This window comes from Sus scrofa, chromosome 7, assembly GCF_000003025.6.
Source record: "Sus scrofa isolate TJ Tabasco breed Duroc chromosome 7, Sscrofa11.1, whole genome shotgun sequence".
Taxonomy (NCBI): Eukaryota; Metazoa; Chordata; class Mammalia; order Artiodactyla; family Suidae; genus Sus; species Sus scrofa.
The window spans coordinates 83064031-83188171 of record NC_010449.5 but is presented as its reverse complement, the minus strand read 5'-3'; the positions used below and the strand labels follow the sequence as shown (position 1 = coordinate 83188171).

Sequence of the window (124141 nt, the reverse complement as noted above, 5' to 3'; positions counted from 1 at the left end):
AACCAATTTTCCAGTTTTCTGAGACACCCAATACACAAATACCACCAGCACCACCATCATCATCACTTTAATTGTTATGTAATCATCGTCATGACTTAACTAACTTGCCAGGATTGTGGGACATTAAATACCCCCACCTCTTCCTGTGCTTTTTAGCCTACTGCAAGTGCCTTGCTCATTTTCCTGCTCTCCTAGAAAGGAATGTGCACTAATCCCTGGCACGTAGCTGAAGACCAAGTCTACCTGATAAGTCAGGCAGCAATTAAATCCAATAACATTTGAAAGCAGCACAAAGTAATCCCAAAAAGACTTAAACGTCTCTGCAAAGGAAGATGTTTGGTGGAGATGGGTGGCTATGAAGTATTGTAAATGTAATTCCCCTTTTAAATACATAACTATAACAGATGAAAGGCCCCTGTTTTGCTTTGAAAATTGCATTTTTTTGTCTTGAAAGGTTTTTTTTTAATTATGTGAGGCATCAAATGGACTGGTTTTCACATGAACAAAAAGTTTATGTACAAGTATTATATAAATTGAACATAGATTCTTATAGGTAGAGGTGAGGCAAATGTCTGGCAGAAGAATATCAAATATCTTAATCCAAGAAATATCTGGGCAAGACCATCTGCTCTCTTGATGGTTATCTAGCACCCACCACACTACACTTGGTGTTACTTACAGCCAAGTTGACACAGCAGAGCCACAGAAATTATTATTAAAATGAAATAATGCCTGTAAGACCCTCCTGTCCAGTGCCTTGTACATATTCAACCTCTGATTAATGTTAGCTATTGCAATGCTAAGACAAAAAAAAAAAAAGACATATTGAAAAGACTTTTTTTCCCCAATTATATTGAGATAAAATTGTTGACATAACATTGTGTAAATTTAAGACTTACAATGTGATGATTTGATACACATATATATTACAAAATGTCTACCTGTGCATGGTAAAAACATTTAAGATCTACTCTCTCAGCAACTTTCAAGTATACAATAAGGTATTGTTAACTATAGTCACTGTACATTAGATGCTCGGAACTTATTCATCTTTTAACTGGGAGTTTGTATCCTTTGACTAACATCTCCCCATCTCTCCTAGCTTTCACCCTGACACTGCATTCTACTCTGTTTCTATGAGTTTGACTTTTTTATATTCTACATATAAGAGGGATCCTTAAAGTATTTGTCTTTTTCTATCTGACATTTCATTTAGCATAGTCTCAAGGTTATCCACATTGTTGCAAATGTCATGACTTCCTTCTTTCTCACAGCTGAGTAATATTCCATTGGAGATACACACACACACACACACACACACACACACACACACACACACATATTCTTTATCCATTCATCCATAGATAGACACTTACGTTGTTTCAGATCTTGTCTATTGTGAATAATGTTGCAATGAACATGGGAATGCAAGAAAAACCTTCAGGATCCTGATTTCATTTCCTTTAGATAAATACACAGAAGTGGAATTGCTGGATCATATAGTAGTTCTATTTTTAATTTTTTGAGGAACCCCCATACCATTTTCTTTTTTTTTTCCATACTCCTGTATTTTATTTTATTTTTTTTTTATATTTTTTATTGTTATTTCCCTGATACAATTTTTTTTCTACTGTACAGCATGGTGACCCAGTTACACATAGATGTATACATTCTTTTTCTCCTATTATCATGCTCCATCATAAGTGACTAGACATAGTTCTCAGTGCTACACAGCGGGCTCTCATTGCTAATCCATTCCAAAAGCAATAGTTTTCATCTATTAACCTCAAGCTCCCAATTCATCCCACTCCCCCTCTTCCCCTTTGGCAACCACAAGTCTATTCTCCAAGAATAGACTTTTCTGTGGAAAGTTTCATTTGTGCTGTATATTAGATTCCAGATATTGATATCATATGGTATTTGTCTTTCTCTTTCTGACTTCATTCAGTATTAGAGTCTCTAGTTCCATCCATGTGGCTGCAAATAGGTTTTTATAACATACAAGATAGTAAATAGTATCAAAAGACCAGAAATGATGCAAATGTCTTAAATACAGGCTGGTTGAATAAATTATGGTTTATCCACAGTACAGCACTATGCAGTTATAAAAATAAGTGAGAAGTATCCCTGTATATTGCTATGGAGTGATACACAGGATCTTGTGTTAAATGAGAAAAAGAGCCAAAAAAAGAGCACTTAGTATGTTATTATTTATATAGGAAATGGTAGGTGTATAAATACATGTACAAATGTGATTGTATTAAAAACATGAAAGAAAGTACCATATTTTTTTTAAATGATTTGCTTATAGGGATAGGGAATGAATGAGCTGAAGAGTTAGTGAATATACTTTATCTTTGCAGTCATTTAAATAGTTTATATAATAATATAAATACATATAGTTAATGAACCTAACAGTACCCACTTGATGGTATAACCTTAAAAGGGGCACATTTGTTTGTTTTTTTTTTATTTTTTTAATCTTTTTTTAATTAGTCAATGAATTTATTACATTTATAGTTGTACAATGATCATCACAATCCAATTTTATAGGATTTCCATCCCACAACCCCAATGCATCCCCCCAACCCCCCAAACTGTCTCCTTTGGAAACCATAAGTTTTTCAAAGTCTGAGTCAGTATCTGTTCTGCAAAGAAGTTCATTGTGTCCTTTTTTCAGATCTACATGTCAGTGAAAGCATTTGATGTTCGTATCTCATTGTCTGACTGACTTAGTATGATAATTTCTAGGTCCACCCGTGTTGCTAAAAATGCTAGTATTTCGTTCCTTTTAATGGCTGGGTAATATTCCAATGTGTATATGTACCACATCTTCTTGATCCACTCCTCTGTCGATAGACATTTAGGTTGTTTCCCATGTCTTGGCTATCGAAAACAGTGCTGCAATGAACATTGGAGTATATGTGTCTTTTCGAGTCATGGTTTTCTCTGGATAGATGCCCAGGAGTGAGATTTCTGGACCGAATGATAGTTCTATTTTTAGTTTTCTGAGAAATCTCCATACTGTTTTTCACAGTAGTTGCACCAATTTACAATACCACCAACAGTGTAATAGGGTTCCTTTTTCTCCACACCCTCTCCAGCACTTATTGTCCTCAGACTTTTTGATGATGGGAGGAACCCCCATACTGTTTTCCAAAGTGGCAGCAACATTGGATCCTTAGCCCACTGCACCACAGCAGGAACTCTGGTTTAGAGTCTTATGTTTATGTATTTATTCCATTTTGAGTTAATTTTTGTGAATGGTGTAAAATGGGGTATAATTTCATTCTTTTGCATGTCAGTGTCCAGTTTTCCCAATGCCGTTTATTAAAGAGATTAGCCTTACCTGCTGAGTATTCTCGGCTCCTTTGTCAAATATTAGTTGACCATATATGCAAACAAATACATGGGCTCTTAATTCTGTTCCATTAGTCTTTATTTTATGCCAGCACTATACTGTTTTGATTACTATAGCTTTGTAGTATAGTTTGAAATAAGTATGTGTGATGCCTCCAGCTTTGTTCTTCTTTCTCAGAATTGTTTTGGCTAGTCAAAGCCTTTTGTGGTTCCATACAATTTTAGAGGGTTTTTTTTCTATTTCTGTGAAAAGTACTATTGGAATTTTGATAATTGCATTGAATCTACAGAAGGCTTTGGGTAGTATAGACATTTTAACAATATTATTTTTTCCAATTCCTGAATAAGAGATAGTTTTCCATTTACTTGTGACTTCTTCAACTTTTTCATCAAAGTCTTACAGCTTTCCATGTACAAATTTTTTCACCTCCTTGAATACATTTATTCCTAAGTATTTTAGTTTCTGATGCTATTTTAAGTAGGATTGTTTTACTTCTTCTTCTTCTTCTTTTTTTTTTTTTTTTTTTTTTTTGTCTTTTTGCCATTTCTTGGGCTGCTTCTGCAGCATATGGAGGTTCCCAGGCTAGGGGTCAAATCAGAGCTGTAGCTGCTGGCCTACACCACAGCCACAGCAACACGGGATCCAAGCTATGTCTGCAACCTACACCACAGCTCATGGCAATGCTGGATCCTTAATCCACTGAGCAAGGTCAGGGATCGAACCTGCAACCTCATGGTTCCTAGTTGTATTTGTTAACCACTGTGCCATGATGGGAACTCCATGGGATTGTTTTACTTATTTTTCAGATATTTTGTTGTTAGTTTAAAAAAAAACAACCGAATTCTGCATATTAATTTTGTATCCTGAAATTTCGCTGAATTCATTTATTAGTTCTAAGAGCTTCATTGGTGGAATCTTTAAGATTCCTAATACATAAGAATATATCACCTACAAACAGAGATATTTTATTTTTTTCTTTCCAGTTTGGATAACTTTTATTTCTTTTTCTTGCCTAGTTGCTCTGGCCAGGACTTCTAGGACTATGTTGAATAAAAGCGGTGAAAGTGGGTACTCTTGTCTTGTTCCTAATCTTAGAGGAAAGACTTCAATGTTTCACTGAAAAGACTTTTAAAATCATCCAGTTGAATGTCTCTGTGTTCACAGATAATGCAACTACCATCTCAATAGGTTATGAAACTTTGAAAGTATTTCACAGTTATTTAAGACAGAGCCTTCACCTGTTAGGACATGAAGAAGTTAAGGCAATCTAAGATCTGAGTTAACTGGGAAGTTCCATCATACTTAGCCCTCACAACAAAGCTTTTCCCGTCTTATGGGACTGTTCTTTCATCACACTAATCCTACTGCCATTCCTTTCTTCTCCTCTGTCCATATTAGGTTATATGTTCCATGAAGGCAAGAACTGTACACGTCATTTTCCATAATATTCCCAGTATCAGCACACTCACCTAGCATGCAGTATGTGCTCGATATACCTTATGTTGAATTGGTAAGAACATATCAACACGTAGCACAATGCCAAATTTTAAGCCAAATTGTTATGTCATCCATCCCAGAATCATGTGTAGGACTTAGCTAAATGTTAAGCCTCTCCCTACAACTCTGAGGAATAAGAACATTTTGTTATATATTTATCTGTAACCCAAAGATACAAGATAGCATGTGCCAAATAAGTCATGTTTATTGTGACACCCATTTTCAATGTCCTTCTATCTGAGAGATGACTCAGTCTACAGTGAGTGAAATCAGTTAGGTCAAGATGATCCAGTAGAAGTGCCCATCATGACTCAGTGGTTAATGAACTTGACTAGCATCCTTGAGGACACGGGTTCTATCCCTGGCCTTGCTCAGTGGGTTAAGGATCTGGCATTGCTGTGAGCTGTGGTGTGGGTCACAGACACGGCTCAGATACTGTGTTGCTGTGGCTGTGGTATAGGCAGGCAGCTACAGCTCTGATTTGACCCCTAGCCTGGAAACTTCCATATGCCTCAGGTCCAGCCCTAAAAAAACAAACAAACAAAAAAAATGATTCACTCACTAGCAGGCTGAAACTGCAGCTTAAGGGAAAACAACTACACACTGGATACTACTTTCAGGCAGAGACGCATTTCCACTGCCATCCATTTGGAAACATCATTGCCAATCATGCTGAGGATTTGTTCACAGTTATCTTGAATGTAGTTGGGTGCTTCCTCTAGCCCTGGAAGTGAGGTTCCAATGGTGAGGGAGAAGTCCTGTGGCTTTATAGGAAAACTTCTTTTAACTGTCACTAACCTGACACATGAATTCAAAAGAACACTTTGTCAGCAGCCCCTTTCCCACCCCCCTTCATGGTAATTCTCCTTCCACTCAAAGTATGCAGCTGTGGGATGCAAAAAAACTGATGGAATGAGACATGGAGGGAATCACAAGTCACTCATTCTCTCTGATACTCAAATTCATCATCTATGAAACAAAAGATTTTAAGACTAGCCCAATCTACCTCACTAGATGGTTTTAAGTATCATGGAAGCTCACAGACAGACATCTTCAGGGAGATAATGTCTATGCAATTATAATCTAGTGTTTATTTCTCAAAAACTTTCCACTAAGTGTTACAGGGTTAACAAAATGAACAAAGTCACACAGCTCTGCTCTTTAAGACTCTTACAATCTAGTACCCACAGCTAAGCACGAGTTAAAAAAATTTATACATACATAGACAAGTCATTATGTTATCAAATATCTTTGTAAAGGAATTCATTATAGAACACACTGAAGCACAAATTAAATAATCTTTGTTTGATTGATTTTGAATACCCTCAGACCATTTCATGCAAATAAGCATATAAAATTTTACATGTTTAGAAGGGAGGAATAAAGAATATATAAAGTCCTTCATGTGAAATTCTGTATAAGTCAACTTAGGATCAGACACAACTAAAATGGAATAGAAAGATGTCCAGATTACATATCTGCCTCTTACTTCCTGGGCAGGATCATTATTCCATAAGTCCACAAAACCACAGCTTGACCGATAGAAGTCATACACAAAGACAATTTATATTGACAAAGAGTTGATTTTTTTCCCTTATCAAAAAACAGGCATATTTGATATTTTGCCCAAAGTGCTTAAACTGAATTATATCTACATTTGATTTTGTGTGAAGTTCAAAGACAAAAATCTCTAAAATTTACAAACAAAAGTTTCTTTCTTCCTTCAGAGTTCAAGGCAAAAAAACAACTTTCACTAAATCGCAAACATACTAGAGCTTGAATGTTACAGGGACATAAAATATATTTATTGTTGGTGTAGCTCGACTTTTCTATCCTACTATTTTGAACAGAGTTGAAGTTTACCAAAATAGAATCAGCAACATTGCCAATGAGATCCTATAACCTTAACACAAAGTAAATATGAAAGTAGAGAAGAAATGTAACCTTTTTAAAGTTCTCTCTATGCAAATATCATGCAGAAGTCACTGACTACTGAAAACTCACACAGCTTTTCGATATCCGAACCACCCCCCAAAATCATCATGGCAATCTTGTTATTTTGATCTTTCACAAATTTCTTTCTTTCTTTCTTTCTTTCTTTCTTTCTTTCTTTCTTTCTTTCTTCCTTCCTTCCTTCTTTGTTTGGCCACATCCTCAGCATATGGAAGTTCCCAGGCCTAGATCCACAGCTGCAACATATGCCACAGCTATGGCAACACTGTATCCTTAACCCACTGTGGCAGGCCAGGGATTGAACCCTTGCTCAGCAACGACCTAAGCTGTTGCAGAAACAATGCTGGGTCCTTAACCCACTGTGCCACAGTGGGAACTCCTCACAGATTTTTTAAAATTCTTATTCACTTTCTGTGATGATCTGTGTACCTGAAACTATCATCTATTATTAGTAAACTTCTTAAGAGTCGGATACAGTCACAACCATTAAATCATAAAAGAATCTTTTTATAAAGCTTCCGGGTCCATTTATCCTTTGAGATTATATTCACTCTACGCACAAGCCATTTTCTAAAATGTTCTATTACAATGAAATATGTTCAAAACATACAAAGAACAAATCCAATTCAAGAGCCCAACCCCCCACCCAACAATGAGATTTAAAGATGGGCAGAAGATCTGAATAGACAGTTTTCCAAAGAAGACATAGGGACGGCCAATAGGTACATAAAAAGGTGCCCAATATCACTAAGCGTCAGGGAAATGCAAATCAAAACCACAATAACATGTCACCTCACACCTGTTAGAATGGTTATCATTAAGAAGACAAAAAAATAAAACCTGTTGGGGATGATGTGGAGAAAAAGGAATCCTTGTGCACTGTTGGTGAGAATGTAAATTGGTGTCACTTCTATGGAAAACAATATTGAAGCTCCTCAAAAAATTATAAATAGAACTACCCTATAATCCAGCAATCCCATTTCTGGGAATTTTTCCAAGAAAAATAAAAACATGAACTCAAAATTATAAACGTATCTCCATATTCATTGCATCATTGCTTACAATAGTCAAGAGAGGGAAACAACCTGTGTCCATCAATGAATGGATAAATTTTATATATATATATATATATATATATATATATGTATGTATGTATGTATGTATAATGGAATATTATTCAGCCATAAAAAGAATGAAATTTTGCTATTTGTGACAACAAAGATGGACCTTGGTGTTATGCCAAGTGAAATAAGTCAGACAGAGAAAGACAAATTCTGTATGATCTCTTATATGTAGAATCTAAATAACAAGTACCAAAGCAACAATCTCATAAATACAGAGAATAGACTAGTGGTTGCCAGAGAGCTAGAGGATAGAAGAAATGAGTGAAATAAATTGAATAACTTTAATTTTAAAATGAAATATACTAACAGTACCAAAGTAAGCGCTGAGACTCGTGGGACCACAGACTCCCTATCTTGCTACCCTTTTATTTGAACTCGTTTCCTTGCATGCATTCATGTCCAGAACTGGTTGGGGGTCTGAACCGAAAGAGAAGAACCTTGGTGTGCAGGCATCCTTGACGTCATGGGAAGTCAAGTAGATGGAGAAGGATGTTGTGCCTTTCCTAGGCAGTATTGGAAACTTAGTCTGATATTCTATCGAGACACTGCAGGATGAGGCTAAAGGGGCTGTTTTGATGAAAGCCATTGTGAGAGTCAGGTCCAAATTGTCTTGCCTCCAGACTGAAGTGATGAAGTGTGACACACAGACAGAGGGACCTCCCACACACAGTCTACCTCAGACCTCACAGCAGCTCTGAGTCTCCATGGTGAGCAGCCCTGGAGAAAGGCTGAGCCCAGCAGAGCCCAGATGGAGTGATGGAAGGGACCAGGCATGCACAGGAGGTCCTGGTGGTGTTTGCAGGAGGCCCTCAAGAACTATTAATGTTAATTCGACCTTATGTGTGCCAGCAAATTGAGGTTCCCCAGGAACCTCGAGTTTCGTTTTGTGTATGGAAGATTGAGCTGAATATGCATTACCGCCTGAAACTTATAAACAATATTTGTTAAGTCTAAATTTAAAATTTGAGCATTATTTCTGGAATACTTAGCAGTAAGTTACCAAAAATGTTCATTGCTAATATGAAGTTGAATGAGCTAGCCTTGATTAAAGAAATTGGGAAAGGCCATATTTGTGCTTTAAAAAAGTTTTCCTTTTTTTTTTAACTCTTCTGCCAAAACAAATGCACATCTCAGTCACTGTGATACTAGATTCAATGAATCTTGCCAAATATGGAAATCTTTTAACAGACTGCTCTTATCAACTCTCTTTTTATTTCATTTTTTAAAATTGTACTGAAGTATAGTTGACTTATAGTATTGTGATAATTTCTGCTGTACAACAAAGTGATTCAGTTACACATGCACACATATCCATTCTCTTTCAGATTCTTGTCCCACATAGATTATCACAGATACCTAGGCAGAGTTCTTTGTGCCATACAGCAGGCCCCTGTGGGGCAATCATTCCATATACCTCAGTGTGAATATGCCAATCCCAAACACCCAGTCTATCCCTCCCACCTCCCACCTGTCCCCTTTGGTAACTGTAAGTTTTTCAAAGTCTGCAAATCTGTTTCTATTCTGCAAATAACTTCATTTGTATCCTTTTGTTTTATTTTATTGTCTTTTTAGGGCTCCACTCACAGCATATGGAAGTTCCCAGGCTAGGGGTCGAATCGCAGCTACAGATGCCAGCCCTCACCACAGCCACAGCAACACCAGATTCAAGCTGCATCTGGGACCTGCACCACAGCTCACAGCAATGCTGGATCCTTAACCCACTGAGTGAGACTAGGGATCGGACCCATGTCCTCATGGATGTTAGTTAGGTTCATTTCCACTGAGCCATGGCGGGAACTCCTGTATCCTTCTTTAGATTCCGTATATAAGTGATATTATTCATATCAACTTTCAAGAAACCAAAAATACGATGAAATGGGTACTGTGAAGCCTTGTAGAGTCAGGATATCAATCACATTGGATGATGCATGTAAAAATATTTGGTAAGTGATGAGTTCCCATCGTGGCTCAGTGGTTAACAAATCCAACTAGGAACCATGAGGTTGTGGGTTTGATCCCTGGCCTTGCTCAGTGGGTTAAGGATTCAGCATTGCCTTGAGCTGTGGTGTAGGTCGCAGACCTAGCTTGGATCTGGTGTTGCTGTGGCTCTGGTGTAGGCCAGCAGTTACAGCTCCGATTAGACCCCTAGCCTGGGAAGCTCCATATGCTGCAGGAGTGGCCCAAGAAATGGCAAAAAAAAAAAAAAGACAAAAAAAAATTGGTAAGTGATAAATAAAGCACTGCAAGCATGCATACTATTTATCATGGAGCTTCTTCATGATGCTGATGATTGTGACGATGATAATAATAGCTATCACTGTTGAGCGATTTTATTATATGGCAGCCACTATGCCAAGCACTTTACATGTATTTGCTTATTTATTACAAGAATTTATTAATCATCAGACTATCATTATCTCCACTTTACATAAGAACATGAAAAGCTCAGAGAAGTTAAGCAAATTGCTTAAGGTCACACAGCTCATCATCCCATGAGCATTAAAATTGTTCCTCATCCCCTCATGCAAGTAAAAGTGTGAGCAAAGAATTCATGAATTAGGAGTTCCCATCGTGGCACAGTGGTTAACGAATCCGACTAGGAACCATGAGGTTGTGGGTTTGACCCCTGCTCTTGCTCAGTGGGTTAACCATTTGGCATTGCCGTGAGCTGTGGTATAGGTTGCAGACACGGCTCAGATCCCGAGTTGCTGTGGCTCTGGCGTAGGCCGGTGGCTACAGCTCCTATTCGACCCCTAGCCTGGGAACCTCCATATGCCACAGAAGCAGCCCAAGAAATGGCAAAAAGACAAAAAAAAAAAAAAAAAAAAAAAAAAAAAAAAAAAAAAAAAGAATTCATGAATTAGGTCTAGTTATGTTATGTGATCCAAGTAACCCAGCATATGATCATATTACTTTTTAGTTATTGAAGTAAATGTACACATACAAGCTTATTCAGATACCCAGGGATATGTTAGGGATCCTTGAACTGACATATAGATATGTTCTCCTGATCTGAAAATGATTCAGATGAGTTATGTGATTTTGCTGTGAAAAGGCTCTATCTGGCATTAAATAAGCAGGAACTAAATATTTGATAAATAAGCACATAGTCCCTAGTGTGGCAGTATTTGCCTTATTTTCCTGGCACATTATTCATAAATCTTTGGTTTGCAGATGACAAAAAAAAAAATCAACTCATATCAGCTCAAAGCAAAAGAGAAATTGATTTGTTCACATAGGTGAAGAGTCTGGAGAGCTCTGGTTCCCAACTTGGATGGATGCTGGCTCTCGGCAAGTCTTGTCCATCTCACTACTGCTCCTGCTCTGCCTTTTTTTCTTGACTCCCTTCTCAGAAGCTCTTTAGCAGCAGTTATTGGACCGTACATGGCTAGCCCACAAATGGCAGTCCTTCTTTATTTTATTTTTTACTTTCTTTTTTTTTTTTTGCTTTTTAGGGCCACACCCGTGGCATATGGAGGTTCCCAGGCTAGGGGTTGAATCGGAGCTACAGCCGCTGACCTACACCACAGTCACAGCAACACGAGATCCAAGCCACATCTGCAAACTTCACCACAGCTCACGGTAATGCTGGATACTTAACCCCCTGAGTGAGGCCAGGGATCAAACCTGCAACCTCATGGTTCCCAGCAGATTCATTTCTGCTGCACCGCGACGGGAACTCCAGTACTTCTTTCTTTAAAGAAGTCCCAAGGAAGCCTTGAGTTGGCATAGCTTGGGTCATACACCCAAGCTGGAACTATCACTGCCTTCAGAGGAATGAGGCATCTGCCCAACCAGGAAGGAGAAGGAGGAATGGAGGAAAGGAGGAGAAAGAATAAGAGAGGAAGAAAGTGGTGGTAAACTTAGGTGTGACACAATGTAGCCTTTCTTAGTCCAGAGATGCCTTGATGATTTGCAGTTTCGAGATTATCTCAAAAATGTAAGGAGTTCCCTGGTGACCCAGTGGGTTAAGAATGGTCGGCGGGTTTGATCCCTGGCCAGGGAAATTTTGGAATGGCCAAAAAAAAAAAAAAAAAAAAAAAAAAAAAAATATATATATATATATATATATATATAAGCTTCCAAGAAACAAAGTGAACGACAGATCATCCCGTGCTTCTTGTTAGATTACATTCTGAATTTGTGCTGCCTTGTTTATTATACTTAAAGGAAATGGACACAGAACTAGCTTTGACGAGGCCAAGGCTTATATGAATGATGCTGTTCAGGAGGGAAATTGTTTCTTTCCCTGCTTCATTATACTTGGTGATAATTATGATCCATACCACGGTGACACTTAATTATACCATTCCAATAAATCCACATTCCTCTTCCAATTCATAAATTAACCATAGGACACCACAGAGTGTGCCCAGTTATACATTCATAATTTTTTTTCTCAGTCTGCAGGAACATAATGGGAGTTTCGCTGTGGTCCTTTCCCATACAGTGACATCCTTGTGCCCCGTTGCATACAAAGGTCTCTTTGATCAGAAGACCAGCCACACCAATGGGCAGGGCCAAAGGGGATCCAGGAAATTCCCAACTGGTTTAACAAGAATGGGCACCACACCTTCTTGAACCTCTCCAGTGACCAAGTCACAAAAATCAAGTCTACAATGAGCATTGGGTAAAAATTAGGGCCGTGCCTTCCGGCAAGTTAGGGTCTATGAAGATGGACCATTCAGATAAGGGCAGTTGAGAATCTCAGGCTACTCTACTTCATATCAGTCTAGCATCTTTCCTAAGACTTCTTCCCACCCAACCTGGCGGGGGGGGGGGGGGGGGGGACAATAGAGAGCCGTGCAGGTGACCATCCTCATGCCCTGATTCTGATGCCCTCACAGCACTACTCCCATTAGACCCTCTCCCTTCCCTTGACCTTTTTCTGCATCTTTCCTTTTTCTTTTGGATCGAGAAGCAGATTATTGAATTAGTCACACTCCTCAACTGATAACACGCTATCATTATAAGTTTGTACCAGACCTCTCACTGTTTATTGCCTTTTATCCCATTTCCCGTCCCCATTTTCTTCCCCACCCCACCAGCAGCAGCACTACTAAATTTGATGATGTCCTCGAATTTCTCTGTCTCCTCATAAAACACGCGGTACGTCCTTGTGCTGTGTCTATATATTTTTAACTTTTACAAATTGATGTCCACAGATTTTGTTCTGGTTTTCTTTGTTGTCCACCCAGCACAGTGTTTAAAGTTTATCTAGATATTTCAAGCTCTTTTGCATGGCAGTGCATGGTAAGCCTCCTGGACATCTCGTTATCTGTCCCCCCAGGGGTGAACCCCTGGGTGGCCACCATCCTCACCACCACAAACAGCACTGTGATGAGCATCCTGGTCCAGCCCCCTTCAGGGACCTGTATGACAGATTCTCCGGGCTCTACACCTGGGAGTGGGACTGAAGGCTTGGTGCCTATCTGGCTGTCCTGTCCTGACTACTCAGAGGATCCTACCTTAGCAACAGTACTGAGATGTGATATTCATGTCATGTAAATGGGAGAACCTGAGGCTCAGAGAGGTTAAGTGATACGCCTAACTCCACAGTGCTCCTTTGGTTGTAGAGAGTCAGGATTCAAAGCCAAGTTTCTCTGACTCCCAGGCATGTACCCTTCTATTATACCGCCCAGCCTTCCACAGGGATCTTTTGATTCAATAGCCTATGCTAGAGGCAGCAGGACCTGGTAAGCAGGAAAAGTATCCCTTCCTTTCACCAGGCGTCCATTCCCCCAGGCGCCTTCAGGCGCCTTCAGACCTGCTTGGAGAGCTAGCCCTGCCACAAGGGCCCAGGATCCCTAGCCTGGCCCGCAGCGCTGTGTAATCAGAGGTGCAGGAGAGCCCCACTGGCTGGGGGCCAGGCAAACTTAGCCCCCCTCTCACCCCTGATGCAGATTAACAGCTGCCATCTGGCAAACAGAGTCGCTCCAGGCAAACTGCACCCGCCCCCCGACCCGGGTGAATCACTAGTGTGTCCAATACAAGTCAGGCCCGATGAAACTTTGATGGCTCTATTAATGAAGATGAAAACTTGTGATATGCCAAATACAGATTAAATGGCATCTTGGTAACACGATTATCTCTGAATTACTAGCTGCATAGTGCGACAGCCAAGTGACTAATCCTGGGGGAGACTGGACGCTTTGGATGCGGGAGTCACTGCTTTCCACCTTCAGGGTGTCCTTGATTGCATCTAAGTAGTATTTTACTAAATGGAACACCCAAGAGGGGCTTTCTCTGGAGAAGTCCCTCTTTTAGAGAGAAGATTTAATTTCTTGGAGTTCTGAGGTTCCGAATTTAGAGTGGTCTGTAACAAGATGAGCAGGGAGTATGTCAAGGGAAGATGAGGAACAAACACGAGAATCTAGCAAATATCTGTCTACAGCATTGTTCGTAAATTTAGCAGAAAGGACAGGATAGGAATGATAGAGAAGAAACTAAAAGCCCCAAGTCACTCTCTCCTGTTACTTTTTTTCCACTTCCACCTTTGGCTCATTATTATCTAGTAAGTCCCTCTAGGCTAATGCTTCCAATACATGAGCTACATTAGCGTGGGTCCTTTCTATAACGTAAGCATTGTCAGTCCTACTTTCCATATAAGAAGGTTGAGGCTTTAAATTGTTAATAATTTTTCTGAGGGCAAACACTCAGTGTCTGCTGGCCAAGCTGAGACTCAACCTCGGGTCTTTCCATGTCTAAAACGAATGTCCTCATAAGGAAATGCCATGGTTTGGCTTCTCATTTTTAGAGTGCTGCAGAGAATTTTGAGAGGTTCTAAGAATTATTTCCAAAACCAATGGAAAGCCAGCCCCATTAGAGAGGCTTTGACTATTTCATGTTTAAAACAGAACAGGATTTTTCAAGTGGTGCTGTGTTGAGGGAGTGGGGTTGTTTGTGAAGATTTGTGGATAATTTGACAAGTAAAAGGTCTTTCGACTTAGTTGGAATTCTGTAAGAAAGTCTTTACTGGACAGCTCTGGAATAGACTATAACATCTCCAAGAATCACATTATCCACAAATGTGTATAAGTTTCCTTCCAGTTTCTGTAAGAAGCCAAGGGACAAGACTTGGTGGCATGGCACGTGGTCTAAATTGTGTGTTGTATAATTATCTAAATACATCTCTCTTTTTTTTTTTACCAAGGAGATAATAATTTTAGAAACAAGAGAAGCCTAAATGTAAAGACAGTGGACAAACCATTTGTAGACAGAAGGCTACAGTTTCACATTGAGCTTTCTAGCATCCAACGCAAAGACAAGAACATGATAAGCCAAATATTTCTTGGGGTTCATCTAATAAAACCAGATCATCCTCAAGGGAGGCAGCTGGGTTCAGCAGTTTGTTTGTTTGTTTGTTTGTTTAAGGGCCATCCTGGTGGATATAGAAATTCCCAGGCTAGGGGTCGAATGGGAGCTACAGCTGTCAGCCTACACCAGTCACAGACGTACAAGATCTAAATACATCTTGACAAAACCCCAGATATTCTCCTTTCTCTTGAAGTGCATTTCCATGTAGACCAGATGGCTAAACATTGGCTCTGAGACTTCTGATATACTGTACTTTTTCAATCAGATGCATAATTGTGGTAGAACTGTTATTGCTTGTGTTTCACACGATCACTAGCAAGTTTAATTTTTGGTTAAAGTCTTAAAATCCCTTTCTGGAAAAACAAATGAGATCACATCCTGCGTTCTCCTGGTTAAAAGTGTCATTATCACACTCAGATCCTCAAACGATCAGCTAAATTCCACCGTCATTCTGAACTTCTTCTCTTTCTTTTGTGATGCATTCATAAACTTATTCAGTCTTCTGCCTGCTCAATGGAAAAAAATTTTATAGAAACTACCATAAACAGTATATAACTGTAAATGGCTTTAAAAAGCCATATGGACGGATGAATAATCTTCCTTTTTGTTTCCATCTTTCCTAAATATTCTTCCACTTGGTGTTTTGCAACACCTTTTGCACTCGCTTTGATCAAAATTGTGGTTGGCCATTTGCCAATTTGAAATGTCCTACAAAATGAATTGCTTCTTTTGTAAATTAGAAAAAAAAAAAAAAAACTTTGGGAAATAGTGCTTTGAAATACTGTGCTGGAGTTACAGCTAGCCAGTAGCACTTTCTGTGGGAGCGAAGAAGGGTAGCATGTATAAATCATGATCCAGGTAATATTTTGTGCTTGCCTTCATAGATTCTAGTGCCTGTAGTTTGGAGCATCACAAATATTCTTTCAGGAAAGAATTACATATTTCCTGTGTCATGATGGCCTTTCGGTTTGGGTTAAACTTTCAAATGGCACCAGTACCCGATAGAAATTGGGACACATCTGTAACCAGCAATTTCTTGGCTGATGCTTAGTGATGACACCATGATTTTCACGTGAATGAGTTCACCCACTTTCATTGGCTTCCTTTTCTTATTATTTACTTTAAAATGTTAATTTAGGAGTTCCCCGTCGTGGTGCAGTGGAAACGAATCCAACTAGGAAGCATGACATTGCAGGTTCGATCCCTAGCCTCGCCCAGTGGGTTAAGGATGCGATGTTACTGTGAGCTGTGATGTAGTTCACAGACACAGCTCTGATCTGGGGTTGCTGTGGCTGTGGCGTAGGCCTGCAGCTACAGCTCCAATTAGACCCCTAGCCTGGGAACTTCCACATGCCGTGGGTGTGGCCCTAAAAAAGACAGAAAAGACCAAATAAATAAATAAATAAAAATTTTAAAAATAAAAAGTTAATTTATTCCTCTTACAGTTTAAATGCCAACCTCTTTGAATACTATTCTTGCAAGGTAACTTTGGATGTGGCCACTCTTCAATTTCCTTTTTTCCAATATCATCCAATGTTTTTTTAGAAAAAAAAAAAAATCTCTAAATGGCACATCAAGAAAAAATATCAGGAGTTCCTGTCGTGGCTCATGGTTAACGAATCTGACTAGGAACCATGAGGTTAGGGGTTTGATCCCTGACCTTGCTCAGTGGGTTAGGAATCCGGTGTTGCCTTGAGCTGTGGTTTAGGCTGCAAACGTGGCTCGGATCCTGAGTTGCTGTGGCTCTGGCATAGACCGGTGGCTAGGCTACAGCTCCGATTCGACCCCTAGCCTGGGAACCTCAATATGCCGTGGGAGCAGCCCAAGAGATGGCAAAAAGACAAAAAAAAAAAAAAAAAAAAAGAAGGAAAAATATCAGAGTTGTGAGATCATTTTTAAGCCAAAGTGGTTGTCAAAATTAACCCAATAATACATTGCAGGGCAATTCACTTATAGGGCACATTAACATATAAATAATAATGCTTTTATTTTTTGCGAACTTAGAAATGGCAGTGGAAACACAGTACAAGGAAATTTTAAAGCTCACATTTAAGAAAGAAATAGTTTTCTATTTTTGCCCATTGAAATGAAATGAAATTCTATATGTATATACATTATGAATCACTATAGGATTATTCAAATAGCTTTCCTTTCAATAATTTTCTTTCTAAATGCAATTCTTGACTCATATATCTTACTATAATATTCAAAATTATGATAGTGAAAAACTTTATTGAAAAGATGGACTATTAAGGCAGGATTAGATTGCTGGTCATTTAAAACTGTATCTTCACACTTTCATTCATAATGTGGATTTTCTTTCCACCTCTGTAATTAGCTGAAATAAAATATATTATGCCAAGATCTCTGAGCAGGAAATTGCCACTAAGTGTGAACGGGGACACAGCCAATCTCTCCATTCTAATGAAAAGTCATATCTGTACTGAGAAGAAAAAACAAAACATGCCAATGACTCAAAAATTTAGAAAAGTACCATTAAAATCAACTTGCAGCTTGTGTGAAAACTGTAATGAGAGGACCTGACATAATCAATGAATAAGATATAAAAGATGTAAAAAAGTGTCAAGCATGTTGACTTTAAGTCTTTCTCATACAGAATTTTTATATCGAAAATTAGGAAAAAATCAGCTTAGGAGTTCCTGCTGTGATGCAGTAGATTAACTATCTGGCTTGTCTCTGTGGTGTTCCCAGTTCAATCCCTGGTCCAGGAACTTCCATATGCTTCAGGTGAGGCTGAAAAAGGAAATAGGAAAAAAAATCAGCTTAAATGTCTAAATTCAAAAGAAAAACATATTTTATAAATACATTTATTATATATGTGTGTATAATAATATTTTTGCTCCCTTAGATTGAAAAGAATAATATAAGCTACTCAGAATAAACACGTAAATTTATGAAATAATGCAAAGCTCCACAGAGCATTTAGCCAAATCATAGCCAAATATGGGACAAAAAAATACCATTATGAGAGCCTATTGGATAAGTATGTGAAGATTCTTCATTCTTCCATATCACATCTCAAATGGTGTTTCCTCTGAACTCAAGATTTATCTTGGGAAAGACATCATTTTCAAGACCAAAGCCCAGTATTCCAGAATCTTAGGCTTAAACAAGGAATCTGAAGAGCACCGTTTTAGCGAAAATTCTGAGACTAATGTTTACTGATGCCACTACAATCAAATATGCTATCTTGAAGAATATTAAAATAATCAACTCTTGAGCTCCACTGACTTGTGAGTGAATGTGTGTGTGTGTGTGTGTGTTTTAACACAAATGTTTTCTACAAATAAACGTGGCCTCAAAACTCTTTCTTAGGTTGCTGGTGTATTTTTGTTTTTCCTATGTGGCACTGAAAGCATTTCTGTAGTTGTGCACAACTACATTTGATTAAAATCTGTCAGATTTATCTTTTTAGCAAGAGAAAAGAAATATGTGTTTCTCTAGAAAGGAAATCAATGTGTCTTTATGATAGATGCAGAGTGGAAGGCTGGATACTGTCATTTTAAGTGATGAAGCAGAAAGACAGGGTAGCTCCACAGTTATCACCAGTGGCTGCTGACATAATTGTTGGGAAGCAAAGCCCTGTTTAAATCTCATAATCATTGTTTATAGCATAGACTTACAGGCACTGACCTAATAGTTATTACTCCAACTTGTTAAGTTACAAAGTCTAGCTTCGGAGGTGTCCTTAGTTTACTTTGTTTAAATTTTCTTAGCCGTATCTTTTAGCCAGAGCCCTGCTCTGTTGCTCCACATAGGAGGGCACCAGGTCTGCAAGGGTGGATAACTTTGCAAAGCAAACAGAAAAAATGAAACCTAGCAAGCAGACCCTATGCTCTGCCCAAGACGATGGAAGCACGAAGCATCCTCAAGGGGACATACTGGAAACTGTCTTGTGGCAAAAATAAGTCCAGAGACCTCCTCCCTCCTATTGGGACCCACCTACCTCCCTAGGGGCCTCAGATAGAGAGCTGTGCTGGATCGAAAAGAAACTTCTTTTTTTTGTTTGTTTGTTTGTTTTGTTTTTTTGGTTTTTGGTTTTGAGGGCCACACTTGTGGCATATGGAAGTTCCCAGGCTAGGGGCTGAATTGGAGCTGCAGCTGCTGGCCTAGGCCATTGCTACAGCAACTCAAGCTGCGCCTGAGAACTACACCACAGCTCACAGCAATGCCGACTCTCCGACCCACTGAGCGAGACCAGGGATTGAACCCAAATCCTCATGGATACTAGTTGGATTCATTTCCCCTGCACCGCCACAGGAATTCCAAAAAGAAACTTCTGACCTGGCATTGTGAGGTTATAAGAATCTCCCCTCAGAAATGCTGCAACTAGCAAGACACCCTGTTAAGACCACCTGAGAAGTCACAGTGGGCACAGATGTCTCTGCAGCACAAGTATTAGTGTCTTGGTGGCTACCACCAGAAAAACATCCTAATGAACTTGTAAAACAATGTCAGGATTTATGAACTCACATGTCAGCTAAAATTGCTATCTTTCTGGCCTCATAGTGACATCCGTCAGTAATGTATTTGACGTGTTTATTTGTGGCCGCTTTTAACAATAACATTCTATGTATAAACCCCTCTCCTAATCAACTTTTTAAAAATATGTTAATTTTTATTCCTTAATGAATGTTTCAAGAAAGCATGACGTGAGTGTGTATGTGTGTGCTCTGCATATTAAGCCAGACCTGATTAAACCATTAAATGGCATCATATGCAGAGCACCCAGCCAAGGGTTTGAAACTGGGTAGATAATCTTCACAGGTCCATTCCTTATTTACCACACCTTTCTTCAACTTGCATATCCAAAAATTAAATAAATAAGCACAGATGACTAAATGCATTTGTTCAAAGCTAAATGACCCTTTCTCTTTTCTCCCAATGCCAGCCTTCCATCCTTACCTCTTTCCTACAATCTCCAAGCTATTCAGGAATCAGGGTGTAAGAATTACATATTAAGAATTCATTGGAGTTCCCGTCGTGGCTCAGTGGTTAACGAATCCAACTAGGAACCATGAGGTTGCGGGTTCGGTCCCTGCCCTTGCTCAGTGGGTTAAAGATCTGGCGTTGCCATGAGCTGTAGTGTAGCTGGCAGATGTTGCTGAGATCTGGTGTTTCTATGGCTGTAGCATAGGCCAGTGGCTATAGCTCCTATTCAACCCCTAACCTAAGTACCTCAATATGCCACAAGTGGGGCCCTAAAAAGACCCCAAAAAAAGCGATAGAAGGCATAAAACTTGGCAGAGTATCTAACTCAGGGGAGCTTATGCACAGTTACCCTTTTCAAGAATTAGGAGATGCTGGAAAACTGAATGCTGGGGGAGGTGGTTATACTAGGAAGTGAGAAGAGAGGGTGTGGCATCAGAATCTAGCAAGACAGACCTTCTTTACAACCTTCCCACTTACCGGCCAAGTAATGTGCCCTTTCTGAACCTCAATAGATTCACATATAAAGCAAGATTTTTTTAAATGCCTTCCTCACCAAGCTGCTATGAGAATTAAATGAGATGATGCATGAATGTACCTGCCACATAATAAGAGCTCTATAACCATGAGTTTACAGCATTCCTGTCATCGCCATCATTGTCACAGTAGGGACAGGGTAATAGGGTGGAATAATTGAGAGGCAGAAGCCAGGCAAGATGAGCTAGGAAAAGGACAAGACAGAAATGACCTTAGTCCAATATGATCCCAATCGTCTTGGAAACAGTGATTCTGTAAGGAAATTTTAAATCCTTTCCCCGTCACGGTGACCTTTCTATAAACTGGTTCTATATTTCATTTCCATTTTGCTCAATAATGCTACACCTCTCAAGAGGGTGCCCTGCCCACAGAGCCACGCCAAAGATGGCTGCAGGGATGGAGTGGATGGGAAGAAGCAAGACAGGGCGGCAGTAATGTAGCCACTAGCTGGCCCGTGAGTGCTCATTATTAGAAAGCTTCAGCCTTCAGGGTCATTCATATGGAGAAAGGAAGCCTCTTTCTCTCATTCTTGAAATAAATGCAGGGGAAGCTGCACCTCATCACTGCTGTGCTTGGCCAGAGATCTCTCCAAGGCAACATGGGCCTGTCTGGAACCAGATGGCTAGGTTCTAATCCCACTCCTGCCATTGACAAGCTGTGTGGCCTCAGGCAAGGCACTTGACTTCTCTTTGCCTCAGTAAAAGGAGGGCTGTAATGACAAACATTTATATAGAACTGCTTTAAGTGCTTACAAATATTAACCCATTTAATCCTTACAGCAGGTGTAGGAGGTAGGTCAGATAGGGCATGGTGAGAATTAAATGGTGACGGTACTTAAAGTATAAGCACGTAATATGCTTAGAGACCTTGTTGTTTGGCACATACTAAATACTACATAAGTACAAACTCCTGTTATCATTACTATTATAAATGCCATATATTAGCCCTGTCCTCATCAACATCATCACCATCTTTCTGTTCTGTTGCACTATGGCCCTCGGTAGCATTTTCTCTCTCCTCATTCCATCTCCAAGTTCTCTCCCCCGTTCTCAGGCACACAGAGTTATTTCAGTATTTCCTTCACATTCTTGCCATCCCTCCATCATATGGTCTTCATTCACCTTCCTCACGTTCTGAGACCTTGTTCTTCCATCTCATTTAAATGGGTGCCAACTCTCCCAGATCTACAGGGTGCCAATTACAGTGTTAGGTGTTCTCACCTACACAGAGTCCGGGGCTCAAGTGACCCAGTCAGAAAGCTATGATTCCAGCAGCTGTCCATTTGCCTCCAAAGCCCGCTCTTGTCTCATATCCTTATAATATCCACCTCACCATCCAAACTTTTTTTACCGTCACTCTCAAACACTGGACTGATTTGTTTGTAAAACATAACCTCCAAATTTTTAACATAAAGAATCATGATAACTTGATGTATTCATATCTTATTCTCAGTTTTTATGGTTTAATTTTTTAAAGGTGATCGATGAACTGTTTTGCAGCCTGTAATATGCCATCTTGACAAACAATAGTTTCTTATCCCAGCCCACATACCTTGAGATGATTATACCAATCAAGACCTCTTATTCTACATATTTTAAGCAAAAGCATGAAATAGAGAAAAGTTGGAAACAATTGGAATGTGTCATAAATGTGAATTGTTTAAATACATATTAGTAAATCCAGAAATGGAATAATGTGAAGCCATAACAATGACACTAAATAAATAGGTCTAGTGATAAGGACATATTTGATGATCTATTAAATGAAAAAGGCTGGTTACAATGTGTATGTAGAATGAGACGCAATTGTATACATCAGCAAGAATACATAACAGTGCAATGACAATGGCAGATTTGTGATGAAAGGGAAAATTCATTTTGAAGGTGTTCTTTGTTTTGCTTTGTGTAGTCTAACATTTTTCTGTACCAAGTATACATTGCTTTTACAGTATCGAAAAACAATAGAAAAAAACTACATTTTGGTGGAAAACACTGTTGGGTACTTATCTCCACCAGCTGAAACTATCCTCAGTTAAGCCTTTTAATCTGCTGTCTCATCAGGCTGTGCATTTGTTTGATAGATGGCTCAGTTGCCTCTGGCCTGTCATGTTGTTATTTGCTTTGAACTCTGAACATCTGGGTGGCAAGAACTATAGCTGCCTAATATTGTTTTTTAGTGTTTGGATATACAGAAAAATACATTAAAATTCTTCTGATCATTAGGATAAATCAGAAACAACTAGTCCAATGTGTTGAAGGGAAAAGTCAAACTTCTAAGCTTGGAGCATAAAGAGAAACAAAAGGCGCCCCATGTCACCATCTTCAGCCCCCTTTCAGCTGTATCCTAAAGAGCATGGCACACTCAGCTACGTTTAAAACAACCACGGGTGCATTTTCTTCCTGGTATAACTCAAATATCTAAAACTATCCCTTTGCTTCAATATATTATACATTAAACACAATCATTAACAATTTTTAAAGTTCTCATTTTTCTTATCAATCTTAAAGCACACTTTATTGATTAAAAGATAATGAATACATGTTCAGGAAATGGTAAAAGCTGAACTTTTATTTTTATTGAATTTCTAGTTTTATATTTTTATCTTCTGATTAAAATCTGAAGAGTAGCTGGAGTTTACTTCTGTGAGAGAGAGAAAGGGGTTGCGCCTGTTAAAAAGCAAAAATGTATCTGAAAAAATAAAAACTTCTGTTAAACACCTAGATATTATCCCTTTGCAATGTCAAATTGATGAATAATTGGGTAGTGGGGTTGTTGTTTTTTTTTAATTCAGTCACATAGCATTATATAGAATGCCACATAATTCATAATCTATAAGGACTAGATTAGTTAGAAAGTAACACTGGAAGCTGTTGCAATATTCCAGACCAAAAAGGATTAAGAAGTGAGTTCAGAGGGTAACTCTAGAGATGGAGAGACAGAAGTAGAGGCAAGCAATGGTAAGGAATTGACATTGACAGAAATTATGAATTGCTTTGGTAAAAGAGAAAGTGGGAGAGTCTAGGATAATTGTAGGTTCTTGCCTTGGGCAACTGGGTAGATGGTTGGCACATTTTCCCAAAATAGGCAGTGCAGAGGGAGGAGGGGTGGTCAGGAGAGGCAGTACATTTAGTCTCCTAGGCATAGTGTTTATAGTGCCTGCAAGATATCAAAGGAAGAAGTTGCATCTACTGGAAAGTAAGATCCCTGAGGGCAGGGATCTTGCTGGTTTAGTTCAACCAATCAGCACGTGGCTTTCAACATAATCACTACCTAGCACAATATCTGACAGATGATAAATGCTCAGGAAATTCCAGTTGAATATGTGTTCTTAGATGAACTGGGGCTAGATCTCAGGACAGTGTTCTAGGCAATTATTCAATGCTCTTTGGTTTCCCCACACTGAAAATTCTAGAACTTCTTCTGACCATTTTACTTCCAGAAATAAGATGATTCTGGTCCACCCCCAAAGAAGTGAATTACAAAACTCATACTAAGATTCCTAATGGTCCTATTACTCTTTGTTAATAGATATAAGCATAGTTGTTTGTTTACCAACAGAAGAGGAAAAACTTGGAAAGTTTTGAAGTGGTCGGATTAAGCAGAACGAATGATAGTCAGAACCTTGGAGTGAGCCTCTGACATTTTTTAATTGCACTATGGTTTTTAGGTTGCTATTGAAATGGTTAAGAGAGCCTAGTATGATTGTTGAGGATGCCTGTGATCCACATATACTCAAAACTCTCAACGAGATGATTGCATTAGAATGAGAAGCACTGAGAAATGCAGAGCTCAAGTAGAAATCTGGAAAAGACTTTAAGAAAAAAGAAAGGAAAACACCCTATAGTAAGTGTCTCTGCTACTTGAAGAAATTGGAACAAATCTCTTTGTGCCAGGGAAGCTTGAACTACCTGCCTATCCCTTTAAGCATTTTCATGTACAAATCAAACACAGATGGCCCATTACGTTTATGACCTCCTGTCAATTACTTTAGATGGAGCATGCATTAATTATTGAAATATTTTCATAGTATACAAGTTGTTAGTGGTTACATTGCCACAGATAATTTCAATTTTCTGATTAGAAGCCAGTAGAAAGAGTTTTATTTATAAAAATTAATCTATTGAATGTAGTAAAAACTAAATACAGTAGTGGATTTTTTTTTTCTTCCATTTAACAAAGCCAAACTAGAAATCCTGCCCTCTATCCTTGGAAGTAGCATTATGTCAGCATTGCACACAATACAAAAACTCTGCCAAAATCTATTACGATTGTAGTAAATTTTGATTCCTGGAGTTGTTTGTTATTTATGTCTAGAAGATAAAGACAATATTGGGAATAGCCCTCTTCTAGTCAATGTATAAACTCCATCCATAAAACATCTTGTTTTGTAAACTGTAAAATTTTTAAAAAGACCGAATTTGGTCGAAGCTTCAAATTGTTGCACCTACTTTCATTCAGGTCAATAAACACTTTAGACGATGAGAAAGTCCACCAAGCGTTTAGGCTCTTAACTGGGCCGCTAATTTTTGTCTGGCATAATAAACAAAACACGAGGTCATTTAACTATTGGAGAACAGTAAGGACATTCCAATAATGCAGGACCTTCTGAGAATGAGCAGGAACGCTTTGAAGAAACTTAGAGACAGGCTTATGTATTTTCTGTCACTCTGGGAGGAAGCTATTCCTTCAAAAAACATCAACCAAGCACCTACTAGGTGCAAAGGACTTCTCTGGGCATTCAGAGTACATTTGGGGAATAAACCAAAGATCTATGCTCCCACCAGTATAGATACTAACAGAGCTGATTACCTCTTTTCATCCTCAGACAGGAGAGCTAACTTACCTAACGTCACCCAGCAAGAAAGTTAGTAAAGCCAGAATAATAACCCAGGCTGCAGAACCCATGTTCTTAACTCACCACTTCTCGTGCCTTTACTATTTCCAACTCACCTCTCTCCAGGTCCTTGACACACGAATACTTAAATGTAGCTGTTAGCCTTTCTTCAGTAAAAGTCTTCTGTTAGGCAGACTAACCCTAAAGAAATTAGTTGTCTGTATCTCTTCCCTCTGAAATTCACTATAGAGAAGAATGTTTAGGCAAAGAATGGAAATAGTCATTCCAAGAATGCTGATTTCACATCCTCGTGGAATAAGGTGGCCCTGGAGGCAGCAGGCAAAGTCAACATGCTTCTTTCATTGGCTCCTTTCTCTGCCCAATGCCAAAGAGAGTTAAAAACTGTAATGCTCGAGAGGCACAAATAGGCAGTGCTAATGACTCTGTGCTGTTACGATAGTTTGCGCAAGATGGAAAAGAGCAATTCCCACATACCTCAGCAGCAACTAGGGCTGGAAAACGATGGTCCCCAACTAGAATCATGCCAGAGGATGAAGATTCAGCATCTGGACCAGGAGGAAACCATCTACCAGTGAGCAATGCTTACATAGTAGACCACTCTCTCAGATATTCAAACCAATGGGGAGAATTCATGTAAAAATTATTGACATATTAAATGCTGTTCAATGAATTTGGGACATTATTTTTGCCAAATTAAAAAGTAATATATTTTCCTACCAGTAATAATGTCCCCAAGCTTATTTACCACTTCATATTTTGAGGGTTTTTCTTAAAGTGAAGTATAGTTAATTTATAATGTTATGTTAGTTTCAAGTGTACAACAAAGTGATTCAATTACACACATACAAACACACATATGCTCTTTTTCAGATTCTTTTCCATTATAGATTATTACAAGATATTGAGTGTTCCCTGTGCTATATAGTAGATCCTTGTTGTTTACCTATTTTTTACATAGTAGTGTGTATACGATAACCCCAAACTCCTTATTTATCTCCCCTGTCCCCCTGCTCTCCCCTGAACTTCTATTTATAAAAAACTGTTTGCTATTGGTGAAAGAGAGAGAGGGTCAGGGATCTCAGATAACTTGTCTGAGGTCACATCATACTTGACAAAGAAGAGCCTGGAATGTAGGCTTACCAGTTTGTATCAGGCTCTGGACACTCCTTCCGAAGAACATGGAGAAGGTATTATGATGTTCATTGACCAAACGAGAGCCTAAAGCTCAGGAACACAGAATAAGTCAGTGTTTAATTCAGTTCAAAAGGAAGTAACTGGGCATGCAAAGTCCAGTAACGGCATGCGCACGAAGAGAGCATGAGTAGGAGAAACTAAGGCATACAAGAATAGAAATCAGTGGAGTTCCCATCGTGGCTTAGCAGAAACAAATCTGACTAGCATCCATGAGGATGCAGGTTCGATCCCTGACCTAGTTCAGTGGGTTAAGGATCTGGCGTTGCCGTGAGCTGTGGTGTAGGTTGCAGATGCTGCTTGGATCCTGTGTTGCTGTGACTGCAGTGTAGGCCATTGGCTACAGCTCCAGCTCAACCTCTATCCTGGGAACCTCTTCATGCCACAGTGAGGCCCTAAAAAAGACAAAAAAAAAAAAAAAAAGAAAAAAAAAGAAAGAAAAAGAAAAGAAATCGAAAACAAAATAATAAGTCATACAAGGTAAAGAAGTTGTACAAAATTGGAAGTAATTTACTTCATCTAGGATTGAATAAGGTCCAACTAATTGCAAATATACCTGTCTTATAATCAAAACTCTAATAATATTGTGACGAGTTGTGCAGTGTCTAAAGACGTTGTTTTTTATGAGATTGCACAATAAAATTACCTGTGAATCCCGGGGGAAAAAAATAGAGTTTTCTACTTACTGCATCAGAAACTTTGGACATAGGGCACAGGAACCTGGTTTTTAACATGCCATACTTGGAGCCCATAGTCTAAAACCTCGCTATTCAAAGTGTGGTCCATGGATCAGCAGCATCAACACCACCTGGGAGCCTCTTAAGACTGAAGAATCTCAGACCCCAGCGAGGCACACTGAATCTGAATATGCATTTTAACAAGATCCCCAGGAGTTCGTGTCATGGCTCAGCGGTTAGTGAACCCGACTAGCATCCATGAGGACACGGGTTCAATCCCTGGCCTCACTCAGTGGGTTAGGGATCCAGCATTGCCATGAGCTGTGATGTAGGTCACAGATGAGGCTTGGATCCCACATTGCTGTGGCTATGGTGTAGGCCAGCAGCTACAGCTCCAATTCAACCCCTAGCCTGGGAACGTCCACATGCTGAGAGTGTCGCCCTAAAAAGACAAAAAAAAAAAAAAATCCCCAAGTAATTTCCTCTCCACATTTAAGTATGAAGAGTAATGGTCTATAAATCCCTCTCCTATTATAGTTTTTCTTATCAGAAAAAAATCAGGCAACACAATAGACTGTTCTTAGTGAACCCACGAGAAATCCAAGCAAGAATTAAAATGTTCTTGTAAATTTTGTGAAAACTCAACATCTAATTAATAGGCCATCAAGTGTCTCAAGCATTTCCAAAATTCACCTTTGAAATATTTGGAAAGTAAACCATTATTTGCACATCACTAAATTCCCAGTAATTCTCCCCTTTCCCACAGTAAAGCACTTGGGCAATCCCATCTGCTGGTTTTCTTTGCCCCCTTATACGATAATCAATCCATCAAGTTCTAGAGACACAGGTGTGTTTATAGTGATTGGGGAAGCTGTGATGAGTTCTATCCACCCTGTGCCAAAGCTTCAGGTTTCTCCTACAGGCCCCTAGTGTGCAACCAAGGCAGTTTCCCCTCGTTTGCAATTGTACCCGCCTCTGCTTGGGGAAACCCCTCCAGCTGTCATCCTGGGATAAGGGAAGAAGGAATTGTCCTCCTCTAGTCCAATTCTCACCACTCAGCTAGGAGCAGTACAGCTAATGTAATGCTTGGATGTCAATACCTACTCATTATTATAACATTAAAAAATTTTTAAATAAATAAAATGGGTTGCAAGTCTACACCTCCTGACAAGTTTATGGTCCACATACATAAAAAGTTGTTTACATATGGGTGAGATTTTCAACTTTCCTTAAGAGTACATCAAGAACATTGTTCAATATTGCTATAGACTTCATAGCATTTTATTGCAATCTTGATATGCTATGTGTATGGAATCAATCTACTACTCTTGGACATATAGTTGGCTTCCAATTTTTTCATTATGAGAAATAAATTCTAAGAGCTCATTTTAGAGATTCAATCTCAATATTGAACAATTATCCTTAAAGAAAAGGAAAAGCTGGCCCATGGCCAGGATAACTTTGCTAACTCCCATTAGCCCACTCATAAGTGTATATCATTAGTCACAAGGGGAAACCAGGCAGAAAAATATAAAGACAACTATATAAAATGGATCCTTTTATATCTTAAAAATCAGCTGAATGTACATATTCTACTAAGAGACCCCAAAGTATCATTTTCATGTATGAATTACTATACATAATATAGACTAAATATGTTATTAATATATATGGGGTTAGCTCCATTGCACTTAAATGTTCTGAGTTACAAACAATTCACGGGTTACATGATAGGCCATTTCCTGATTAGATACCTGCACTTGAGTAGAGCTGACTAAAGATTTGCTCTAGCCTAACATTTTGATACAGCTGCAATTTGCTTACATTCTCACTTTCTGTTTTAGACTGTAGCATTGAAAACACATTACTATCCATCATTTAAAATCTGTTTAACCTTTATTTAGATCATACTCTGTATTAGCCATTGCACTGAGAATGAGACCAGCATATGATTTTTGTTTTCCCTTTCCTATTCTCCACCCATCATTGTTCCACAAGTGGTGACACTCGTTTTGATGGAGCATGAGGAAGATAGAAGCCACATGGAATAGCTCACCTTTGAAAACAAAGTTTCCTCCCCTGGCATTTCAGGCCATGAGAAGGGTGGAAAGGCAGAAAGGTTGAGGGGAGCATGACTGTTTTGTTTTGCTAAGTAGAAGATCTAGAGAGGAGAAGGAGAAAATAAGTTTTAAAAGATGGTTTGGGGATAAATCATGGAGGACTTTGAATGGCAAGACAAAGAGTCTGATAGTAAGAACTTATTTTAAGCAAGAGCAAATCAAAACCAGATTTGTAGTTTGTAAAGATTTAGCTGGGTGAAGAGGATGGAAGAGAGAAGCGCCTGTGCAGGCGATATAAATAAGGAGCTACAGATGGTAAGAAGGGTCTGGATGCAGAGGGAGGCAGCAGTAAGAACTGAGCAAAGGACACTACAAAGGGGAACAGAAATCACTGGGTGAAGGGGGCAAGGAACTTTGTTCTTGGCAAGTGGTTCCTAGGACAACCTCCTTCCTGGGCTCTAAGTCCTAAGCACCACTTTGTTACTTTTTGTTTAAAAGGCCATCTTCTAAAATAATAAAATCTGTAGGCCTTGCTGAATAAACCTGGCTAAACCAATTGTTTAAATCACAACGTGTTTCAAGCTGTGATTTAAATGGAAATGTGTGAGTTCCAGTTGTGACACAGTGGAATTGAATCCAATTAGTATCCACGAGGATGAGGGTTCAATCCCTGGTCTCACTCAGTGGGTCAAGGATCTGGTGTTGCCATGAGCTGTGGTGTAGGTCGCAGACGTGGCTCAGATCCCAAGCTGCTGTGGCTGTGGCCATAGGCCAGCAGCTACACCTCCAATTTGACCCCTAGCCTGGGAACTTACATATGCCTGACTTGCAGCCCCCAAAAAAGCAATAATAATAATAATAATAGTAGTAGTAGTAATAATAGAAAAGAAATGGAAATGTGTCATTGATTTCATGAACACATTTCAAAAGGAGCAGTAGGCTCTTTTTTGGTTTTTTTAACTTATGCCAGCCCCATCTATGAATGGCTAGCCACCTCAGTGGACATGAGCAGTCCAAATGCTAAACATCTGGTGAGTGACTAGGCTTTCTGGCACCCACTGCCCAGGAAGAAGGAAAATTCACTGGGAAAGTCACCATGAATGGTCTCCATCTTCTTAGAAAAGCAAAGGCAACATTTTGAAGGAAAAAGGAGAGTGACTGAGTGATGTGTAGGTTTGAGTAGAGTTGAGAAAATTGTATCAGAGATTTTGGTAAGGCTTTCATTGAAAATAAAAATTTCTAGATAATTTGGCAATAACCAATAAAACATACAATATGCGTACCCAGCAATTTCACTTTAAGTAGCCATGCTGGAAAAATACTCACAGCATATGAATATTATGCATATGAGTACATGAGAAATATTTGGGCACATAAGGAAGTATTACAGGGTTATTTACTGTAATGTTCTTTATAATAGCAAAAATGTGAAAAAGAACCTACCTGTTTATTGTATGGGAATAATATGGCTATGTTACTAGCCATAACATAGGAAATTCTAGACGCAGTTAGAAAGAATGTGTATCTGTTCACTAACAAGTTCCCCAAAACACTGATGAGTGAAAATATCAAGTACATAATGTTATTTATAATATGACATATGTTTTATATCAAAGACATCTTTCCTCTAAAATAATTCATTTTGGAGTTCCCATTGTGGCTCAGCAGATTAAGAACCTAAAGTAGTGTCCATGAGGACACGGATTTGATCCCTGACCTTGCTCAGTGGGCTAAGGATCCGGTGTTGCTGTGGCTGTGGCATAGGCCTGCAGCTGCAGCTCCAATTCAGCCCCTACCTGGGAACTTCCATATGCTACAGGTGCAGCAGTAAAATGGAAAAAAATAAAATCCTTTTTTTTTTTTTTTTTAAGTCAAGTGAGGTTTAATCCAGGAGTCAATGACTGAATAGCCATGGATGATAGACAGAAAGACAGACAAGCGTTGGCAATCTCCATTAGAGCCACCAATTTGATGTAGTGTTACCAAAATAACTCTATTCAATATAATAGTGCAGCCCCCACAGCCTACATAAATATCCAAGAGCATGCTAATGAACTGCCAACGCAGGAACACCCTCGTTTATGTCATATTTAAAAGAGAATGTGAAACAGCAGAGCCTCTTGAGATGAATCCATGAATGGAGCTGATTTCAAATCAGAACTAAGGAATGTAGATTGGAATTTATTCACTCAGATATTTTTCTCGGTCTAGAAAAAGTGGTAGCAGATTATTTTCTAAATTATAAACTATGACTGCAGTACCTTTATATCAGTTCCAATTTTGGAGGACAAGGTAGAGCTGTGCAATTTTAATATAGTTTAGCAAGTAGCGATTATTGTAAGAACTTTTTTTGCTCCCTTAGGACTTTTTCACTTAAGAACTTTTTTTGCTCCCTTAGGACTTTTTCACTTAAGAACTTGATGGTGTTTGGGGTAAAGTGTTATAAGAGGGATTCTAGCACATGACAGAAAGGAAAATATTAACCTATTATGTAGCCAAGAGCCAGATGAATCTTTTAGGCAGTTCAAATTAAGTTTGAAAAAGAAAGAGAGAGTCAGAACATGAACAATTCAGGTATTCTGAAAAATGCTCAAATATCTCTCCTCCTAACAATCCACTTTAGTGGATTTTCAGTTATTTTGATCACCTTGCTTCGACTCTGTAAGTCTCAGAAGTAAGTTCTCATGTAAGTCGTTTTATTTTTTCATGTGTTTGAAAGAAATTACCACTGACTATTTCTTTGAGCCTAAAGTTGAAGCATCTGCCATGCTGAGCACATGAGAGTCACTCTGGGAAAAGGGTGTTTAATGAATAACTTTGCAGTAAAAGGCCTTGAAAACTTCTTCTAAACATTAGACCCCCATGCTTGCTTTCTGAAATACATTAACAGCCTCCAGAAGTCTCAGGGATGCTGGCAACCCTGTTAGGCAGACTTCAGAAGGCCCTGACACTGAAGTGCATCCTGAGGTTTCCTCGCAAACCGTCCCACACTGTCCCCGCTCTCCTCGACCCCCTGAGCTCCCACCTCCACCCCCAGCCACTGTTTGGAGATCATGTTGACTGCAGTTCTCCTGGAGAGAAAGACTGATAAAGCAAAGCAATTGGGGTTATTTCTTATGCATGAAATTGATTAAATGCTTCACTAAATGGCTTATAAATTTGCTTCTCATATTTCTGTCACCCACTGAAAAGATTACAGAAACTCCGCATATAACCATGTTGTATACAAGACCAAATTACAAAAGGTTGTAAAAACTAATGTTTTGTTTAAAGTTTTGAGCAGGACCATATGCCTTCAGTGACCTTGAGTAAGCTATTTTAATTCAAAACATTTCAAAGAATAGAAAGGGGAGAGATATTCAACTCCATAACAAACCAGACGAGTGGTGGCGGGTAGACCTCAGTTAACTCTGCTGAACTTCTGCTCTTTCTTACGAAGAGGGAGAGTGAATCACCTCCCACCAACACCTTATAACTCCAAAGCTGGGAAGCACATGTGATGTCAACAAGGATATACTCACAAAAGAGATGAGAAAAAGGACTTTAAGTCCTCCCCAAGTTGAATCTGCTCTATTATTTTTAGTTCAGAGACACATCTGAATGAGCTCTGAGTCTTGCATAGACTTGTAGGACTACGGAGAAAAGACAAATATTAGCACGGGGGGTGGGATTGTTTTATGTTTAGGGTTTTTGTTTGTTTGTTTTTAATCTTTATGCATCCTTCAAAGTTAAGTTCTATTCTTTCTTCCAGGTGAGAATTCCTTCCAACTCTTGGTTAACAATGGCAGGAGATGGGGGAATTTGAGCAAGGAAGCGATTTATAGGCAAGCACGTGACCTACAGATGTTACTTGGGAAACGAATCCTTTTCTTAACATGGCCCTAAAAGTACCTTCACTTCTACAAGAAAAATGATATTCTTTCATAACATTTATAAGACATCATGTCCCCAGCAAGAATTAACATTTGGCATTAACGCACAGCTCTGGCAAGAGCTTCAAGAGGAGACGTTTATAACCAAGGATGTGCTTAAGATCCCTACTGGTCTGACCTTTGCAATACACATCCCCAACCTCCTATCACCTTCTGGAATAGCCAGTTTAGGAGCCAAGGTGCTGCCACAGCCACCACCATCTGGACCCCAGGAGAGTGGAAACAATCAGGAAAATGCTGTCAGTGGGAGGGGAGGCGAGGGGATCGGGAAAGGCAGGTAGACTTTCCAACATCAGCCTAGATACACATCTGCTTTTGAATGCGGTTTCGGGGTACAAGCAAGGGGTTGCAATGGAATTATCTCTCATTTGTGAAAACACAATGTAATCTCAGTAGTAAAATCCAGGTTTCCCTTTTTTTTTTTTTTTTTTTTTTTTTTTTTTTAATGAATACCTGTTCTGGGAGATATGCCAGCTATTCAGGGATGATTTAACCAGACCATCAACAGCTGGACAACTTACTTAACTCTTCAGTGATGACTACATGAACCTTCTTGTTGGCTTCAAGCCACTACATAATTAATGTTGATGCCAGACACAGAGCATTTAATAAATTATAACAAAGAGATTCCTTATTATACAACACATAGAATAACTAGCTTCTACCCACAGGTGTTTGCCATCTTAGAAGATGTGAATGCGTGGTTCCTAAAGTTTACTGGCTAGAACACTAATTCCACAAGATTATCCCTTCTGAAAGGGTTTTGCTGATCAAATCCATGAGGCAACGCTCTTCTGGAGAATCGCAGTGTATAGGAATGTGTTAGAGGCCGCTGTGCTGCAAATGATCCTATCTAATTCAGTTTACCTAGAGTTTCTCACTTCACCTCAGACTTTTTTTTTTTTTTTTTTTGTATTAGTGCTTAGAAACTTGGAATTGTTCTTTGCAACATACTCAGGGAAACACTGATTTAAACCTACTGCACATCTGGCAGACCAACGCACCTCTTTTGAAAATTTAGCAAAGCTCTCAGCTGCTCCTTCAGTAAGACCCTTGGCCAAAATAAAAGGAATCTCTAATCTCACTGCAAAACGGCCTCCTCCTTGGGATATGCCAGCCTTAAGCCATGCACATTTTCCTCTCCTAATTGGGACAGTTGCATATTCAATGGCTCTGTGTGTGTGTATACACACATATATTTTGTTTTGTTTTGTTTTAAGAATCTCAGCAATCAGGCACAAGAGCCTGTGAGCATTGAATGCCCAGATGAATCTTCGCTGTAGTTATTAGTAAATAAATGCTTCAGATACCTTGATTTTCCTTACAGATTCCTTTTTGTCTAAGATTATTTACAAACCTACTTTCACTTTCTATTGCAAATAACAAGACAAAAGCCATGTTTAACTTCCCCTTTCTAAAATCAAAATCACTCACACATCAACATCATTCAAGAAAACCTAGTGGTGCATGTGAGTGAATGAGAGTGACTTGATTAGGGAGATAAGCTTGCATCTACCTTCCTTTAATTTTTCTTAAGTAAATCATTTGCACACTTCAGCCCCTTAACTAGTTTGAGTAGAAAATTACCCAGGAGGCACCAGAGAGGAGGTGGTTGACAGTGCTGGATGACAACCCCTTCGCCAGCCTCTTTGTATTATATCTTGGTTCTCAAACTGTTGGGAGTGTCAGACCCACCCAGAGGCTGTGTTAAAAAAAAAAAAAAAAAAAAAAAAAAAAAAGCAGGAGTTCCCGTCGTGGCGCAGTGGTTAACCAATCCGACTAGGAACCATGAGGTTGTGGGTTCGATCCCTGGCCTTGCTCAGTGGGTTAATGATCCGGCGTTGCCGTGAGCTATGGTGTAGGTTGCAGAAGCGGCTCGGATCCCGTGTAGCTGTGGCTCTGGTGTAGGCCAGTGGCTACAGCTCCGATTGGACCCCTAGCCTGGGACCTCCATATGCCGCAAGAGCGGCCCAAGAAAATGGCAAAAAGACAAAAAAAAAAAAAAAAAAAAAAAAAAAAAAAAAAATCAGATCTTGGGCTGTGTACCTCAGAGTTTCTGTTTCAGTGGGTCTCTGAGGAGGGGCCTAAGAATTTGCATTGTGCCCTGGTGATGGTGATGCTCCTGCCCTGGGACCACATGTGGGGAATGAGAGCTGTAGGGCAGCTCCAGCACTTGCCTAATCAAAGTTACTTGGTGCCCCTGTCACCCCAGACTCCTGAGATGACATCTCTAGGAAGGAGACTTGGGCATCTGTATTTTTAATAAACACGGCAATCCCTTTAAAACATGCAGGTCTGGACTACCTCAGCTGGAGAAGCAGGGTTTGCCTTTTAGATCAGGGCCTCGGGTCCTGGACCCCCACCTGTCTCTGCGCCTAGGGAGCCTCCCTGCTCCAGGCATCTTCAAAGTGCAAGCGGGCCGAAGACCCGTAAATGCCCCATCCAATAACTTGTCTGGTAATTGGTATATTGATTGCTAATGTCATCATGTTTTAGTATATATAACCCCCTCACTCTATTACACAGCCCCCCAACAATCCAAAAAGTCATTGTTTATTCATTGTGACTCCCAAACTGGCCCTTGTCAGTTCCTGCTGGAGGGCTTGCTGATAAAAATCAGCAGATGATTGGATGCACACATTCTTAACATGACTGACCCATGACATCTCAGAGGGCAGCCAGGGAGCCTGTCATTACAGTATAATACTTTTCTTTCTTCCTCCTTATCTAGCCCCAGATGACTTGGAGATTTTTATTAACTCATTAATGACTGAAGATGTCATTAAAGCCAGTAGAAGAGTTTTTGGTTTTTTTGCTATTTTTTTATTTTATTTTTCTTTCATTCTTTCTTTCCTTAAGCGAGAATAAGTATGCAATTTGCTCCTGGTGAGAGGGGAACGGGCTTATGGATGAAACAGCTAAGACAACCAAGGGGAGAGACCCTTTATTAGAATTTGCAATCTGACTGACAGGTACTGGGGTTGAACCGTCTGCACACAGAAATATCAAGTTGCTTCAGAATTAAGTTGGGCGAGAAAAAATGGGGCAATTTGGTAAGGAAATAGCGACCCATAAAATTCAGCAATTTCTATTTGTGTTGTGGGACCAATCTTTCCAACCTAACAGCTAAATTAAAACAAGAAAAAATTCAGAGGAAGGCTACTGAAACCTCTAAATGTTTCTTAACCTACACATTCATTAAACCATATCTTGTTTCTGCCTGCCTTTAATTTTCACATCTGCAGAATTGCTTTTAAAAATCAAATTAGATCTTTTGAAGGCACTTAAATTGCAACAACCTTATGTTTTTTTATATACTCTTGGGTTTCAGGCTTTTCATCTGGGTTGTGCGTCCAATTAATGGGATATCTCAAGGAAGCACTAATCATTTCGAAAACTTGAGCATCTAAAAAGCAAGCAGACTATTTTCATTATAACTGATTGGATTGAGAATACGCTACAGAGGAAATGTTCAATAATTATGATAACTTTTTTTAGATGAGATCACAAAAAAATGTCAGTCACATAAGGTGCTTTTCATTGCAGTGAACTCTTTGATGTCCATTTCAGTTGATTCCTCTTTGGGGCTCAGCCTCGGGCATGTCAGAAGGCTGTGTAGAGAGTGGGTTTACACTGATTTTATCAGGCCGGATAATTCACTTGGCAAAGCAAGCGTCTATTACTAGATGTATCTCATATGTTACTAAATGTTTATGAAATTTTACTATTGTCAAAACACATCGTAAATTAACACCTCCTCATAACACATGGAAACTACTCCCCAGGAGAGAAAACTGTTGTCTGAAGAGCTCAAAAGATTTTTGCCTAAGGAAATTACTGTCGGTAAACTCTGACCAAGATTTAAATATGCCTGCAGCCAAGTTTTATTCTTAAATCACCTAATTATATCTTTCTTTCTGTATTATTTGCCTGATGGAAAATTTTACTCATTAAATGTTATGTTATGTTATACAGAATCATTCGTTAATATTTGCAGATTAATTAAATACAATAATTTTATCAAATTCAGTAATAACAATATTTTGTTTTCACCTTTCTATACATGATGCCAAACACCCAGATAAAACCTGGAAGAGAAAGAGTCAAAAGCCCAGATGTTTTTAAAGATCCAGATGTATGGTGTCAAGTAAACAAAACATCAAGGTTTTTTACTATTTTTTTTTCCCATTTTCATCCAGATGTTTGGTGTCACAAAGACACAGTCTTAATCTGTTCAGTCATAATCACAGTACTCTTTAATATCATTTGCCAATGTTTAAATCCATCCTTCACCAAATTATTTCTAAAAATCCTGCTGAATTCATTCATGGGGGAAAACACAAGGATATTTTCTTTAGAAGCAAAAAAAATATAATGCCCAGCAGACTTACAACACAAGAACAGCCAGAATGATGCCCAAGTTTTTCTGTTGAAAAACACTTCCTATCTGCTTTTTTAAATGACGAAAGATAATTCAACTTAAATGGTTGGAAGGGCAGCTTAATTTTAATTGACATGCATGTGGTAGTTCCAGTTCTAACAGGTAGTTTAGGGGAATCACAGGCTCTCAAGTACACATGATGCCCATCTTTCCAGTGGGTTCCTTTCCCAATTACTAAGTCTGGAATGAAATGACTAGACATTTTAGGAACAATTTATGCTGTGGTGACTTTGAGTATGTAAAAGCACTCCTTAGGAATTGAAAGACTCGATGTTGAGCTTCCACATGTCCAGGTACTGTGTGACCTTAAGCTCTGAGCCTCCATTTTCACATCTTTAAAATGGGAATAAATACCCTGCCCCCAGTTAACCTGAGGATCTAATGATTTGGTAGCAAAAAGTGTTTTGCCAATACAAATTTATTAATTATAAAATATTTGACAATTATTTTCATGTATTATTAATGTTTAAGTGTTTCTGTGTGAAAGTACGGGTACTGTTAATAAGGACTGCAGTGGCACAACAGAGATAGCCACACTCAGAAAGATCTGGCCAACTATTTGCTATTTATACATGGCTGCAAGGATAACTATAATTCCTGGGTGTGCAAGACAAGAACCAGATTCTACCCGCCTCTGCTCCTATGCCCTTCCTGCATTTCATCCAGCTGAATGGAGAAATACTTTTAAGAATACTCTCTTTGGCAACTAAATCAATTAATCATAGATCCCATTGATTGGGTGTCTATTACAGTAGGTCACTTCTGCCAGTCTAGAACCATATTCCTGACCCACTGATGCACTTAATTCTGATGGACTCACCCACCCTCCTGACCAATGGGGTCAAGACTCAAACGTTTGCATATATCAATTTCGTGGCCACTAAATATTCAAACAAATCTCATGGCTTCTATCAAGGGAGAGGGTTTTCATGGTTTTTTGCTATTAGCAAAATGTGAGTCATAAGAAACTGTCATCAAAGAACAAGCCAACTTTCTTCCCTGCAACAGAAGAGGGTTTCTAAATGAGAAATCAGCTTGTAAAATGCTAAGCACTACAACTCTTTCAAGCATTTTAATCTAACACTTTTTTTTTGCCATGGCTCTTAAGATTTTGGTGAAAAAACCCTCAAAATTTTGAGCTCTACTTTTAAGACACAGAAACATCCTTGAAGTACAAAAAAAGGCATAAAATAAACGAAAGGCAGACATCTTGGTTAATTTTAAGTTTTTAAAAATCTGCAGTGTTGTTACAGTAAAAAGAAAGAAAAAATGCTCACACATTGAGAAATTTCTGTAAAAGTTTTGTCTGACTTTTTTCTCAATGATGTGACTACAGAGGCAATGGGAGGTGTCCTCAGGTTTTAGTGCCTCAAACTTTGAAGTCACAAATCACTCATCAGCATGGGGCCATGTGTGAACACTTGCTGCAAAGAGCCAAAAATCAATACAAAAGGAAACAATAATAATAAAAGGGAAGATTTCCGCCGCCAGAATAAGGAAAGGTGTGTGAGCTGGAAGAAAGTACAGTACGAAGCCCATGACAAGTCATGATAAATGGGTCGTTATAAAATTCATGTTTAGGCAGCACCAGGCCGGGGATAATGCCATTCGTCATGGCAACACTAGGCCGCTAATGAGCCCTCATTGCATATTCATGTCTATGGCGTTTCTTCTCTCCCTCCCACCCTGAACTAGTGCCTGGAAATATCTCCACCTCAAGCTGAAGCTCGGGCCTTCTTCTTCTTCCCCCCTTTTTTTTTTTTTTTTTATTTGTTATGTTGCAGCAATTACACTGTAAAAGTGCTGCCCAAGATTGATTGCTCTGATCTGTAGTTCAATTGTAAATTAGAATACACATCCCCCCAGGGACACACGGCCCCTATTTGTGATTAAGAAAAAAGCCCCATAATAGACTAATAGCTAAAGTTCTCTCTCTTTTACTTTCAGGCAATTAGCTTGATGAAATGGCCTCTTTTTGTGTACCCTGGAAGTGTAAACCGATATCATAATGAAGTATATGATGTTTATTCTATTATTTTCACCTTGCCGGGTATGCAGGAATGCATAAGTAATGGCTGCTTTGTCTGGTACATTTACTGATTCACAAGTAAACTATTTCTTAAAGATGCAGTGTGTGCATTCTGAGGCTTGAGGTAAGCAACCCCTAGCTGCGGGTTAACCCCCGTGGAAAGGACTCTCCACTCAAGAGGAGAAAAAGAAATTTTCCAAGTGGTGGTGAGAGCAGGATTCTGACATTCAAGAGCCATTCAGCTGCTGGGCGGCTCTGGGGTGGATATGGTGACAAGGTACACACACACGGCAACACTGAGAATCAAGGAAGATCCCAGGGCACTTTGGCTAAGTGTCTTGTGGTGACTTTGTGCCAGTAAGACCATAATGTGTGCTTCACCTCCCCTGATTCATTTTGGACCACCAACTGTCTCTCTTCTTGGGTGGTTAAAGCTAACCCTACAGGGGTATGACAGAGCCATGTTTAAGTGGATGGCAGCCATCTCCCCACCAAAAAAGTCTTGTCATTTCAAGATCCAAAACTTTGAAATCATCTGTTGTCAAGAAAACATTCTTCATGGGTTCCCACTGTGGCTCAGCAAGTTAAGGACCTGACATAGGGTCTGTGAGGATGCGGGTTTTATCCCTAGCCTCTGTCAGTGGATTAAGGATCCAGCATTGCTCCATTTGACCCTTAGCCCGGTAATTTCCACATGCCGCAGGTGTGGCCATAAAAAGAAAAAAAAGGAAAGAAAGAAAACATTCTTCGGCTTCCTATGTGCATCAGCTTACACAGGTTTTGACCAACAAGCCAGCGAACGCAATCACCTATAGTTGCTGCATTTCCAAAGGTGTTTGTGTTCTTCATATGCAAATTTTTTTCTTGCTTTTTAGGGCTGCACCCACGGCATATGGAAGTTCCCAGGCCAGGGATCAAATTGGAGCTACAGCTGCCAGCCTACACCACAGCCACAGCAACAGAATCCAAGCTGCGTTTGCTGCCTACACCATAGCTCACGGCTTGCCGGATTCCGGACCCACTGAGGAAGGCTAGGGATTGAACCTGCATCCTCACCCAGGTGTCCCAACTGGCAAGACAGAAAAGAAGAAGAAAACAAAATAAAGCGGAAAAAAATAAAAATAAAAATCAACCTTAGTCTAAAATGGTTAATGGTGGGTTACTTAACAAGATGTTGATTACTTTTTCAATTCTGCATTTCAATTCCTTGCCTCTCATCAGTAACCTAGGTTGTGTTACCCACTGAACACTTCCTGGACTTCTGTAGTTTAAATAATTCCAACCCTCTCCTCTTTAATGTGAACCCTCTTTGCTTTTTTGGAAAATTACTTTTATAGCAAAAGATCTCACTCAATTTTTTAATACTGACTTGGATCTGCATGTTTAGTTTTGTCATATTTTAAAACAAATGTCCGAGATAGTCTACTGTTACGCAAAATGTGTTTGCACTTCCTCCAAGTTCCTGGTTAAATAAAAACCTTGAGGGAAAGTTTATTACTATATCCTGGAAAGCGTTTCTAATGTTATATAATTTCCAACAATAACACAAAGTGAGCCACGCAGAAATATTTCAGAAAAATTCACTTGATACCTTTCTTGCTAAAAATCAAAAGTTCTTACCAGTCATTATGTGGGGGCTCATTTTCTCCTTAATTTTTACAACATTGAACTGTTGTGTAAATCATAAACCTGCAACATAATAAACTTTCATTTTCATTTCTCTTCAAAACGTCTGACTGTCTACTGGCGGCGTTGCTGCCGTATTGGAAATATACTAATGTAAACTTTTAAGTGACACGGAGCATGGGAAGATCTCCTCCGCACGTACAGCACTTACTTGCTGAAACTTGTCCCTTTTTTTTTTTTTTTTTTTTTTTTTTGCTTTTTAGGGCCGCACCTGAGGCATATGGAAGTTCCCCAGCTAGGGCTCCAATTGGAGCTGCAGCTGCTGGCCACAGCCACAGCCACAGCAAGCCAGATCCGAGCCCCATCTGTGACCTACGTCACAGCTCACAGCAACGCCAGATACCCAACCCACTGAGCGAGACCAGGGACCAAACCCACATCCTCATGGATACTAGTCAGCTTTGTTATTGCTAAGACACAACAGGAATCCTGTCACATTTTTTTAAGGGTACATTTATTCTATAACCATAATGACTCATATTTACCAAGAGCTTCATAATTTTTGCAGTTCTTTCATATAAACTACATCATATAAATAATCCTATGAGATAAATGAGGCAAATAATTTTATTATAACCCCAAGGCGGGGGGGGGGGAATAATTGAGGCTTAGAGAGGTAAGTCACTTGTCTAAAGTCATAAGTCAGTAAATGCAAAGTTGATCCTTGTCCCCAGGCCATGAACTTCAAAATTTGAGCTCCTTCTTGCAGGTCCTGCTCCTCTTCGCTAGCTACAAAGTCACCATTAGCAGCAATCTGGAATCTCATAGCTCTTACCATAAACAAGCCCAGCAATCTTTATTTATGTCGGGGCAAGACCAAAAAAATGAGTGTAAACACATACACACATACCCCTTGATAAACAGCTACTAAGAAAGGAATATAATTCACATGGCATTCTTATTTCCCTACCTAAATTTAAGACAAATAATCTATGTTTGGTTATAGATCAAACTAGGAAAATATCAGCCACGAAATTGAAGCAGTTACCTAGCTAATTCAAATCTAAGATATAGGGCGAGGACCAACCTTTTTAAGGGTCACTACCTAAATTTTCTAGAGATTTGGTTCAGCTTTTCACCAAACATCTCTCCAAGACCTTTGCACATGCCCTCCGCCCCACCCTTACCCCTTGTCACACATTCCCATGGAGCTAACTCAACCATCGATCTAGAATCAGCACAAAGATCACTTCTCTTTGGAAATGGTCCCTGACTTCTATCTCTACCCCTGTTCCAAATACCTCTTTGATTTGATCTCCACAAATGAATCTCCTTCATCCAAGTAATGGCCTCTCCCATCTTGAAACCAGTGAAGACAGGATTTGGAGCCAGAATCCAGCAATATAAACTCTTTCAAGGATGTGCTGGACTTACCTGTTGAAGTGCCTTCCACCCTCAAGATCCCCACATACAAGATCCCCCACATACAAGATCCCCCCATACTCAGAGCTCTAGGATTAGCAAAGCCGTTCTGGTCTGTTCTTGGAAAAGGAATGGCCACCACTTTAATGAGGAACAGGCAGCTGACCCAGGGTTTACCACTTGTAGAAGTGGCCTTGAAATGACAACTATATCAGATAAAATATCCAAAGCAGAAGCCCCCGCAGTAGGCAAAAATCAGAGACAGAATCACGTCAGCCATGATTTCCTATGAAAAACAATTCCTGCCTGAATTGTACAAAAGAGAAAGCACCAGAAATTAGCCCAAAACAAATGCTCCCAAAAGTGTTCCAGTCTGACATTATCTGAACTTATAGGAGAAATGAGGGAAAGTGTCATTATTTCATTTAGTCATTCATTTTTATTCAATAATTCATGAAGGAAGTTCCCATTGTGGCTCAGCAGTAACAAACCCAACTAGTATCCATGAGGATTCAGGTTTGATCTCTGGCCTCCCTCAGTGGGTTAAGGATCCGGTGTTGCCATGAGCTGTGGCTTAGGTCACAGACACAGCTCAGATCCCGTGTTGCTGTGGCTGTGGCTTAGGCCAGCAGCTACAGCTCTGATTCGTCCCCTAGCCAGAGAAATTCCATATGCCACAGGTGCAGCCCTAAAAAGCAATAAAGTGAAATAAAATAAAATAATCCATTAAATAAATACTTATTGAGCCTTGAAGATAGAGTCACAAAATAGACGTCATCCTACCCTTATGGAACTGACAATTTAGTGGTGAAAACAAACAAATAATCATGCCATTGAAGAGAAGATAGCATAACTACAATACATGCAGGGAGTATAAGTAGGAATAAAATGGGACTCATAGTGGGATCTTGATACAGACAAGTGCTTCAATATAAGTCTTACCATAGAAGCCCAAAGAATGAGGTTATAAATGAAGTGACAGAGAAGGGAAGGAAAGCACTTCTAGAAGCAGAATGCGCGAAGGCCCAGGAGTGTTATGTAAATTAGCAAGTTAAAGGATCACTGAACAGGCCAAAGACAGGCCCACTAGGTCTGGAAGTAACGTGCAAGGTGATGAGGCTGAAGATATGGGATGTAGACCAGATCATGTAGGGCCCCCCAGACCATAGTAAGAATTTTGTTTTTGTTTTGTTGTTGTTGTTTTTGTCTTTTTGCCACTTCTTGGGCCACTCCCTCGGCATATGGAGGTTCCAGACTAGGGGTCCATTTGGAGCTGTAGCTGCCGGCCTACACCAGAGCTACAGCAACTCGGGATCCGAGCCGCGTCTGCGACCTACACCACAGCTCATGGCAATGTCAGATCCTTAACCCACTAAGCAAGGCCAGGGATTGAACCCACAACCTCGTGGTTCCTAGTTGGATTCGTTAACCACTGAGCCACGACGGGAACTCCTGAGACCATAGTAAGAATTTTGGACGCTACCTTAAAGCTAATGCAAAGCAATTGAGAGTTTCTAAGCAGTTGGCACCCCTGATCATATTTGTAATAAGCTGGTGACTTGGTGACAGCGTCATCACAGTTTGGATAACGCGCCTCAATTTGTAAAGAAAGAAACATAAAATGGTTTTGTTTTCTAGCTCAGGCTACAAACCATGCTCTAGGGAGCCACTTCCCCTTTACTGCTAGAAAACAAAGCCCTCTCCAACCTATATCCTGTGTGAGCCTCACATCAGACCCACTAGTGCTGGTGGGAAGATCTGGCTTATGAGGTGTGATATCAAAGACTGACTTTTTGGGTCAGTTCTAAGCAACAATGACTGCTCTTGTGGAGCAAGCTATCTTCAAATGCTGCAGCAGAGCTAGAGATGCTACCCAGACTCTGAATGAAATAGAATAGGAGCTGGTCCAAAGATCCCATAAGCAGTCACTCTCAACATCTTGGAATACTCACTGTGGGTACATGACGTGCTCCTGAGTCACTGTCCTGCACCCTTTGACCTGGTCAGGACCTATCTGCTCTGAACCCCCTTGTTAGAGCACTTTGCTGTCAGTGTTTCTTAAGGGCCTGTCTCCTCCATGCAGCAATAAGATCCATAGAGCAGGAGAGCATGTATCTTAGTCATCACTTAATCACTAATGCCTGGTGCAGTGCTGGACACTTGGAGGTACATAGTAATGTTGGTTTGTTTCATTTGTGCTCTGGTCTACATCACAGTGTTGTCATAGTTGATTTTTATTTCAATTTCCCTTTGCGAGTTCTTTGACAGCAATAGCATCATCTTTGTATCTTCAGTTGGCACTGGATATAGGATTAATTGTTCAATTATTAAGGTAGGGACAAAGCAATTCATATAAAGGATCTTCAAGGCAAAAAAAAAAAAAAAAAGGGTTCCCATCACGGTGCAACAGAAACGAATCCAACTAGGAACCATGAGATTTCGGGTTCAATCCCTGGCCTTGCTCAGTGAGTTAAGGATTCGGTGTTACCATGAGCTGTGGTGTAGGTCAACAGTTATGGCTCGGATCCCGCATTGCTGTGGCTGTGGCCGGCAGCTATAACTCCGATTGGACCCCTAGCCTGGGAACCTCCATATGCTGCAGGTGTGGCCCTAAAAAGCCAACAAAAAATCTTCATTAATGTAAACAACTCCACCTTCTCTCGCTCTCTCTCTCTTTTTTTTTTATTGTCTTTTTAGTGCCGCACCCATGGCACATGGAGGTTCCCAAGCTAGAGGTCAAATCAAGCTGCAGCCATTGGCCTATGCCAATGCCACAGCAATCCAGATCCGAGCCCCGTCTGCAAGGTTCACAGTTCACAGCAATGCCAGACCCTTAACCCGCTGTTGGAGGACAGGGATCGAACCTGCATCCTCATGGACACTAGTCAGATTCGTTTCCACTGCGCCACGAAGGGAACTCCCCCACCTTCTCTTTTGTCAGCCACAGGATGTATAAAACCACATCATCTGAGAACCTTACACAATCAGTATTCATTGATGAAAGATGTTCCCTTAACACCGGCAGTTAATGAATTTCTATATTTTAATACACATCCAAAAAAATATATGTAAAAGCTGCTGAAGTCCAAATAAGTTTCTATACCTGGGTTAAGAATATTGAATCAGTTTCCTAATGTTGACAAGGTACTGTGGTAACATAAGATGTTATCTTTGGAAAAATTGAACAGGGGATGTCTCTGAAGTCTTTTTACAACTTCTTGTGAGTTTAAAACAGTTTTAAAATAATACTATAATGGCTGAAAAAACACGTTTTAATTATTTTGCTTTTATCCATCTTTATATATTTTTGCCTTTATACTTGTAATTTTCATATCTATTTCTGGAATAGCTGAGAAAAATGTAATGGTTAAATGATGCTGCACACACCACATTGGCATATGAAAAAGATAATGCCCTACTTCTGGACACTGTTCCTTTGGTCCAGCCACATTGGTTCTTTTTTTTTGTCTTTTTTGCCATTTCTTGGGCCACTCCTGAGTCATATGGAGGTTTCCAGGCTAGGGGTCGAATCAGAGCTGTAGCCACCGGCCTACGCCACAGCCACAGCAATGTGGGATCTGAGCCGTGTCTGCAACCTACACCACAGCTCACAGCAACACCAGATCCTTAACCCACTGAGCAAGGCCAGGGGTCGAACCTGCAACCTCATGGTTCCTAGTCAGATTCGTTAACCACTGAGCCACGATGGGAACTCCAGCCGCATTGGCTCTTAAAATATTCTGGGAGAGGAATGAGGTGCATTACTTTTGCCAGATTCAAGCATATCCTCAAAATGATATTTTCATAAACAAAATGCTGATGGCTATGGCCTTCTATTTTCCTTTTATCCTAATTCAAGTCAGTAATAAGTATCTCTGTCTATTCTGCGGATCCTAGGTTTTGGAAGATAGAGAGCAATTACAGGCTAGAGGGAATTGTTAGTGAAAAACTCACAGGAAGACAGAGTGCCTTTAAACTTCCTTCTCTTTAGCACTGTCCTTTTCAAAAAATGTCAGTTTTAGAAAAAAGATGTTTTAAGTAAATATCGTCAGTGTGTACACTCCAACAGTGTTCCTGCAGTTTTCAAATTACATGTTCAAGAGCCCACTGTCAGTGACAGGATAACAATGGCGGTCATAACTTCAAATCTGAAGCATAGCAGGCAATTTTTCTACTATTGGGAGATCTAAGAACCACCAGTCAGAAATCCATATGTACATAGATTAAGGTAAAATTGCAGTTTATCTTAAACTGCTTGAACTGGAAGTTCCACAAGAACTTCCTCAGCATAAAGAGCTGTGATTTCCAATACTATTTGATTAATAAGCTTCCTGGAGTCCATAATGATGAAAGTCATGAAAAAGCCTATCGATGTCATAAACATAAAGTGAAATTAAAAAATGAATGACATTCCCCTGTATTCTTTTTTTTTCTGAAAACTGAAAATCCTTTAATAGGGTTTTCATCTATGAAGAGCACCAGCTTAGACATCCCTATAGGTTTGTGATAACCTGTTTAAATCAAGTTCAGCCTCAGGTATGGCACTATGATGTCATCTGAGCAACCCATGGGCTTGCCCAGAAAAGATTCAGAAGGCCATGGTACGATAAGCAGGTGCAGAGAAAGAACACCTCTCTGATGGCTAGAAAAGCTCATTACACACGAAGCAACCATCTTTACCTCTTTGGGATAACAGCCCCAAGCTATAAAGACAGAGTTTTACTCCATAAAGAAAAGGGAGGGAAAATGCAAGAATGTTTTTAATATTTGCCTTATTGATTCATGAATCAAAGAGGAAGAAACTATAATTATCTCTGGTTCTATTAGAACTAAGAGATTTTCTTCCACCACAATCTTTTGTGTGGCAGGAACAAAGCTTTATTCCAAAGAAAATTCACTTTAAAATATCCCCAAAGAGATAAAATACCCGCAAGATTCTGCAGCTCTTTAATGCTTGCCATGGGCCAAATCGTGCAATTAGAATCAGTCACTTTAAGTGCTGAAGTCGTATAATGCTAATAGATCACTTTATAATGTGAGCAGTTTTTAAAAGTCGTATTTAATTTTCCATTATCACTGTACAAAATGCTACTTGTGTCCATCCATTCAGTTAGAGATTCTCAAGTTCAGAGAGGGCAGGGACAGACGGCCACTTGCCTGGGCATTGCTGCATTCTGACTTTAACTCTCGGAGACCTGAATTAGAACTCCAAAACAGACCGTACTTAAACTTTCTTCCTAACTGGGTTTATTTTTATTTCCAAACCAAATGACGAGGGCTCCTTTTGGTTCTGTAATTATTTTTTTCAAAATGTACAGACTGAGGCAAAAACCTCTAGTACGCGGTATGTGGGGTGCGTGCGCATGCGTGCGTGTGCCCGGGCGCATGTATGTGGTTTTCTTTAAGAAAATGAAATGAACCATAAAATAAGCCCTTAAGGGTAACCTAAGAAATAAAACAAAATCATTTACAACACATGGGATTGTTGCAGGATATGTCAAGATTAGATGGTTTTAGGGAGCTATCCTGAATGTGGAAGCAATTATAATGAAATTCATGACTCATTAGCAAACATTCCATATTGTGTTTCTCATTTCTGGGTCAATGTTATTAGGAAATATAGACTTAAGATTTCGATGTTTCATTGATTTCAGTACTAGATTATAGGCAGTTGGACCATACAGTGACATGAAGCAAAGACTCCGTTGTTTTAAAGTTCTTGGTTCCTCAGGGGTAGGCAGTTTGGTCTTTAAGGTATATAGGAACAAAATAACCTCAGCAGCATATTGGTAAGAGGGAAGTGGGTGATAGAAGGATTTTCTGTAAATGTGAAGAACTGCATGGTGCACATTCGTACTGGCGGATGTCAGTGGGGACTTGCAGGCACACTGCTTGGTATGCAAAATGGCTGGTGAACTCAAGTACCCAATACTGTATATAATGGGAACCAGATGTCTAACAGAGAGAGAAAAATATTTTATAGCAATAAATGTGACATTGACTCTTAAAGGGTTTGCTGCTTTTAAACAACTTCCCAGTCTTCCTTTCCCTCAGATATTTTTTCAAAAAGTAGATGGTGTAAAGAAATTATTTTCATATTTTTAAAGAGAAAGTGTTTCACTCACCATGAACTTCTCAAATGCCTGCATAAGGAGAAATTATCTGGAAAAGACAAATTTGAAAGCCCTGCTCCCAGCAATGCAAAAAAAAAAAAAATCATTAAGGCAAATAAAGCATAATTCCTCCTGCCCTTTAGAAACTTGAAATATATAAGATGTGAGAAGATGTGTACAGTTGTTATGGGGACGTGGCCAAAGCATACCCTGGGATGGGACACAGTGTGCTCTGAGAATTCAGAGGGAGAGAAAACTCCTATGGCTGGCAGGTTCCATGAAGGAGGATCCCTCTGACTCACCCTCTGCTGGGTCTCCCACACCCACCCTCTCCCCTGCATGTACCAGTGTTGCCCCAGTAAAGACTCCTGCTCTCTTGCTAGCACTGCAGTGCTCTTCCAACAGCTCTACTCTCTCAGTGCCTCCCCTCCAACTGCCAATACAACCCTGATTTTGCTCCTGGGATAGTGGTTCCAAAGCATTGATGCCATTGAAGATGTGGGTTAAGTTGCAAGTGCTAGAGTTAGGCCTGGTCTATGTCTTGCTTTGCCATTTTCTGGTTGTAACCTTGGGAATTCATTTAATCAGCCTCCTCCTACTTGCATTTTTTCATCCATAGGGTGAGGATGATCAAAGTCCATGTCTCATGGGTTTGGTGTCAGGATGTAATGAGGTCTGCACATAACAGCTTTGAGAGGTGCCACCATGAAGTCAGGGCACTCATGGTAGAAATGTAGTAACCCTTTTAGCTGTTTTCCTATCAATCTTCAAATCCAGTTTTTACAGGACAAAATCTAATGTCCTTATTTTGGGGTGCCAGGCTGCTCAGGAGATGGTGCTTCCCTGCTTCTCCATTCTTTCTCTCAATCCTCGTCCTCAAATATCGAACTCTCCTCCCATCCTTGTCTGCTTGTCATCATCCAAGTAGGTTTTCTGGGCTCCAGCCCCTGTACCTTTGCACATGCTATTCTGCCAGCCATACTTCACCTTCCATCTATCTATATAGCAAATTCTTGCTGACCGTGCAGGTCTCTCTCTAGCATATCTATCTGCGTCTTCCCTAATATCCTGTGAAAAAATAAGAGCTCCCTTTCCTAGGCCAGTGATCATAAACTCACGGCCCACACAGATGGCAGAGATAACTAAAGCAGAATAAGGTAAACAGTAGGGAATAGTGGGGACTGTGGCAAAAAGGAGAATCCATGTCCTGGCCAAAGGGTCAGCCACTTCTCACTGTTGCCATGACAAAAAGAGGGCCCAGTATTTCCAAAACTTCCATTTTTTTCAAAGTAAGAAACCTGCATTTTTACCTGAAATCTCTATTTGTAAATTGTTGGCAACTAAAATTTTCTAACACTATGGGGAGTTCCCGTCATGGCTCAGTGGTTAACGAATCCGACTAGGAACCATGAGGTTGCGGGTTCAATCCCTGGCCTTGCTCAGTGGGTTAAGGATCTGGCATTGCCGTAAGCTGTGGTGTAGGTTACAGACACAGCTCAGATCCCACGTTGCTGTGGCTCTGGCATAGGCCAGCAGCTACAGCTCCGATTCGACCCCTAGTCTGGGAACCTCCATATGCCGCGGGAGCAGCCCAAGAAATGGCAAAAAGACAAAATAAAAATAAAAATAAAATTTTTTTAACACTGTAACTTCAGACCAAACAAAACCCTCTGGGGACCAAATCACCAACTATGTGCAGACCTCTTGGGTCACCTTACTCAGAGATTTCCTTATGGGAGAACCTCTCTATTCTGAAAAAAATGACTTTGTCCAATAATTGTTTCCACTCCTACTTCTCCAAGAAAGATAAGGGACATGTTGGATTTTCTTTGTCTTTCCAGTGCCCAGCATAGTGAGTGGCTCAAAAAAGCATCTTGGAATTCCCATCATGGCTCAGCAGGTTATAAACCCAACTAGTATCATTGAGGATATGGGTTTGATCCATGTTCTCACTCAGTGGGTTAAGGATCCAGCATTGCATGAGTTATGGTGCAGGTTGCAGACACAGCTCAGATCCTGCATTGCTGTGGCCATGGCACAGGCTGTCAGCTGCAGCTTCAATTCGACCCCTAGCCAGGGAACTTCCATATGCCACAGGTGTGGCCCTGAAAAAAAAAAAAAAAAAAAAAAAGGCATCTCAGTTAATTTTACATTGATATTTCTTGAGCCTGAAAACCAAGGTAGGGTGTGCAGATGGGAGATCTTTCTAGGTAGGTAAAAGAATCAAAGTGTTCCTATTCTAAATGTCCCTCTTTCTAAAGAGGAAAGATTTTATAGATATCATAAGCCTTGGTCAATACCTGATTTCCTTAGAACTGTCTGGAACTCATTCTACAAAGCTCCAAAGCCCACTCCATAGTTAGCAACACTAGAGTCAGTGCTGAAAATATAAACCTAATCTATCTATATATGATTAATCTGTGCCTGGCACGTGAGTGAATAATTTAATGAATGAGTTAAATCTTCCTGAAAGAACCCCAACTCAAGTGTCACATGTGACACTCTTAATTTTATTGGAAGGTGACCATAGAGCAAATCCCGGACCAGAAAGAGACGTATTGTCTCTGAAACTGTAGACAAGAAGAAGAAAATGGTGAAGGCTAGGATGTGGACAACTTAGAAGATTCAGTGAAAGCAAAGACAATGAGTTTTTTTAACTTTTTGGATGCCCACAATCTTTGATCTGATGATGCAACTTCTAGGCATTTTTTCTCAAAGAATAATTGTGCATAAATATTTGGCTGTAAGTATGTCTGCTGCAGCTTTGTTAAACTGGTACAACCACTATGGAGAACAGTGTGGGGGTACCTTAGAAAACTATACGTAGAACTACCACATGATCCAGCAATCCCACTCCTGGGCATATATACGGAAAAAATTTCCTTAAAAAAGACACATGCACCCGCATGTTCATTGCAGCACTATTCACAACAGCCGAGACATGGAAACAACCCAAATGTCCATCCACAGATGATTGGATTAGGAAGATGTGGTGTATATACACAATGGAATACTACTCAGCCATAAAAAAGAACAAAATAATGCCATTTGCAGCAACATGGATGGAACTAGAGACTCTCATACTGAGTGAAGTAACTCAGAAAGAGAAAGACAAATACCATGTGATATCACTTATATCTGGAATCTAATATATGGCTACAAATGAACCTTTCCACAGAAAAGAAAATAATGGACTTGGAGAAGAGACTTGTGGTTTCCAAGGGGGACGGGAGGGAGTGGGATGGATTGGGAGCTTGAGGTTAACAGATGCAGACTATTGTCTTTGGAGTAAATTAGCAATGAGATCCTGCTGTGTGGCACTGGGAACTCTCCGTCTAGTCACTTATGATGGAGCATGATAATGTGAGAAAAAAGAATGTATACATGTGTGTGTATCTAGGTCACCATGCTGTACAGTTGAAAAAAATATATTGGGGAAATTAAAAAAATATATCAATAGCAAAAAAAAAAGAAAAGAAAAATACAGGGCTGTTATATAAATAACAACAGAGAACTTATGATTATGATTATTAATAACAATAGGTGAATCCTTACCTTGTGGCAGCTTGTGTGCTTGGAATGTTGGATTCCTTATATCAATCACATTGTTCTATTCATCCTACAAATGAGGACTCTGAGACACAGGGTGTTTAAATAATTGGCCCAAATCACACAGCAAACAAATGTCAGCAGAAGCATTTGAACGCTGTCCTTATTTAAATGTAGAGCTTAAGCAGAACTGTCCACTTCTCCCATAAATATTCAACATCCACTGTGGTCACTGTAGTCACCAAAATAATAATCGGGGAGGGTATAGGATGATACAGAAAAAAACTTATTACTAAGTGAAAAAATCAGGTTACAAAAAATTGTCATCTTGCTCAGGCACTGTTAGATGAAAATGTTAGAATCTGTCAAATGCTGCTCTACCACTAAAAAAGGACTTGAGGTGAGAATAAAGGATATCCCACAAAAGTCACTCTATGATTAGTGCCAGATACAAGGAACGCCCCTGGATTCCTGCCATCTGTTCCTCTGCTTTTCACCCTTTATCTCTTCTGCTCAGTTCTTGCAAACCCACTTTACCTCAGTGTAGCATAGGTGGGGCCTGATGTCCACTCTGGTCCACTTAGCTGGGGCCAGGGCTATATTTCTGTAACAGCTGATTCTACAAAATAGCAAACGGTTTGGGGATAAACACTGCCCATATAAGGAATAATTATTTTTTTGTAAATAAAAACCATAAATGTGGAGAAAAAAGATAGGACCTGCACCAATGTATTGACAGCATTTAAAGGTACAACATTTGTTTTCTTATTTTGTTTCTCCATGCCTTCTAAGTTTTCTACAGTGGATACAAATTGTTTTTGTACTAAGGGGAGAAAGGGTGCCCAAAATATTTGGGGATTAAAGAGTGAATGCTTAGAGTGGATGGTATTTGGAGACCAGAAAAAAGAAAAAAGTGTCCTTGATGATGTTAAGCTTTAAGAATCTCTTACCCAAGAAAGGTTAGCAGCTGAACAGCAGATCCCATTTGAAAGTCATCAGATGTGGAGCAAGGCCTCGCCATTAGGATGTCAAAGCTGTATTGATGGAGATGCCAGCCATTGGTTGCACCAGGGCCATTGCCCCATGACACTGTGCTGGGTGAATGGCTCCTAGGATAAGACAAGTTAGAGCAGAAAAGAAAGGCGTGAGCTACACAGAATATAAGATACAGTTTTAGAAGGCAAGATACAGTGGCCATAAAAGAGCCAGCCAAGATGAAAATGAGTGTTTCAAGCAATTAAGTGAGGACTAGGACAAAGAAAAGCAGGGATGTTGCTTTGGTCTGAAAAATGGCAGTGGAGTTGCAAGTAGGTGAGGAGGGGAAACAGAAGATGTCTTTTCCATGCACAGAAAGGAACAATAAAGTGATACCAAGGGAGATGAATGGATGGAAGTTTTAGAACCACAGGAGGTATAGAAAAATTTTGGAACATGGAAGAGTAAAGTAGCTGATAGAACAGTGTTAGAACCAAGGTGGGGCAGGAGAAGAGAAAACAGGTAACAGAAAAATGAGATATTGAGAACAAACATTTGCACTTGAATGAAGCTAAACAGAACACCCAGTCCAGAGTTAGGGAATGTTACCCATCCACTGCCATCTTACTTGCCTTCAATGGAACCCAAATAACAAGCTGCCATGAGTCTTTCCAACCACACTCTGCCTATGGCCTCTCTGTAGGCACATGTTCATCTTATGTTCACTTGGTATCTGTTCCCCTAGCCCCTTGCTCTTCTGGACAATAAATGCTTCATTAGATCTCACGAATGACTTGATTTATTTTTATAGCTCCAACTAGTCAGGAAGCTCCTGAAGATTGGGAGGTTGGGAACATGGTAATTGCACATTAGCGGCTTTAAGATGTGTCCACAAGTTTTCTACTCCTCAAATCCAGAGGCGGGACCAATGTGCTCTTCCCTTGGTCTGAGCTGACCTCAGTAACTGGTGGACCATCAGGTATGTGCCTCAGTTAGGACAAAAGGGATGCTTCAGCCTTTGCCTTGTCCCTTTGGGTCATGCAACTTTGGAGCCCCGAATGGCCAGAAAAGTAGCACAAGGATGAGATTCTGTGAGGAAGCTCAGGCCACATGGAATGGCCAGGCATTCCAGCCAATGGTCTCAGCTGAAATTGCACCAAGGAAGCATCAACCATCACACGTGTGAGTGAGGAAGTTCACTGCAGCCTCTCCTACCATCATACCTCATCCTCATTAAAGGCTGCTCGAGAACCACCCTGCCAGTGCTCAGAACCATGATGGATAATAATAAAGCAATCATGGTTTTACATAAGTTAATGTCAGACAGGAATAGATAACTGCGACAGACATAACTGCTTCTCAATAAATATCTGTTACATTTAATTCAACAGCACATAAAGGAAGGCAACATTGTCTTTTGATTTTTCTTTCCCTTTTTGTCTTACTCTCCATTATTTCTGTTTCTTAGTCAGGCTTTCTTCATATAGTCAATCTCTCTCTCTCTCTCCTTCTCTCTCTCTCTCTCTTTCTCTTTCTCTTTCTCTATCTCTCTCTCTGCAAATCCAGAATTTTCCCCTATAGAAGAGAGAGCTGCCATCTAGAGAGCCAGAGCTCTCTCTGTACCTAAAAAGGCCTTTTTTTTTCTCTCTCTCTCTCTTTGGGTGTAAAAGAGCTCAAACTCTTTTACTTAAAAAAGAAAAAAAATGTTTCCACTTTCCTATTCTTTATTGACCGTACTCCTCCTTCTTGAATGATTTTTGAGTCTTGTGCATACTTTTTAGGTTGTAAAAATTAAGAACAAGATACTCTACCAGTGATGACCTTGGGTATAAACTTACCCACATCTGGAAAGCACTGTCATTTTGGCCACCTTCTAATCGTGTTGCATCTGCCCCACCTATCCACTGCAGGTGTCCTGACTTAATTCCCCAGGGAGTACAGTGGGGTCCACAGGCAGCATTGGCATCAGGGCTTGAGGGGAGGAGCAAGCCAGGTGGTCAGGATAGCTGTGAGGATGCTCAGTGAAGCTTCAAGGGATGTCTCATAGGGGAGATGCTCAGATGCTGTCGCCTGGAGACCAGCAAGGCTCACCTTGCTCAGAAAGGAAATGATGTACTAAATAGTCACTGAGCAGCTGATAAAGCATGGAGGTGGAAGAATAAGCAAAAACTAGACCAGAAAATTCCCCCATCCCCTATTTGGAAGGGCCTGCATTCTACCTGTGCTGTCCACCCCCCCCCCGGAGGGGGGTGGTGTTGGCCAGCAGGACTCATGTTGAAACATCACCTGCGACAAACATAGGTGAGTGCACCTTGACAGTCATGCTCTTGCACAAGGCCCAGAATTCTGGAGTAGCATGGAGCTGCTCAGCAGAGAAAGAAGAAGCAACCCCCAAGAACAGCAAAGGCACATTGCTAAAAGGACCGCGTGCAGGGTTGGCCCAGCACACCAGCAGCAGGCAAAGTAATATCATCTCAGGTCAAGGAGAAAGCCCCACAGCTCAAAATAGCCACGCTTCCCAGTTGCCACTGGGTCTAAAATTATACCATTGAAGATTTATTCCTTTGCATACCTCACTTTCACTGCCCACCCCCAGGTCTGGGTGGGGGCAGGGCCCCATGAAGTATCTTCACATTAAGGTGTAAAAGGCCTGACAGCTCCACGGAGTTATGTGGGGGCGGGAAAGGAAAGAGGTGTTGAAAGGAGAGGAACAAGGCAAAGGAAGTGTTGGTGAGGGTTACCAAAGGGAAACTTCTCCTATTTCAGAGTTTTACCCAGAAGGAACCTAGCTGGCAGCTACATCATAAAACCGAGGCCTGAACAATTTGCCAGTAAATTTGAAACATGCATGTAAACAATTCTAATCATTTATTCCTTGAAATGCCTTTATAATACATTATTATGCAGAGCTGCATACGCTTCTACTCCACATGCCTTAATGGAGGTGGGGAGACTGAAGGAAGGGGCTCATAGAAAGAATAACAAGAGGATGTATGAGCAAAAGGTATCTGCCTATCATGCCGAAACACAAAAGGGAGCTACAGATAGGCAATCAGATCATTTTGACCAAAGTCTCCATCTCTGAAGTAGAATGTCCTCAGAAATTCAGGCAAGGTCTCTGTCTTTATACACAAAATTTTGGTTAATCTGACCCCACAAGATTAAGCAGTAAACAAAATAAAAACAATCATTATTGGAAATTCACCTCCAGTCCCCTGTTCCAACAACTGCTCCATCTGATTCTATCTTTCGAGTCCTTGAGAAATAGACAACAATTTCAGAAAGGTAACACCACCATCTCCCCTCCCCACTTAAGCCACCTCAGGGGGCAGAACGCAAAGTACCACAGATGCCAGAGATGAGCTTTAGGCAGAGGTAAGAATGCAACTGGGGAGAGGAAAAGAGTGAAAGGCAAGCAGAGAGACCAGAATGCTGGGATGGATGGATTCCTGTAAGAATGACCAACATGCCTCCACTGTTTGGCAGTTTATAAAGAACAGCCATTTAATTTACCATCTGTCCTCCAAATCCCATGAAGGAAGGAAGTTCTATTCCCATTTTTATGACTGAGAATACTTTGCATGAGAGAAATCTGGTGACTTGCCCAAGGTCATGCAGCTGGGTATTTAGGGACATGGAAGGTCTTGAAACCTAAGTCTAACTACCTGAATCCTCTATTTCTTCTGCTCCAATAGTCCTTGGAGTTACAGAACACAAGTATTCAAGACATGTTCCCCATGGGTCCTGAATCACTTACTGATGATTTCTGTAGCTAAGATTTCCCTTCTTAGCCTTGATTCATTCATTCACTCAACAACGCCTGAGTCTCAATTAGCACCGGGCATTGTCCTGGAAACTGGAGTTCACCTTTCTGGGGATGTCACATGCATGACTCCCTGATGATCAGTCTCAACTGTCCCCTTTGCCGAGGGCAACCCCTGACAGGCCGTCAAAAATGGCCCCAGGCACACTTTCCTAGTGATAGTTGTCTAGTTTTTTCATAACACTTAAGACCTCTGATACCATGTGATTCGTATCTTTATTCACTATTTTATTGCTTGTCTTCTCTCTCTAGAAAATGAGGTCCTTCAGAGCAAGGACCCTCTCTCATTCAAAGCTGGCCCTCCAATACTTAGAAGAAGGTCCTGCACATGATGGGAGCTCAATAAATATCTGTCTAATAAATGACACTGAACATAACAGAGAGCTTTCTCCAGTGCCTAGTATGTGTCCTAAGCAATATGAGGTTGTATGCATAAATCATTCCATTTAATCAAGATCCAAAACAGAAAACATATGAAGAAGATGGAGCTTTAATAATGGCAAGAAAGTGCTTGGAAGAATGAAAGCTCAATTTGAAATGCCTATACCTTGTGCCACTTAATGCAAGAACAAGGGCCATCTTGTGACATTAAAAGGTAACAAATTTAAAATGAATAAAAGGAAATACTTTTTTAAAACAGCGTATAATCTACCTGTGGAATTCACTGCCGCAGGCTATTATTGAGGCAAATAGTCTAGCAAGATTCAAGAAAGGATTAGACATTTATATGAATAGGAATAATATTGGCAGTTACACTAACTAGGTTAAAAAGTTACAAGGCATGTCCGTCCTGGGCTCCAGGGCATAACTGCTCACCAGCTGGGGTGAGGAAGGAATTTCCCCTTGTGATAGAGCATTGCATAATTGGCCAGATGCACAATGGCTGGTATTTTTGCAGTCTTCTGTAACAGAGGTAGAGACCACTGCCCAGGGGAAATTTCTGGAGAAGTCGGACCAATGACCTCAACATGGTTATTTCTGTCTTCTTGTTGCCCAATCCTAAATAGAAGGGATAGAGAACACACATAAACTTTGGGGGAATTTGTACCTGAAAAATTTTCAATTTCAGAAAACCAGAAGGGTAAAAATCATTTTCTTCTTCCTGATGATGAAAATACTCAGAGAATGGGGAGTTCCTACTGTGGCAGAGTGGGTTAAGAATCCGACTGCAGGAATTGCCATCGTGACTCAGCAAGTTAACCTGTCTAGTATCCATGAGGATGTGGGTTCAATCCCTGCCCTTGTTCACTGGGTTAAGGATCCAACATTGGGCAAGCTGCAGTGTAGGTCAAAGATGCAGCTCTGATCCTGCATTGCTGTGGCTGTGGCGTAGGTTGGCGGCTGCAGCTCTGATTCAAACCCTTCCCTGGAAACCTCCATATGCCTCAGGTACATCCCTAAAAAGAAAAGAAAAAAAGAATCCAGCTGCAGTTGCTCAGGTCACTGTGGAGGCAGGGGTTTGATCCCCATCCCAGTGCAGTGGGTTAAAGGATCTGGCACTGCTGCAGCTGCAGTATAGGTTGCAGCTGAGGCAAAGATTCAGTCCCTATCCTGGGAACTTCCATATGCCATGAGTGTGGCCATAATTTTTTTTAATTTAATTTTTTAAAAAAGGACATGTTCAAAGAATGAAATCATGCTCTCACTATAATTTTATTTGCAGCATAGCCAACTGCACTAGGAGGCTGCCAGTATGCTTCCAAACCTCAAACTTTGGAATCCTGGGAGAATCTTAGACATGGGTATCGTCTACCCATGTTTCACATGCATCTGACACTATGCCTTATGAACATGCACTCAGTTCATCTGTTTAATGAAAGTATATTTCTGCAGGTGTGGTAAAGAAGCTGTTCATAATGCTGTTCACTCACATTTTGAAGTTTTTCTCTTGTGATAGAGTCAGTTACATTGCCAGATACTTCCTTAGATTCTCAGTAGTGTACAATCCTCCATTTTTGTCTTCATCCTAACATGGGAAAAACCAAAGGCAGTTGTTAGCCATGCATCAGAATACAAGTGTTGATAATAACATGTGATCATATTAAAGAAAACATTGAAACTAAATTATTCCTTACACTAACTTACTTGAGAAACCTTAGTTATCTAGATGTAGCCAAGACTCTGAAGAAAGTGTATCAGTGTTTAAACCACTTAAGAAAAAAATATCCCCCAAACTCTGGGACAAAGGACATTCTGCAAGCCAAAACAGAAAGGGGAATTTTAATTTAAATCCTCAAACCAACAGTGAACCTAAACGATTTCAGAGATCCCTGAATGAAATTAATAGATATACAACAAAATGTTGTATAAATGTTTATGTGCTTGGCACTCACCTGCAGAGAGAATCACCTGTGGATTCCTCACCTGCGTGTTCAGCCAGCCCAAAGATGATCTGCCTTTAGATGGGTCTGTGGATGCAGAACCCACGTCTATGGAAGGCCATCTGTACTACATCATTTTATGTAAGGGACTTGAGCATCCTCAGACTTTGGCATCCTCAGAGGTCTGGGAACCAATCCCAGATGGACACTGAGAAACAACTACATGATTTTTTTCTGGAAAGAGAGAAACAGAGAGAGATCATAATTGACATTGGTATTTTCAAATATGTTCTCAAACAAAATATGTTAAGAATCACTGGTCTAGGACCCAGTCCGCAAGAAAATTCTTAAGTGACTCTGTACAGAATCTTTTCCATCTACCTTCAAGAACTGCTCTACTAAGATTTGCTTTCTTATTTGGCAGAAGAGTATTACTTAGATTCTCTTAGTAGAAGATAAAACATATAGGATCTAATTCCCACCCAGAGGAATTACATTAAATATTGCTTCAAATAACTACCTGTCATTTTATTACCTGGTGGAATATTAATCTTTTCAAGTTTGTCTATTTTCTCTTGGTTTAAGCTTTCCTATTTACCTTTTCATGTGACTATCACAAGAGTAGACAGAGCTTGTCAGATGTTTGTTTATTGGTATTGGGTTGTTTGGGTTTGGGGTGCTTTTCTCTTCCTTTTTGTTTTTTTTTTCTTTTTTTTTTTTTTTTTGGTGATTGATGCTTGATTCTTACTCAAAATTAACCACACAGTATGAGGAATTTCATGTAAGTGTGTAAGCCCTGTGGTCAACTAGGATGGGGTTCAAATTTCACCCCAGCAGTGTTACTTCAGATAAACGAATTCCTATGACTCTCTTTCCTCATCTGTAAAATGGAAATATAATAAATTTGGCTTAATCTGGTGAGCAGACTAAAGGAGACATGACTATACAGCATATATTTCCTATCATATATTAAGAAGATAAATTTTATCTGTTATTATGATTGTGCATATTTTGCCTAGGTATTTGTAACACTAAAACTACATATCCTATTTCAATATGATTACATCAGATGCATAAAAATAAATATCAAGAAAATACTTTATACTTACATTTCCCATATTGTTAGGCTTATACTAAGTTCTAATTATCATAAGTAGAAGTTTAATGAACATCTTCAAGCATTATCTTTTTGAAACCAAGAATGCATTCCTAGAAATAAAATTATTTGGTCAAGGGTTATAAAAAAAAAATCACATGGCTTGATACACATAGTCAAGTGAGTTTCTGGAAGTGTTTTGCCAATGTGCCCCAACACAGCTATATGATTCTCAATTTCACTGCTCTTTGGGGACCAATGAGCATTACTATTGACAAGGAATTTTAAAAAATCTACATAATGAAAAGACTGTAGACAAGTAAGCTGTTGTGTTTCCTGATCTGGGGGGAAAAAATTCTGTGAATAGTGCAAATTTCCATTCCTTCAACATCAGCCAGTTTCCAAGAACTTTCTCTAAGTTTTGTACTCAACCTCTCAGAAACTTCTCATCCTACAATCACACACCTTGTAGTTTTCTGGCTGAGTGAAGTCACAAAGGGAAAGGAGCAGATGTCCAGTGGTCCCACAAAGGACAGGGATTCAACTGCCTGCCATTGGTGTGAAGACCCTGCATAGAGGAACATTCCCAGAGGACATGGGACCTGGTGAGGCTATTATATAAATATTTTCTTGCAAGGTGGAATAATGTAGAATGGCCCAATCCACAGCTGACCACAAAACATGGAAGGTGTAACCCAATGAGGCATATCACCTGAGCTCTGAAAGGGATAATCTGAGGAAGAACAGTTGGTTTGTGCAGCTTTGAAGAGATCTAAATAATAGCTGGTTTTGTGGGAAGAGAGAAAAAAAAAGAAAAAAGAAAAGAAAGAAAAAGATTACTTTGGCCCTTGGTGGTGAATTTACTACATATGAAAGGTGAGGGACTAACAATGTTGAAATGGAAATTTCTAACTCAAGGTTTCCAAATAGAGACTTTTTCCTACCCTTTCCACATCAATGTCCTACTGGCTGCCTCTTTTTCTTTAAACAAGTCCTAAGGAACCCCAAAATTTCATTTGAAATATTTGTAGGCATTGTTGTAATAAGAAAACATGTAACTTCCCTGTTCATCCACACCAAATTCTACAATGAGAAGTCTCTTTTAAGATGCTCTCACTGGAGTTCCTATTGTGGCTCTATGGATTAAGAACCCAACTAGTATCCATGAGGATGCATGTTTAATCCCTGACCTCACTCGGTGGGTTAAGGAAGAGCCAGCGTTGCTTGATTCCACCTCCAGCCCAGGAACTTCCATATGTCACGGAAGCATCCCTTAAAAACAAAAACAAAAAAAAAAAAGGAGTTCCCATTGTGGCTAGCGATAGCAAACCTGACCAGTATCCAGGAGGATGTGGGTTCGATCCCTGACTTTGATCAGTGGGTTAAGGATCCTGCTTTGTCATGAGCTGGGGTGTAGGTCGCAGACACAGCTCAGATCCTGTGTTGCTGTGGCTGTGGCATAGGCTGGCAGCTGCAGCTCTGACTACCCCTAGCCAGGGAACTTCCACATGCCCAGGTGCTGCCCCTAAAATAAAAGAACATTTAAAAAAAATAAAAAGACACTAACACTGCTAAGCCTATTTTAACTGTTTCTCCCCATTCAGTTACAATGGAGTGTTCACATAAAAGACACAAATTACAGGTGGGCTCTTTCAACATGTGTGGATGGCATAGCATTATTTGTTAAATTCCAGAATCTGGTGCTAGTTAAACAGGCTAAAAGGGTTCGTTACTCCAAAGATGGAGACCGTTGGCATGATGTTCTGTCCTAGCTCCATGGATGTCTGCACACCTGGGTATGAAGCACACCTGAAGGGAGGCAACAAGGTAGAAGGGATAAAGACGAGGCCTCCCATCACTACTACCTGTAGGACCTTTTGAAAGCAATGAACCTCTCTGGGTCACTGCTGCTATTCTGTGAAATGGAGATACTAACCACCCTGCAGAGTTACATGAGAAAGCACCAGCTCCCAGGACATGGGAGAATTTTATGTACACACACACACACACACACACACACACACACGCATATGCGAATATGTGTGCATGCACTTGAGTTTTTGAAAATCAATTACTTCTCTCCATCTTTATAGCTCACAAGGTGATTTTTGAAAAGTCAATCAAGAAAGGAAGGAAAGAAACAGATTTTCCTCTCCAACAAGAAAAAGCAATTAAATGTCAAATATTAACTGTTCCTAGGAGTAAATTTTTTTAATGGGTTAAAGGCTTGGCCATTATAGACCTCCAATATGTAATTTCTAAGAAAGGACCAGGTAATATTTTTTTTTAATTAAGTGGAAGATAAAATGCTAGAACCAGTGCATCCATTCAGAAACCACTTTTTAGGCCATTTTCCGGAGATTCTTGATGGCATCATACCTTTTAAGACGCCCAGTTTTTTTAACGGCACTTTATTTTAAACCTCCACTTGTGAAAAGCATTGATTTATGATAGGGCTGATTAAAGCAATGGTGTCTGAAGCAACAATGATTTCAATTATTGAAATTTCACCAGTGTGCGTTATTCTGACTTGCTCTCCCTTTTGAGTCCCCACAAGAGAGTATGGAAAGCGACATAATTTTGAAAAGTTCCTGCACAAATATCGTAACAGAAAGGAAGGTATAGACAGATGGGCTGCCGTGCCCTTTTTGATGATGTGAGAGTATGAAAATACGCTTTAATGTGCTCTGACAAACCTGAACAACTCCCTTGATGGGTTCCTGCCTGATATCATTAGGGTTTTGGAGAGCTTCAATTCTGCTCCGTTCCCCTGGAGCACAGCCACATCGTAGGAACCTACACACTGAAGATTCCCTCTAAGCCTTAGAGTCTTGCCTTTCCTCTCTGTGGACCAGGAGGAAACAGGCTCACCCTCAGATCTCTAATTCATTCTCATTCAAGTCTAACATTGATATAACTTAGACCAGATACTCTTTCCTCATCTGACAGCCTATCCCCTGGACCAAGCTGGTAAATAAGAAAGTGACCTCGGCCTGGAGCCATATGCAAGAGAATGGGGGCGAGTGGGAAGGAACTCTGGGTAATGGGGGTAGTTGCTCCTGGGCTCCCGATACTTGTCACTACGAGCAGCTGCTGCAGCTGCGGCCCAAATGGTGCTACATCTTCAGATCTTTTCAAAAGAATCCTGAAATCCATATTGTTATGTTAAGTTGAAGTTTCTCAGTTTCTAAAGGTTAGACAAGCACTGGCTCAAGTCACCCTATAGGCCGCCTGTGCTAGGCTTCCTAGTTGGTACACAAGTGGTCAATCCAACCAGTTACTGGGGAGAATATAGGCCACATGTTTTTTAATTAACAAAGAACTTTTCTTCCACTATTTCACATTTAATGGAAATATAGTATGTGCTAAGTACTACATGCTGAGTGCAAAAAAGAAAAATACCTACTATCTGCTATCAAGGAACTGACAGTCTAGCATTTATATATACTATCTATGAATAATTTTGGATTTAAGGACTTACACAGAAAAGCAACCTAACATCAGGGGTCAGTCTATGTGGGGGTCACATTTCTTTTTTCGTACACATCTCCATTGTGATTCTTCAGGTAAGTCAGAGTCTACGTTCTGCTTTGAAGCTCCCTTTTAATTTGAGAACTACTCCCAAGAATACTAAAGTCCCTGTAGGGCACATTCCCATTAAAATCCCCAAGAGCAATTGGAAGGGAAAATTCCAGTTGCATCTTGGCAGTTTTTCTCCATCGAATCACGTTTACAAATGTCTTAGCTCAATGCTATTAACTGGACTTTTGCACAATTTGAATCTAGCTATTTTATGAGGCTGTCATTTTTATAAGTGACCAGCAAATGCTTTATGTATTAATGCCTCTGGAAAATCACCTCGATAATTTTTTTTAACTTTGGGGAGGGAATTATAGAAGTCCCAAGACACAAATGAAAGCATTTGGGTCCAGACATTAACATTTGCAGTTTAGCACTTGAAAAATTATGTATCTAATTGCTTTACAGAAGAAAATCATATCAAAGTTAAGATTCCTTCTTTTTAAACTTTGTAATTATTTTTCAGACTCCTACTTGAAATGCCTTCAAGTACTTCCATTGAAATGTATAAGGGCTTTTCCCCTCTTCCTTTTAAATAGGCTTTGACTGTGCTGGCTCACCTTCCGTTGCACTCTTTGATGGCACTGCCTGCAAGGAAAGTTCTTGAGCATCACCACCACCTAGTACAGAAACAGACAAAACAGGTGGCACACAGTATGAAGAGCCAGGCATTGCACTGAGGTAAAAACAGCATTTCAGGGAGTTCCCTGGTGGCCTAGCAGGTTAGGGATTCGGTGTTGTCCCAGCTGTGCTTCAGGTCACTGTGGTAATGCAGTTTCCATCTCTTGGCCTGAAACTGTCACATAGAGTGGGTGTAGTCAAAAAAAAAAAGCATGTGATAGATTCTGTAGCTCAAAAGCAGCCAATCATGGGAGGTCTCATTTCCTTCTTTTCACAGAACTCCCAGTCAACCTTTAGCACACAGATCCCTTTTTCATCCTCTCTTTCTCTTTTTTTTTTTTTTTTTTTCCTTGTTATGCCACATCTGCAGCATATGGAAGTTCCTGCGCTAGGTGTCAAATTGGAGCCTACGCCACAGGCACAGCAACGCTTGCAGCAATGCAGGATCCTTCATCCACTGAGTGAGACCAGGGATCAAAACCACATCCTCATGGACACTATGCCGTGTTCTTAACCCTCTGAGCCACACTGGGAACTCCCCATCCTCTCCCTCTCAGCCCTTCCCCAGAGCAAGCTCCTGCATGGCTTCTCAGGGAGCTGATCCTGAGTAACGTGCCCTGACTGCTGGGAGCACTGGATGTTGGGCCACCTCCAAACCCTCCCATTTGCTTAACATGGCAGGCAATTCTGACTTTCTTAGTTAGAAACTACTTCGCTGATTCATCTCCAAAGCTTTTATTTGACAAATAAACAGCTGACCCTGATGACTTCCATCCAGGCTGCCACTCATGGCCTTGGTACTATGGGAATCACTTCCTCAAGTAGAATTTTACTTAGGCTTCACAATAAAAACTAATTAGAAAAGCCTGGATGGGCTCCGGTTTTGTGCCAAGTGCCTGCCCATCTCCAGAGACACAACAGTGAAAGAGAAGCATTCTAATCCGGATTCAAACACATGCTGATGATTCATCCTGCCCAAGTTGATGCACAGAGGGATTGTTGAACAAAAAGAGGAAACTTAGAACTTTCATCCCAACTTCCTATGGAGGTTCCCAGGCTAAGGTTCAAACTGGAGCTGCAGCTGCCGCCACAGCCACAGCCACAGTCACAGCAATGCAGGGTCTGAGCTGTGTCTGCGACTTACACCACAACTCATGGCAACACCAGATCCTTAAGGCAAGGCCAGGGATTGAACCCGAATCCTCATGGATCCTACTCGGGTTCATTACAACAGAGCCACAATGAGAATACCCTCATCCCAACTTTTGTTTTACAGAAGAGGAAAAGGAGGTCCCTATACGTCTCAAGAGCTGATTCACATTAGAGGGAGGTCCAGAACCCACAGTACTGATGCCTGCGCCATGCTCTTTCCTTCAATACATCCATCTCATTCAGAATGAAACTTAACGTAGGGACCCAGCCTATCTTATAGATCACAAATAGCTCCTTTGTATCCCTTCAGGTAAGTTAGTTTGTCCCTGTGCTATACTTTGAAACTCTGTTTTAATTTGAAAACTGGTGCCACGAATACTAAAGTCCATGTAAGGTACATTCCCTTTAAAGCCCCCAACAGTAATTGAAGAGTGGTCCCTGAGACCCAGAGTTTAGCTTGCAGTGACTGCCACAGTATGCGTGGGAACAGTGAACACTCATACCTCCAACATTCAAGACAAACCCAGAGAAGAGGAGTGATAAGCCAATGTCCACTGAGACCCTGGGGTTAGTGTTTGTACCTTTACCAGGCTAAAGGACTTTTTAGGCTTCCCGTTGATATAGTTAAAATAGTAGCTGCAGTTTATATATATTTTCAATGACCTTATAAATCAATAGTATTCAGTAATCTTAGCTGAAACTATAAATGGTTGCTGGACCCATTAAAGATGAAGTTAAGTTAGATCTTCTATTTTTTTAAATGTGGTCCTCCAGGAAGCTGCCTCTGGACATAAGTACAGAAAATTAACACAATAAGTAAAGCATTATAGAACAGCTATTAACTGATTACACTAATAAAAACCAAATGGGGGCCTTAATTCTGCCCCTCTGGGAGAGCAGGACAGATAAAATAAACAACAGGAAAAGAATATGGAGTAAAGGAAATTGATTTTAAACAATAATAATACAGAAACCTCCCACCATGTTAAAAAAAAAATCAGATCTCTAGCTTCATTTGGGGAAACATAGAAGGGAATTTTCACACTGCCTTAGTAAGACCTATGTTTGTTACTAATAAGGGTGTTTTCCAGGCTAACAAATAGGAAAAATGAAGGCCTGCTGACACAGACGTCCTTAAATGACAGTCATATGGACACAAGGACTATCTGCTGTATTATCAAAATGAGGAGCCCTTCCAGTCTCCCTCGGAGGAAGTGGAAATCTAAACATTTGGGGCTCATGCTCCATCAGGGCGGGACGAACAGTCAGTTCCAGTGATGGTTGGTATTCCCTGCCAAAGCCATGTCAGAGGAGAAAAAAAGAGAACTAAGAATTTCCACCATCTTGGGAGGTTGGAGGGGTGCGACTTAAGAACTACATCCCGGTACAGCACTGCCTGTTGGTTAAATCCTAAAATCCTTGAGCATGCTTGTGGTTCACTCTTTACAGAAATTTATAGTAGAGAAAGAGCTTTTCTTTCCAGTTTGTTGTGTATAACATGGCCCACATCCCTGCCTTAAAACCTAGCCAGGAGCTAAGTAAGGGCCCGCCAGGAGCTAAGTAAGGGCCCGCCAGGTGCCCAGTGTCCTCCAAGATGCCTTACACATGTTGTCACTCGTTCTTCTATGATGCCTGCAAAGCAGGTAGTGATCCTCAATTAGTGTTGAAGACATGGAGGTTCAGGGTGATCCAGAGACTAGTTCCAGTTCCCACCTTGCAGGCACTCGCACTTCTCCCTCCCCATAGGCAACCCCGGCTCAATTGCTGACTGTTATTCTTTTCCTCACTCTATTTTCATATATTGTTCGAACCCATGGAGCCTCTCCTTTTTGCATGGCATATGCAAAATCCCAGGTTATTTTTACTTCTCACTGGCAAAAAGTCAGCAAATTCAAATGAAATGATAATTTCTATGTGAGAAAATAGTTTAGCATTTTCTTAAAATGCAAACTTAAATATGTATATATATTACACAAGACTCTAACTTTTAAGTTGGCAGAAAACAGCCTGGTAGTTTCATGGGACAGCTGAATACAACGATAGTGGTTCGGATGTAAAGTGTTGGTCTGAGACCTGAGGGGGAGCTCTCCCACAGTGAAATGTGGGTGTTTAGACTAGAAAAGAAGCATCAGGAGGTAAGATATGGGATTGTATGTATAGAATACTCCTGTGTACAAAAAGGAAAGACTTGCTCAGTGCCAGGCAGAGAGGGCTAGGAGATATACAAAGGGACCAGTGAACAGAAGGTTTCAGGGAAGGAGATTGAAATTTGAAGCCATAAACACATTCTCAAAGCCAGAGCACTTCAAAAATACATTGCATTCAGGCCATGATGCTTAGGAGTGAAATCCCAGAGGTGTTCAGAATAAAGAATATTTTCAATAATTCGGAAGTTTGCACTTTTGTAATAATATGGGGCAAATGAAGAAATTACATAATTCAAAGGAAGGGGACAAAATGATCATTACTGCAGATGATAACATTTACTTAGATGGCGTAAAAGAATCAATTGGCAAACTATTTGAATAGGAAAGCAGTAAAGTAGGAAAATACCAAATAAAACGCATAAGTAGATAACTTTTCTCAGCAATTTTAAGATTTAACAGAGAAATTGTATTCACAGTAGCAGTGAATAAATTTGAGAGTACGCACACTGAGAAACTACATGAAGAAACTAGGACTGTAGCAGAAGTTCATGTGAAAAGATGAAAGAGAAGGCAGGCTTTACTTCTAAATGAGAAAACTCAATATTAAAGCCCAGATCCTCACACACTAACCTATCAATTGTCTTCTCTTACATTTTGTTTTTTTTATTTTATTTTATTTTTTGCTTTCATAGGGCTGCACCCACCAGATATGGAAGTTCCCAGGCCAGGGTCGAATCAGAGCTACAGCTGCCAGCCTACACCACAGCCACAGCAACACAGGATCCGAGCTGTGTCTGTGACCTACAGCACAGCTCACGGCAACACCAGATCCTTAACCCACTGAGGGAGACCAGGGATGGAACCCACAGCCTCATGGTTTCTAGTCAGATTCATTTCCACTGTGCCACGACGGAACTCCTTCCCTTACATTTTGAACTTGAGTTCTTATGCGGTAACAAATAGGGAGGCATAACCCAGAAAAATAATTGTAATGAGAAAAAAGACTTGCATTACTGGCTATGAAAGCATATCCTTAAATTGTGATAATAAAAAAGGAGGATTGTGGCAAAAAGAGTGATGGGGACAGAAAGACAACAAATAAAAAATTTAAAATACAGCAGTAGTTCCCATAACATACAATATTTAGATTAGTGAGGAAAAGAGGCTCTAGTAAATAGATTCTTACCACACAGACCAAATATATGAGAAATTTAAATGTTTTTTTAAAATAAAACTGAGCCACAAAAGCACAAGTAGAAAATACAGATTAATATTTACCTGCCCCTGGGATGTGCAAGGCCTTTCTAAACATAAAAGCAGAGGAAGAAAGGATAAATGAAAATATGCATTTACTTAAATTCATAAACATATACATTAAAAATCCTTTAACAGTTAAAAATCAAATGATAAAATAGAGAGATGTTTGCAATCCACAATAGTGAAATAAACTTACTATGCAAAGTTAATAAACTTACTATGCAAAGAACTTTTTCAATTTAATATGTAAAGAATGAACACAATTAAAAGAGGGAGTTCCCATTGTGACTCAGTGGAAACAAACTCGACTAGTATCCGTGAGAACTCGGGTTCGATTCCTGGCCTCACTCAGTGGGTTAAGGATCTGGTGTTGCATGAGCTGTGGCATAGGTTGCAGACGTGGCTTGGATCCCGAATTGCTGTGCTGCGGTGCAGGCCGGCAGCTGTACCTCTGATTTGACCCCTAGCCTGGGAACTTCCATAAGCCATGGGTGCAGCCCTAAAAAAAAAAGGCAAAAAAAAAAAAAAAAAAAAAAAGTCTTAATAGAACTTTTACAAGTTTAAATAGGTAGAAATTAAAGTAAAAGGCAAATAACATACACACAAAACAAGCTATCACAAATAATCAAGGAAATACAAATCACAGTAGGTTCTAGTTTCTTTGAGGAAGAATTAATGACGGTTTGTGAATTCTGTATTCTCGTTCACTGCAAGTGGGCTCTAAACTGACGTGAATACTTTGAGGGCAACTCTGCAAACTGTAGCCGCCCCCCCAAAAAGCCTTTGACCCAGGAATTCCACTCGGAGTAATTTCCAGAGGGAACAGAGATGCACACAAACAATTTAAAAGGGCGAAAAGTTACAAACAACATGAATATCTCTCTAGAGGTCAAATGAATTATGATACGAATGAATAAGGAAATATGATGCCAACACAAAACTCATGTTTTACAAATAGTTTTGACAACACGAGCAAATATTTATTATGACTTGTCAGATAGGAAAACCAGATTCCAAAATAGTGGATTACCGCAGGACCTCAGTCTTACTTTTCCAGTGAACAAATACACGCATGTGAAAAAAGAGAGGGAAAAGATGACAAAATATATGTCAACGGGTTGACAATGATTCTACTTAAGCGATAGGGCTACTGGCAATTTTTTTGACTTCTTGGTGCTTTTCTATAATTTCGAAACGTTCTGGGATAGACAGGTATGTATTTTTACAGTCAAGAAAAACATCATCTCCTGTGTGTTTTAAATCCTAGTTGGCCGGAAGCATGGAAGTGTGAGGTAGGCTGCCTGCGAGAGGATACTTCGGAAGAATAAAGGGAGCTTCTCAACCCTGTGTGAGTCTATGTCTTCACCTTATTCTAGCTTTTCTTTTTTGGTTCTTTTTTGTCTGTTCTGGAAAAGTTTGCAGCTTCCAACACCATTTTATGTGCTCCTCCCTGTGAGTGACAGAGCAGAGAGTCCCAACAATACTTAATGTATTTTGTGTCAGGGGCCCGTGGGTCAGCAAGGTTATTAATAAACATAGCCTCTTGTTCTAATTTGGGTCCCTTCTCTCCTTCGCGTGTCTCCTCCTGCCCTCCTTTTCCTTTCACTTCTCTGTCTGACCCTTTTCCCCTTCTCCCTGACATCAAGGATTCAGCCTTCATTTTAGCTCGAGTTCTGGCACTTTTCCCATATCGCTTTTCTGGGGTTGTTGTTGCTCCTGGTACGTTTTCACGGGGAATTTAATTTTTGAGGAAATGCTTCGTGTCCTAAATCGATTCGACGCAGGCTGATGCGATACTCTAATCTGACGTGCCTGGGAGACGGGAGGGAGAAGTCAAGTCGAGGAAAATGTGGATGAGCAGAGAAAGTACCTTATTTTTGGAAAAAGAATTTCTGTCAAACAAGATTCACTGACCACAAAATTAGCCAGATGTAAGGGGCTGCTACGATCAGCTCTCTACATAAAAGGGAGAGAGTTGGAAGGCAGAAGGCAGCTTAGACTTATTAAAAATATTATTTTTCTATTATCTTTGATAAGACAAAAAGAATCATGTCTATTTGGGTGTGTGTCTATCCATTTTAGCTTCCGTTTAATACTTGACTTACTACCTCAACTTATATTTAGAGGAAATCTTGTGTTTTTGCTGATTTTGTCATACAAATAGAAGTGGTGCATTGTCCCCATCAGTACCAAATTTTTACACACAAGCTCTTCAAATCGTGGGAACTTGGTAGAAATCCTGTTCTTTTTTTTTTCTTTCTTCCTTTCCCACATGCAACATATTCTAATTGCAGCTTCAAACCAGAGAAGATTACTTTGGGAACTGAAAAAAGTCACTTCCTACATACATCCAAATCTTCATGTGCTCTTTCCAAATTTATTCAACTTCAGTTGTTACTTTCTTCTAATAAACACAATATTGCATCTCCTGTCAGAGCTTTCAGGGAATTACATGTGCCACTGAGAGTTACTTAGCAATGATAAAGCAACATTTTTATATCAGAATATATGTAAAAGGGAATGTATGATTCTCTGCTGAATTACTCATACATTTCAAATTTACCTACTGCATTTTTTTCCTGTTCAAGAATGCATTCTTTTTAAAATGTGACCTAGACCACCTTTTGTAGAATGAGTAGAAGTCTTTTCGAGTGATGTAATTTTTTAATATGATTAACATGACTAATTCTCCTCTGAACCAGGGTCCTCGTGTTGAAAAAGTGGAAACAAACAAAACATGACAAGGAAGCTGAATTTATCAGAGAGGGGAGAGATCGTTTTCTATACCTAAACTTCTTACCATGAAACATACTAGTTTTACTGCATTACCAGAATTGCACCTGACCTTCAGTTTTTCACAAACTAAGAATGACAATCTTCTTTTTTTTTTTTTTTTTTTTGTCTTTTTGCTATTTCTTGGGCCGCTCCCGCGCATATGGAGGTTCCCAGGCTAGGGGTCCAATCGGAGCTGTAGCCACCGGCCTACGCCAGAGCCACAGCAACGCGGGATCCGAGCCGCATCTGCAACCTACACCACAGCTCACGGCAACGCTGGATCCTTAACCCACTGAGCAGGGCAGGGATAGAACCCACAACCTCATGGTTCTTAGTCGGATTCGTTAACCACTGCGCCACGACGGGAACTCCAAGAATGACAATCTATGTGAACTTTAGATGCATCATGCAGTTGGCTTCTTGATATGGTCACCCCTCAGCACTGTACATTAACAGTCAGAGAGACAGAGATCTTGAACTCAGCTCAAATCTCCACTGGAAATGGCTCTTCATCAGACCTGACTAAATGTCTAGTTGAGCTCCTTTCCTACTCCCTAGTTTTTTATTTTCCTTCTGAATAGATCATCCTTACCTGTTCTGTGACAATGATGAAAGGATAAAGACAGCTTTAAATGTGCTCTGTTAAATGTGTGGCCATTTATGGAATGGAATAATATTTAAGTTATTTTCTTTAAAGGCAGTATTTTTTGTAATAGACATAGGTTTGCATGAGCAGTAACTTATTAGGCTGTGGTGGGGAAGAAGAGAGGGGAAAAAAAGGAGAGGAAGCTTTTCTTGAGTGCCTACTATGTACCACCCAGTGTGACACTTAGACTCATTCATTCATTCAGTGGAGCTCTTACGTTGTGCTATGTATGTCCCACATCTTTTTTAGTGTTGTCTGCACAGCATCACAAGGAAGAAGAAACTATTAACTTTAGGATGTAGATGAGAAAACTGAGGCTTAGAGATGGTGAGCAACAAGTCCAAGACACACAATTTGTGTGACACAAAGCAAGGATTCACACCCAGGTTCTGCTCGCCAAACTAGGCACTTTCGATGATGATGAATAGACTTCCCTGTCTGCGTTTTGGTGAGGGCTCAGAGTACAGACGAAATCCTGGAGTTTACTGGAAGACTGGGCTTGAGGAGGTCAGTGACACCTGATCACTTATAATGTATGATTTGGGGTTGTCTGAAAAGCCAAGAATGACCTCCCAAAGAATTACATTGGATAGTATGGCAAAAACAGCAATTCTCGTATTAGTATGACTAGACATATATAATGTATAATATTTTCTACACTATATATGCTATACTATATATTCTATAATTTATATTAAAATACCAATGACACTGTGTGACTCAAAATAGACAGACTAGTGGTTTTTAAGAGCTGGGCGTCTTTGTGCCCTTGTTTCATGTATTTTAAAAATTCTATATTTAAAGGAGGTCATTGGTTCTAAGATGTTCCTTGAAATTTTGATAAATAAATGTTCTGAGGATCATCTGTGGGGAATTTTTCCCTCACATAATAGGATCGGATGCAAAGTACGGTTTTATGCCCCGTAGCAGGCCTTTTTCTTTTCTTTTCTTTTCTTTTTTTTTTCTTTCCTGTCCACTCTGTTTCAGCAGCTTCCAAATCCCAGGCTGGGATCGACAGGTTGTGGGACGCGGGGGTAGCGTGGCGGGTGTCAGGCTACAGTTCTGAATGCTCTTGGGATAAGGTTTCTTATGAAAACTGGCAGCTTTTTTGTTCTTCCTCAGCCTTTTTAACACACAGCCAGGTCTCTCTGTTTCGCTGCACCCGCTGTGGTTGTGACTGGACTGGGCTAAATTTATGCTGCTGACAACCCCCATTGAAGTGCATCGGTGGCACAGAGTCAGTGGGAGTTGTGTGTATAGAAGCGCGGGCAGCCCTTGGCCCGCTGAGTGTAATAGCATATCTGCCTTGGGAGATTATGGGTATGATATGGGCAATGCGTAATGGATAGGGCAGTCTGTGTACAAATTTCCAATGACTCGCTACACCCCTTTAGGATGGTGGCTGTCAAAAGTGTTAGCACTTTACACACACAACAACCACGGATCATATTACTGGAGGCCCCAGCTCTCACAGGCTGGTTCCTCCTATACTTCCCAGTAGGTAATTGCTGCAGGGGTACCTATTGAACACATCAAGGAGAAAGCACTTGTGAATTTTCTACTTTGAGCTCCACTGTATGAATACAGAAGGAGGAAAATACCGAACATATTTGAATAAGCATGGACGGAAGTTCAAAGGGAATCACATTGTAAGAGATATCTCCAAAAGATTTAAATTTGCAACCCGATGAGAACTTGATTTAACACACGGAAACTGAACCCCCCCCGGGGGGGGTGCATTATGTTGCTATGCACTTAAATCAAGACCTTATCCCTGATGTCAGCACTTCGTTTTTTGGAGTTAATGGAAAGGTATAGAGATGCGGAAACTTCCACACCCTGCATGATGCTTAAAACGTTTTAATTTTTTAGCATGTCTTTTTGAATGAGTCTGCCTATGACTGGGGAATCTACAAAAGTTTAAACATGAAGATCTGACTGAAGAACACTAGCATTCTTTGATTAAGCATCCTTTCAGGCTAAAAATAGACAGTGTCACCTCTTCAGATTGGTGCCAGCAAAATAAGCAGAAGCCTTGCTCTTTTTCTGAGTTGAGAGTAAACTTAAGTGTGTGGTTTTTCTGGTCTTCCAAACTAAACTGAGACATAATAGATTAGCATCAATAAAGACACTGTTGTTCACAGAAAAAAAAAATGCTTGTTCACAGAAAAATTAGGGGCAAAATAACCACCCCAGCGATGGCCTGAGGTTGAATGTACACAACTCTTTTTATAATAATATTGAAAATCATTGTTAATATTGGAAACCATAACATTGATTATATTATCTGCCTGCATCTAGTGTCTAGAACACTATGAAAAGTCACTCATCCATGTACCCAATTTATTAGCCCCAGATATATTCCGGGCACAGTGCTAGTGTCTGGAGATAGACATAGATATAAATGAGATATTGTCCCTGCCTTTTGGGGCCTTGTCAATTTATTTTTGTTGTACAATAAATAGTGTATGCTATGTACCTGTCACTAGCCTAAGTGCTTTACATATATTAACTCATTTAATCATCAAAACAACCATAGGCAATAGTTACATTTGTACCCCCAATTTACAGATGAGGAAACTGAGGCACATATAAATCAACATGCCCGAGGGCACATGCCTAGCATATCAGCAAACCCAGGATTTAAACCTAGGCAATCTAGTTCCAGAGACCCTACTGTTTGTTACCCACTGCTTCTGAGCTAATTGAAAAAATAAGCCTTTAACTATTTTCAACTTAATTGCTAGTGACATCAAAGAGCCTAGAAATGCTGGCTTCTGCAATATTCAGATCAATGATTGGGCAAAACTATAAGAGACATGCTAGTTCAATCTGTAAAGGAACAAAACAGAAGAGAGCCAGAGTCTAAGGGCCACCAAAAAGCCAAAACAAAATGCAATTTAATGGGGATAAACATGAGACATTCTTAAATGCAATAAATCCCTCGGTACAAGCCCTAGATGACTGAGATCTGACTCCATGGTATGGGGGCTTCTCCAGGGGGTAGACAGTGGTTTAAAACCAGTCCTATGACATGGTAGACAGTGCTGATCACAAGACTTCTCTGAGTATTTCATGTGTTTCTGGATGCTTCATAAGAGACTCTGGCAAACCGAGGACAACTCAGGAAAACAAAACCTCAGTCCATGTCCTATGGGGAACTGTGGAGTTTAGTCAATAAAATAAAACATGGCTTGAGGGGGTGGGCAAGAATGAAAGTTATCTTCCAATAATTAAATGTCTGCCCTATGGTACAGGGGTGAGGTTGTACTGTTCAGTTTTATTGCTTCTAAGGACAGACCTCAGCTCTAAAGAAAAATGCTCCAAGACACAGGTTTTGGTTTCCATAGAAGGAACAAAGCTTTCTAAGGAAGAAGCTCCCAATATGGTAGGTAGCCTTGGGGAGAGGGAGGGCTCCCTCTGGCCAGCCTATCTGGCAGCCTTCACCCAGACCGTCACACGTTTACATTACCTGCCTTGAACTTACAACTCCCAAGAAAGCTGAATCAGCGTCTGTCTGCCCATCTGCCCATCTCCAGATTCTGGCTTCTGTGGGAAGTTGACCAGTGTTCTCCAAGTTTCCTTCCAAGGGAAGCCTTCCATGACTTCTTGTTTCCATTTTGGAGCCTTGAATTCCACAACATTTTTTAAAACCGGTTATCCCTGTTTCATAGATATATCAGAGGGCCGAGTAGCCAACCGAATTAGAAGCAGATAATATCTCCCCCTCACACCTAGATTCCTGCTCACATCTGAATAACTACTTCTATACAACCAGCCTCAGCATTGTTACACAGCAACTTAGTCCTAACCTTATTCTAGAAAATTGGTCTGGTCCCTAGTGGCCACTATGTCATTTAGCTGAGAGCTTACTATCATTTCTAAGTTAATTTGTGAGTTAATTGTAAATGTCAGGAAGCTCTGACACTGCAGAAAATAGTAAATTATTGAGATAGACCAGGGTCAGGAGGATTCAAAATTGAATAAAGTTGGTTGTTGATCAGTTTTGATCAAAAAAGGACATTGACTGGAGTTCCTGTGGTGGCTCGGCTGGTTACAAATCCGACTAGACTCCTTGAGGATGCTGGTATCCTGAGGATGCAGGTTTGATCTCTGGCCTCCCTCAGTGGTTTAAGGCTCCAGTTTGCCATGAGCTGTGGTGTAGGTCACAGATGTTGCTATGGCTTCGGCATAGGCCAGCGGCTGAGGCTGCAATTCAACCTCTAGACTAGGAACTTCTATATAACACAGGTGTGGCCCTAAAAAATAAAAAAGGAAAGAAAGAAAAAGAAAAGTACATTGACATCTAAAAAGGACTGGAATGTCGTCAAATATGAGTTGCCTCATAAGTGGACACTGGATTACTGGGTGAAAAATATTTTCCCACCCCAAGATTCCCATAAATACTCCACAATCACAACCGCAATCACATTTCATCTAAGTGACTCTTAAACCTATAAAATTTTTAAAAAGAAGAACTTAGTCCCTGCCTGTGGATATGTCCATTTTGATGGTCTGAATATGGTATTGTAAATTATAAAACTCCAAACATGTGCATTACAGCTAGTGGTAAAATACTCGTCTTTCCCATACCACTGCGCTTCTGCTTCAGGAATAGATGCCTCCCATTTCTTCTTCTTGTCTGACCTCCATGGTTTCTCTTCCCCCTGGCAAGGTCAAGCCCTTAACATCAGGACTATGTTAAAAGAAAGATGCATATTTCCCTCAAACTTCTGGAATAATCAGGGCTACACAAAGTGGGGACTGGTCCTCCTTAGTAAAGGGAGAAAACAAAATCTCAGTCCAAAATGTTTCCAACCCCTATTAGTCTCCAAATTTTTGGTCTAATGATGCTTTTTTTTTTCCCTCACAATAGCAGTATTTACTATGATCTATGTCTATCCATTCCCAGCAGTACAGTCCTCAAGGACTCCACTGTCTCCCATTTGTTGCTGATTAATCCACAGCATCTTAGAAAATGGAGTCAAAGTGGAATGCCATGGTAATTAAGCAAAGGATTCAGAGAGCCTCTATTTTTTAACTTCTCTTGCAAAAATCATTTTTGAGGAGTGGCAAACTGAAAACCCACCTCCTGACACAGCACGCACAGTCAATTAGATCCCTCCCTGAGTGATGAAATGCTTTCCTTCCTGAGAATCCACGTCAAACATCTTACCTGGAAGACAGTTGTCTTCAGCTCACCACTCAGTGCTGGTTTAAGGCGAGTAACAACAGGGCTTTCCTAGCTGCTTTTCTCAACCCTGGGACACACAGGTCAAAAGAGAAGGCAACGTTAGGCAGAAATTTCTGTAATTTACAATCTCCAGCTTGCCGGCCAAAGCCAAACGGCTCTCGGATACAACGTGTAAACAGGGCATTGCTGCCCTTCATCTGGGTAATTGGTCCCAAATGCTGTTACCACTTTTTAGATCAAATGCTTTACATACTTTTTAAAGAACCTGGAACTTTTCTCCTTTGGCAGGGAAAAGTTTGGAGTGTAACTCAGCCTTTTCATCAGCACTAAGACTCCTATAAACAGCCAGGTGATTTCATGTGGGGGCCTGTAAACACAGGAGGCTGGGGGCCTGCTTCACGAGTTCCCGTCAGTGTTTGCATGTTCATCCATCTATCGTTGGCTCCCCCTCCGAGCCAAATTTTTTCAGCGTGTTTATTTAACATGCACAGCTTCTGCAAGAACTGAGCAGACAGGCCACCTCCTAGGGGTTGCCAGCCAGTTACCAGAAGCCGGGCGATGTCCCATTCTAGCAGAACATGTTCTTATCGGTACGTGCCTTGAGCGTGATGCACCACAGTGAATTTGGCCTAAAACCAGTTGTTTTGTGACATCATCTTCTGGGTGAAGTCCTGGGGATGCTGTGAGAGAAAACAGTGTGGCTTCTGGGAGGAGACTAGGCTTGGGATGACGCAGGGGGACTCCAGGGTGCATGACCCTGAGCAGGAAACACAACCTCCCTGAGCCTCGGTTTTCATATCTGTAAAATTGAGCTAGTAATAGAATCCTTGCAACCTCATCATGAGGATTAAATGAGAAAGTGAATATAAAGGTTTGGGAGGGATTTGTTCCTGACGATTCATCAGGTTAAGGATCTAACGTTGTCAGTGTTGTGTCTTGGGTTCAATCCATGACCTAGGAACTTCCATGAGCCATGGCTGAGGCCAAAAATTGAGTAAATAAAAAATAAAAGTTATGGAGCATTCCGCATACTATTATCATATAAAGCATTTTTAAAACTATGTAAACTAGGAGGTCCCATCATGGCTCAGTGGAACCAAATCTGACTAGCATCCATGAGGACACAGGTTCAATTCCTGGCCTTGCTCAGTGGGTTAAGGATCCGGCGTTGCTGTGGGCTGTGGTATAGTCTCTGGCTGTGGTGTAGTCACAGACGCTGTAGTCACAGATGTGGCTCGGATCTGACGTTGCTGTGGCTGTGGTGTAGGCCGGCAGCTACAGCTCTGATTCAGCCCTTAGCCTGGGAACTTTCATATGCCATGGGTGTGGCCCTAAAAAGCAAAAAAAAAAAAATGTAAACTATAGATAGATAGATAGATAGATAGATAGATAGATAGATAGATAGATAGATGGATATACACCTTTCTGCTTCAACCTATACCAGGCAGGGAATACATTTCCCCCTGCCTTTGAAGTCTCTCATTTGGGCTCCAGTATTCCAAGAAAATATAGCTTTCATCATGGGTTTTGCAAGACACTGACAAAATCTGTTCCTTTATTTTGTTTTTCTCTCATACGTTCCTCTTTACCTATTTCCAATATCCCCAGTGACATTTGTAGGCCTTCATTTCTCTTCAAAATGTTTCTAGAATGCTCTTGAGTTCTATATTAACTATGGCTTCTCCAAGTTTTCCTTATTTAGTTCTTTTGATCTTTCATTCAAAGTCAGGCTCTCTCCTTGTCATTTTTCTACTTTTTTTCCCCTTTGCATTCCACTCCACTCCTTTGGCTCTATCTCCTTGGCATTAAGGTAGTCTACATATGCAATATTCCAAGTGGAAGCTCAGCAGCAAAGACTTCAGGGAGATTTGGGACTTCGACTCCTTTCCCACGTCTGGGATAAGAAGATTAGACAAGAATGAGCTTTCTCGGCCTTGGCTTCTGCCATTACATTTCCTACTGGTCTCAGTTGTTAAAAATGGGAAATATTGCTCCCACGCATGGTCTGTAGCAGTTTGTTTTCCAAACAACATTGCAATTCTATTTCCTCCAGGGAGGCCATATAGCATTGTGCTTAAGTACAGAGATTCCAGAAGTAGACAATCTGGGCTTCAGACCCCTTTTAGGAGCAGTGTAACCTTGGGCAAGCTATGTAATTTCCCTGTGCCTAGTCTTTCTTATCTGCCAAATGGTGATAACAGTGTTTGTCTGGTACTGTTACAGTAAACTAAGTTGAGTTAACACATGCAAAATGTTTCAGACTGTGCCTGATTACAGTAAGCACTCAAGAAATGTTGGTCAACAATATTTCATTTAGATTCTCCTTTTTAAAAAGTCCTATATGTATTTAACTGTCGGTTTCCCCTCTGGTCTCTCATATGTGGCCACATTTCCACATATATAATTGACAATTTGTTTCACATACTGTTCTTCCCTACTTCAGAACATTACAGGAAGTGTGAAATAAAATAGGACAAAACTGCAATTCCGAAAACATCTAGATTTCTTCCCCAGTCACCATCTAGTCATCATTACCTAAAGTGGGATGAAAGTTTTATTAGGAACCCAAAACACAACTGGCATTTACCCAAAAGTTAGTGAGTCTGGGTTAGCTTTAGGAAAACCTGGTTTGAATTTTAGGTGAACCTCGTCTCTACTCTCAAATGCCTAAAGAGGATTTATAGTTTCAGGTGGATACCAAATGAAATTTGGTAAGTTCATCTGAGTTTTACTTTGGGTTTGTCATTTGAATGAACTCAAATTTCATGCAGTCTTAATCTTTATATTTATGGGTTTTCTGCCATTTTCACCTCAGTTGATAAAAAAACGTTTTTAAATAAAAATTGAGACACACTGTGCAATAATTAAGCAAACTGCAATATTCTTGACACTGTCTCAATAATAAATGTAAAGAAAATATAGTTTTGGTAATATATGCTTTAATGAGTCAAGCTATTTTTGCAAATATTCTCCTTTATTTCATACTGTGTTTATTAGCCATGAAATTCCAAATGGACCAGATAATGATTAACAAAATTATCTATTTCTGTCAACATTTAAAGACCTGCACTGCATCATTTTTTGATCCCTGGCTCAGTTAAATCATGACTTTAAAATCAAATTTATGTGATGTAAACGCTGCATTTTTACATTTTTACCCCCCCTCCCCCAGAAGTCAGAAGTCCAGACTTTAAACTAGCTAATTTCCTCAAATTATATGCTAGAGGTTTGGGGAGATTTAAGGATAGATCTTTTATGTCAAAATGATAGGTTCACAGTTTGTGATTGATGATCTTGTACATAGGGGTCTTTGGGATGAGAAGATTAGGCAAAAGTGAGCTTAGAGAAATTTCTAAATCCTACATTTGCAGAGATATGGGTAACATGCTTCCAGTTTCTGTTTATTGTAAGACAAAGTAATCTTAAATAACATACACCTTGAGATTAATATATCAGTGAGCTCTGAAAAGAGGATTTGCCTAAAAGTGCATTTTTCACTCCAGTAGTTAAATAGAAGCTTTCTAGTTACATTACTTTGAATACTTACTTTTTAATTGAACTAAACAAAGTTATTCTGGGATTTTAAAAAAATGTTTTGCCCTTAAGAAATGTGTATTAGATAAAAAAAAAAAAACTCCCCCAAATACTACTGCACCTTTTCATAAATTAACCACACCTTATATTATTTTAAAAATTAAAACCTGAAAACACACAAAAAAGTCATCTTTTTTTGTTGTTGTTGTTCTAATCTGTAGTCCCCAAATGACTGGCCATAAAAATAAACTTTACAACATCTTTGAGAATCCCAAAGAAGCCTGGTCAAGATATTTTTGGCTAGAAAAGAAAGCAATTTTGATATTCAAAAATTTGGCTTTTCTTAGTCAATCCCCCAAAGGGAAAAAAAAATCGGCTAATCTTAGAAGGATGGTAAATTTCAGTGATTCTGTAATCCAAATTGGTCCTCAGTCATGTTTTGAAATATGATTGAAGAGTAAAGACTGGGAAAAGACATAGAAAGTTTCAAAAATAACTCCAAATAAAAAAACTGAGCATTTCTTTAAGAGGCTTTTCCGTTTCTAAATTAGAGGATGAACCGCATCTAACTGGAAAATAGCAAAGTTTGTGCTGGCACGCCCACTTCACAGTAATCCCCCTCACTCCCCCCAAAAAAATCCACCTAACGCATTCTATTACTGGATCATTTAAAACATCAGATTTTTGTCGATCAAATAGTCCAGGTATCATCCGAGACAGCAATCCGGCTAAATCCGAATACATCTATACACAGGCTCTAACACACATACAGCAAACAACTGGCCATGCACGCACGCTGGCACACGCATGCGCACACACAAACATACACACGAAACCTGAGCAGGCTTTGCTCTGGGTCCTTAATAACTCCGGCATATTGTAAGCCCTGGAAAGAATTTTAATCTACATGGTTTGAAAATAGGGACCTTTTAAATATGCTGCATACAATTTGTGATGGTCATCTCTAAAATGCTGCTCCATTATCCTTTTCCATTTGGAATGAATGAGGCTAATTAATTTCAGGCCATACTTGATGAGGTCAGCACCATACGAGGGGTGCGTGCTAGACATTGCTAATCTCTTTCAGCTGAGAGTGATGAATTAAAGATGAAGCATGCCTTTGCAGGCCTAATTTAGAATGTATATCAAAAAAAAAAAAAAAACCTACAGCCAATAATACTATACCCTACAACAAAGGAAAACTTGTTCACTCAGGCTCCCTGAGTTGTGTTAATTTTAAAGACATTTTCAGTCCTCTTCAGAATCCCAGCTGTGGATGGGTGAACCATATCAAGAAAATCAAGCCATCTCTCACACATGGCCATGTGGACAAAAGTGAGATTAAAGGAAAGAAAGAAAGAAAACAGAAACAAAATACAATCATTGGGGTTCCAGCCTTTGTGTATTAAAATTCTACCTACACATTAGGCTTTTTTTTTTTTTTTTTTTTCCACAGCTACCACATGGACAAAGATCCCAAATTAGCAATACCTGTATTCACGCAATGACCACCCAGCTCTGCTGGGACATTTCAAAGCCACATGCTAAATGAGGCAGCCTGTTGTTTTTAAAGCAGATATCTTAATGAGGCTTATTAGGTTTTTCCATGTCTCTATTTTGAAAGCCAATAGAGATTGACCAGGTAGATAATGTGATACCTTTTATTAAGCCAAGAAAGAAATTGTAATACAGATGCCTCCAGGCCAAAATGTTCTTATGAAAGTTAATGTTAAGCCAACTTCCCAAGTTGTGAAAAGGGAGGAACTTGCTGATCTAAACTCTAAAGAGAAGAAGGAATTAGTCATAATTTCTCAAAGATAACTACTACAAGTCCCTGAGGGTGGCAAGAAAGATGGCTTGGCCCAGAGTCTAGAGAATCCACCTGGCAAAAAATATTTTCAGCGTACCTAGCTAGAGAAATCCTGACATTCTAAATGGGCCAACATTTCCAAGTGGTGGCCACAGTAGCTCCTGCCTCTGTATCCCAGTAGTCCTCATTAGAAAAAAGCTGCTTCGAATTAGGTCCAATCTACATGCTGAATCAATCTTTCATCCCTTTGATTGCTTCTGAAAATATTTATATTTCTTAATAATGCACATTTTGTCTTGCAACTTCTGATTAAACCCAGACGGGGTTTCCCAAAGCAGCCAATGTATGTGGAAGGGTGATTTGGGACAGGAAAAGGAAGATAAAAAACACAGGTTTTTCCCATTGGGGAACCATTAGAGAATATAAATCTAGCAATTTTGGTTATGTAAGCATCAGAGGAGAGTTGTAATAAATACAGATTGGAATATTATAGTGACCTAATGGAGATTACAGAATATTTTTATTATTGTGTGATTCTTCGTGGTAGCTTCAGCTATTCGGCTGGTTAGCTTAATAAATTTTATGAAAAATTACTGTAGGAGAGATTTAGGAAGAGTTCATATTACAACCAATAATAACCCACACAAGGTATCATATCAAAAAATAGAGAAATTGTTATAACAGAGGCATGACCAGACCAACTAAAGTATGTGTTTGTGTTGAATAAGGAGCATGGTGGTTGGGGTGATACTGGGGGAGGATGGATTCTTGGTTTGTGGTCCAAGAGAAAAGGGGCTTACTTTTTTTTTAGGACTGATAGGTTTGTTTTTTCTTTTTTTATTAAAGTATGGTTGATTTACAATGTTTTTTCAGTTTCTATTGTACAGCAAAGTGACCCAATCATGCACAGTTCCCTGGGCTGTACAGTACGGCCCCATGGCCCATCCATTCCAAATATAACAATTTGCATCCAAAAATCCCAAACTGCCTATCCATCCCACTCCGCACCCCCTCCCCAGGAACCACAGGTCTCCTCTCTTTGGCCGTGATCTGTTTCTGTTTTGTAGATAGGATCATCCATGCCATATTTGGTTTACTTTCAACCCTGTCACCAATCGGCTAGGAGAGCTTAGAGAAATCACCCAGCTTCTCCATACCTCAGGTTTTCCTTCTTGTTTTCATTTGGGAAATAAAGGAGATAAAGTTTTCCTTTCAAGTCTTAAATCCTATGGTTTTCTAGAGGCCCATCATTGTCTTTTTTTTTTTTTTTTTTTTTCTTTTTGCCATTTCTTGGGCCACTCCCGCGGCATATGGAGGTTCCCGGGCTAGGGGTCGAATCGGAGCTGCAGCTGCCAGCCTAAGCCAGAGCCACAGCAACGCAGGATCCGAGCCGCGTCTGAGACCTACACCACAGCTCACGGCAACGCCGGAACCCTGACCCACTGAGCAAGGGCAGGGATCGAACCCTCAACCTCAGGGTTCCTAGTCAGATTCGTTAACCACTGTGCCACGACGGGAACTCCCCATCATTGTTTTAAGTATTCAGTGTTCTCTGGAAGCAGAGAGGAAGAAGGCAGACCTCAACCAATGCTGCGCGTCTCCAGTGCCAGTCTCTGAGAGAGGGAAACCATGCCTCTCTCAAAGTGCCCAGCATGTCACTTGTCCCTGCTCACCTTCTCAGATATGGCTGTCACTTCTTGGTGCCTCATTTCTTCCCTCTTAGAGACCATGACAGAACGAAGCCCCCAAAAGCAATGCCCATTGTTTCGTTTTGACTCAACTGTCCCATTTTAGAGAGGAAGGAAATAAAGGCCCAAGAAGTAGAAGTCACATCCTTAGTAAGTGGTAAAGCTAGAATTGAAACCCAGGTCTCATTTCCAAACCAGGATCTGTTCTACTATGACATACTGCCTCGGAGTCTGAAGGATTGTTAGATTCCAAAAACAAGTGGAATTTCTTGTGGCCACAGTGCAAGTGAAAACTCCTTGCAACTGGAAACAGGAACATAGGATAGGGCAGTGACTTTGAACGTAGACTCTCGATTTCAATAATGTATCCCCAGCTTACTAGCAATGTGAGTTTCAAGCAAGTCCCTGAGCTCCATAAGCCTCAGTTTGCTTTTTATTTTCCCTTGGTTAATGGAAATAACAATCTCTACCTCAGAATTGTATAGAGATTAAATATACACATGTATGTTTACCATAGTGCTGGTATATAGTAAATGCTGATGCTATTAATAGCACCATCATCTTTTTTATTCACATAGTGAAAAAAACCCTGGAAGCTCCTAGAAAACCTAGGTATGACTTCTGATTCTGCTCCTATTAGCCCCATGGCTTCAGATAAGTCTCTGAGCCCCAGTTTACTGATCAGAAAAATGGGAATTTAAAATATCAACCTTGTGGGATTTCAGGAAAAATCAAGTGAGTTATGCATGTGAAGTTAACTTTTTTTTCTTTTTAGGGGTGCACCTGTGGCATTTGGAGGCTCCCAGGCTAGGGGTCAAATTGGAGCAGCAATTGCCATCCTATGCCACAGTTGCAGCAATGCAGGATCTGAGCCACATCTGTGACCTGCACCACAGCTCATGGCCGGATCCGTAACCCACTAAGTTAGGCCAGGGATCGAACCCACATCCTCGTGGATACTAGTCAGATTTGTGACCACTGAGCCACAACAGGAACTCCAGGATAACTTTTTAAGCAGGTGGGAGACCTATAAAAATACGTGGGTTGATGGTTTTATTAAAACATTATTATTCCTAAGTCAGAATGCCTCTGGATACTTGGAGCTGGTTAACAGATGATAAAAGGGATAACGCCACTCAAATAAACAAAATTTCTCAAATAAATCACCTTAGAAATGAGATACAAGCAACACCATGAAATCACAAAAGAGTATATGCCTTTCCTTAGTTATCACTGTTAGCCATTTTTTTTTTTCCAGTGCCGCACCCACGGCATATGGAGGTTCCCAGGCTAGGGGTCTAATCAGAGCTACAGCTGCCAGCCTACGCCAGAGCCACAGCAACACCAGATACAAGCCACATCTGTGACCTACACCACGGCAATGCCAAATCCTTAACCCACTGAGCAAGTCCAGGGATCGAACCTGCAACTTCACGGTTCCTAGTTGGATTTGTTTCTGCTGCGCCACGACGGGAACTCCACTGTTAGCCATTTAATCCTATTCTACTTTCTCTACCTAAATTTGCAATTATCTCTCATAATTGTATTTTACCACGGAATTAGATGATGATTAGGTCACAGGGACTGGGTTTAGAACAGGAAAACAGCGAGCACACTCTCTTTTTTGCTTTCCAAAGCAAAATTCTCAGGGAGAGAAATATCTCCAAGTAAAGAACACACATTTTGTGAAATATTAAATGGGAGCTTCTAAGAAGCCTTCAGACCCTTGTTAAAATATCATCAAATTTCTCCATTGACCAGCTGTCCATTGTATTTGTCCATTGCCTTGAACTTAAAAACAGATACATTATTGATACAATTTTGTTTAAGCTAAAGAAACATCTTGTGATGGGGATTTGTTTTCTGAGTAGGAATATTAAAGAGTTGGGGCCTAAAGGTGTATGTCTATTTTAAAAAGAAATTTTCTGATTGCAGATAACTTCTCAATTTGATTTAGTGTCGAACGATAGTGATGGGGTTGATAAGTGAGCATTCATCGGTAATTCATCTTGTGCTGGTAGAAATTTACAGCAAAGCAGTGCTTTCCCAACAGTGACAAGCCCTATTAATCTTCTTCAGACACATTTCAATAGGTGTTCCCATCTGTGGCCAACATCTAAACACTCTGGCATCACTGGCGACTTGAAGACACCTTCATTTCAAGTTACACTAGTGAAAATGTGATACTAGATTGTACTCTATTTTTTAACCTAATTCTCTCTCTTCATTCAATTAGCCTTTCTTGCCTGGATTTTCTGCTCATGTGTAACGTCATTTCCAAGGGAGAGCTCTCAAAAGATTTGGTTTCTTAAAGATGCACAATCTCCCCCCAAGGTTAACAACCAACAACTTTTGTTTGTTTGTTTGTTTACAATTTAAAATTGCATAGATTCCAGATCTGACAGTCACTGGCCTCTCATTGCATATGTCCTTAGAAAGGAGAATCTGCTCCAATACAGCTGCCTGGGCATTGAGAGGCCTTAGGAAAAGAAAAAGGCTAGAAAACCCATTGTGTTCATATTCAGAATGCAATTTATTATCCTGAACTATGATGCTTAATTTCAGTGCAGGGGAATGCTGGGAAAAGGAGAAGCAATTAGGAAAACAGAAAAAGTGAAAAAGAAACCCAGTGTTCAAAGAGCCGCATGTACTCAACATAGTCAGTCTATAGGATAAAACCCCTCTCCCATTCCTTTGCATCTGCTGGAGGACCTCCCATTAAAGAAAGACAATAATCATTTTACGGATAGATTATTTCACTTAAATTGCCTTTATCTACAAGCAACATGCTCTATGTGGCTGCAAGGTTAGTCTACGTGAAAAATGTAGAGAGGGTGTTTGATTTTTGGATTGCACCTAAGTGCTTTTTTGGTGCCATTTCTCCTCATAATGGATTTGATCTTGCAAGGAAAGTGGATTTGAACAGCATTTTTCTTGTGCACTTCAGAAATCATTCAAAAGAGAGAACTCTCTAACACATTCTTACTTTGGAAAGGTTAAATATACCTGCATAATGAATGGATTGTTTTTAACTTTATCGAACTTTTTTATGTAAGATCTGAAATACGTGTGTGTCGCTAGTTTGAGTATGTATAGGTATATATGTATATATACATATGTATGTGTGTGTGTATAAGATATTCATTCTCAAGAAGATCCCCCTCCCACATAAATATTTTTCACAATGATCATTTGAGTTTGTTATAGATCTCAAAAACTTCATCGTAGGTGGCAAGTTTAAATGCGCTACATTAATAACTTGTTATCCAAGACAAATTAAGTCCTTATGTGTCAAAAAGCACTCAGCACTGGATTATCTACAAGACAAGTATTTATTGAATAAATGTAGAGTCCAATTTCATTTTAATGTGACTGACTGTACATTTCAGCTTCTTAGGCAGATAAAAACACTCTGACCTATAACTGTGTTGCAACATTACACCTAACTTGTCTATTTCTATTATTGTCTCCTAACTTAGAATATGGAAAGAAGGCTTTTTTTCTTTTTTTGTCTTTTTTCTTTTCTTTTTTTTTTTTTTTTTTTTTTTTGGTTGTTGTTCTGAAGAGCAAGGGGAGAGGTAGAAAAACGGCTGGCATTCAGCCTAAAGAGAAATCATTGAAACAAATTAATCCTATGCCGTTTAAATTGACATGGTAATCCATCATCAGAGAAGGCAAACTCTGAAAGCAATCTAGAATCTGCCCTGCTCCTTCACTGGCCCTGGAGGCACAAAGACAGATAGTAAAGGAAGGAGGGAGGAAATCATAAAAGTTAGGAATGCCTTAGAAAATAATAAAATTGGTTATATCAGCTCTCACTGTCCTGCCTCTGAAAACTTTCTTTGGAAAAGAGAGGTTAACTTTCAACAGTTGCTTTCCAAAGTTTACTTCTAAGTGGTAGGTCATATGCAGTGAAGCTCAGAGAATCTGCCTCCTTGAGGCTGCCAGGCTGCTGACTAGAGTCTAACCACTGCCTGCTGAGTCTAAAAAGTGGACCAACTGGGAGCTTGGGTGAGACCCATAGTTACACAGAAACTTTCCCTAAAGTGGTAAGGGGCTTCTTATGAAGGAGTTAGGATCGGGTTTGTTTGGGGGTTTTGTTGTTGTTTTGATTTTTTTGGTGGAGGAGAGTGGGAAGGAATCTTCTTTTTTCCCTCCTATAATTATCCCGTTTTGCATCCAATGAAACAGTATATTATTGTAATTTTTGAAGTAAAACTTTTGCAATATCCCTAAACACGGAGGCAAGCCTGTCAATTATCTGTGCCTCTTCTTTTGGAGGCTTATTTTTTCAAAATTTCCTTCACTTCAAAAAGCCTGTGAGATATGTTGTTAAAACTTGCTCAAAATTCAAAAATTACATAGCAAACTGAAGTGTCCCATCTGGGTAGATAATTAAGATAAAAAAGCCTTATAAAGAGCTCCATTATAAAAAAACAATGTTCCTGTATTTCCAACACACTGAATTCCAAGGGTTTTTTGTTGTTGTTCCTCTTTAGCTTATATATGTGAAGATGTTTTCTTTTTTTGTTGTTTGTTTTTTGGGGGGAGGGGATAGTGTAGTACCTCACCTACTCATTATTGTCTAGACATACAAATTTGAACACAGAAATGAGTATTATTTTTCCAATTTAGTAATGCATTAGCCATAAAGGCAAGACAATTCAAAAATATTTTTAATATTGAAAGTCCACTAACAATAGATCACGTGTGAAGACAAAAACCCAGATACCTTAGTGCCAAAAGAAAGTAGGCAAAAGGACACAAATATAAACCATACCCAAGAGCTGCCCTATTTAAATTTATCTAGGATAGAATTTCTTCTAGTTTATTAAGAAATTTTTATATGTACCTGAAACTTCAGAATAAACATCACACCTTTTCCCTAGAATTTTTATTCACTGTTTTTTAAGGGGGTGATAATTCTTGCTTATTGACTAATGGTTTTTCAAGTATTTACACATAAAAGACAAATTAGAGGCATTTCCAAGGTAAATGGAAAGAGAGCTAAAGGCTCTTATATAAAATATTCATCCACAGCCAAACTAATTGCAATTTTAAGAGTTGTTAGGAAAGAATAGGTTTAGGTGTTTGTACATATGTTTGTTCTTAAAAGAACATGGAAATTTAAATTGTAGCTCTTCAATACCTGCATTGCACTTTCTGAGAAAGATCTGATGCTTTTGAATTTGTTTTCAATGCATAAACAATGCAGATTTCAACACAAAAGAATATGATTTTAAAAGCTGCTAAATTAGGCAAAATCATATGAGAAAAGTCAGTGAGTAAATAAGCATAAATCTTGGGGTTATGAAGAAAAATATTTTTAAATGTTTTTATTCCCCATCCCCCCTCTTAAATTTCACTTCTTTCTATTTTCATGGCAATATGGCACCAAAGTATATACAAAATGAAAATTTACCATACAACTTTTGGAGTCAATAAATAAGTTATTAACATGCATCCTGCAAAGAAACAAGATTGCCTAAATTTTTAACTTCTCTCTGACATGGGATGTGACGTGGTCCTGTCAAGAAATACCCAGTGTGACATTTTTCAGAGAAGTTAATATTCTCTTCCTTCTACATTTTCACTTTTGCTTTAAACTATTTTAAGTGATATCATCTCAGTCAATTTACTTCAGTCAAACACATTGTAATCCCTTCAGTAAGTTGATTAATTTATTATAAATTGTAATGGCCAGGTGGGAAAGGTAACTTTCTCTATCCTGTATTCAAAATAAAATGATCAGTGTAAATTTTACTTAAACATTACACTTCGTAAAGCTGATACTCCCTACAGTCAGAAAAACTGAATATTATGTTAAACAGCCTCCTCTTTATTTTGCACAGAAGTTTATTTTAATGTGTACCTTCAACATTTCAAAAAACCATCCCTTTAAGAGGAGAAATGCAGTTGGTAATTAATTAATTATATTTTCTAAATTCATACATTGTATTTTTTTCTATTATGGCAGTATGTCTGTCTTTGTCCATTTGTTTAGTTCTCTAATTATAGGCTTTATATTGAAACTGGGGTTTTTCAGTCTTCTAAAAACCAGTGGAATGGAAATTAGCCCTTAAATTATTTTCTCCTGAAATTCACCTTGAGTTTGTGGCTAAAGGAAATTAAACAAGATAAATCCCTTTTGTTGTTCTGTTTGTATTTTCTTTAAGTACACTGATGCAGCTAATTAACAATATTGATTTATCTGGAAATTTGCCTTACTAACACCTTCAGATTTAAATGACTGGCACTTGATACTATTTGATTAATGCTTTCTTTTTGACATACCAAAAATGAACTGTCATTTTAAAGATGTCATTACCAGCCCCTAAAGAGAAAAAATACAGAAAGAGACAACCTTTCCTCACTCTGTCCACTTCTAAATAAGAACCAATGTCCACATAGCTTTAGATGTCTTTAAAACTTTCTCAGCAGGAGTTGCCTTGCAATATAATATTAAAAGCATGTACAGCCCACCTCAGATTGGTTAAATGGGCAACAAGCCCCTTATGCTATCATGTCTAGCTAGAGACAATTCACTTTTATTCTTCAATTCATCGAAAAGTAAAATAAATAGAGTAGCAAATTGTTGAATTTTAAAATAAATATACTGGGCAAAAGGCACTCACCTTTGTTTAAAAGCCCTGCCAAAGCTACCAAACTGAAAATGTTTTCACTTTGAAGTATCTTTCTATGACTCTGCAGAGCACAACTTCACCAATACTAAGTTGCTTCAGCTTGTATTTCAACAATAGTGATTCCAAGGAACTCATTCAAAACTCTTCTTTGCACTGTTTTTTGCCAGAGCCTCAGCATGTACACATGAGTGATAACCTCCATCTAGTGCTTGAGTGTATAAACCTTTGATCCATGAGAGAACTTCTACCACCATAAGAAGATATGCACACTCATGTGCATATACCTTTGTGCACTATTACATAACCACTTATTAAAATGCCACCAGGGTGAAACCAGCAGAATGCATTTTCTTAATCTCATCCAAATTTTATGGCTATAACTTGGCTACTGACAAGATTCTAAATTAGCTTTAACTTAAATGAAAGAAGGTAAAACATGTATTAGGATTTGGATTTTTTTTAATCCCCCTTCCATAATAATCAATTGTTGTATACATGTTAGAATTATTTTTAAAGTGAACTGGGTGGTCAGGTAAATAGAAGAAAATATTTCACTACATTGTGCTTTCTTATTCCCTAAGAATTCTCATCTCCGTGGATTGAGCTGCCTTGATGGATGAGACTCTAGTCTCTCTGAATGGAAACCCGCTTTCCTAGGCAGGGTGGGGGTGGGGGAGGACCAGTGTGAGAGAGAGAGAGAGAGAGAGAGAGAGAGCGAGAGAGCTCTAAAATCCTTACAAATAGAGTGGATTTACCTTGCCTCCTTCTCCGCTCCCTCCTTCCCTTCCTTCCTTCCCTCCCTCCTTCCTCCCCTCCTTCCTTCGCTTCAGCCCCTTTGGTACATTAGTGTAGTTAACCTTCGCTCTGGCCGAGACCAAGAAGGGTTAATGGAGACCCGGCTCCTGACAGCCTCCAGATCTGCAATGCTCTCCAGCCTCTACCGCAGGAATTAGAGGATTACCCTGGAAGGAATTCGAGGCACCAATCGCCTCGCACCTGAACACATCACTCCAATTCATTTGGGATTCATATATTAAAAAAAAAAAAAAAAAAACTCCCTTCTGGAAAACGGTTAATTGGATCTGCACTTATATTTCCTGTTGCACCGAGAAGACAAGTAGGGCAGCCTGAACTGAATTCTTCAAGCTGCCAAGGAAATTGAGCAATTTGGGGAGAGGGGAAATTAAATAAATAAATAAATAAATAAATAAATAAATAAATAAATAAGCAAGCAAGCAAGCAAGAAAGCAAGCAAGCTATCAGTTTCTTCAGGAAAAGCAGATCTTTTTAGGAAAAGGTCAAAAACGAGAAAGGGAAGGAGAAAACGAAAAAGATTCTTCCTTTTTCTCACCTTCCGCCCCCTCGTTTCCCCCGAAATTAGTGCCTTCTTGATTATGTGCAGCTGTTACAAACCTCAAGGTTGGTTCCTGGTAGCGAGCGAGCCTCCCGCTTCCAGAACTGAAAAGTCATTTTTGCGCCAGGACTTTGCTGCTTGAGTTTGGGAAGAAGATTTTGCTCTCCTTCCCTGCAAACTGCCCCCAAAGCCTTTCTAACTTCAGCGAGCCCCGCAAGCCTTTGTGCCTCCACCGTTTAAGTTCCTGCAGCCAGCCTTGGGGCCACAGACGAATTCCCTAGCTAAGAGTGTGGCTTGAGACCCTCAAAGCTGATTTCCTGCCCAGGAGAGGATGGAGACGTCCTGAGGACGTCGTTGGTGTGTGTCACCCTGCTTCTGCCTTCCTCCTCGGCCTCAGACTTCCACCTGCCCAGGAGCCCCGAACCTGGAATCCACTCGCCCTGCGGTCCGTAGCGGTTCCGCCACCCGGCGGCCGCCCTTGACACTGGGTGGGAGGGAGAGGCAGCTGGCGGGGCTGGGCCGCTGAGTCCTCTTTAGAAACGCTAGGGGAGATGCGGGGCAGAGATTCAGCTAGGAGAAAGTTCGGGGATGCTGCGGGGCACGGCATGGGGGAAATGCAACCCATTTGGGCCACACGGTTTCTCCAGGAGGCTGTCTGGAGAACCCGCCCTGTGGGGGAACCTGCCAGCATCCCTGCGCCGGGCCTGAGATTCCCCTCCTCGAGCCACATGACCACTGCCACTCGCGACCTGGAGCCCGAGGCGCCCAAGCCCTCGGTCCCGCGGCGGCCGGCGCAGCTCTCACCCGGCGCCGGCCCCGCCAAGCCGGGCCGCGGCGGACTCCCTGCGGCTGGCTGCGCCCTCGAGTCTCAAGTCTCCCGTCGAGGAGTGAGGCACTCGGGCCTGCGTCCGGGAGATCCCAGGAGGTGGTCAGGCCGCTCCCCTCGAGGCTCGCACCCGCCTCTCAGCCTTGCCAAATCCCTGAAAGTCCTGGTCCCCTTCGTCACCCCAGGGGCTTCTAATCACTCGGTATCGATTTCCCTAACTCTTTTCATCCCGTTGAAGACACATCTTAAAACACTCCAGCCCGGAGTGTGCTCTGGGCTTTATCCACACTAATAAAATGATTTACCCTTCTCTCTGCGCTCTCCTCACAGAGGAAAATCGTTCGAGCCCCGGCTATTTGTGTGTGATCAGTAAATATTTAGTGCGGTGACATCCTCAGCTAGGCTTCTGATCGATTCGGGGCCCACCGGGAGGTGCGCATGGCCCGGGCGGGGCAGAGCCGAGCCCGCGGAGGGGGCTCCTCCCGCCCTCGCCGCTGGCTGCTGATTTACGGCCTCTGAAACCAGCAAAGGGGGGCGAAAGCGCGCCGGGAAAATTGGCTTTTCAACCTTTTTACTTTTGACATTCAGCCACCTCCCCAGGCTCTAATTCTCGCCCCTACAGCCCCCTCTCGACCCGGTACCAAGGGCGCCCTGTGCGCCCCGCAAGCCCTTCCTGCTGCAGAGCGCTGCGCTCGCGCCCCCGCGGCCCAGGGACCACCTATCACAGCCCTGCGCCGCGACGCGGGGAGGCCCAGGTCCCTGCCCTGGGGGTCGTCGCCTTCGGGGTGGGATGCACTCTGCCCGCCCACACCTCAGAGGGCGGGGATGGGGGGAGTGGAGAAACCCAGAGCTGTGGTAGCGAAAGAGGAGCCACTGTCCTCGCTACCTTTACGCCGACCCTCGGTCTTTACCCCACTTCGGTGGCTGGTCCTCGACGCCCCTCGGGCCGGATGGCGTCGGGTGGGAACTTTCCTCGCCGAGAACTCCCGTTTCCTTAAAAGCGAAAAAACGCTTAGCTTGGAGGAGTTGGAAGGGGGCCTCCAACCCTGATCTTGGCTGCCAGAGGGCTGCAGCCTAGGCAGTGGCAGTGGCCGTGGCCGCTCCCCCCTGGCCCTCCTGGGCTCACACTTTTTCCTTATTTTCAGGGCTGGGCCCTGGACCCAGACATCAAGCAACGGGCCCCACACGGTATAAGGCACAGCATGGTCTTGCTCCCTCCTAAGGTGCCCCACCAATACGGGATGCTACCTCCTCCAGGTAGAAGGATGTGGGGGATACTAACCCCCTGAACTCCATCTCTCTCCGGCCGGGGGCGCGGGCCTGAAAGACTCCAATACTGATGCCCACCTGTTAGCGGGCCTGATCCCCTCTCACCTGAGGCCCAGGCTTCTCCAATTCCCCTGGGACCCAGGGAGAGAGGTGAACGACCTCTCTGGTCCTAGCAGCCCTCCCCAACGCTATGACACTCTCCTTTGTCCCACGCGTGATTTTCTAAACCGCCTTATCTACAGACTATATCTTTATACTAATGCATACTTAATTGGTCTGTCTTGACTGTCCATATAAAACAATTTAATTAGGGTGCTTTCTTGCTTTGGAGAGCAAAGAAAAAAATCTGCCCAGTGCTTATTGTATTTAGCACCAATACAGGCAGAAAATGTAGCACAAGTTTTTGGTTGAAAGAGCACCTCTGTGCCCATTGAAGGGCGTTGATCCGAAAAGACAGAAAGGACAAGTAAAATCGATTTGAAGCGACCCTCTCTGTCCCTTTCACACCATTCAGAAACTCCATTCCTTCTAAGACAAAGACCAGCGCCTTGGGAATTCTCAGGGGAAAAGAGGACTCCAGTCCCACAAGCCTAAGGCACTTTTAAAAAATCCTCGATATTGCACTTAAAACCTGCTCTTGGTTCCGTGTCCCCCGCATGCAGGTTTCACCAAAGGCACCCCCTCCGAAGCGTCAGTCAGTATGACTGACATCCCCCTTCTCTTCCTCTCCCTCGGCCTTCTGGCCTGACCAGACCAGCCTTTTAGGGTTAGTGCAGCCCTCACCTTTGACCCTCAAGATCGAAGTGGCTGCTACACTGCAGAGTGCAGAACTACAACGCAGGCCAAAGTTAAAACAAAACAAAACAGAAAAATATTTCTCTACTCCCAAAGCCAGGGAAATCAATTCTGGTTCAGCTGTCTGAGGCACCTTACCCAATAACACCTGCACCCTTAACTTTCCTTTTTTTTTTTTTTTTTTTTTTCTTCTTTTGCAATGAACTGCCCTAGCCACTCTAAAGGAGGGGACTTGGGTTGTCAGGGCTGCATTGCTGGGTTGTAGTGCCTTGTCCTCCATTAGGAACCTGAACGCCAGGTTATCCGATGGGCACCCTGGCTGGGGAAGGCGGTCATCGATCAGACCCGGCAGGAGAGGGAGGGAGAGGAGAAGAGAGGAGGGCCAGGAAGGGGAGGGGAGAGGCTGGGCTGTGCTCACCTTCACCTGCCCTGAGCCTGGCCCCCCTGTTCAGCCATCCCTCGACCTTCTGCTGGGGTTAAAAGGGGCGGGGGCGAAAGGGAGGGGGCACCCCCAGTTACACAAGTGGCCTCCTTCTATAAGAGAATGAGTTCATCACCTCCCCAGAGGAGCCTCACCATCCATCCACTCAGTGTAACTGATGAGACAAACCGCAAGGAAAAACTTCTGTAGCCCATATTTATGGTATTAATGAATAGTTAAAAAAGATTTACACTTCTTATGATCAATATTCTGAGTTATTTCCCTCAAAGTATATAATTACAGTGTCTTCAGAGTTTTCATCATTGTTTGAGGTGGCAAAACCATTTGTAATTTTCATTAGCCAGTAAACATGTAATTAACATTCAGCACTGTGTTTAACTTAATTCCTGTTTAAGACAAGGACAAGAAGCAGCCGAGGAGCGTTAGTTCCATTTGTCAAGTCTGACATACATCTTACCATAACAGTTTCCTAAAATAAAAGATCCGTGTTTCCCCATTATTCTTCTCTTAAAACAAAACAAAACAAAAAAAATCCATTAGTTAAAACTGTATTAAACTGCGAGGGGCAGAATAGTTTATTCTCAATTTTTGCTAGTTACTGTATTCCTGCTTCCATTCTTCATTTTGGGAGGTGGATGAAGAGAGAGGATAAAGTAAGCATTCATTATCTGAAGACATGGAATGGGGAACCCCTCCCCCCAAAAAGAAATAGGTTTCCTCTTCAGGAAAGTTCTAGAAGAGGGACTGGGAAAGGGGGGGCATGAATCTGTAGGGGAGAGGGAAAAATCATTTGGTGGTGAGGGGGTACCTGAGTTAAAAGTAGAAAATGAGGATTCCAATGGGTTCCTAGGAAAAATGTTGCCCTCCTGTTTCAAGTTCTATCTTTGATCCAGGGTGAGGGGAGCCTGCCTGCCAGTCTGTTAGGCTGCTGTTCCCCCCCCTCCTCTCCCACCTCTGTTTTTTTCCAACTTGCTTTAGGATTAGCCTCCATCCCTCTCGACCCCAAACAGTGGAATTTGGCTGTGCCTTGGGTCGTCTTTGCTCTGCAATATCGCCTATAGTTGTTGGCGGTTTTCTGCTGAGGCTGAGCGGTTTGCTCCAGCCTCCGACTAAACTCATTAAGTTGGGAGATTTTTTTCAATTGGACGGGTGTTTTTAAAGTCTCGTCTTTCCAGCCCCAAACAAGGTGTAACAACGCACTCTTCCTTCTAAGGAATGAGATGAGAGACAAGGATCACTCCAGACATCTCCTACCTACGGTTTGGGGTTTTTTTTCTTAAAGGCGAGGCTTGCATTCCTCAGCAGCTATGTACAAAGCTCCCTGAAACCTCGTCTCTCTAAAGTTACTGTGCTGGGCTTTCCAAGGCTGAGAGCGCCTAATACATGGGGAAGCACTTCCTTGAGGTGGAAGATCTCTCCCTTCACCTTTCCTCTTTTTCCCTGCAGGCTAGTGCCTACTTTTTATCAGTTTGCACAATCGCTTAGATAAACACCGAGGAGGAGATTCTCTTTAATTATCAAAGACACATCTTTTCAGGGGGCCAACAAAGCGTTTATTTCACCCGCCAAACTAAAGGAGAGTTATTCCAGTTTAGAAGGAAGATGCAAGCGGTTTGGGACCTTGAACAAGGCAAATATGGTTTTGGTATGTTTACTTACAGTATTTTTTTTCTCTCTCTCTCTCCTTTCTCACTTTTCTCCTTGTGCTGTGTGGGGTTGGGGATGACTTGGGGTTTTTCAAAAAATCGGATTGCTAACATGTATGAAATGCCTAGCATTGTGGTTTAAGGGGTTCGGGGAAGGGGGGGACAGTCAATTCAATGCATTGCCATATTTTATTACATGTGTGTGGTAGGAGAGTGGTGGAGGGGGGAAGAGGGGAAAAATACAATTGCAAAGCTGCCAAAATATGATTAAACCGAAGCGTAAAGACCGCCGTGCCTCCCATCTCCTCGTCCTGTCTCCTCAAACTCATTTCCTTCGATAGAGCAAACTAAAAAACAGTCCTATAAGCGTGTTTTTCCAAGCAATAGACGACTCGGTTTTCTATCAAAGGAGCTGCTAGGCTCGCACTAAGTGTCAGAATTTACTGTTCGATTTGCCTCTGCGCTGCATTTTGCAACCTTGTGCAACTGACATCCAGCCAGGCAGGGAGAGAGAAAAGCTCTGCCCGGCGCCCTCGGCCGCGGCTCGGGGGAGGCGAGCGCTCGGTTAAGCTAGGAGGAGAATCGCAACGAGAAGGGTACTCACCATCGGGCGGGGTGGTGGAGCTGGCGTGCGGATTTCAGGCAAACGTGTACCTTTTTGCTGTCTATTACAACCGCTTCGGGCTGACTTAAGCAATTCTGTGCTCTGTCCAGAACGTTCAAGGAACGGTTCCTCATTTTTAAAAAGCCAGCGAGAGAGACGACAGAGACAGAGAAAGAAAAAAAGAGAGGAGGGGGTGAGGGGGACGCACATAAACCCAGTTCAGGAAAAAAAAAAAAAAAAAATCATCACCTCTCCGCCAAGTGACTCGGGAAACGCAGAGGTGGCGAGATCCGAGTCCGGTCCAACCAAGCCAGGGCCAATTAATTTTAAATCCTGAAGAATTATTCAGATTAAAATGTACAGAAGTTTCATTCTGCTATGCCTACGTGAGCCCAAAGTCGTTTCCCTTTAAGAGCTCTTTTCTTTTAAAGTTGAATTTTAGGCAGCGAGGACTCTTACACTAGGGGGCAGACAGATACTGTACTTGCTCCAATCTTAAGCAATTTTTTCCCTCCCAGCATATGCTCTGATTTAGCACTGTAAATTTTTCAGAGGACCCAACTCTGACAGCCCCTGGTGATTTTCAAAGTACCACAAGCCAGTGGTTAAAAATTGCATTGACTTGGAAGTTCAGAGAGACACAATGGAAGCCCCTTTCCCTATTCACGGAGCTCCAGTGTGGTGGAAGAGAAAAACACACACGGACTAGATTGAGGGGAAGGAGGGATTCAATGAATCCTGGTGGACAGAACTGGTTTCTACTGAGTTCAGAGTTAAACTCACCATTTTCTGGGGTATGCATTCATATTGTGATTTAATTTGTGGAGAATTACAGCCATCAGGCCACTTTCTGCAAGAAAATCATATTCCTGGGTGGGTTTTTTTTTTCCCCCACAGTAAGGCAAATGTTTTTCCAACTTTCTCCAGCCAAATTAAAGCTTGCCATTCTTCTCATTAAAATAAATTTACATCTGCTATAAAAGACGGGGCTGGATTTTTTCTAAACTATAAGAACATATTGATATTTATCTTTTAGCCTTAGAGCTGTTTTATTCAAGAGAAATGAGCATTTCTTAAGAAGACATTTTCAAATAGTTTACCTTTCTTTTTTCTTCTTGTATACAGTAAAATTAACTACAAATGAGATGGTTATCTTTGTTTTGTTTTTTGGCTTTTTAATTGTTCCGCCATAACTGAATGAGTCCTAAAACACTGAGTAAAACACCTCTGACTTCATGGCAGCCCTGTAGTTTGTGCCTATCAGCTCCAGATCTGTAGGAGATGGTTGGGAAATCCTTCACTTTAAATCTGAGGCCATCAGAGCGTACTTCAAATACCAAAAAAATCTCTAAGTGGACCAAGGAAGCTCTTCCTCCTCCAAATTTCCCAACTCCATGTTTGTAAAAGATGATTTTGCCATGAAAGTGTCTGCACTCAAGCAGCAAGTTTAGGATTTCCCTATAGTCAATTATTCTTATCTTCTATGAAATTGAGATGAGGATACCCATTAGATTTCCTATCTCAACCCCAGCCCTACCACATCTCTCCTGAGTTTGCCCCTCATCTAACATTCGTATCATTAGGCAATTCCTCAAATTATAGAGATTGAAAAGAAAAGGGGGAAAAAAACCCTTCTCTGAAATGATTTCTTTTCCATCTTTCTCTTCCTCTTTAGGAGAAAGTTATATTGTGTCTCTAATCAACCTGAAATTTGCTGCCTGGCAAATTTGCTCTGTGGCAATCTCATTACAATACCAGGTCCATGATAGTTTAGTGTCTATCCATTATAGGTGTTTAAAAAAAAAAACTTTCAAATCATCCCAGCACATGCAGCTTTGGTGAAATAGGTGATTTCAGCGAAGAAAGGGTGAGGGCTAAAAAGGTTTCAAGAATGACGCATAAGGAGGATCTTTCCTTCCCTAAAAACTAGCTCCTATCTGCCTACACTTCTCTTAGCTCCTACCTTATATTCTGCCTATGTGTGTAAAAGGTATTGAATGCAAAGTACAATCTACACATGTCAATTATATGTATGATTTATTTTTAATCCTTCAACTCGTCGATTTTTAAAACTATCAAGGATGCTTTCCTGTGGTAATTAATTTACCCTTTACATGTGTTCATGTTTCCTGAAGTTCAGTGTGTGTTTTGTGTAAAATATATTAATTGTTCATAAACCTGTTGGCTTACCAGTCTATAGTTTTTTTCTTGATGCAAAGAGTGTATGATGGAGTCACAATTTTTGTACTAGAAATGTTGAAAAATCGTAATCCACTAACTGGTCACAGTAGCACAGAAAGGTTACTGCATTGGAATATAGTGTGTTCTGGGGGATGGGGAGAATTCTATAAGTTTGATGTTTAAAACCAAGTGCTCTGGAAGTCAGAGGCACAACCAGCTTGATGATTTTAGCACACTGAACAGAATGGCACAGTCAATGAAGTTGTTCTCATTGCAGTAAATCCCTTGAGGTAGAATATGGCTTGTGCACGGTTCCTGGTTCCTGTGAGCTAAACTTGGTGTTATTCCCAATTTGGGGCAGAATCTCTGGGTGTGTTTTAATGACTGTATGAATGCCTAAAAGGAACTTGAGGAGCAATGAAGTCGTACTCAACTGTTCTATGACCTAGAAGCATAATCGTTGAAGTCTTTGTCTGTGTACATTGACAAATGTGCATCTGATACATGTGCGCTTACATGTGTGTACAGAGGGTATGTACTGGAGATGCTGGGAGGCTGCCTCTGCAGCGGGCTAAAAGGTCTTTACTACTGGTGGTGAGAGAATGCTGGCTTGCAAGTTAGCTAAAGCTAACGAGAGAGGATAAAGTTAAGGCAAACTGATTTTAATTGTGTCACGACAATGAGATGAAGTCTATTTGTGCTTCTCAGCATCCGAGATCCTTTATTTGAGCAATTAAATTGTCAGGCCACTTACCTGTGAAATGTTAACCCTACAAGGAAAAGAGCCACCGAACGGCTCTTTTTCTCTAAAAAAGAAAAATAAATAGCCACCAAACCAAGCAAGTGATCACAGTTGATTAAGGGAAGGATCTACCATCACCCGGATTTGACCAAATCTTTCGTTTGGAAAATGCCTTGTAAGCTGGGTTCGAGGCACCTTCCCATCCCCGCCCACTAACCCTCTGCAAAGAAACCGGGGAACTTTTCTCTTTCTCTGGCACTGTGGGCACAAAGATGCGCCGGGAGTCCCGGGTGGTGCGCGAGCGGTCGATTTCGTGGCATTGCCAAGTTGAGAGACGCGAAGTCCTCAATTCCATCCAAAGCCTCTTGCGGAGCCTTTAAGAGGCGTTTTGTGTGCGCGCCCCGCGCTCCTCTCCCCGCTGGGGCGGAAACCTCGGGTGCCGGGTGCGGAGAGAGCGGTGGCCGTGCGCCCGGGGCCCAGCGTGGGCCCATCCCCCGCTTGGCGGCGGCGGCGGCACGGCTGCCCCTTCGTCGCCCCCCCTTCGCCCCCCTCGCGCTCCGCGCCACGGCCGCGACACCGCTCGCGCTAGGACCAGGCTGAGCCCGCGGCCGCCATGGCGGGGCCGCCGCGCTCCGGCCAATGACGGCGAGGGGGCGGCGCGCGCGCGCCTGGCCAGGCCAACCCCGGCTGCTGCCTTATAAGGCGCGCCGTCGCCATGGCAACGTGCGCTAAGTTGCAGCAGTCGTGTCAAAGTTCACTATATAGAGAGCTCAGTGAGCTGATCGCGGAGAAGCCACTTCTGCCAGCCCCGGCGCCTATAAATCGCATTCCCTCCCGCGCCCCCCTTTTTAGCATATTTGATCACTTTGATTCTCTGTTCTTTTCTCTCCGCGGTGTGTGTGTGCGTGCGCGCGTGTGTGTTTTCTTCTCCTCCTCCTCCTCTCCCCGAGTTGCCTTCTTTCTCCCGGTGCCGTGCTGCCTTTTTTTCCCCTCTTTCATTCTTTCTCTCCGTCTTTTTCTCCCCCCTCTGCGCACGAAGGATGTGCTTCTAGGTGGTGATCTGCCCTCCTCTCTCTCTTTTATCATTTCTCCCCCGCCGCCGGCGAGTTGACTCTTTCCCTATGTGTGTGAGGCGGCGGCGGCAGCAGCAGCAGCAGCGGCTCCGGCGGCGGCAGCAGCGGCTTCAGCGGCGGCGGCGGCGCTAGACGCGGCGGCTCCGGGCCCGACCCGGCGGTTTCGGCGGCGGCGGCGGCTCCAGCAGCGGCGGCGGCCCAAGCGGCCCGCAGGGAGCGGCGAGCGGCCTCTATCCGGCGAAAGCGGGCGGCGGCGGCCGGAGCGAGCGAGGCGCGCGCCGGGCGCCTGGGGCAGGCGGCGGCAGCGGCCCAGCGCCAGGACGACGCCGCGCAGCGCCCGACGCGGACCACTTTCATGCTGATTCCCCCGGACCCGGGCAGCGCTCCGGCCACTCCGCGGGCCGCCGGCCTCCGCCCCGGCCTGCCCGGCTCTCTGGGCGCGCCCGTGACCGGCGCCTCTGCTCTCCTAGTCCTCCTGATTTCGATGGCTTTCCTGAATGGCTGACTGTGGGCTGCCCTGGACTTGGCCCCCGGACAGTCGCCTCTCCTCCTCCTCTTCCTCCTCTTCCTCCTCCTACTCCAACTCCTCGGCTGCACACCAGCTCTGAGAGCGAGAGAGTGAACGAGAGAGGGAGGGAGAGAGTGAGAGCGAGGGAGATCTTTGGAGAGATTTTTTTTTTTTTTTTTTTTTTTTTGCCTCCAACTTCTGTCTTGAAGCCAGACAATCGACTTGCAGCTCTCCCTCCCCTCCCTCTCTCTCCACTTTCTGCTCCCACTTGCTCTCCCCCGGCCCCATCCCCTCCCCTCCCGGCGGAAAGCCCCCGAAAGCAACAAAGCTGAGCCGAGGGAAACAAACAAAACAAATACACCGGGCCAGACAAGCAATCGACAAAACTTTGCAAAAGCAGAAACAAAAAAGGAAAAACTAACCAACCTCAACCAACCAGCCCCCGAGCCATCCGGGGCGCCCTCCCGCGCCCTCTCGCACCCTTGCACACACAAAAGGCGGCGCGCCGGAGCCCGAACCCGGGAGCCGCCGCCGCCCGCAGCCAGGGGAGCAGGAAGTCCGGACGCGGCCCCCATAGATATGGCAATGGTAGTCAGCACGTGGCGCGACCCCCAGGACGAGGTGCCCGGCTCTCAGGGCAGCCAGGCCTCGCAGGCGCCGCCCGTGCCCGGCCCGCCGCCTGGCGCCCCGCACACGCCACAGACGCCCGGCCAAGGGGGCCCGGCCAGCACGCCGGCCCAGACGGCGGCCGGCGGCCAGGGCGGCCCTGGCGGTCCGGGTGGCGACAAGCAGCAGCAGCAGCAGCACATCGAGTGCGTGGTGTGCGGGGACAAGTCGAGCGGCAAGCACTACGGCCAGTTCACGTGCGAAGGCTGCAAGAGCTTCTTCAAGCGCAGCGTGCGGAGGAACCTGAGCTACACGTGCCGCGCCAACCGGAACTGTCCCATCGACCAGCACCATCGCAACCAGTGCCAGTACTGCCGCCTCAAAAAGTGCCTCAAAGTGGGCATGAGACGGGAAGGTATCGGCCTCTCATTTCTACCCCCCTCGCCTGGGGTCCCGGGGCCCTGGGTGCGTTTGGCTAGCCTGCTCTGGGTAAGGACACAGAAGCCCCAAGCTCTTCTCTTCGTATTGCAGCTGAAAGGGGTTTCATACTAGAAGCAAGTTCTGCACTGGAATCCAGCCCCCTAAATCCGCATGCTTTGGCTGATTGATTTCCTCCTCTACTCTCTCTTCGGGCTGTTTTCATTTTCTTTGCATTGATTGCCAGTTCATTCGAGTTCGCCCTTCTGCAAGGGATGGGGTGGTGTTTGTTGTTGTTGTTTTAAAGCTGGTTTACTCCTCTCTTTTCTCTCAGTTTCTCTCTGTCCTTGTTTTTCCTGCATGTTCGACATATGTCCCTCCTCTCTACCCCTCTCCCCAGCCCCCACCCTCTTAAAAAAAAAAAAAAGCACCCTGAGATTGTACTTTTGTGCTGGAGGTTCAAATTACAAATGGCAATTTTATGCACTTCGCCGTATTAACGCTGCCGCCTGGGCAGCGCTCATGTGACCCTCCGTGGATTAACATTCTGCTAAAAAAAAAAAAAAAATACCTATGTTTTGTTTTTTTCCTTTCACTTTTGAAAGGAGGAGAGCGCGATAGGGAGTAGGGGAAGGGTGGGCCAGGGGCCCTGGGCGGCTGCTTTCGCTCTGCGCGAGTTGGGTCTTTGTGATATGAAATTCGCCGAGAGCCGCGAGCCCTGCTCGGCCAATGGCGCGCCGGGCGCGGGCTCCGGGTTGGGGCGAGCGAACGCCGGGGTTTCTTTGTGTTTCTGCGAGAGCGACTCTCCCCGTCCGGCGTCAGATAACAGCTCGTGCCCGAGCCTGGCCGGCTTCACCCGGCCCTCCCGGGCCCTCCTCGGGCTGCGCCGGCGCCGGCCGCCCGCTCCCCGCCTCTCCCCGGCGTCCTCCTGCCTCGGCCGGCCTGTCTCTCCGCCCTCTCCCTCCGTCTGTCTTCCTCTGAGCACACTGGTTAGGCTGCCGCCAGACCTCGGCTCTCCGCTCGTCTCTCATCGGGGGTTGCCCGCGGGGCTGGGGCTGGGGCGGCGGGATTTGGGGGAGAGCGATTTCGGGGTGGCCAAAAGCCGTCCCGGGTGAACCCTGATGTCTTGCAAAAGCGTCTCACCCTCCCCCCAGCTTCGCCCCTCCCGCTCCCTCATCTCCAATCAATAAAAAATATCAGCTGTTTAGCAGTAAAGAAGAAAGATGCCCCCAGAATGCTCCATTCCGCCCACCGTGCCGAGGACCCCGAGGCAGAGTGGTCAATTCTGGGTCCTCGGCCGCCCAGCTCGGAGCGGGCCTCCGAGGCAAGTGCGCCGCCCTGGCCGCCACAGCTTGCCTGGGGTGGTGATTTGAGGGGAGTGCTGCCGGGCTCCCGGCGACTCCCAGGTCTGTGCCCCTAATGAGCTGGTGAGAGGGGCAGGCCTGCCTGTTCCTGGGCGGCGCAGGGTCTGGGTCAGGTGGGGGTCGGGCTGGGGCAGACCGTGCCGGGGGAGCAGGGGGGCAGAAGCTGGTCATTAACTGCGGAGTGTCTCCTTTCCTCCCCGCAGCGGTGCAGAGGGGCAGGATGCCGCCCACCCAGCCGACCCATGGGCAGTTTGCGCTGACCAACGGGGACCCTCTCAACTGCCACTCGTACCTGTCGGGATATATTTCTCTGCTGCTGCGCGCCGAGCCCTATCCCACGTCACGCTTCGGCAGCCAGTGCATGCAGCCCAACAACATCATGGGCATCGAGAACATTTGCGAACTGGCCGCTCGGATGCTCTTCAGCGCCGTCGAGTGGGCCCGGAACATCCCCTTCTTCCCTGACCTGCAGATCACCGACCAGGTGGCCCTGCTTCGCCTCACCTGGAGCGAGCTGTTCGTGCTGAACGCAGCACAGTGCTCCATGCCCCTCCACGTCGCCCCGCTCCTGGCCGCCGCCGGCCTACACGCCTCGCCCATGTCCGCCGACCGGGTGGTCGCCTTTATGGACCACATACGGATCTTCCAAGAGCAAGTGGAGAAGCTTAAAGCGCTGCACGTCGACTCCGCCGAGTACAGCTGCCTCAAGGCCATAGTCCTGTTCACCTCAGGTAGGAAGGAGCCCTGCCCTGTCACGCTCAAGGGCTCCAAGCTCAGATTTAGGGCCTAAATTCTTGGGAGCCCCCAGAGCCAGCCCAGTCTTCCCCTTAAAAAGCCAAACTGTTGAGTGCAACTTAGAATGGGAACTTTTGCACAGTTGCTGGGCCCCAGCAGGCCTGTCCTGGGGAGAGGAGAGGAAGGCTGGGCTGCAGGAAGAATGCTTCAGAAACAGACTCACAAATTGGGCCATGGGGAAGCCTCTCAGACTTGTTCCCCTCCTGCCAGACTAGGATGCATGCTCCTTTTCCCTCCCTTGGCCCAGAGGGAAAAACTGAGCCTGTGGAATCTCCTCTTCTTTGCGGCTTTCTCTGTCACTTTGGCTGAGCCTCTAGGAGATGCCCCTAGGCACTGGAGCAGTCCTGGTATCACCCTGCAGGGACAAACTTTCCCCTGCAGGGGAAAGTTTTCTTGCTAACTCAGTAGGAGTTGGAGCTCCAGGCAAATCCAACCTGAGGGCAGCTATTTTCAAAATCATATTTTTATTAAAACAATGCAGATTGCCAGAAAAGGGGAAAGAGCTGTCAGGAAGGGGCAAGAGGAAGAAAGGGGCCATCATAACTCTTCAGAATGTCTGCCGAGGGTTGAAGACACTGGCCTCTTGCTTCCCTGCCCAGGCAAACACTTAAAGCAATTTTCAAAGAACCCAAAGTGTATGCCAGCTTTAGCTGGATATGAATGTTGCTGGCGATATAAAACTATCATTGACCCGCATTACGAAATCTAATTAGCTTGCAGGTAGTTTAACCTGTGTGAGTAATAGATCTAATATTAATTAACTCTTGGGGCCAAATGATTTTTGAAGGTGTCTGGCTTTCCACTTTGGGCCACACCTGAGCCTTTTGGCTGCCCCCAGGCTGAGTTCAGCAGAGCCCAGGTGGGTGGAAATCACCCCTTTCACATTCTTGTCCTAAGTTGTCAGCTGATCCCTTTGTCAGGCTGAGAGGCAAGGCAGTTCCCAGTTCAGGATAACAAATATTTGGACCTTGGTAGGGCTTGGAACCTAGTCACCCATTTCAGTTTTTGCAGCTTGTAATCAGGACACTAGGAGAGCTGTGTAGTTCTCGTGGCAGACAAAAAGATCCACAGTCTCTTCCTTATTGTTCAAAAGGATTTCTGGGGAACCCAAGTCATTAGAACCTATTGCAGGATTTGAGCCCTAAACCCTCTGTCTTTTATACATTGCTGCTCTGCACAAACCAGCCCCCTCACTGCCACCCCAAATTCTGTCTTTGAAAGTCCTTAAGTAATCAATTAAAGGGCAGTGTCTGGACAAGGAAGAACTGTATGCAGAGGCTTGGACCTGGATTATTTTTCTCAAGGGACCTGTCATAACTAGAATGTTTGCCTGGTGCGAATATACTGGCAGGATTTTCCCTTACCCCACAGACAACCCTCACCCTGTCCCACAACCTGACACCCAGCCCAGGTTCTCAGACCACTGGGGTGGTGGTTAATTTCTTGATATCATTGTTAGCTCTTAGACTTACCCTTGGTCTTTCAAGGAAAAGAAATGCTTGATACTGTCCTAACAGTTTAATTTATTACTATTTGCAAAGTGTAGAGGCCTGTGTAGAGAATGCAAATCGCCTCACAAAGAGATAAACGTTCCTGTTATCTGATTCAGAGGGAGACAGTCCAATGTAAAGGGAAGGAGTCCTATGTAGACAGATCTTTTCATTCCTGATCATAGGCACCTATGCATTCTATAGACATGCACAGTCCCAGGTCCACACATAGGAGATTGCATGTGTGTTCTGGTTCTTAGGGTGGACGTGGTGGCAGCTGTTTTTGAATATCTGTTTTAAGGATTCACAATATGCATGTGTTAGCTCCAGTCTTGCCTGGGGAGCCCCCAAAGGTCAGGTCACAACCTGCACCGCCTTCACTGAGAAGCCTCTCATTTCAAAGGCACTTATTGTATTTTCACGTATCCGAAAAAGAAAAGTGTTTTCCTGAAGATAACGGGGAGGGGGTTTCTTCTTGGAGGGACCTGGGTCTTAAAAAAAAATAAAATAAAGGAGTGGGAGGTAGGAGAAAAAGGGAGAGAGAAGAAAAGGAGGGAAAAGAAACAGCTCAAATGAACAGAGAGATCACAGTTTGCATGGCTGCCCTTCAATAGGCTAAACTGACAAGATCAGTTTTAAAGGGCCACTTAAATCAGTTTCAAAGACTGGAGAAAAATGAGTCGCCCTCTTTGGGGAGAATCTGAGGCTGGGTCGTGGGCGCCATTACTCAGGGCTGGGCTAGGTTGTTGCCCCCCCCCACTATATAATTATAAGCCAAACTATTATTTACAGAGGAGGAGGGGGTGGAGCCCTGGCAGTTTTAGTTTCATCTGTTTGTCTGTCTGTTTACTGACTCCAGCCAGATTCACCCAATGCACTTTGCTTGGGCCTCCCAGTGACCAAGTCTGAGGATTGGGACAGGGAAAGTCTGCAGTGCACTGAGCTGTGTTTTATTTTACGGCAAATACCTCAGGACTATCTCATGAGCTTCCTTACCCCCATCCCACCCCCAAGTTTTCAGTACAGAGGCATTTGCTCCAACTCTGGTTGGGGCAGTTTGACAGAGCCCTGTACACACACCTCATGTGACCCATTTCCAACCTCTTAATCTGATGACTGAATTCTTCGTCTTCTTCTTCTTTTTTTTTTTTTTTTTTTTTTTTTTTTTAACTTTCTTCCAGATGCCTGTGGTCTCTCTGATGTAGCCCATGTGGAAAGCTTGCAGGAAAAGTCCCAGTGTGCTTTGGAAGAATACGTTAGGAGCCAGTACCCCAACCAACCAACGCGATTCGGAAAGCTTTTGCTTCGCCTCCCTTCCCTCCGCACGGTCTCCTCCTCAGTCATAGAGCAATTGTTTTTCGTCCGTTTGGTAGGTAAAACCCCCATCGAAACCCTCATCCGGGATATGTTACTGTCCGGCAGCAGTTTTAACTGGCCGTATATGGCAATTCAATAAATAAATAAATCAAAATGAGAAGGGGGAGTGAAACAGAGAGAAAGAAAAGGCAAAAGACTGGTTTGTTTGCTTAAATTCCTTCTGTTAAGAAAGGATATAAAAGGATGTTACAAGTTTGCTAAAAGAAGAGAGGGGAAGAATTTAATGGACTGTGAATTTCCAAAAAAAAAAGACTGTCAAATGAACTTTTACAGAATGCATTAAAAAAAAAAAAACTCCTGTGTCGGTCAGAACAACTTGCTACTTATCATTTTTGTATAAAAAGGAAATTAGTCTTTTTCTTTTTTTGGTAAATTTTTGAAAAATATTGCTAAAAGTGCATTTAAGGAGATTGGGAGAAAATTAGCAGAATGGAGAGAGTAAGTCTTTTTTTTTTTTCCAAATTATTAATTGTCCTGTGTCTATGTACCTCTAGCTGTTCTTTTTTTGTACTTTTCTGGTTCCAAACCAGTTTATTCTGTGGTTCTATAATAAGTTTTGATATAATCTTGGCTTCTTAAAAACTGTGTATCCTTAAAATATATGTTCTGCAAGAATTAAAACTGAGTCCATGAAAATATCATAGGAAGACATAAAACTTTAAAAGGCAACTCAAAGATGATGGAAACGCACTTACAAGTGGTGACCAAAAATTTTAGGTGAAGTTGAGCACTCTAATTTGAGAACTGGAGGAACCACATACAACACTTAACTCCCCTTACCCTGCCCCCCCCCAAAAAAAATAGACACCATGACAAACCTAGCTTTTTAAAAATATTTTAAGAAAGAGAAATGAACTGTGGAATTTATTGGCAGCCAAGGAATGTGTCCAAGACACATGCTGAGGTTTTGAATAAAAAGTGAACTTTTGTAATTTGAATTGGGTCCCGCTTAGTTCTTGAATTGTTATGAAAATCCTATATCTGTTTGTATATTTGCAAACCCTTTGTATTATAATTGTTGATATTTTCCCTTTTTAAAAAATACCATTGAAATCAGCATGACAAAATAACACTGTTGGCACTTATAGGTAACGTGATTGATTCAGTATCTTAGAGTTTACAGTTTGTGTTTTAAAAAAACTGAAGGTTTTTTTTTTTAAGTGCAACATTTCTGTATACTGTAAAAGTTATAATAACTGAACTGTTTGGTCGAGTCTTTGTGTGTTATATTCCAAGGAAAATTGAAAGTATTCAGAAATTAAAATATTATTTGATATCTGAAACCTGTTTGGCTGTCCCCACTCACTGTCTTTCCATGGAGAAGCCCCTGTGAGCTCTCGCTAAGCTGGGCCTGGGGCTCTATTTGTTTACTCCCCTTAGCCAGTTTGTTCAAAGGTAGACTAGTGTATTTGCCTGTTTAATTTGGGTGTGTGTGTTGGGGGGAGCTGAAGTTAATGGTTTATCTATGGTTTAGGAAGTGCCATACGGTTATAGTAAACCACCCCCCATTCACCTAATCCTTCTTTTAATTAAAAATGGATTTTCCAGGAAAAAAAAGGCCCTTATATTTGTCACACTTAAGTGCCTGCTTAGGGAAGGTATTGTGAAAAGTATTAGAAATCTTGAGATCAGTATCTATTTTATGATCAGGAAAAAATACTGTTTTGTACATTTCTGACAGTTACGCAAAAGCCCGTTCAAGCAAGCTAATCACAGCCTTGTAAATAGAAGGCAGTTGTTTGCAATGAGTTTTTCCTTAAGTAAGTGTGATTTTTAAAAATATTCTGTGGTTCTCATCTAGTGTGGTTGTTGAGAGGATTTCAAATTCAGTGATATAGCTTAGAGCGGCTGAAGGGTTTATTTTTAATGTATATATGATAACTTGCAGTTGGCCTGCCCCCCCCCCAAGTTCATTCTGTGAGAGCGTGACCACAGGTCAAGGGAATCTTTTCCATTGGAGTTATGTACATAAAAACACATCGACATTTTGACATTTCAGATTGTGTAGATATAATCTGTACTGCTCTTGGGATCCTTTGTCCTTAAAAGCCAAATTAAGAAAAAGAAGAGAAAGAAAGAAGGAAACTTTACAGGGTGTGCAGATTTGGAAGTAGTAACTATTTTGTTTTGGAGTCTCTCCCCCCCCCCCTTCTCTTTTCCTGGTTTAGAGGAAGCTCAGTGTGTGGGAGCTTGCAATTTTTGTTCTTACTGAGGCTTTGCAGCACCCCCACCGCCATCATACATCACTATGGTTGTGGTTTAATTTTAAAAGGGGGTGGGTAAGGGGATGTGAAAGAAAAGGATCATTTTGTAAAGTGTATTAAACTTTGATACTCAGTTCCAGTCAATACATGTAGACCGGAAAAATCTGTCTGATTTGTGCATTTGAGCAGAGTTCTCCATCTGACCCTCAGCTTCTTTCTGTAGATATATACATACATAAATATAAGTATGTTCTTATGGCAGAACATCGCTGACCTCTAGATTGAGGTTTTGTAGCTTGTTGTTTATTTTCTTCTCTTGCAAGTGCTATCCATGTGAGTGTGTGAAGTTTCTCTAATAAGTAAAACACAGGCCCTTTTCCTTGTTTGTTTTGTGTTAGTTTATTGTAAACAGCCATTTGTTGTAAATTATTATTGGCATTAAATTATAATTTATGATTTTCAAAGCAAAAGACAGTCCCTGTTTTATTCTGCTTAAAGCATGTGTTCTAGACGTTGGAAATCTCTCTCTCACTCTAAGTTTCAGCAATGAGCTTGGGGTCTGCGAGGCAGAAAAACAGGACCCAAAATTTTTCAAACGGTTAAAACAAAACCCCTTGTATATGTTTAGAGTGGCCGGAGGAGGATCTGTTTAGAGTCTTGAGTTTGGTTTAAGTTTATTGCATTTAAAGAAAGTTTTTCTTTTCACGCTGAGTTAGAACAAAAGATCTTTGCTTCGACTGAATTGGACAAAAGACGAGGGCTGGGACCCAGCGAGTGCGTTCTGTGTGAAATTGACGAGATCTTTAAAAAAGCTGCTAAACATGGCGACTCTTTCCCTTTAAGTGTCTCTTTTTCCTTGCTGGGTTTTTTTTTCCCCCCTATCTGATCTGAGCTCGCTTTATTTCTTTTCCCAACCCCGCTCCCCCTCCTCCTCTTGGCGCTCGGGGGTGTGAGAGAACCCAGTTAGACGCGAAATGCAACAATAGTCCGAGGAGAGAGAGAGAGGGGCGATCGCTGCTTCTCGTCACTTTCAAACAAACCTGGGGAATGACTGAGCTGGGGCGGGGGGGGGGGGGGGCTGGTTCCTAGCCTGTTCGCTCGGCTCGCGGCCGCCCTGCCTCGGCCTTTCACTATTAGTTCTCTCCCGGCCGCCAGGGGCTGGGGCTCAAAGTTAGCGGGAGACGTCCGGGGCTGGTTCCGCGGAGACGGCTGGGTTAGCATCCGGCCGGCTGCAGGGACCGGGGCCTGGAGTTGGCAGCAGCTGAGGAAAAGTGCCTGCCCCCCAGCCTCCGCCCCCCACTTACGTGCGGCGGAATTCCGCCAGCGCCCCCGGAAAGTCCGGGGTGCCGGGCGCTCCGAGCTGCTCTCCTAGGATGTGCAAGAAGCGGCGACAGGCGGGGGGCGGAGGCGGGGGGCGGTCAGGGGGAGCTCGAGCGTGTGAAACTCTGCCTCGAAGCTCGCTTTTGACTTGGTCCTATGAGCTGAGCCAACATGGCGTCTCCCACTGCACCGCGAGCGCCGGGCTGCCAGGCACGGCAGGGCCGGGTAATAGAAAACACATTGGTTACCAAAAAGAAAAGGGGGGGGGGCGGCTAAAGGCCATTCCATCTGCAGGCAGAAAACCCTCTTTTAAACTCTAGCTGGCGAGTGAGTGCGGTCCTCGATTATTCTGTAATTAAAGCAGCAGAATTGGTAGGGAACATATTGGTAATACAGTATCCCCTTATCTCTGCGCCCCCTCCCCCTTGTAATAGGGAGAGTTTATTTCAGGTCTCCTCTCCCAACAGGAACCAAATTAGAAAAAGTCTGTATTCTCCACAGATCTTAAATGTTTGAATGGTATAGGGGAGGGGGAGGCCAGTATTTAACAGACCTCGGTCAGTTCTCGCGCTCATTAATGCAGGGGCCGTGCAGGGGGAGGGGGTGTGCCGGGACCACCCCCTACACACACCCGCCGAGCTGAGGGGTGGGGGCCGGGCTTCGATCCCCGCCGGACGTGGGCACAACTTGCTGCTTGCGTGGCAAAGTTAGGGGAAAGGTGGCTTTGCGGGGGGCAGAGAGCTGACTGCCGGTGCGCAGGGGCCGAGGGCCGATTCCGGGCTGGGGGTCGCAGGTCCTAGAAATGTGTGAGGCGGCATGGACGGCGCCCCTAATAGGAGCGCTTCTACATCGGGGGTCCCTTTTAATAGGTTTGAGAGGAGGCGAGGTCTGCCATGGAACAGACCTGACCTCCCAGAGAGGGTCTTCTGAGGGCCTCTGGGGAAACAGTGGTTTGGCCCTGGTCGAGCTCTCAGGCGCTGGGGGAATGGCCCCTTACGGTCCAATACGAGCTCTGGCCCAGGCCTGGAGACCCTTACCCTCAGCCGCCTGGGAGGGGAGCGAGTTTCTCTCTGAATTCCGGGCCTCGTCGAGATTTATTGAAGTTAGGTTTAAAAAACGTGCTTCAGATGATTTTTCCCATTTTCTCAGATTTCAAAGGCTCCCTGCAGTGCGGCTGCCTAATTAATGGTGAAATTCAACTAAATCTAATTATGCAGTAATTTTAAAGCAGTTAGTGCTGGGCGTTGGTTTGTAATAGGACCCCAGTTTTTTAAAGTTTGCTTACTGTGTTGGTTTAGGGGAAAGCCATCTTTTGTATAGCAAAGAAAGACAGGGAAATAGTTTTGCTGCGTGAACCAGAGGACTGAGAACTGCCCCCACCCTCCACATTTCCATCCTCACTTCTATCTATCTCCCTTTCTTTCTCTCTCTTTCTCTCCTGGGCTCCTGCTCAAAATCTGAGCGAGGTGCTAACCCAGCAAGGAGACCTGGTTTCATAGCCAAAGGGGAAAAGGGAGAATTTTTCATAAGGAGACACAAAGGGGCTTGGTATCTGCCCTCCTGGATGCATCTGTAAATGCCTGAAAACAGGGAAGGGGGACTCTCATCTCCTCTAATAGAGAACAGATTTCCTCTCTTTAACATCCATTGTCATTAAGGCGAAAAGCTGACTCTTGGAGTTATAAATCTTATCATCCTTCTGATAACACACTTGTAATAAGTTAGTGTCTTATTCAAAGTGAATTGTAAAACTGCCTCATTTAATATGGCATCTGTGTCGTTAAAACTTTTAAGTCCCCCCCACCTCCTTTGAGTCTTGTAGGCCTGGCATGTGGGCAAGCGCTGAGGTGCCTACTGGGCCTCTGGGGTAGGACCAAGGGGGAAGGAGGTGTGAGAGATGGGATTCAGCTTCTGGATCTTAGTCTGGGGTGAGAGACCCCTGAGGCAGAGAGGGCCTGGGGGGGGGTTTGCTGTATCCCCCTTTCCCATCCCCCTGAGAGGCCCCCTCGAAATGACGTTCCTTGAAAGAAACATGCTTGTGATTAGCTAAGCAAACACATCTGCTTTCGGAGTTGGGCCTTCGTTAATTAGCTGAACAAAGGGCCGTTTTGCTTTTTACCTTTTGCTGGGGGAGAGTGTGTTATTTCAGGAGTGTCGCGGGCCCTCCTCTTTTCAATTGCAGCCACGACGTTAATTTTATTGGGATTACTGATGGGAAATGAGGTGGCGCAGGCTTCCGAGAGGAAAAGCTTGATCATTACCCCCTTTGGAACTATATTTTTCCACCCAACCTCCTGTTCGCGAGGAGGGGGTGGGGGGCGAACTGCGCAGCAAGTTCGGAGCAATTGGAATCAGGCTCGCCGAATGCTGATATCGGGTGACAGAGCGTGTGTTGAAGCTGAACTCTATAATTTGCGCTTCTGTTTCTTTATTAGGCCTGGACAACGAACTAATGAGCTTTGGCCCAGCACAGTGTCACCTGTATTTATTTTCTTATGGCAACTTTGAGATAGCGGAAGTGTTCCTTACCAGGAGCCAGGGAGGGCCGGGTGTCCTGACCGAGGCTGTCACCCGCCGGCCAGGGTTGGTGGCTGGGGCCCCGGGGAGCGAGGGCCCGGTGAGGGCGAGCGTAGAACTGATGGAGCCAGAGGACTGGGCCTTTAGGTGAGGCCCTGGGGCACACAGGAAGGGGTTAGGCCCTTTGGAGGCCCAGGCATTCCTGCAAGCCCAGCTCTCTGAGATTGAGGTCGAGGGGCGAGGGGCAAGCCTAAGGCAGGTCCCCAGGCAGGGTGATGGTCGGAGGTGCAAAGGTGGCTTGGCTTCCTCCAGGCCGGGGGAGGAGGAGGGATCCATCAGCAGAGCGTGTCGGGCCAAAGAACCCTTGGAGCGAACCGGGCTATCCAGCCCCGTGGCCAAGGCGTCTGTCTGCTTTGTGTTGAGGGAGGCCTGGCTCAGCTCTCAGGCTGACTGCCTTGGGGTGGGTGGGGCAGAGAGGATGCTCTAAAGGAGCTCTTAGGGTCCTGAAGTGTGGAGGCTCCCTTCCCTCTCTCCCTAGTTTGCTCCAAAGAGTCTCAGTTGGAGAGGCCTGGAATAAAGTAAAGGAGGAGTTCCGGGTTGAGGGCTGAAAAGGGTCAGCAGAGGCAGCTGGAACATCCCTTGTGCAGTGGCAGAGAATGCAAGCCCCCAACACGGAGTGGAGAGTGCAGGGAAAGGGGAAGCCCAGGGAACTGAGAGATGAGCGTGGACTCCTCGGCTCAGCAGCCCGAGACTTCCCGTAGCTCCCGCCTTGCTCCCCGGCAGGCAGCCCTGGCTAATAACGCCCAGGCTCTGTGCCCCCACCCACTCCATCTCTCCTTGCTCCATCTCTCTGCCTTACTACCCCCTCCCCACCTCTTCCTTCCTTCCTGCAAATGGGTGTTAACGTGGGTCTTTATGTTCTGTCTATAACTAGGATGTAATCACGCGCCCCATGCCTCTCTCTAAAAGCATTTAATAAATGTCTATTAAAGCGCTACAAATGTAAGATGAATTTAGTGGCGCGGCTGCCTCCCTGAATCCGAACGGTAATGATGGATTTATCAATGGGGATTCGCCTTCAGCACAGCAAGGGAGGTTTACTCAGCAAATACGTCGGCAAGCACCCACCCAAATACAATCATTTGACCCCCCTGTGGGCGTTAGCCACCTCGCCCCTATCGTCGCCCGCCTGATGGCTAGAGTCACCGGGGGCCAGCGTGGGGCCGGGAGGACCTGGGGGGCACCGCCCCTCTCCTGGCCTCTAGCCCCCTCCTCCGTCTCCTTTCGGTCCGCAGGTTTCTCGCCTTTTGGCGAGCGTGGGGGACCTGGCTTGCAGGTTTGGAGGTGAGGAGTGGGTGATGGCCGTACCGGAGCACACAACTAATGTCACTTGGCTTTGCCGGGGACATCCGTGGGGCGCCTCCGAGCCACTGTTGGCTTTTAAGAGGTGGCGATTGTCCCTGAATCTGCAAGTGGGCTCTGGAGTACCCAGGCTTTCACTAAATCTTAGGCCGTTGGATCCTCGCTGGGCCCCAGCCCATCCCTGGGCACCATTCTAGAAGAGGCCTCCGTCCCGGGCCCTCGGAGGGCCCCGACTGTGCCCAGAGAGGGTGCCTGCCCTCTCCAGGCTCCCCCAGATGCCCCCAGGCCAAAGCAGAGGCGGCTGTTTTCCAGGGTTAGGGCGTTGTCCCCAAAGCAGGGGCAAAACTTTCACATCTCCTTCCCTAATAGATCCGGTTTCTCTCCCACCTGCCCCGGCAAAGCCCACCCGGCCATTTTAAAGTTTCTGTGGCTGTAGATTTTCAGAATTTGGTTTGGACTGTGATCATTAACGCGCACAAACCCCCGTGACTACCACCTTTCTTTTTGTCTTTTATCTTTCTTTTCGAGGGGGAGGAAAGTGCTGGCCTGTTCCATCAAGCCCAGTTCTCATTTGCTTTGGCCTCTGATTTCTCTTTCTTCTTTGGAAATTTCATTGAGATGTCTCTGTACTTCGCTTGTCAGTTATCTTTGTTCCTTTTAAATAAAGGGCTTTTAAATGGACTTATTGCTCCCAGCGTGGGTTCCTCTCTCTAAATGTTAGAAAATTGTGCCATCTACCCGCTATGCTGAGTACTGTCACACTCGGAGACCTCGGGGACCTCCGGGCCGGCTTCAATGCTGCCATGTCAGGGGCCGCGGGCTGCAGGAGGAGGGGGCGGCTCACGTGGATTTCTACAGATCTCCGCCTGCAGCCGGCCGGCGTGGCCACGCCAGGGCACGGCCCGCAACGCGCGCAGCCGCCGGCTTGATGGCGGCCGCGAACTTGGCTGCGGCTGATCCCGGACCACATCGCAGGCGTGGCTGGGACTCTTCCCTTCTCAGAAACGCCCGGGGCCGGGAGGGAGGGCGCGGGGGCTGCTTCTAGACCCGAACAGCCGCTGGGGGTCTGGGATAACCGCGGACAATGGTGGGGGAAGGTTGCCTGGGAGGGGCACGGGGGGGGATTTGGCCGCGCAGCCTTGGAGCGCTCTTGCCCGCCTCCAGCCTCCAGCCCCCCTCTCTCCCTCGGGGAAGCTGAGCTGAGTGAGGCCTGCGAAGAGCCACGGCCGCCGACTGGCTTCCCAGACTTGGAGGGAGGAGAGCCCGGGCCAGGCAGCTCAGATGCAACTTTCAGCTCTGTTCTCGGCTAGAGATCATTCTGGTGTCCTGTGGAAGGCCACACTTGCTTTGCTTCCTAAAGCGTGTGGTGTAGGTGCACCGCGTTTGAACAAGTCAGATGTCTGAAGTGGGGTCTCCTTACCCCGACCCCGCCTCTGCCTCTGCCAAACAACCCACCTGCAACCGCAGGTTCTTTTTGAATGAGTTAAAATGGATTAACAGTTTAGATTTTATTATGTGGCTACCCCTCTCTGATGCTTTTTTTTTTTAACCCATTAAAAGTATTAGCTGAGATTTCCAAATGTCCATTGGGTATTTATGCTGGGGGGGGGATCTCCGATACGGTTTATGACTTTTATTACATGTTTCACACTGTTCGAGAAATGGAGTTTTAAGCAACATACAATTAAATCTATATTGCTCTTTGGAGAAGGGCCAAGCAACTCGGCAATCAATTAGTTTAGATCTTTTGATACTTGTTGCTAAAATCAAAGTGTAAAACTGCAACCCTTATGTAGAGCTGCTTCCCCATTTTATCTAAGGTCGTGGAGCTACCACAGAGGAAATGACAGTTGCTTTTTTCTGCCCCAGGATGTTTTTCCTGTACAGATTAGTCTTTTCAAAATACCAGACTATTTTCTATACTCCCTGTCCATTTCTCTCTTACTGTGATCTCTCATCCCCTGCCTTTATCAGCCAGATTTAATTTTTAAAAATTTACTTTTAATTTCTGTTATTTGAAAATGAATTTTCTATTCACCCTCTCTCTCTCATCTCCCTCCTCTCTTTGCTTGATTCTAAGAAGGGAAGCCGAGTTGTTTAATAACCGCACTAATACAGTGGTTTCCAGACAAAGGCAAAATTATATTCTTTGTAACCACAATAGGATGGGGATGGGGGTTTAAATTCTCATTCTCTCATTCCCTCCCTCTCTCCTTCCCTCTCTCTCTCTTACACACGCACCTCTGTCCCTTCAAATAAGTGGTTTAGGAAATAATCTGCATTGAACAGAAAGTGCTTCCTCCTTGAAAATGTCACCATTCCCATCTCCCTGGCTCTTGCTGGGCCAGTCCCTTCTACTGCCTGGTGGCAGTCTGTCCTGAAGTCTGTCTGTCCTTGGCCATGGCAGGAGCTGGGGGGTGCCTATGGAGACCCAGAACATCATGAGAAAGTGGTGGGGTCCAGCTAGGCTGTTCTGGGCAGCTGAGACAGGGCTGATAGCAAGTTCCAAAGAAAGGCTTGCTGACAGTATTAGATAATTCTTCCTTCCCCTCAGCATCTTCTCCCTACAGCCACTCAGGTTCTTGAAAGGAGGGGGAGGGGTTCAGGACTGTGCATCTATCCCCTCATTTCTTTCCAGGCTGGGCTGCTCCTTCACCAGCTTCATCACTGGTTTAAAAACTCTGCGGCTTTGGGACTGAGCAGGTCAGTCATTGAACTGTCATCTCCACCAGGATGGACCATCTAGAACCTCCTCTGTTCTTAAAAAAAAAAAAAAAAAAAAAAGTTCTGAAATGAGTGAAGTGATTGGGCAGGGTGACATTCGCCTCTCTCCAGAAGCCTTCCTTTTCCTCCCAGGGAATGAGGAACCCCAGGCAGGGAGGGACCTTTGCCTCCACCCATTGCTGTGGCCTTGCTGGGTCTGGGCCTCGTGTTTTCACCCTGCCTTGTGCCCATCCTTATGCCTGAGCCCTAATTGTAAGAAAGGTCTGGGAAACATTTTCTCTGTGCTAATTTTATATTTCCCCTTTCCCCCTTGCAACATTAAACATAATTTTGCGCTGTCACTGTCACTAAGATTGCGGTTTGTTGATGTCTCTACTTGGAAACATGACCCCTTTGCCTCCAACAGGGAGTCCTCCCTGGGCAGCCTCTGGGAGGCCCCTTCTCCACTGGGGATTTCAGGGTTTCTGGAAAACCCTGAGAGAAAGAGAGAGGGAGAGGGAGGGGCAGTAATAAAGGCCAGAAAGGTCCCTATGAGAACCCCACAATCATTTCAAATCCCCTTTCCCTATGACAGCGGGAGCAAATGTGTTTTTGATGTGCGTTTGGTTGTTGGCTTGTTTGTTTAATAAAATCCCTGTGTGTGTGTTTGTGTGTCTGTGACATGTAACCACAGCCACTCTACTTTTAAAATTTCCCTTTGAATTTTTTGTTTGTTTGTTTTTGTGTCTATTCTCTTCAACTTCTCTGTTCTTTATCCCCCTCCACTTACACAGCCCCAATATATTTTCTCTAGCTAAGCAATAATCCTCTGGCCCATTGGCCATGTTCCTGGAGATAAAATCCATTTATCCCTTGTGTTGCCTCACCAAGCCCCAGTTATCCGGGGCCTTTGGTGACAGACTGGAGCATGAGAGATGAAGATATTTCTTATTTTGAAGGCCCTGCTCCTTGCTTTCTTTAATGTGCCAGCCTGGAGGGGCTCTGGAGTTAAGCAAACATACCCAGGGTCTACAGCTTTGCTCTCTGTGCCTGGTTGTGGTTCTGTTTGCGTCTCATCTATTTCCCTTTTTTTGGAGGAGCTGCTAGCCCCTCTCTATTCTCCCTAACAGTGTTTCAGAGCCTGTGTGCACCAAGGCTGGTGGGTTTCAGGGCGATTATCTCATTTCGCTGGTGCAGAGAGAAGCGGCTTGCAGCCCCTGGGTCAGGCATTCAGCGGAGGACCCGTGTCACAGACCCAACCCGAAGGTTAATTTTCCCTCATTAGCATGTCCATAGTTCGCTCCCGGCCCAGGATCCCGGGTCCTCACTCTGTCTCCTCCCAGCTTCCCTCTCAAAGTCTCTGGCAAATTTGCTCTCTCTCCTGGACCCTTCTTCACAACCTTATATTCTGCCAGGTTCCTATTGGGTTCCTAGACTCTAATCACTGAAAACCCATTTCATCCATTTTCCAGTTTGCGTGTTTTTATTCTCGAGCCTCTTGCCTCCATCCACGTCTCGCTCTCCTCCATGCACCTCATTTACAAACGTATTCTGCTTTATTTGAATTAGTTCACTTCTCTTTTTCTCTCCCCCCTCCCCTTATTCTTTCATTCACTGCAAGTAAAAGCAAAAGATACAAAATGGCAAAGTTCAGCTGCGTGTGCATGGCGGGTGGGGGGAGGGCATCCCAACCACCTAGAAAGAAGCTGGAGGTTTGTAATGACAGAAGAAACAACAAAGGAAAGAGAATTGCATTTGCGGCTTAAGTGGGCCAGTGTGTTTGTGTGTCTATATCTGTGTGTGTTTTTAAGATTTCTTTGAACTGCTTTTGTGCTGACTCGACAGAGGCATTTGCCAAAGCTAGTCCCGGTATAGGAACTTTGAGTTAACCTCTTATATCAAATGAATCTTTTCATTTAGAGGCCAATAAATCTCAATCTCTAGCTACCTTTTGTAGACGCAGCCTCAGTTCAATGAGACAAGACTGGGGCTTATAATAAAGACCAGATAAAGTTTGCCAAAGTTATTTTCTTTCCCTGCCTTCTTTTTTAAACCAATGTGAAAAATTCCCCCATCTAACAAATAAAAGTTCAGGGAAGTAGCAGCGTTTCCTCAGTGAGCAGAAGGTTGGGGATTTCTTTACCTTTTCACAGCAAAGCCTGTTGACTGAAGTGGTTTTCCAAGCTCAGACACTGAAATGATTTATAGTTTTTCAACAAGTCATTATTTTGGTGTGTTGTTTAGGTGGACCTGAGACAATCTAATAATCAATGTAAGACTTGGGGGGAGGGGATTGTCTGTGACCAAGAGGAGAGTTAACACCAGAAACATGAAAGCCAGTCGGGTCTCCAGGGATGGAATTTGGGAAAGAGCCTGCACACGTCTGCTCCTGGGCTATAAAGAAATACATTGTTAACAACAACAAAACAGACAATGCCCTGAGCTCTGCCTTGATTCAGAGCTGAGCTACTTTCAAGATTTTTTAGCAGCACTGTTCATTTTGATGGGGTTTCTGGGCCATTTGAAATTCAACCTTTAGCCAGCCTGCTCATGGGGTATGGTTACAGAATTCATTTTCTGATTTACTACCCCTCCTCCTATATTTTCTTTATTTCCTGATGGCCTCCCATGGGGCTAATCTTTTTTTTTTTCCCTTTCTTTTATATTTTCCAGTTTTGTTCTCCCCACAAACGACTCAGTGTTTTTCCTGTTTCTACTGATCACTCATTTGCTTCCTTTCTCTCTTTCCTTCCTTAAGAGACACAGAGGAAAATAAAAAGAATGGGAGGGGGATTTCCAAATCATTCCTCTCTGAGTGTTATTAATTACTGCTACAAGGCAGGAGACTCTTAACTAATAACAAAGTTGTAAATTACCCCTGACTTTCAAATATTTCTCATTTGTCAGCTCTGATTGATTTGATTAATATTTTGTTCTTTGAAATAATTTTAGCCATACTTATAATCAGCTCTGCTTATGAAACACAGAGCAGATCATCACCCCTGCATAGGACCCTGCCCTTCTGGTTTTACTCTTCAAGTGAAGTTTGGGTTTTCATCCTGAGGTCCAAGATTCTGACTGGAAAGCAGTGCTGGAAAAGCTCAGGGGCAGTTAAACTGCAGAAGCAGAGTGGGCTGGCATACCTGCATATGTCCAGTGATTTATATGTAATTTTGAAAATATTATTGAGGAAATTAATCGTATTGAAAGAACGGAACAAGTTCATTTCCTAGGTCTCTGAAACATTTTTTCCCCTCCAGATTCAAGGCTGAAGGAGTGGATTTTTAAAGGATTCCTAGACGCAGGCCATTTGCCCAAGCCAAGCCTTATTTCTCCTTATTCTCCTTGATACCATTTTAAAGAAAGAGCTGGTCTACTCTCAGCTCACCTATCAGAGATGGAAATTACTAGTGGGGCAAAAATGGTGTGTGTTGATGGGGGGGAGCAGAAAAGATAAAAAGAGCTCCTGGGCTAGGAGCACCCTAAAAACTCCACATCTTTTAGGACAGGGGTTTATATTTTCCAAAGGTCCCTTTCTCTTTCACCATCATATCCAGAATGCAATCTTTGAAGCTATCAATACCCGCTGCCTCCAATACCTCTGGAGTTTTAATCTTAATTATATTATTAAGCGAAGTACTGTGCTGTCAGGGGATTGAACATGATTTATGACGTCTGCCTATTAAAGGATCGATTGTGAATATCGCTACTATCATCTATCAATAGTCTTAGGCCGGGGGTATTTCTCGCTCCACGGTGGTTATTTGTAATACCGAAATGATAGACTGCAGGATCAGACTATTTATTCTTCACAGGACTAGCTTTCCAGGTGCGGCGGGGAGTCAGCGTGGAGAGACAGGAAACTCCGCACGGCCCACCACATCTCGCACCCGGAGAGAGTTTTAAGTTTTGTTTTGTTTTGTTTTAATGTTAAAACCAGTGAATTCTCCCTGGGGTCTAGTAGCAGGAAAGCTAGAGTCGTTGTTTTGGGGAAAAAAGTAACCTGTGCAGGTCGATATCAGAAGCGAGCGTTTCCTGTCTGCCAGGTGATACGCAATGAGACTAGAAGCAAAAATCCAGCGAGGGGACCCCTTTATAGAGGGTGACTGGATGGGGGCTTAGTGGGGAGGGCTGGGGGCGGACTGAATTTTTTGAAGCAGATACCCGTGCCGTGCCTAAGCCCTTGGACTTGGAGGTGTTCAATTTCTGGGATCAATCAGGGCTTTCTACTCGGAGCCACCCCTACAAGGACACTTCCACCTGCTCCCGCCTGCTCCACATAGGTGGAGGCGGGTGCGAAACGCGCAGCGGCTGAGCCTGGAGGAGCGGGGCGCGGAGGCCTTTTGTCTCCAGACAGAGCGCAGTGCCTGCTTTTTTCCACCCTCGCGGGGCAAGGCACGGGGTCATCGGCGAGTCTCAGACCCTGCTTTAGGGGGATGGGAGGGAGAGACTGAGCTTGGAGGAAAACTCCCGCTCGCGAGAGTGGCCTCCGAATGGAGGCTGGAACACCCCAGCGGGGTGGGGCGTGGAAGCAGCCCGAACGCGGCCAGAGGGTGGTTGGGCCTGAGCCCCGCTCCTGCCCTTGGCGAGCACCGGAACGCGAGGGCTGCGGAGGCCCTGGAGCCCTCCTGCACCATGAAGGAGGCTCAC

General features: G+C 42.4%; 2 protein-coding genes and 1 long non-coding RNA gene across 21 annotated transcripts; 1 reads left to right on the top strand and 2 right to left on the bottom strand.

Annotated features, from left to right (window-relative positions):
• Window positions 23365-27073, bottom strand: LOC110261613. Its single transcript, XR_002345967.1, has 2 exons — window positions 26735-27073; window positions 23365-26139 (listed from the first exon to the last, which is right to left on the bottom strand). It is a non-coding gene; the product is annotated as an uncharacterized LOC110261613 (long non-coding RNA).
• On the bottom strand, window positions 54969-103938 carry LOC102160410 (atherin-like). 17 transcript variants are annotated; one of them, XM_021099339.1, is made up of 7 exons: window positions 98833-103938; window positions 76499-78287; window positions 64989-65048; window positions 60863-60962; window positions 59766-59987; window positions 59304-59398; window positions 58142-58431 (listed from the first exon to the last, which is right to left on the bottom strand). In XM_021099339.1, the coding sequence occupies exon 1, from the start codon at window positions 103909-103911 to the stop codon at window positions 102838-102840; it is 1074 nt and encodes a 357-aa protein (XP_020954998.1). In that variant the 5' UTR covers window positions 103912-103938; the 3' UTR covers window positions 58142-58431; window positions 59304-59398; window positions 59766-59987; window positions 60863-60962; window positions 64989-65048; window positions 76499-78287; window positions 98833-102837. The 17 variants fall into 17 exon arrangements, with proteins under 17 accessions (XP_020955010.1, XP_020955001.1, XP_020954998.1 ...); XM_021099341.1 differs by lacking the exon at window positions 60863-60962; XM_021099340.1 differs by lacking the exon at window positions 64989-65048.
• On the top strand, window positions 97922-112053 carry NR2F2 (nuclear receptor subfamily 2 group F member 2). Of its 3 annotated transcripts, none has more exon segments than NM_001190253.1 (3): window positions 97922-98227; window positions 105927-106454; window positions 109190-110668. In NM_001190253.1, coding segments are annotated over 3 exon segments (846 nt in total). In that variant the 5' UTR covers window positions 97922-98184; the 3' UTR covers window positions 109465-110668.

Bases quoted from the DNA above. Each gene is read 5' to 3' on its own strand.
- LOC102160410 (XM_021099351.1), bottom strand. From the start codon at position 103,911: ATGGGGGCCGCGTCCGGACTTCCTGCTCCCCTGGCTGCGGGCGGCGGC.
- NR2F2 (XM_013989100.2), top strand. From the start codon at position 105,944: ATGCCGCCCACCCAGCCGACCCATGGGCAGTTTGCGCTGACCAACGGG. The intron at 106,455-109,189 runs GTAGGAAGGAGC...ACTTTCTTCCAG, and splicing joins CATAGTCCTGTTCACCTCAG to ATGCCTGTGGTCTCTCTGAT.